General features: G+C 53.0%; 6 protein-coding genes across 13 annotated transcripts in view; 3 read left to right on the top strand and 3 right to left on the bottom strand.

Annotated features, from left to right (window-relative positions):
• Positions 1-15867, top strand: part of LOC111139221 (LLGL1, scribble cell polarity complex component) — a 16717-nt gene extending 850 nt beyond the window's left edge. Inside the window, exons 2-22 of one of the 2 annotated variants that reach the window (XM_022491423.1) lie at positions 2628-2725; positions 4875-4956; positions 5045-5175; positions 6133-6291; positions 6370-6532; positions 6610-6745; positions 7080-7134; positions 7297-7451; positions 7527-7750; positions 7970-8037; positions 9094-9247; positions 9322-9426; positions 10228-10520; positions 10866-11013; positions 11231-11384; positions 12437-12729; positions 13232-13496; positions 13690-13804; positions 13982-14094; positions 14374-14494; positions 14648-15867. In XM_022491423.1, coding sequence (XP_022347131.1) covers positions 2628-2725; positions 4875-4956; positions 5045-5175; positions 6133-6291; positions 6370-6532; positions 6610-6745; positions 7080-7134; positions 7297-7451; positions 7527-7750; positions 7970-8037; positions 9094-9247; positions 9322-9426; positions 10228-10520; positions 10866-11013; positions 11231-11384; positions 12437-12729; positions 13232-13496; positions 13690-13804; positions 13982-14094; positions 14374-14494; positions 14648-14723 — 3108 coding nt within the window. In that variant the 3' untranslated portion in view covers positions 14724-15867. Of the gene's footprint in view, positions 1-2510; positions 2726-4874; positions 4957-5044; positions 5176-6132; positions 6292-6369; positions 6533-6609; positions 6746-7079; positions 7135-7296; positions 7452-7526; positions 7751-7969; positions 8038-9093; positions 9248-9321; positions 9427-10227; positions 10521-10865; positions 11014-11230; positions 11385-12436; positions 12730-13231; positions 13497-13689; positions 13805-13981; positions 14095-14373; positions 14495-14647 lie in introns of those variants that run through there. The other variant, XM_022491422.1, reaches the window with a different exon arrangement.
• Positions 15868-15914: 47 nt separating this feature from the next.
• LOC111139220 (FLII, actin remodeling protein) lies at positions 15915-28878 on the bottom strand. Of its 3 annotated transcripts, none has more exons than XM_022491420.1 (30): positions 28706-28877; positions 26990-27100; positions 26602-26673; positions 25339-25419; positions 24929-25014; positions 24633-24794; positions 24318-24421; positions 23799-23974; positions 23546-23703; positions 22812-22896; positions 22271-22418; positions 21950-22083; positions 21537-21749; positions 21075-21254; positions 20294-20376; positions 20083-20157; positions 19769-19852; positions 19495-19666; positions 18845-18949; positions 18564-18755; positions 18238-18426; positions 17972-18111; positions 17640-17886; positions 17372-17526; positions 17223-17283; positions 17007-17135; positions 16814-16920; positions 16612-16717; positions 16452-16517; positions 15916-16351 (listed from the first exon to the last, which is right to left on the bottom strand). In XM_022491420.1, the coding sequence occupies exons 1-30, from the start codon at positions 28766-28768 to the stop codon at positions 16217-16219; spliced, it is 3819 nt and encodes a 1272-aa protein (XP_022347128.1). In that variant the 5' UTR covers positions 28769-28877; the 3' UTR covers positions 15916-16216. The 3 variants fall into 3 exon arrangements, with proteins under 3 accessions (XP_022347129.1, XP_022347128.1, XP_022347127.1); XM_022491419.1 differs by having other exon boundaries at positions 21950-22086; XM_022491421.1 differs by lacking the exon at positions 24633-24794 and having other exon boundaries at positions 15915-16351; positions 28706-28878.
• A 1219-nt stretch (positions 28879-30097) lies between these two features.
• Positions 30098-34897, top strand: LOC111139241 (mitochondrial elongation factor 2). 3 transcript variants are annotated; one of them, XM_022491455.1, is made up of 4 exons: positions 30098-30268; positions 32266-32420; positions 32613-32793; positions 33072-34897. In XM_022491455.1, the coding sequence occupies exons 2-4, from the start codon at positions 32277-32279 to the stop codon at positions 34124-34126; spliced, it is 1380 nt and encodes a 459-aa protein (XP_022347163.1). In that variant the 5' UTR covers positions 30098-30268; positions 32266-32276; the 3' UTR covers positions 34127-34897. The 3 variants fall into 3 exon arrangements, 2 of the variants coding, with proteins under 2 accessions (XP_022347163.1, XP_022347164.1); XM_022491456.1 differs by having other exon boundaries at positions 30098-30238; XR_002640080.1 differs by lacking the exon at positions 30098-30268 and having other exon boundaries at positions 32206-32420; positions 33072-34500; positions 34593-34897.
• Positions 34898-41590: 6693 nt separating this feature from the next.
• On the bottom strand, positions 41591-69300 carry LOC111139250 (DNA topoisomerase III alpha). Its single transcript, XM_022491470.1, has 19 exons — positions 68861-69300; positions 64655-64714; positions 63636-63709; positions 62722-62797; positions 61474-61582; positions 60249-60392; positions 59929-60099; positions 59557-59657; positions 57321-57395; positions 56039-56121; positions 54396-54603; positions 52827-53012; positions 52504-52633; positions 49360-49473; positions 49094-49259; positions 47430-47573; positions 45925-46047; positions 43557-44224; positions 41591-42272 (listed from the first exon to the last, which is right to left on the bottom strand). The coding sequence occupies exons 1-19, from the start codon at positions 69038-69040 to the stop codon at positions 42094-42096; spliced, it is 2991 nt and encodes a 996-aa protein (XP_022347178.1). The 5' UTR covers positions 69041-69300; the 3' UTR covers positions 41591-42093.
• A 94-nt stretch (positions 69301-69394) lies between these two features.
• Positions 69395-82317, top strand: LOC111139265 (Smith-Magenis syndrome chromosome region, candidate 8). Its single transcript, XM_022491499.1, has 2 exons — positions 69395-72393; positions 77732-82317. The coding sequence occupies exons 1-2, from the start codon at positions 70034-70036 to the stop codon at positions 78183-78185; spliced, it is 2814 nt and encodes a 937-aa protein (XP_022347207.1). The 5' UTR covers positions 69395-70033; the 3' UTR covers positions 78186-82317.
• Positions 82318-82438: 121 nt separating this feature from the next.
• Positions 82439-106855, bottom strand: LOC111139266 (serine hydroxymethyltransferase 1). 3 transcript variants are annotated; one of them, XM_022491500.1, is made up of 12 exons: positions 106717-106855; positions 99249-99363; positions 97383-97528; positions 94038-94153; positions 93518-93678; positions 90025-90106; positions 89162-89374; positions 87607-87723; positions 86441-86563; positions 84967-85083; positions 84301-84411; positions 82439-83760 (listed from the first exon to the last, which is right to left on the bottom strand). In XM_022491500.1, the coding sequence occupies exons 2-12, from the start codon at positions 99339-99341 to the stop codon at positions 83588-83590; spliced, it is 1452 nt and encodes a 483-aa protein (XP_022347208.1). In that variant the 5' UTR covers positions 99342-99363; positions 106717-106855; the 3' UTR covers positions 82439-83587. The 3 variants fall into 3 exon arrangements, with proteins under 3 accessions (XP_022347208.1, XP_022347209.1, XP_022347210.1); XM_022491501.1 differs by lacking the exon at positions 106717-106855 and adding an exon at positions 106601-106630; XM_022491502.1 differs by lacking the exon at positions 106717-106855 and having other exon boundaries at positions 99249-99440.
• Between the last annotated feature and the right edge of the window lie 30647 nt (positions 106856-137502).

Raw genomic sequence — 137502 nt, forward strand, 5'->3', positions numbered from 1 at the left:
CTCCCCCAAGGCCCTAGGCTATGCCTTCCGGGTCTCTGACCTGCCCTGCTCTGCTGGGGGCTCCAGGGAAGATGCCTGGCTGGCTGTGTAGGCATCTACACTTCAACTCTTGGGGTCTCAGTTTCCTTTGCTATGAAATGGGGCCACCTTTTTCCCTGCTGTGGGCTCTGGCTCCCTGTGTCACATGGTCCAACTGACCTATCCTTTGGGCCAAGGTGGAGGTGGTTGCTCCTTCCTTTCTTTTCCTGGGTAGGGCAAGAGGGGGCCATGGGAAAGGGGCTGCCTTCAGCTCCCTCCTCTGCCCAGCTTTTGCGCTGATGTGTGGTAGATCCAGGCCCCCGTCTTTCCATTGCTAACTTCTGGGGTGTTTCTTCTGCCCTCACTTTTACTCCCAACCTCTGATTGCACAGCCCCTCACTGTTCTCGGGGATTAGAGTTATTGTTCCCATTATACGGGTGAGAAAATTGAGATTCAGAGAGGGATGATGACTTGCCCAAAGTCGCAGACTGCGCTGGGGCTCTCTGTCCTTGTGGCCCCTTGTCAACAAGATATGACTTGAGTCTTGAGGGGCAGGGATTTTTGGATGGGCTGCTGTGGTCCTGAGCCAGACGCGAGGAGACCCTTGTTCAGGAGAAGGCTCTGGAATGGCTAGAGGTGAAGTGGCCGAGGTGGGAATGTCTCTCAGGGCAGGCAGGGTTTGGGGCTGCCAGGGCCTTCAGACGTGGTGGCTGAGAAGTTTTCAGGGGCCTGGGGAACCCAGAAGGGTGGCTGGTGTCCAGGGTCTCCCAGCTGGTTCCCTTGGTGCGCTGGGTGACTGTGTGTGTGAGCCCCTGTAAGATGCGAGGAGGATGGTGGGGACAAGTGAGTCAGGGACTGTGAAGTGGAGACTGGAGATAGATGGTGGGTCCTCCTGGCTGGGCCTGGGTTGGCAGAAGCCAAGGGCTCCCTGCTCAGGAGAGTGAGGCCCCATTCTGAGTGGGCAGCGTTGGTGTAGTTTGGGGCAAGGGACTTGGTCACAATAGGAGATAGGCGATCACTAGAGAACAAATGGGTCCTAGATCCTGAGTGGTGGCGAGTGTCAGAAGCAAGCGTGGACTTTGGACTGTCTTGCATCCAGATCCCTCTCCTGCCCGCACCTTGCCCATGGGATGTCCAGTCTATGTCACTTTATATCCTGAGCTTCTCCTGTGTGAGGGCCCCCTTCTAGGTATTGAGGACACACCATAGTGACCCAAAAGGGACAAATGCCTCTTCACTTGGGGTGCTGAGGTACTCATGGGGGAGGCAGTGAAAAGCCAAAGCAGAAGAGTGAAATATGCAGCAGTTAGGATGATGGCCAGTGTTGGGGATACAATAAAGTAGGGTGAGGGTAGGGAGTGTGGGGACAGGGAGCCGCTAGAGCAGGGTGATTCAGGGAGGGCTTTGAGGAGGTGACTCCTGAGCTGAGACCTGAGTAATGGGGAGGAGCCCTCCTTGGGGAATGCTGGGTGAAGCACTTTCCAGGTAGAGGGACAGTAGATGCAAAGGTCCTGAGGCAGGAGCCTGCCTAGTCAATTGGAGGAGAGCAGAAGGCCGTTGGGCCTGGAGTCAAAGAAGTTGGGGGAGAGAGAGAGGAGGAGGACAGAGAGGGGCCAGGTGGTGAGGTGGGAGCTCGGAGAAGGCCCTGAGCAGAGGATGGGACTGGCTAGACCTGGTCAGCTCTAGTACGGACATGGCGAGGCTGGTGGGAAAAGGAAGGGCACTCCCCCCTACCCCCTGCACTGCCAGCCAAATGGGCGACTCTGTCCTCAGTGGCCTCACTGCCCCTAGTGCCCACATGGGAGACTGAGGAGGCTTGGAGAATGTGGTGATCCAAGCCAGCTGCAGAGAGGGTGCAGTCCCTGGCCTAGATTGGTTGAAGCAGGAGGGAGGCTGGGGCAGCAGGCCTGGGACCACGGTTTCGTTTGAAATGTGTGCCTTACTGAGGCACTGGTCAGGAGATGCCTGCGCCCACTTGTGGTGTCCCGCATTGGTGTTGAAGACAGGGTGGGAGCCCCTTCAGGCAGGCCTCTGGGGATGAGTGGGAGTTCCATGGTGGATGTGGGAAGGTGGCCGAAAGCATGAGCCAGTGGAAGGAAGGACTGAGAACCCGGAGGGCTGGAGTCTGCCATGGGACAGGCCCTGCCAGAAGGAGACGCCCTGGGGGAGCCGGACGAGCTGATCCCGGGTGTTGCCCTCCGATCTCCAGTGGGGCCCGTGGGGAGTGCCACACACATCATATGGGACCTCAGAAAGCATGGCAGCTCACCTCCAGGAGTGGGGCACAGAGCCCCACTCTGTGGGACGGGTAGGGTCGACTTCTGTGCCTGCACCTTGGGGGTCCTGCTTCTCTCTGTTGCCAGAGCCCTGCACAGGGCGGGCCGGACGTGGGTGCAGAGGACAAGGTCTTGGCCGGGGGAGGCCTGTGAGGTATGGGTTGCAGATGTGATCACCTGTTTCAGAGTTGGGAACACTGAGGTGCGGAGCTCAGATGGACAGGCGCCCATCCTCACCGTGCAGCTACACTAGTCTGGAGGCTGCCTTGGGGTGGGCCTCAGGTGGGCCAGGGGCTGCGTGCCGCTGCCCATGCCCTCCCCTCCCCCTGCAGACCGTGGAGCATGGCTTCCCCAACCAGCCCAGCGCCCTGGCCTTTGACCCAGAGCTCCGCATCATGGCCATCGGCACGAGGTCTGGGGCCGTCAAGATGTATCCTTTGCGTACCGAGGCCTTCAGGGCCAGTCCTCCTGCTCGCAGCCCCCTATGTGCCGACTCCTGGGGCCTGGCCCACCCCAGGAGGCCGCAGTCAGTGCCTGGGTCCTGGTGGAGTTGGTGCAGCCTCTGCCCTGAGACTTCTTTACAGAAATGGTTGTGGGGGAGGGGTCAGCTTGTAGTGGTCACAGCTGTCCCTAGCTGCGTTTCAGCCGGCAAGTTACCTAGGCGACCCTGCCACTGCTCCAGCAACTGACCGGGAACACTGGGCCGGGAGGCTGGCCAGGCGCGGTACCCAGCAGGGGTGGCGAGTGGGCCAGGGTCGCCTAGCGGGCCTTGCCCTGGTGACCAGGCATACACGTGTGTGCGAATGTGAAGACACATGTGTGCGGCCGAGGGGCTGGGGGCTGTGCCAGGCTCAGCATGGTGAGCGCGGCGCGGCCCCCACCTGGGTGCCGGCGGCTGCACAATGGGCCGTGTGAGCTGCACAAGGCGGGCTTTTTCCTGCCGGCGGGGGGGGGGGGGGGGGTGGGGGCACGCCGGCAGCTGACTGCCTCCCTGCCTGCTACGGAGGACCCCACCCCTGCTGCTTTTCTTGGGGAAGCCCCTCGGGTGGGGAAACCGAGGGAAGGGCCCACTTTGGGCTGCCTGCCCTCCCCCCGTGCTCCGTGATCCTCCAGCTCTCAGTACCCTCACTGGGGACGTTGGTTGGCCAAAAAATGAGTCAATGCCTGGAAAGGGGTGGGGTGGGCATGGGGGCCTTCCCACCCCAGGGCAGGTGGCCGGTCACGGGTGGGCGACTGGGCCTATAGTTTGCGAGTCCGCCTTCCCTAGGAGGTGTGGCGGGGCTGGGGTGCCCTTCCTATCCCATGGACTCCCAGGGAGGCACCGTGGAGCAGGGAATGGGGTGGGGAGGGGACAGTGCTTGGATCCCTTGCCCTGAACCGCCCTCCACCAGCCCCGGCCTGCTCCTGCCCCTCTCGGTGCTGTTGTACCCTCCCTGCACGTGTATTGTGTTCCCGCAGCCCCTTGCTCAGTCCCTTGTCCAGGCGACTCTGGTAGCCGCTTGAGCTGTCCCTCCATGGTGTTTCTCGTGCACGGGCTCTGCGTGCTCACAAAGAACCTGATGTACTCGTGAGGAGACAGCCCCAGAGGAGGAGGCTGGGGCCCTCCTCTTTCCCCTCCTTCCTTCCCCCAAACTACCAGAGCCCTGGGTTGGGAAACTGAGGCTGGCCACAGCAGCTACCCCTCCCCCTCAAGGGCAGCCGTCTCCTTGGCAACCCTGGTTCCCGCCCAGCAGCTCCTGCCCTCTCTTTTGTCCCCTCTTCTTGTGTTCTGGTTCCTGCAGGGAATCCCAGCTCTAGCTCCAAAGCAACGAGCCCCTGTGTTGTTGCTGGGCAACGCTGACCCCTCCCTAGCCCTCCCTCCTGACCCCCCTCCCCACCCCCTTCAGACCCCTGTCAGACCACTGTCGGACCTGGAGCTGTCTGGAGCTGCCGTCTTGACTCTGGCACTGACCCCAGGGACTTGCGGCAACTCACCCAACCTTCCCAAGCCTCCGTGCAATGTCGATGAAATGGGCTGGTCCCGGCCTCTCCCGATCACAGCAGGGGCTGCTGGCTGCCAGTCGCAGGGGGAGTTCGATGTCCTTGCTTGCAGCTGGAGGTTGGCCTGGAGCTGTGGGAAGAGGCAGCCTGGACTCTGCTGTGCCCCAGGCTTCCGTGCCCAGGCCTGGCCTGGCCTCTCTGCCTGTGTGATCCCAACCTGCGGGGCCCAGCTCTTAATGTACACAGACATGCTCTGAGGCTGACACAGAACGGGAGCCTGGCCATGTGCCAGACCTGGCCCAAAGGTGCTGGGTGTGTTTGTATTCTCACTTGCCCTGCATCAGCCCTACAAGGTGGGAGTGGGACTCACAAGCCCATTTTACAGATGAGGAAGTAAAGGTCACATAGTACCAACTTGCAGCGCAGAGTGAAGCCTGCTCTCTGAGCCTGGGGGTATCTTGGGGGTACAGACCGGTGCTTCTTCAAGGACGGGTGTCCCTCCTTGGACCTTGGAGGGCAGGCCTGGCGGGGGCCCATTGGAGGGTTCTTGGAAGGGAGGATCTCCCGTGCCTGCTTCTGCCCTTGACCTCTGCACTCAGCTATGGTGCACCTGGTGTGGAGTTTACCGGCCTGCACCAGGACACAGCCACTGTCACCCAGATGCACTTCCTGCCTGGCCAGGTGAGCCTCTCCCCTCCACGGCTGCCCCAGCCTCTGTGCCCTGCCCAGCCCCCGACTAGCCCGGTCTCTGTCTCTGCTCATCCACCAGGGCCGCCTCCTGACCCTGTTGGACGATAGCAGCCTGCACCTCTGGGAGATTGCCCACCGCAACGGCTGCGCTCACCTGGAGGAGGCTCTCAGCTTCCAGCCACCGAGTCGGCCGGGCTTTGATGGGGCCAGGTACCAAACGACTTGGCTGGGGATGAGCTGCGGGGCCTGGGGGAGCCTGGTGGAGGTAGTGGGAGCTGGCCTCTGCTGTGGGCCTAGGACCCCTGCCCTGGGCTTCGGGGGACGGAGTCCATCGAGCTGCGCCTGGGTTCTGGTGGATTTTTCGGGTGTTAAATAGGGGGTCCCGGCTGAGTCTCAGGTGATGCTCTGGTGGTGACTAGGGCTGTTCATGGTTGGGGGTGGGGTAATGGGCCGTAAAGTGCATGGCTGACAGGGCAAGTTTGGGGGCAAGGAGGGTCCCACCAGGCTGTGTGAGGTGCCAGAGAAGACATTTTGGGGGCAACTGAGTGGGCCTGGACCCCCGGTGAGAGTGTAAGGGGCCTCTCGGTCCCTGGCCCTACTGGCCCTTCCTGAAACGGTCAGTGTGGGCAAGTCCTTAACCCTTCAAGAATCCTGTACTGCCTGAGTGGGCAGCTTGTCCTGCTCCTGCTGAGGGCTGAGTGAGACCCCCCACACATCCAGCCCTCCCCTTGAGATGGGTCCCCCAGGGGAGGTCTCTCATCCTCTGCAGGCAGGGTCAGTCTGGGGCACCTCCAGTGAAGTCGGGGCCATCCGTGGGCTGGTGACTGGGGTTCCCGGGTCAGGCTCAGGAGGGTCGTGTGTGTCCTGGAGCCCTTGGTCCTGGCCTGGGCGCTGGCCTGGTTCCTGCCTTCCCCTCCTAGTGAGTGGGAGGGGCTCGGGAGTCTGTCTCTAAGACCTGGGGAACCTATTTTTATCCCTCTCCTTCCCAACATCCTGATGAATAATTGAGTGCGCTAATTACACCGTCGCCTTCCCGGTGTGCCAGCCCACTCGAGAACCGGGCCTCTGTGAGCACAGGGGGGCCGTCATGAGCAGCCCCGCCCCATCCATACCCCTCCTTAGCAGGGCCTGGGCTCACCCTCACCTGCCTCCCCTCCTCCTGTGCAGTGGCCCGCTCAGCCTTGCCCGCGTCACAGTGGTCCTGCTGGTGGCGGCTGGTGACATGGCAGCCCTGGGCACTGAGGGCGGCAGCATCTTCTTCCTGGATGTTCCCACCCTGACACTGCTCGAGGGGCGGACTCTTGTCCCGGACGAGGTTCTTCGCAGGTGAGAGGCAGGCGGGCCCCCCAGCAGCTAGTCCGGGCCTCGGGGTGCTCCTGTCAGCTCACGTGAGCCCCTCCTCAGCGTGCCAGACGACTACCGGTGTGGGAAGGCACTGGGCCCCGTGGAGTCACTCCAGGGACACCTGCGGGACCCCACCAAGATCCTCATCGGCTACAGCCGAGGCCTGCTGGTCATCTGGAACCAGGCGGCACAGTGCGCAGACCGCGTCTTCCTGGGTAACCAGGTATGTGGGGGAGGCCGGCGCCCGCCGCCGAGGCCCTCTGCTCACACCCCTGCTCACACTCCCCGCCTGCCCAGCAGCAGCTGGAGAGCCTGTGCTGGGAACGCAGCGGCAGCACGCTGGTCAGCTCCCACAGCGACGGCAGCTACGCCGTCTGGTCCGCCGACGCCGGCGACTCCCCGATGACCCAGCCCACAGTGGCCACCACGCCATATGGTGAGTGCCGGGGAGGCCGAGGGCGGCTCCTGCCGCCTGAGCATGGGGTTGGCCCGTGACCCCAAACTCAGGCACTTGGGGCTGCCTGGCCTTGGTGGGGATGTCCAAGAGGACTGGTGGAAGGCGGTGGTGCCAAGCGCCATCCTCAAAGGTGAGCCCGCTGGGGGGGGGTGCGCGGTGGGATAGTGGGCCTTCCCCTCTGGGAGTCAGGAAGCAGCTGCGAGGTGGGGAGCGATGGAGGCAGACTAGGAATGGGAGAAGCTTGGAGAAATGTGACCTGGGGCCCTTCCCGTCCTGGCGAGTGAGTGAGCCCGACACTGTCCCACCCCTCCAGGCCCCTTCCCCTGCAAAGCCATTAACAAGATTCTGTGGCGAAACTGTGAATCTGGGTAGGTGGGGAGCGGGTTCTCAGATGCGGGCTGGGGGCTGTGTCTGCAGCGGGGAGTAGGGTGGGCGCAGGGGCGCAGGGACGGCCTGCATCGCTCTCCCTGGGCTGGGCAGTGTGCACCTGTGGCCCTGTGGCTCACGCAGCTCCCCTGCCGGCCCTGCAGGGACCACTTCATCATCTTCAGTGGAGGCATGCCCCGTGCCAGCTACGGTGACCGCCACTGTGTGAGTGTGCTCCGGGCCGAGACCCTGGTGACGCTGGACTTCACTTCCCGCATCATCGACTTCTTCACGGTGCACAGCACACGGCCTGAGGATGGTGTGTGCCCGCCCTGGCCCGTGCTCCATGCCCCGTGCCCCCTGCCACTGGGCTCACCTAGCCCTCGTCCCGCAGAGTTCGATGAGCCCCAGGCCCTGGCCGTGCTGCTCGAGGAGGAGCTGGTCGTGCTGGACCTGCAGACGCCCGGCTGGCCTGCCGTGCCCGCCCCGTACCTGGCCCCACTGCACTCATCCGCAATCACCTGCTCTGCACACGTCGCCAATGTCCCTGCCAAGCTGTGGGCCCGCATCGTGAGTGCTGGTGAGCAGCAGAGCCCGCAGCCTGCCTCCAGCTCCTCGGTATGTGCCCGAGGGCCTCCTGCGGGGTGAGGGTTGGGTGGGGGGTGGAGGATGGCAGTGGTGATCCAGGCTCTGGCCAGGCCCAGGCCTGGAGTGGGGAATGTGGCAGACGTGCATAGGGAACTCAGAGGCAGTTTGGGCCCTGGGTGCCAGGCCCAGGGTGAGAAGAAGGCATTTGTCCTGACCTTCTGCTTCCAAATCTCTGCCTCCCTCTCCCAGAGCTGGCCCATCACTGGGGGCCGGAACCTGGCCCAGGAGCCATCCCAGCGAGGGCTGCTGCTGACAGGGTAGGCAGATGTGTGTTCTGTGGTCAAGCACAGGTGTGACGTGTGTATGCGTGTGTGTGTGTGTGTGTGTGTGTGTATGCAGATGGGGCCTGGTGCAGGCCCCACAGGTGCGGGAGAGCCTGTTCGGGGCCTGGTGGATACTGACCTGCCTGGTGAGCCAGGCCCCGCCCCTGGTGAGACCAGGCCACCCCCTCTCCTGCAGGGTGGCTTAGGATGAAGCTTCCCTAGGCCCTGGTTTAAGGCCCCGCCCTGCCCTGCCTTTTGGTCTGGAACTGAGCTCCACCCACCCGGCCTGCCCTGGGACCGGAAAATCTGGGCTGGCCCACGCGGATCTGCCCTGGGCAGGTGTTGCAGAGCCCAGCCTGGGCCTGGCGGGCGCTGACGTGCCCAGTGACTCAGGCCCTAGCTTCCTGCCTTGCCTCTGCTGCCTGCCTGTGCTGGAACCCTCAGGCCTCTGGTTCCAGCATCCCCTGCCCTGCTGGGGAACTGATCGTGGCTCTGGAAGTGTCCCAACCGGCCCCAGAGACTCAGGCACCTTTTCACACCCTGGCTCTGGGTTCTCACCACTGCGCGGAGGCCCCTGACGTGGGCCCTGCAGCTGTGTCCTGAGGCTGCACCCCAGATCTGTCTGCTCCTGCCCCCTATTTCCCCTCCCTGCTTCCTCCCAGCCTCCTCAGGCTTCCTGCTGCTCTGCCTACATGGCTGCCCCATGCCCCAGCTGATCCTTCTGCGCTGTGGCTAGCTCCCGAGCGCCTTTCCTGGATACGCCCGTAGTCCTCTCTTCCCTGCATTTTCTCCTCTACCATCTCCTGCTCATCACACTGGTGATTATTTCCACCCCTTTTCACCCTGTTTGAGAGGCCCAGGTTCATGGGGTCAGGTATACAGTGGGCGCTCAGTATGTGTTCACTCGTTGCAGTAGATGCGTCCTTGTGTGCCGCGGGAGTCTGGTCAGTGCTTGGCATCTGCAGTGGGTGCTCAGTGAGTGGTCGCAGGGTGAGTGGCTGGGGAGGCGCAGGGGGACCAGGGGTGGGGCTGACGTCGCCTTCCCCGCAGCCACGAGGACGGGACTGTGCGGTTCTGGGATGCCTCTGGCGTGGCACTGAGGCCGCTCTACAAGCTCAGCACAGCCGGCCTCTTCCAGACAGACTGTGAGCACGCTGACAGCCTGGCCCAGGCCGCCGAGGACGACTGGCCCCCCTTTCGCAAGGTGGGCACCTCCCTGAGCTCTGGGGACCTGGGCCCCGCCCTGCCCTGAGTCCTCACTCCATTCTGCCCCCGCAGGTGGGCTGCTTTGATCCCTACAGTGATGACCCTCGGCTCGGTGTGCAGAAGGTGGCCCTGTGCAAGTACACGGCCCAGATGGTGGTGGCTGGCACGGCAGGCCAGGTACGGCAGAGGCGGCTTCGGGTTGAGGTCTCCAAGGGCTTTCTGAAAGAAGTAGATCTGACTCAGAGTGGGGCTCCAGGTGAGGGTGGCTGGGGTGAGGCCGGCCAGGGAGGTGGAACCTGTTGGGGGCCTTGAGGCTAGACACCGGCTCTTGGGGAACCACGGAGGGTTGGGGCTGGGATCGGGAGCACAAGTGTAAGGTGAGCCCTGGGAGCGTGGGGACCAGCAGGGCTCAGTCCCTGCGGTGCCCCCAGCACCCCGCACGATACATATGTGTTCTATGGGCACTTACTGTTAAATGGGAGACCGGTGAGTGGAAAGGAGTTTGCTCCAAAGGCCAGTGGCTCTTGGTTACTGCTTTGTCACTGGTACTCGTGCAGTAGACAGAAGGTATACTCTGTATACCTTATATTTTGTATACCTTACACCTTATACCTTAAGGTATACTTAAGGCATACCTTAATATATATAAGAATATAAGAACTTAGTAAGAAAGTACACTCTGTATACCTTATGCCTCGTACTCTGTATATACTCTGTGTGTTTAATGGAGACGGGCTTGGGGGAATGGGATACTTGGCTCATAAAAAACAAGGAAGCACGTCTTGGTCACCATTGTGTTCCCCAGTGCTCAGTGAAGGTCCTGGTATACAGCAGGCATTCAGTAAGTGCTTATTAAGTAGATGAACTAGAGATAATACCACTGGGACCACCCTGATGGGCTTGGCAGGCTTGGCTGGGGCCTGGCTACTCCCATCCTCCTCCATGCTGACCCCTCCGCCACCCTGACTGTGCGCTCAGGTGCTGGTGCTGGAGCTAAGTGATGTGCCCTTGGAGCAGGCCGTCAGTGTGGCCAGCGTGGACCTCCTCCAGGACCGAGAGGGCTTCACGTGGAAGGGCCACGAGCGGCTGAGTCCGCGTACGGGGCCGCTGCTGTGGCCTGCTGGCTTCCAGCCCCGAGTGCTGGTTCAGTGCCTGCCACCAGCTGCTGTCACCGCTGTCACGCTCCATGCCGAGTGGAGCCTCGTGGCCTTTGGCACCAGTCACGGCTTTGGCCTCTTCGACTATCAGCGCAGGAGCCCAGTGCTGGCCAGGTGTGTGGGGGGTGGGGCTGGAGCCTGGTGATGCAGGGTCTGTACTGCTCCCCCCGCCCCTACCCCCGACCTCAGCCTCCTGTGGGAGCTCTGATGTTCCCCTACACCTGTCTGGGCCTCGCTTTCCCCTTTTAAGGTCTGAGATAACAGAGGTAGGGTGCCCTGAAAGCCCCCTGCCCCTCTGGCAGCCCTGTTCTTAAGGGAAGTACCGCCGGGGAGTTTGAAGCTGCTGGGATGGTGGGGCAGCGTCCCTGGGCCTCTGGTTCCTGACCCCCGGGGCCGGCGGCTGCACGGTGGCCACTCCCGGAGTCTGCTCCGGGCCCTGCTGACGTAGCCTGCCCGCAGGTGCACGCTTCACCCCAATGACTCTCTGGCCATGGAGGGCCCACTGTCCCGGGTGAAGTCCCTGAAGAAGTCTCTGCGCCAGTCCTTCCGGCGCATCCGCAAGAGCCGAGTCTCGGGCAAGAAGCGGGCTGCCAATGCCACCAGCAAGGTGAGCCGGGGCTCGGCTGCCCGGGTGCCGCCCAGCTGCCTCCGCAGCCTGGGCATCGCGCGGAGCCAGGCCCCGGCCCTGGCCTGGGCCCTGAGCCCGGTGTCTGGTCGCCATGGTTGCCCCGGCCGGTGTGGTGAGGGCAGGGCGGGGAGGGTGCCGGGCTGTTGGGCAGTGGGCTGTGGGGGAGGCGGCGTCCTGGAGGCCGCTGCCCCTCCAGTTGCAGGAGGCCAACGCGCAGCTGGCCGAGCAGGCGTGTCCCCACGACGTGGAGATGACCCCGGTGCAGCGCCGCATCGAGCCCCGCTCCGCCGACGACTCCCTCTCCGGCGTCGTCCGCTGCCTCTACTTTGCCGACACGTTCCTTCGAGATGGTGAGACGGGGGTGGTGGGGATGGGCTGGGGGGATGGGCCTCAGCTGGCCATCTAGGCCATGTTGGTAGGGGGCACTGCACCTTCTGGGAAGGAGGAAAGCCGACCGCATGCTGCCTGGAGCTGGCCCCCCAGGCACGCTTGGTTCCTGGTGCCGTTGTCCATTCATCTCAAGAACAGCTCCTTATGCTTGGTCAGCATCTAGTCTGGCCCTGCTTGGCATCTTACTTAGGGGACTTCCGGTCCCTGGGTCTGCGAGGGGAGCACCCCCTCTCGGTGTCATTTTTATGTTGGGGATCCTCTGTCCCATGGCTCTTCTCATTGGACGTGGCAGCCCTCCTTACCACGTTCTGCTGTCCCTGTGAGGCGGCCGACGGGGCACGGCTTCCCAGTGGCCGGTGTCCCTTGTCAGGGCTGCGGTGTGAGCTGCTGACTTTCCCCGGGGGTTTGGCTCCCCCTGGCGGCTGCTGCAGAGGCCAGCGGCTCATCAGGGGCTCACGGCAGTGACTGGCACTTCCTGCTGGCTCCTGCTCCGATTCCGCATGGAGGGCCTGTCCCCAGAGTTGCAGCTCACATGGGCAAAGCTGGCGAGACAGTGTCCCCGGGGGCCCCAGTGTCTTCCAGCCCCGGACCGAGGGCTCCGTGTGTGGCTGTGAGGTGGCAAGCACCCTGAAGGGGGTTGGCCACAGCCCACTGGAGCATCTCTGTGGGGTGAGGGTGTTCTGAGTCTGTCACTGGGACCGGTGATGGTGTACGGTGGCGTTGGGGAACGGTCAGGGCTGGGGCCCTTGGTACGGAGCTGGGGGCTGAGGGTGCCGCGGGACGGGGTTTAGAGGCCCGGGTGTAGATGGGGGCCTGCAGACGTCTTCGAGGCCGTTCCCCCTCGCGGGGGCTGTATCCCAGGCCCCACATTTCATCAGCAGCATCGGGACCGTGCCTTGGCCTCTGGGGAGGCGTGGGTCGGGGGAGAGGCGGTTCTGGGGCCTTGGGAGGGGAGAGGAGGAGCCCGTGGGGCGCGGCCGGCAGCCCGCCTCACCGGCCCGGCCTCCCACAGCGGCCCACCACGGACCCACCATGTGGGCGGGCACCAACTCGGGCTCTGTGTTCGCCTACGCGCTGGAGGTGCCGGCAGCGGCAGGCGGCGAGAAGCGACCCGAGCGGGCGGTGGAGGCCGTGCTGGGCAAGGAGGTGCAGCTGATGCACCGCGCCCCCGTGGTGGCCATCGCCGTGCTGGATGGCCGTGGCCGCCCACTGCCCGAGCCCTATGAGGCCTCCCGGGACCTGGCACAGGCCCCTGACATGCAGGGCGGCCACGCCGTGCTCATCGCGTCTGAGGAGCAGTTCAAGGTAAGCCTCAGGAAGACCCTCCAGGCTCCTGCCCAGACACCATTGGACCCTCTAGAAACTGCCCTGTACCCCTCATCTGCTGAGATCCCTCCCTCTTTCTGAGACACCCCTGGCTAGTACAGGTACCCCCTGTAGAGCCCAGGTGGCCGCAGTCCCTCAGCACCCTCCTGCCCCCCTGAGTCCCCGCCAGGACCCTCTGAGCACTCCTTGGGGCTCTGCCTGGCTGGAGGGCGGGATCTGAGGGGATAGCAGCCACCTGACCCTCACAAGCCAGTGTGGCTGGTTTGGCCACAGGTGGCGGGGCCCTGGGAGGTGTCCCGGAGCAGCATGGAACCTGGGTGGAGTGTGAGGAGAGGGTAGCTGGGGGTGGGTGGGTCCTGGGTGGATGTGGCCCTGTGGCCAAGCAGCGCACGCCCCGCTCGCAGGCTGGGTCCGGGGTGGGGGCTGCTGCCTGTGCTTGGGACTCCAGGCTCTGCTCACTGGCCGCCCCGCCCGCCGCCAGGTGTTCACGCTGCCCAAGGTGAGCGCCAAGACCAAGTTCAAGCTGACGGCCCACGAGGGCTGTCGCGTGCGCAAGGTGGCACTTGCCACGTTTGCCAGTGTGGCCTGTGAGGACTACGCGGAGACCTGCCTGGCCTGCCTCACCAACCTGGGCGACGTGCACGTGTTCTCAGTGCCTGGCCTGCGGCCGCAGGTGCACTACTCCTGTATCCGGAAGGAGGACATCAGCGGCATCGCTTCCTGCGTCTTCACGCGCCACGGCCAGGGTGAGGGCAAGGCTTCCTGGGGCGGGTGGCCTGAGCGGGGCTGGGAGGGTCACTGGGGAGTGTTGGCAGAGAGGGGCCCCAGGGCTGGCGCGGGACCGGCCCCAGAGGCCGGGGGGAGGGGGAGTCCGCTGAGGGGCTGTGGTTGGAGTCCCAGCCCTAACTGCACCCCTCTCCTCTCCTGCACCCCCTCCAGGTTTTTACTTGATTTCTCCGTCTGAATTTGAACGCTTCTCTCTAAGTGCCCGGAATATCACAGAGCCGCTCTGCTCTCTGGACATCAGCTGGCCCCGAGACAGCACCCGTGCCAGGTGCGTGGAAGGCCCAGCTCAGGAGGCCTACCGTGGGCGCTCTCATCGCCGTGCCCTGACTCTGCATGGAATGAGGGTGGCCCTCCATGGTGGCGCCCCTCTCTGACCCTGGGGCCTGGGAGAGGGCAGGCAGGGTCTGACATGTGTGGGGTCCCCATCATGACCCCGTCTCTGCAGCCACAGGCTCCGAGAGTCACCCAAGCTGAGCCAGGCTAACGGGACCCCAGGCATCGTCCTGGCCTCACGGAGCCGCGATGGAAGTCCAGATCCTGGCCACAGCAAGGGAGCTGGTAAGGGGGACTGGGGTGGGGAATAAAGGTGGCCAGACTTCCACACAGCTCAGACGTGGGGGCAGGTTTCCGTGGGAGGCAATAGCCTGGCCCTGGCTAGAAGCCCAGGATGGGGCAGGCTAGGTAGGAGAGGGCTGGAGGTCAGCCCGTGGTCCCAAGCCTCACTGTGGGCTGGGTTTGGGTCTAGGTCCTCGGGTCTGCGGGGATGGAAGGTGGAGTGCTGAGGGTGCTCGGTGCCGTGGGGCTCCAGGCAGGGGCCTGACCACTTCCTCCCTGCAGACACCCCCGAGCCGCCTGAGGCCATGCTCTCGCCCATGTCCATGGACTCGGCCACTAGTGCGGACACCACACTGGACACGACAGGGGACGTGACGGTGGAGGACGTGAAGGATTTCCTGGGGTGAGGCACACGGGCGAGTGGGGTGCGGGAGGGTCTCCCCAGGCTCCCCAGCCTCCTGCTTGCACCTCCGGCCTCCCTTCTGTCGGACCCGGGCACGGACGTCTAAGGAAGGGCCTGGCGCCAGGACCTTCTGATTACCATCCCCTCCCCCAGCTCTTCAGAGGAATCGGAAAACCTGAGGAACTTGGCAGAAGATGAGGCTCGAGCCTGCGCCATCCTGATCAAATAAGGTGCTGTGGGCTTAGGGCCCTGAGTCGGCCCGCTCCGTGCTGTTTGACGGCCCTGATTTTCATGCCCGGGTCTTAGAAAAACAGGGCCGGCCTGTCAGTTCCTGGATGTCATAGGTGGCGTGTGGAGCCGGTCCAGAGCAAACAGCGTCGCAGCGCTGGCAGCTGGGGGCTTGGGGGCTGGCTTGGCCAGCGCGTTTTGCAGATGAGATCCCTCGGGCTCACGTGGTCAGGTCCAGCCCGGTGATCCCGGGGAGCAGGACCTGGATCTGGGGTCTGCGTCGGGGGTCCCTAGGTCTGCCCCACCTGTTGGCTGTCTGGTGCCCCTACCCAGTGTGGCCCTGCACTCCAGCTCCCTCTTCCTATTGTTGGGGTTACTGCTGCCAAGCCTGACCACCGTGGGGCCGGATGTGCACAGTGCTCCGGCTCAGCAAGCCCGCCTCCGGCTGTCACTGCAGGACCCTTGTCCCTGGGGGGGGTGGAGTCAGCGTGGTGGCCCCTGCAGGGCTGTCGGCCCCTCTGGGGCTCCTTGCCTTTCTCTGAGCCCTCTTCTCTTCCTTTACCAGGAAGGCCAAAACTACGTGGCTCCCAACTGCCCTGCTCGGAGTTGGGATCCAGGACTCCCTGGGCCCTTTGCCTAGACCCACATCTGCTAACCTGTGGCCTCCACCAGGACCTGCCCGCCCCATCCCAGGGCGGTGCGGGGCTGTGAGCCTGGGGCTCAGCCCTGAGCCTCTGGGGCAGATTTGCAGCGGCCCCTCCTGTGGGCAGCTGGCCGCCTGGAGGCCAGGTGCCATGGGGAGAAGACAGCTGGGGCTGGCAAGCCCACGCCACCTCTCATCAACACACCGTCCTTCCCCAACCCCTTTGCAAAGAGTATTTTTCTAACGCCTGTGCTGGGCTGGACGGGCATTTCTAAAACTATTTTGGTACTTGCTCCTGGGCCAGCACCCACCTCCACCCCCCAGTCTGTGCACGAGTACGTGTGTGCGTGTGTGACCGCGTGATTGGGATCTAGTTAGAGGAGTGTGTGTGTGTGTGTGTGTGTGTGTATATGTGTGTGCACGTGTTGGGAGGGGGGTCGGTCAGGATGGGTTTCCCTGTAGATTGTACCTGGAGTTTTTTTCTTGTTATTTTGTTAAGATTAGCGCTGTTTTAATATTAAAAATACTGATTTTTAATATTGAAAATAAAAGCATTTAATATCTCTTAAAAGGCAACCACGCTGCTTTCTCTGTGGTAGGGAGGGGGCATCACACAGTAGCTCTCCCCAGAGGGACTCCAGCTGCCCAGACCCCTGAGGGCCTGGTTCTGGGCATCCCCCCTGGTGCTGCTCAGGCTGTGCAGCTGGGGACCGTGGCACTGGGGGCCGGGTGGCCGAACAGGGGCTGCCACCCGCACACAGCCTCTGCCAGTGGCAGTGGACGGACGGGCCACCCCGGCCCCGAGCTCGGGGCTGCAATGGGAGTGCTGTAGATGGGGGGCGCTTGCTGTCCTAGGCCAGAGCCTGGCGGAAAGTGCTCCAGGCGTGGAAGCAGCGGGTGAAGGCGTGCTGCTCGTTGCCCTTGCGGACCAGGCGCAGGCGGCGTGGCTGCTCGTGCTCTTTGGATCGCATGTGCTGGATGTACACCTGGCCGGCCGGACAGGGCATGAGCCGGGGCAGTCCTCACAGACCCCCACCCCCACCCCACCCCCGGCCAGGGCTTAGCCTGCCCCACCAGCTGGCTCACCTGGCAGGCCTTTAGACTCAGTTTGATCTCCACCTGGCTTGTCTGGGTCCCCACCCACATGTAGACCTGTGGGGACAGCAAGGCAGGGGGTCTCAGCTTCCCACCTAGCAGTGGGCGGGCCCCCTGGGCAGCCGGATCAGTGGGAGGGGAGGGGCCGCACCTCTTGACCATTGTCCAGCAGCATGATGTCGTCATCTGCCAGGTCATCCTGGCAGAAGTCTGAGCACTTCTCCGTCACCGCAAAGTAGCCCTTCTCATTGGAGCACCTGCAGGTCGAGGGTCAGGGAGAGGCTGTGCGGGTGGCAGGCACAGCCGGCCCTAGGGGGAAGCTGGGGGGTGTGGGGTCTGGGTCCTGGCCTCACCGGAAGAGCCTGGTGTGCTTCATGTACTCGGCATCATCATCGTAGGGCTTCTGGGCCCCGATGCCCACCCAAAAGAAGTTCTCGGGCTCCTCGCCTTCGTTGATGACCTGTGGGAAAGGGTCTGTCTGGCCCAGGGCTTGGGTCTGCTCCCACGGGACTGACTACCGGCTCGCCCACCGCCTGTCCCCGTCACCTGCTTGCTGTAGGAGGCGTCGAACATGGTGTTCAGGATATCTTCCGCCAGCTTGGCCTCATCTGGGTCTGACGCCCGGCCCACCCACGCGTACACAATGCCCTGGTTGTCCTCGCTCTCAAAGGGAACCTGAGAAGTGTGCAGGGGAGTTCAAGTCGGGGCCACCCCACAGCCAGTGACCCTGCTCCACAGTCCCCGCCACACCCACAATCCCACCTTGAGAATGAAGCAGAACTCGGAGTTGAGGAGGCTGGAGTCAGTGTTGATCTGGATGCACCTGTGGGGTGGGAGGTGTCAGCGAGGGGTCCCTGCTGCCCACTGACCCCCGCCTGCCCACCACATGCGCCCTCCCCCCAGCCAGGCACCGGGTGCAGAGGGCGCTGCCATTGGTGCGAATCTGGTAGAGGCTGGGCTGCTGGGCAGCCTGAGCCACCTTCCTCTTGCCCCGATGGATGATGAACTTTCTCTTGAAATGGGACAGGAACTTGGGGTTCTCCTGCTGCTGTGTCATGCGTACCACCTGGAGGTGTGGAAGCATTAGGGGCAGCTCCCTGGGCACTGCCTCCACCCCCCACCATGCCTCCCGAGGCTATGGGGGTGCGGCCTGGAGCAGGTAGGGGCGTGCAGGCACACCTCTAGTTTGCCAGGGAAGAGGCTCTCGAACTTCTTCTGCAGGCTGAAGGTGAAGGTGAGCCAGCCCATGTTGGAGGCCTCCCGGCCCTGCCAGAAGTACACGATGCACTGGAAGTCCTCCTCCGGCTGCTTCTCCTCCGCCTCAGCCGCTGCCTCCTCGCCTTCTTTGCCCTCCGCTCCCGCTTTTTCCTCTTCCTTCTCTTCTTTCTTCTCCTCCTCCTCCTCGTACTCCACGGGGACCCAGTACCTGGGGGGTCAGAGGATGGTGAGTGGGGGTGGGGCTCGAGCCCCTAGCATTCGCGGAGGGGCCAGGCGGCGCGCTGCAGCGGCACCTGCAGAGGAAGACGTAGCAGTCCTGCGTGTAGAAGTGGCCGAACTCCTCCTCCGGCAGCCTCGCGAACTTCTTGCCCTCCAGCACGAAGCCCTCCATGCCGTCCAGGTCCTCGTTCCACTCCTCCATCAGCTGCTCCGCCTGCACCGGGCAGCAGCGAGTCACAGGGCAAGGGCCCCCGCACGGAGCCCCCTCCCACTACCGCAGGGTCCCGCCCCCCCCCCCCCCCCCCCCCCGCAGTCCACCAGCCCTGGGCCCCGTCCCCACCTCTGCCAGCGCCATGGGCGGCTGCCTTGGCAGGAACAGCGCGGTGAGGTCAGCCTTCATCTGATCTTTCTTCTCCGCGTCGCGCTTCACCTTCCCAGTGAGTCCCGGGCCCTGCAGCACAGCCTCCGCGTTGCGCGTGTAGTCCACTGTCAACACGTCGTCCCAGTTCTTGAACTTGGCCTTGAACACCTGCCGAGCACGGATAAAATTCGAGCTGGCCGGGAGGCTTGGGGGGCGGGGCCTCGCCGCGGAGGGGCGGGGCCTGGCTGGGCCGAGGGGTGGCTCCCAGGGGGCATGGCCTGTGCCAGCTCTGCTGGACTCCGCACCTGCGCCTCGGTGCCCTCCAGGCTGCGGCTGACCGTGGCGTGGCGCGGCCTATGCAACATCCCGCACAGCTCCTGGCCCAGCTTGAGGGCGGCGGCGCGTACCAGGCGTGGGGATTTGCGGCCCAGCCAGATGAACACGTCGGACCAACAGTCCAGGATGTATACGCAGCGCGTGTCCAGCAGGCTCTGCAGCTGCAGGGCAAAGGCTGCAGGTCAAGGCCCACGCCGAGCCACCAGCGAGGGATCCCCGCCCCGCACTCTCCGCCCTCCATGTGTCTCACCAGCCGCATCTTGGGCAGCAGTTCCACCTTGGGACGGGTCTTATGTTCCACGGAGAGCTTGTAGTTGATCTGCGGTAGCTCCAGATAGCCCAGGCCCAGGCCCACCTGGCAGCAGGAAGGGATGGGCGTGGCAGGGGCAGGCTCTGGAGCACAGGAACCCCACTCCTAGCAGCCCCCTGCTTTGGAGTCCAGCTGTTTCCCTGCTGTGGGAGCTCAGGACCACTGCCTGCTCCTTTTCTGACCTGTTTCCTCCCTCCACTAATGTTTGAAGGACATTCTATCAGTGGAAGGGCTTTTACATGATGCCTTCCCTGCCTGCCCTCTCCAGGTCCTTATTGTCATTCCTAATTCTCTTCTTGCTCGCAACACCCCTAGGGGCTTCCTATCACCTTGACAATCAAGGCCAGGTTCTCAGGCTTGGTACCCAGGCGCTTTGCAGCCTTCCTCTCCAGCCCCACCTTCCTGGAAACGTGCAGTCTAACACTACTTCTCCTGGCCTCACTCAGAGCCAGCCTCCTGATCTTTGCTCCGGCTACTTCCTGCCCAGAAGGTGGCACCCTCTCCCCACCAAAATCCAGATGAAGACCAGCCACCACCGTGGTGCCGGCGGAGGAAGTCAGGCCAGCACTGCCTCTCGCACCACGGCTCACCTTATACAGCTTGGGCTGAGGTGGCCAGAAGTCATCCGGCACGTGCTTCTTGATCTCGGAGGGCTCCCCGCCCAGAGCCTCCCAGAACTCTGGGGGCTCCTGACCTTGCACCAGCAGTGTGATCTCTGCCTTCCCTTTCCGCTCATTCTTGTTAATTTTCTCAGCAAAAAGCCTTGTGGGGGGAGTGGGAGTATGCAAAGCCTTTAGTGAGTCCCGTGCCCCTTCTTAGGTAACAATCTGTCTTTGCAGAAAATACCCCACCGTGTCCTCATACCTGGCCTTGGTAGTGCTACTCAGTGTGGCCTGGGTCCCCCGCCACACGTAAATGTCCAGCCCTCGATCCAGCAGGAAAACAAACCTGGGCAGGAGGAGCAGTGATAGACAGGGACAGCGACTGCCCTCATGCCCTTGACCCTGCCCCAAATCCCTCATTATGGGGTTTCACGCCTTACTAGTCCTGCCAAGCTCAATGAGACAGGGGTTAAAAGGGTTTCTGAAGGTCTTTTTATTTCTAGAACCCAAAACTGCTCCCCACTAATGGGAGGGAGTGTGGGCTCAAGTACTCCCCCTGGAGGCACGGGGGCCTACCTTGGGTCCAGAGAGGACCCCTTGAGAGGCACGGGCTCCAACTTGATGTTCTTTTTCCCATACACGCGGTACATCCTGGGGGCCAGAGCAAGAGTGACTGGGGAGGGGGGCAGGGAGGGGCACAAACGGGCCGATTCAGCCCTAACACCCTTTCGCCCCATCCTTCCCACCGGAGCGCAGCCCAGCGCCAGCCACGCCCACACCCCCTCACCTGGTGACATAGTGTGTGTCCTCCACAGTGTAGAAGCCACTGGCTGTTCCACCCTCGATGTAGGAGATGTCACTGTCAAACACCTGTGTGTGTGAGGGCGCGGGCCTTCATCACTGAGCCCCCTCCCCCGCCAGACACCCCCACCCCCGTCAGTGGGCAGAGCTGTCCACAGGTGCCTCACGTGTTATGTATCTGGGATGAAGGTAGGGAAACAAAGGAATAAGACCCGTGTCTATAAACAAACACATGTTAGAGTGTTAGGATGTGTAAAAGTACGTGTTTGCTGGTGTTAAGGTTTAGAAATGCACAGCATGCTTAGATATGCCTGCATCAGGCGCAGGACCAAGCAGATTTATGCAAGAGGGCAAGGGGTGAATCAGGGTAGAATCTTGGGTGGATGGGCGTCTACACACGACCAGCTGGCCGAGAGGACAGCGCAGCTCGCTCACCGCACTCTGACTCAGGGTCCAGCCCTGGGCCCGCCTTCTTGGGTGTCCAGCCGGCAGCCCCACCCCCTCCGTGCTATAGCCCCAGTTCCTCATCTCTCTCTAGGCTCCCCTAGCCCAGGCTCCCCACCTTTTGCATCTAGCCCTCCTGACCCTGCTGTCTGTTTGAGGTTTCACCCTCCCCACCCCCCAGCCCCTATCCCTCACCCCTCCACCTCTGCTCTCAGCACTGTGAGCAGAGGTCTTAGCCCCGCCCACCAGCCCCGCCCCAGCCCTTGCCCACGCCCATTTTCCCCCACCCCGCCCCGCCTCGGGCCTTCCCCTCCCGCAGGCACCTGCAGGAACTCCTCGCTCTCTTCGCCCATCTCCTCCCGCACAGTGCGGCACTCGGCGCCCAGGTAGTTGCGCAGGTTCACGGCGTGGATGGCAGAGCAAGCCTTCTTGTCCAGAGTGGCCTCCCCGCCGATCCAGTAGTAGATCTCCCAGTTCAGAGAGCCACTGTCATCCAGAAAGGTCTGGGGGGGCGGGGCACAGGCCGAGTCAGGCCTTGCCATGGGGTCCTGGCTTCCAGGATCACCTTCAGAGTCCTCTGGAGCTGCCACAGACTCCCCTGCCCCAGGGCGGGGGTGATGCACTGATGCACCCTGGCCTGGGCCACCACCATCCTGCCCCCTTTGCAAAGTCCTCTCTCTCCCACCTTCCCTCAGTGAACAAGAGAGTGGAGCTGCGGATTCGGAGCCATCTGAGATAAGATTCCTGGGGGTCCCAAAGCCCATGCCAACATGCCCGACCCTCACCTTGAGCACAATGTAGCAGTCAGCCTCATAGAACTTGCCATGGAAGGCCTCCTCCACCAGCACAGGCACGAAGTTCTCGATTTGCCAGATGGTCAGACCGGGCAGCTGGCCCACATCCTCCGTGAAGAACTCAGAGTAGTCAAGGCGTGGCTTCTCCAGGCCCTGGTCCCAGCGCCGTGCCTTGCCCCCAGAGGCTCGGGCATCCGTACTCTCCTGGGGTCACAATCAAAGGCATGGCTTGCCTTTATACAGCCACTCAATCTGGCCTCTTTATTTGCTACCCACCTCAGGGCCTTTGCACGGGCTATTCTTGCTACTCAGGACCCACTCTCCCTCTTGGCCTGGGTTGTACAGTCTGTTTTAAGCAGAGCCCAGGATCACCTGCCCCTGTCCCAGCCCCTGGCCTGGCTTACCTCCTGCGTTTTGTTCTTCTCCTGGGCCACATCCGACATGCCCTTCAGCACCTGCTTAGCCTGGTCATCCTGGGCTGAGTCCTTGCGCCTCCGGAGCCGCATCTTGCGAGCCAGGGGGTCCTTGGGCCCGCTTCCTGCTTAGTGGGGGAGTAAATGGCTGGACACTAGCTGGGCCCACCCCCTCGGGCATACAGGCAACCAGGGGCCAACCGGATGCACGGGGATCCAGAAGCCATGTATGTCCCACCCAATGTACAGATGGGTAAGCTGAGGTCCGGAGAAGCACCCCCGTGGCATCCCGGCCAGACCTGCTCTGCTTACCAGCTGCTGCTGCCGCCACTGTGGCAGGCGAGGCCCCTGCCAGCCGCAGCTGGTTCTGCAGCGAGAAGTCGATGTTGTACCACTCAGCAGCGCGGTCCGCAGGCTTGGGAGGCATGACCAGGCTGGGGTTCTCCCGCACGTCTAGGACCTGCCTCGCAGGGTGAGGCAGAGGGGGCACTGAGCCTGAGATCTACCTTGCAGTCATGCTGGCCCGGCTTTCTGGTTCTTGGCATCCAGGGGCCTGGGCTCGCATCCCAGCTCCGCAGCTGCCCCTCTGGGCTCTGCTTTTCCTATCTAAGGAGTGAGACCTTGCAGGCTGGCCGCGGGGCTTGGAGGATGCTGTGGTGCACGGCATGGACACCGGGGTGTGGTTTGCCCTCTCCTTTCTATGGCACTGGCACCCCTCCAGGGGCCTCTGCCAGACCCCCTCCCACTGCAGTGATATCGCCTTGTTTAGTTTTTCCCTGAGGGGCCATCATCACCTCCGGCCTCCCCCTCAGGTCCCTCCTCCCTCTCCGCAGCAGCCCTGGCCTGCCCGGACCTCGATCTCCGTCAGGAAGTGGATGGCCTCCGGGAGGGTCACCAGGCGGTTCTTGTTCAGGACGAGTTTCCTCAGCTTTGTGCACCTGTGGGGACAGAGCCAGAGCCTCAGGGAAGTGACAAAGTGTGGGGGGACGCAAGGAGACCTCCAGTCTTGGAGATGGGGGACCAGGGAGGGCCAGAGGAGCCAACAGCCCAGCTAGCAAAGACACCAGTGGGTTTAAAGTGGCCGTGCACGGCGGGAGAGGCCGCGCAGCTAGAACAGGGTCCCCGCACAGCTAAGCGGCTGGAAAGGACTTTCAGTGACCGCTATGGAACAGCACTTTTCAGAGTGGCCTTCTGCAGAAATAAAGGCCCCTGGGTATGAACCACAGGATGCTAAAACACGTATTCTATCCTCAGATTAACTTGGAAGGTGCTAAAGGGCTCTCTGTTCTCTCCGAGTCCTGAGGAGGCCAAGCTAGCGGGCACTGTCACCACTAGAGGGAGCTGTACATGGTGCCGTGTCCCAAACTCTCATGGACGGGGAGGCCCTCCAGCCTCATCCCTGCCAGTGTCCTCCCACACTGTGCCGCGGGGCACCCACATTGGGAAAGCAGGACTGTGTGTGCTTCCTCCCCAAAGCTGAATTAACCCATCCGTTTTGCATGCTGTGCAGCAGGCGCAGGGTGGGCTCTGGCTGAGTGCTGGGGTCTTCTGTGCCGTAAGACCCCCTGCCCCCACTCGCCCTAGCACCTGCACAGGCTCTCAGGGATCAGCTCCAGGTTGTTGTTGGCGGCCATGAACTCCTCTAGGCTGGTCAGCTTGCCGATGCCCGAGGGCAGCCCGTCGAAATCCAGCTTGTTGGAGTTCAGGTACAGCTTCTTCAGCTTGGTGAGCTTGCAAATGGCAGACTAGAGGGGTGACCCGGGCACAGGTTGGGGGGGTCAGGGGCAGGAGCCAGGGCAGCTCGGAAGCCTTCCCTTTCCCACCCCAGGCCTGCACGTACGGGCAGCGAGGTGAGCTGGTTGCGGGACAGGTTTAAGGTCTCCACGTGCACCCACTGGTCGATGCACAGGGACAGCTCAGTGATCTGGTTGCTGCTGAGGTTGAGACGGCGCAGGCTGGGGAGGGTGTACAGGCACTCGGGCACCCGTGTCAAGTCATTGCAGGACAGGTCCACATCTGGGGTGAGGGTGGGGCACATCACCAGGGGCCCCCGGCCAGCTCCAGGGGCAGAAACCCCAACGTGAGCCCCACCTCTGCCCCCTCCAGGCTCTGTGGTCTTGAGCAAGTGACTTAATCTCTCTGAGCCCTGGTTTCTCTGTTTGGGTCTAGGCATCAAGCCAGTGGTGGTAACTTGGAGTTAGCACTAGTTGTCACAGTAATGAAAGAAATGATCGTAATGTAACTGCGTCCTTTTCCCTCTGGGAGGTGGCCAGGGAAGCAGGGTCAGTGCCTTCCTCCATAAGGAAGCCAGGGACCTGAAGGGACCAGAGCCCGCAGAGACCACCCAGGGATTGCCCACCTGCGAGGTTGCTCAGGCCCTCCAGGCTGGTAGGGAGGTTGCTCTGTGTGCGCTGTGTGTTCCTCAGGTGCAGGGTCTGCAGGGCCGTCAGAGCTGGAAGCTGCCTGCAGGGAGAGTTGCGAGCACAGGGCTGGGCAGGGCTGAGAAGCCCAGGTCAGGGGCGGCTGTGGCGTGGGAGGGGGGCTGGGGGACAGAACACCAAACTGAGGTAGGGCCTGACACTTTGAAAGGATGGAGTCTGCCCCCATTGGAGGGGTGGGGGTGTGATGGGGCCAGGGCGGGCTCTGCAGGGCTGTGGTATGCAGAGGCACCCACCGGAGCTGCGCGTGCAGCAGCGGGTTCCCGTTGAGCACAAGTGTCTGCAGGTGCACCAGGCGGCGCATCTGTGGGGGCAAGCTCTCCAGGCGGTTCTCACTGAGGTCCAGGTACAGCAGGTCGGTGAGGTTGATGAAGAGCTGGTTGGGGATGGTGTCGATGCTGCGGGCGGGTGGGAGTGAGGCAGGCAGAGGGCGTCAATACCAGACGCACAGCTCCGGGGCCCAGCGCACCCACTGGGCCACAGTCCCGCCCCAACCCCGCCCCACCCCTGCCCCGCCCCCGCTGACAGGTACCTGTTGTGGCTGAGGTTCAGCACCAGCATGTTCTTGGCGTTCTCCAGCTCCCGCGGGCACTCCGTCAGCTGGTTGTAGCTCAAGTCCTGGGCAGAAGTGGGACAGCCAAGGGAGGGGGTCTCAGGCCCAGTGCCACCCTGCTGGGCCTCTGCGAGCCTTGGGGATCAGGGAGAGCACTGAACAAGGAGTGGATGAGGGGGTTTCAGAGCCAAAGGGAGGCAGTCAGGACCCTGGGAGAAAGGGTGCCTGGGTTAGGGCTCTGACGCTGTGAGCGGGCTCGGGCAAGGCACTCTACACCTTAGTTTCTCTGTTTGTAAAATGGTTTACCAGGGGCTGCAGGGACCACTCTAATAGATGAGAACTGCCTTGTGGGCCAGCACAGAGGCCAGGTGGGTGGGGAAACCACTGACCAGAACTGAGAGGTCGTCCAGCTTGAAGATGTCATCGGGGACCCCGGAGTTCTTCAGGCTGTTGGCTCGAGCCACAATGGCCTGGGAAGAAACCACGAGAGTCCGTGATTTCCAGCTTCCACCCCCAGGAAGCAGCAGAGAGATCAAGGAAGGACAGCACCTTGGGAAGCCCACCAGAGGCCCAAGGGCTGTCCCAGCCTGGCCTTTGCTCATAGTCCCTCCACTTGGTGAGCTCTTCCTGGCCTCCTGACCAGCTCCTATCAACACCCTAAAGCCCAGCTCCCGTGTGTCCCAGAGCCCAGCAGGGGGCCCTCAGGGAACCTGAGGAAGAGCTTCCCCATTCCAAGAGGGCAAGATAAGGGAGTAGCTCTGAGGCAAAGGTTCTAGGACAGAGGGAGAGGGGTGGACCACAGCGAACTCAAGAGTGTGGACCAAGAGCAAGTCTGTTTTGTATCCTGTCAGGACTGAAACCTCAGAGAGTCTGAAGGGGAGAGAGGAAGGCCACAGGATGATGCCACAACCGTGAGCACCAATGGGGCTGCTGCCACTTTTCCCTCCGCTGCAGCGTCTGTGTAGGACCACACTGTGGCTTCGTAGCTGTCACCTCCCCAGAACGCGGAAGGAGCTAAACCCTCCCCAGAACGCAGAAGGAACTTGTCACGCAGCCAGGAAGCAGTGGGGCCCAGATCTGAACTCAGGCCGCCCTGGTCCAGAGGCTGTGCTTTTAACACCTGAGGGCTCTGGCCTTGGATGGGAACAACCCTCACCCAGGCCCAAAAGGTCTAGACGGGGCCTGAAGTTCTGGGATGTCAGAGGCTCTGAGGGGCGACAGGACCACCCTGACTACTTTCCATCAAGGCCAAACCCCACCCTACCCCAGTTCTTGCACTGCATGGCTGTGTGACCTCAGCCTCGGGCAAGTGACCTGGCTCTCTGGCCAAGCATCTTCATCTGTGAACTTGGTGAAAGTCAGGATTATATGGAATCAACCAGGAGGAAGAGCTGGAACCGTGCTCAGCTGGTATCAACTGTTCTTATGACACCTGTCTAAAAGCGGGTGGGAGTTTGGGATTTTTACCTTTTTTCTCCATGCATTACTGACCATGGGGCATCATGGTATCCCTTCGCCTTTAGGAACAGGCACCAGAATCCGACATTGGACAGGCAGTGGGGCTGGTCCACGAGGGGTCTGGACCTGCCCTCACACCACCCGCTGGACTCCGGCCCCCACCCCCAAGCTCAACGGCCCACCGCAGCACTCACCCTCAGTGACGGCAGGCTGGACAGCTCCCCGTGAAGTGTGGTCAGGTTGTTGTGGCTCACGGACAAGTGCTCCTGGGCCAGGACAGGGGAGCAGAGGCTCAGCACTGTGGGTAGGGCACCTACAGAATCCCCAACCGCCACCAAAACCTTGCACCACCCAGGGGGCCCTCAGCCACAGAGGCCTGGGACACCATCGGCAGCCTCCCTCCCCAACACAGCCCGTCTCTTCTTGCACACCTCCTGGGACAGGGTGCTCACTCCCTTCCTGCTGGCTCTTGTTCATGGCTGTCAGCGTCTTCCTCTAGGTCATCTCCCTTCTGCGCTGGCTCTGCCCACCTGGCCCAGCCCCATCCCCAGGGTCCCTCCCCGACTGCCCAAAGCCCCTTACCAGCTTCTGCAGGGCGGCCAACTCCTCTGGCAGGTAGCAGAGGCCCGTGCGGTTCAGCTTCAGCCACCGCAAACTGGTCATGGCCTTGACATTCTCAGGAAAGTAGCCGCCCTGGGAGGGTGGGTATTATGATGAGACTGGTCTGGGCGAGGGGTGCCCCTGCTCTACCACCCTTGGTGGCCCCAATGCCATGGGAGCCTTTGGAAGACAACAGAGTCACCTCTCACCAGCTCCCTGGACAGGCCACCTCGCCATTCTGTGCCTCAACCTCATCAACGGAATGGGGCAAATAAAAGCCCCCCATGCCAAAAGTGTGAGGACAGACTAACAATCATGATGGCTGTTGGCCTAAAATCTCTTGTTGGATTCTGACCCCTGAATGGGCCAGGATGGAACTGGCTTGTCCCCAGCTCGGGTCAAATACCTCTGCCCGCCATTCCAGGCCCTCAGTAGGCCACCCAAGATGGGGGTACCCCTGAGCTTCCACCAAGGCCCTGCCTATGCCCCCACCTGGCCATCAGCATACAAGCCATTCTTGGCAAGGTCCAAGCCCGTGTGAGGCCCCAGGTCCCCACCAGCACAGGCACAGCCTCATACATACCCTCATGAACACCTTCAAATGCCCGCTGTGGTACCCCCAGCCCTTAAGGGCAGGCAATCTCATGCCCTTGAGGCCCTTGGCCAGTGTCCCCAGCCCCCTAGAGCCACATTCCAACCTGGTGACTCAAGACTCTGGCAAGGTCAATGAGATGTCAATGAGACCCCAGGTGAGGACGGTGGGGATGGGGGCAGAGAAAAGTGGCATGTGCACATGTGGGTAAATGCAGGAAGGCCCCGCTTGCCTCTTCAGCAGTGGCCCAACCCAACCCCAAGGAAAGCCTGGGCCCCCCCACCCCTGCAGACCCAGGCTGACCCTCCCTGTACTGGACCAGCTCTCACTTCCACTCCTGCCCAGCCTGTTCTGGTCACCAGCACTGTTCACCTCATTCCTGCCCCTCTAGAACCGTCTCCTCGACCAGCTGCCTGAAGGCTGGGATCCAGTTCTCAGTGGCCCTCCTCTTATCAGTCCCTACCATCCCGCCAGAGGCCTCACACCTGAAGGAGGGTCTCCACACCAACTAACCCATGCCCACAGCAGGGCTACTTGATTGCCCCTTCACCGAATGAGAAAACCCAGGCTCTGAGAGGGGAAGTGACTTGCCCAAGACCACACAGGATGGAGTGGCGGTGGCAAGGCCGGGGCGGTGATGAGTGCGCTTCAGACCCGCCCCCCGACAGCCCGGTAGCAAAGCCGGCCATGAGTCAGGGCCTGGCCTGGGCGTGTGACCTCAGAGGGGCGGGGACGCAGGGCCGGGGAGGCGGGAGCGGAAGCTCGCAGACCCCCAGGCCACTCTCCCGCCCGGGTGGGGCCCAGACCCCCGGACTGGGACACCGGGTAGGGGCCCCCAGCTCTGCCCACTCCCTGGCGTGACCTCGCGTCCCCAGCGTCCGCCGGGCCCTGGCCGGCCCCGGTCTTCCCGTGCGGGCCCGGAGCGGAGGCACTGGGGTCTGTTCCGGGCGGGGTCGCGAGTGCCGGGAGGAGCCGCACCCCGAGCCTTCCGCGGTTCGCGGCGGCGCAGGGCCCGGAGGCGGGCGGGACAGGAAGCGGAGACCGGCGCGGGCCCGAGCGGAAGAGACGGCCTGGAGGGAGGTCGGCCCCACGCCCGGCCGGCTCACCTTGAAGTCGTTGCCGCTGAGGTCCACGCCGCGGACGAACGGCAGCACTCCGGTGGCCTCCATGGCGCCGCTCTCGCTGCGGGGCCAGACAGGGCGCTGGGGGCCGTGGGGCGAGCCGCGGGCTGGGCCAACGCCGGACCCGCCCCTTTAACCCGCCTCCGCCCGGGCCCGCCCGGCAGGCGGAGCCCCGGCCGCGCCCCTAGCCAGCCAGCGCACCCGCTTGTCGTGGGGAAGCACCGGGCCCACGGGGGGCTTTGGGCCTCCCTGGGCCTCAGTGTCCCTATCTGTCTGTTCGCTGGCCGGGGGGGCTTCGAAAAGTCCGGGCTCCCTCTGTGCTCCCGCAGCTTTCCTAGGCTAAGTTCCCGCGACCTATGGGGGAGGGGCAGAGTATTACAGACCCTGCAGGTCCAAGCACTGTCCCCCGGGCCGCTGCAGCAGCTGGCCACGGCGTTTGGAGAGATTATGGACCCAGGCCTGGGGGAAGACGGACCCAGGGGTCTCTATCCCCTCACTGGGCCCTGCATGGCGACCAATGGTAGCAGGATGCCTCGGTCCTTGGGTCCTAGGGCTCTGGGCAAACCCCTGGTCGGCTCCTGGCCTGTTCCCTCATGTGTGAAATGCTTCCTGAGGTTGTGGCCGGAAACAAACGCAGGTGTAGGTCGTGGCATACAGCAGGCACTCAATAAGTGGCATGTTATTATTCCTGCTTAAAGTCAACACCCACCCCCTCTCTATTTCCTCGATCCTCCACCAGCCGGCACATGGTAGTCCCCAATAAATAAACGAGTGAGCCCCAGGTTACACGCACAATCATCCTTCGTAGGGGAGGAGGGGGCCTACCCATTTCACAGGAAAGAAAACTGAGGCCAGAATGGAGAAGTGGCCCGCACACGGGCACATGGAGCAGGGGGCAGGGGTAGCCTCCTGAGTCGCGCTGTGTGCAAGGCTGGCCGAAAGATAAAACGACAAAGCCTCCACGGCCCATTCAGGGTGACCGAAAGGGCCAGGCAAGTGGGCCTTCGGGCCAGGTATCATCTGTTTGTCTCGCCCCGGAAACAACGTAAGCCCAGACTGCTTTCTCTATACCGCTGCCTCACACGCAGCACACGCGCCTTCACAACGGGCCCTAGGGACCCACTCATTCTGAACTCGAGTCACCGCCCCCACACCGCCTTCTATCTAGTCCCAAATTCGGCTCTGCGCCTTTAAATCTGGAGTGCGTCCGAGAGTCCCGCCCTCGAAGGACCCTGTTTGTCGGTGAGGGGGCGTGGCCTGCTCATCATTGGCTGAGCCGCTCAGTATTTTGGAACGTGGGAGGGGCCTCGGGCGCTCCGATTGGCGCTTGTCTGCGTGCGTTGGAGGTCAGCGGCCGCCCGCGGGGCCTCGGTGTTCGGTTCCCGGGTCCTCCGAGTTCCATTCCCAGGCGGGTCTGGGCTCGGGGGCCCAAGCACAGCCGCCGTGTCCTCCGGTCGCTGTGCTGAAGCCGCGACGCACGTACAGCCGGAGTGTGGCTGGGCGGCCCTTGTCACCCAGGTCCGGGCGTGGAGCGTGCGGCGGACACAGGTCGGGGGCGTGGTCTCCGCCGGGGCCCGCAGTCGAGGCCCGGGAAGGAGGGAAGGGCTTTGGGACCCAGGCTGGATTTCGAATGTCTAGCCTGCCCCTTCACGTCTTGGGCGCATCACAGCATTTCTCGGGACCTGGGTGCCCTCCCCGTTAACCGGGCCATCACGGGCCCACCAGGGGTTGCTGCGCGGCCTGCGCAGCCCCGGCCCCGGGCAGCAGGTGTGGCGGAGGAGGGGAAGGACGGGAGGCATCTCAGGGCGCTGAGTGGGGTTATTTTTAACCACCCGCGCCCTCTCGCCCTTCCCCGAGTTGGAAGGCTTCGGTTTGGGCCCTGCGCGACCCCGCCAGGGGTTGGGCTGAGTCCGGTTTAGGCAGAAGGTAATTAAAGCGCTTTACAGTTTCCAAGTGGATTCTTGGTCCGTATGGCAGTATTGATCAGCGATGAGGAAATTAAAAGTGGCTGCAGGGCCTTGGTGGGTCACCCACCACCCCCAGCCTTTGACCAACCAAGGCCCCAGAGCCCTCTTGTCCTATTTTTAGTCTGGGCAAATTGGGGGCGGGGGTTGGGGCTGAGTCCGGCGGTGATTCAGGCTTCAGCTGCTCTAGGCATCTCGTCACCTGGCAACGGAGCCCTGGGCACCCACAGCAGAGCAGACAGGGCACAAGTCCTTGGTGCCTGAGCTAGTCTGAGCCCAGGGTCATCTGCTGAGGCATCCGGAGACAGACAGCTCTGCCTGGTATCTGACTCTTTCCCTGAGTTTGCACCTCGCTCAACGCCTTCCCCCCAGCTCTCAGGGCTGGAGGGCAGAACCTGAGGCTGTAGCGTGGTGGCCTGGGCCTGGGAAAGATATCTGTCTTCACTTCCCAAGCTCCCCGCCCTGCCCAACCTTACAGTTCTGGGCTTCCCACTCGTAAACCCTTTTTCACCACAGCTGTGCCATTTTACAGATGAACAAACAGCTTCGGACTTTCATCGGCCTTTGTCTGTTGCTTGGGCTTCCAGCCTCTGAGGACAGCTGCTCTCCCACCCCCGCTGCCCCTGCTATTGTCCCAAACCTTAGGGGCCCAGAGAGTCCCATGCGCAGAGGCGCTGGGCTAGTTCTCTGTTGGTGGAGGGGGGTGGGGAATGTCCTTTATTATTTATTTATTTTAAAATAATCCCTATGCTGAACGTGGGGCTGGAACTCACAACCCGGAGATCAGGAGATCAAGAGTCACACGCGCTCCCTACTGAGCCAGCTGGGTGTCCCGTTGGGTTCTTTAGAGTTAAATAGCTTGCTGCCCCTATAACCAGGCTTTCAGTCTTGACTGGCATGTGCCTCCCTGGGCAGCTTGGGCCCCCTCACTCACCCTGTCCTTTGGGTTGATTGCTTTCCCTCTGGGGGCTACCCTGATTTGGAGATTTGGAGGGGAGATTGTGGCCCTCTGAGCATCGCTGGAGTCCCCTCAAAGGCTTGAGGGGCTCTCCAGGGCAGGCTGTCTGGGAACCCCAGGTTGTGTCTTCTCCAGGCCTTGGTTTCCTCCTGCCTATGCCAGCCCTGGTTAGGAAGCAGGATGAAGCCGCCTGGCGGAGCTAGCTGTAGGCCCCGAGAGACTGAATGGAATCCGGGAGTGGGCCAGAGTCAGGACGCTTTGCAGTCATGGGTCCAGGGCTCTAAAATGCAGGTAGCAATGATAAGACTCACTTCGGGGTCTTAGGTGATGTCAGGGGTCCCTGAGGGTGGGATGGAGAAGCTGGGTCTCCTTTTCTGACCTGCCCCAAGTCTCAGGGCCTTTCTACAGGAGCTCCTCTATCTAGGGCACGAGTGAGCTGTTTGCAGGTTTGGGGGAGGGAACTTGGGCAGCTCCCCATCTCCTGAGAACCCCCTTCTGAGAAATTCCCAGGAGCGCCCCTCACGGGCTCTACCCGTGGCAGCCCCGGCATGGTGGGGTCTGCCCTGCTGGCCAGCCGGGCCGCCCCCCTCCAGAGCTGTCTCTGCGCCCGGGCTCTCTTACAGGCAGACGGACCATGGCAGAGTTCTCCCAGAAGCGGGGGAAGCAGCGTGACGAGGTGCTGGGCGGCACCGTGGACTTCCTCCTGGCTAATGCCCGCCTGGTGCTGGGCGTGGGTGGGGCCGCTGTGCTCGGGATTGCTACCCTGGCTGTGAAGCGGGTAAGGCTGGGCTGAGCCATGTACCCCTGGGGCTCCCAGAGGAGGACAGCAGGGCTGGGCTGCCACGGATAGTGGGGACTGCCCAGGGTGCACACCTGCTTCTCCACCCCAGCAACATGCTTGGCATTGGTCCTGGCTTTGGCATGGCTGCCCAGACCTCAGAGGCTCTGCTCTGTGTCACTCTGCCTGCAGCTAATTGACAGGGCCACCAGCCCTCGAGATGAGGATGACGCCAAGGGAGACAGCACATGCCTGGAGGAGAGCTGGAAGGAACTGAGCCTTCTCAAGGCCACGCCACGTCAGCAGGCCCGGAGCCCACCTGCTGCTCTCAGCCAGCCCGTGGCACTCCCTGCCCCGTCGCCGGCTGCCCCAGGTGAGTGGCACTCCTTCCCCTCCAGCCTGGGTGGGTCCCCCCTCTGGTGGTCCCATTTGGGAGATGGAACCCAGGTTCTGTATTGACGGACTGTGACCTAGACAAGTCCCTGCTCCGCCAGGACTATGGCCTCTTGGCATGTTTTACAGTGCCCTGTTTTCTCTGCCCTCCTAACCTCCTGGGTCGTGCCAAGGCTCCTGCCACTGAGACATAGGTAGAGCTCTCTTGGCTCCTGATGGGGGTCTGCTAACATGGTCCCCGACCCCTTCATTCTGCAGAGGGGCCCACAGACACCCGTCCTCAGATGTCGCCTCCGCTTAGCTCCCCAGCACCGCTGTGCCTGACATTCCAGGAGAAGCTGCTGGCATTCGAGCGGGACCACGTGACCATCCCAGCGGCCCACGTGGTTCTGGCCAAACAGCTGGCCGGCGACATCGCCCTTGAGCTGCAGGCCTACTTGAGGAACAAGTTCCCGGAACTGCCCTTCGGGGCGCTGGTGCCCAGCGGGCCGCTCTATGATGGGCTGCAGGCAGGGGCGGCCGACCGTGTGCGTCTGCTGGTTCCCGTGGTGCTCGAGGAGGGCCTGTGGAGCCTGGTGCCTGGGCTGGACACTGTGGCCAGGGACCCTCGCTGCTGGGCTGTGCGCAGGACTCAGCTGGAGTTCCGTCCCCGCGGGAGCAGCCCCTGGGACCGCTTCCTGGTGGGCGGCTATCTCTCTTCCCGCGTCCTGCTAGAGCTGCTCCGCAAGGCCCTGGCCTCCTCCGTCAACTGGCCGGCCATCGGCAGCCTCCTCGGGTGCCTGATCCGGCCCAGCGTGGCCTCGGAGGAGCTGCTGCTCGAGGTGCAGCACGAGCGCCTGGAGCTCACGGTCGCCGTGCTGCTGGTGGTTCCCGCCGCCGCCACCGAAGATCCCCTCCTTCTGGCCTGGCCCCTGGAGGGGCTGGCTGGGAACCTGTGGCTGCAGGACTGGTATCCTGCAGAGGCCGCCAGGCTTCGGGCCCTGGATGACCGCGACGCCGGGACCCGCCGGCGGCTGCTGCGGCTGCTGTGCGGGGTCTGCCACGGCCACCCGGCCCTGGGGCGGCTGGACCGGTGCCACCTGAGCCAGGTGGTGCTGCGCCTGGGGGAGGCCGAGGCGGACTGGGCCGAGGCGGCCCTGGGGGAGCACTTCCTGCAGGCCCTGGAGGCGCTCATCGACAGCCTGGCACAGGCCAGCCTGCCCTGCCACTTCGACCCCCGGGTGAACCTCTTCGTCAGCCTTCGAGCAGAGGAGATCGATGACCTGGGCTTTGCGCTGTACAGCGGCCTGCAGGCCCCTGAGTGGCTGCTCTAGCTGGGTGGGGATGGGGCGGCCGGCAGGCGTTCCGACGCGGGTGAGCGGAGAGCACCTCCCCTCCGGGCCTTTGGAGAGCACTTTCCCTCCTGCTTTAGCCAGAGTGAAAGAGGGTGCGTTCTGTGAGCCCACAGGGTTAGCATGCATGCGGGCAACGGTCACGGGAGCCCCCCACCTCCCAGTCCCTGAGAGCTCGGTTGGCTGTCCCCAGAGGCAGCCTGCAGCGCCGGCCATGCACACATGCCCCGTCAGCCCTTGGGCTGCCCCAGGACCTTGGGCCCAGTCCTTCGTCACCAGCAGTGAACGCACGGACAGAACACGGCTTCTGCTGTCCTAGGCAGGGGATAAAGGCAGCTCCATTTTCTGCCCAGAGGGTGAGTTAGCGCTTTCCTCGGGTGCCAGCTCCAGGCATCTCGAGGCTTCCGGTGCTGGATGCTAAAGACTGTGTGTTTGTTTCGTCCACCAGGGGCCGGAGTCGCCTGCTACCCTGTCCCCCCACCGGATTGCAGCTCTGGGGCGGATTTGAAGGCTGTGTCTCCCAATGCCACCTGCGTGTCTAGGTAGCTTGTTGCGCTGTTCCCTCTAGCCTGGAGCAGGGCTCAGTCCGACATGCTGCCCACCTCGTGCCTCTGGGGAAGGCCCCTTTCTCTCCACCTGGGCTCTTGCTCTTTGGGAAGCGGAGGCCCCTGGGGTGGTGGAGGGAGCAGAGGTTCCCTGTGCTGCACGCCTTGCCTGGAGCCAAGGATGCCCCACGGCCGGAGAGCAGAGGCCGTGCGCACCCCCCCCCCCCCCCCCGCAGAGGCCGCTGGGGCAAGCCTGGCCTCCACAGTGCCACCATGAACTGCTTCCTGCTGAGTTCTTACTAAAGCCTGGCACGGGGCCAGGGAGTTCTGCCTTGCCTCCCAGGCATCCCTTCTGGCTTTGGTATCCTTCTTGCTGAAGCAAAGCTATGCCTCAAAGAATATGAGTAAGAATAAAAGGAAAACTTCCGATGTCTGTGTGATTGGGGCTGGGCTCTTATACACAGCTCTTTGGAGTTCTGGAAGCTCAGCCGCAGGTCTTGGGACCAGCCTGGAGACGTGAGGGTTTATTTTTTAATTTAAAATTTTTTTTTTTTAAAGATTTTATTTACTTATTTGACAGAGATCACAATTAGGCAGAGAGGCAGGCAGACAGAGAGAGAGAGAGAGAGAGAGAGAGGAGGAAGCAGGCTCCCCGCTGAGCAGAGAGCCCGATATGGGGCTCGATCCTAGGACTCTGGGATCATGACCCGAGCTGAAGGCAGAGGCTTTAACCCACTGAGCCACCCAGGTGCCCCTAATTTAAATTTTTTAAAAAAGGTGTTATTTATTTATTTGACAGACAGAGATCACAAGTAGGCAGAGAAGGGGTGGGAAACAGGCTCCCCGGTGAGCAGAGAGCCTGATGTGGGGCTCGATCCCAGGACCTCGGGATCATGACCTGAGCTGAAGGCAGAGGCTCAACCCACTGAGCCACCCAGGTGCCCCAGAAGTGAGGGTTTAATTGGGAAAGTAGGTTATGTGGAGAGATATTACAAGATTTGTGGTGTTTCGCTTTAGTGAAAGGGACCCACTAGTGAGGGACTTCTTTTCCCCCCGAAGTCTAAACTCTCAGGCCCCCACTGTGCCTTCTGTGGTGGGTACGGCTGACCCCAAGCCCCTCGGGGAGCAGTCAGCATTCAGAGAAACATGATGTCTCTGTGGTTCCACAAGTGGGGGACAACACCCACCCCCAGACAGGGAAGTGACAGCATCTCAGGGTCCCCGCAGGATCCTGAGCCATGGCTGGGGCTCCCTTTGTCACCACAGATGACAAGTTGGGCCTGGGGAGGGCTCTGGGCCATGAGTATCAGTACAGCCACCGTTCGCACCCTACTCTTCTTCCCATCCCGTCGTATTTCCTGAGGCAACCCCCACCCCTTTGTGCTGAGTACAAGACGGGAAGCAGGATGGATGTCTCCCACCCCCCCGCCCCCCACTCTGAGGGCCAGCACCTGGGACCGATGGGCTGTGTCTGTGCACCTCTGGGTGCAGGACCAGGGGCTGGCCCCAGAGGTCATGAGGGCTGTCTGCCTCGGGCACCTGTGGCTGGATGGCTTGACAGGGAGGCTGTGGTAAGGGTCAAAGGGTGGGAGACTGGCTTAGCAGAGGTCCATTCAGATCACTTGGCTTGGGGACTGGTGCACAGGGGGCTTTGAGCAACTGTCATGGTGGCTGGGTGTGGGCAAGGGAACAGCCTGGAGGCAGACAGAGGCGGGCCTTGGTATTCTTTTATTTTAAGATTTTATTTATTTGACAGAAAGATCACGAGGCAGAGAGGCAGGCAGAGAGGGGGAAGCAGGCTCCCTGCTGAGCAGAGAGCCTGATGTGGGGCTCGATCCCAGGACCCTGGGATCATGACCTGAGCCGAAGGCAGACGCTTAACCCACTGAGCCACCCAGGCGCCCCTGGGCCTTGGTATTGTCAGAAATGGGGGATTGTGTAATACCAACTTCTCAGGAAGCTGTGTGGCATAAAGACTGGTATGCAGTGTTAGCTCAGTGCCTGGCCCAAAGGAAAGCACTCCTGAACCCGACTGTGGGCCCCTGCTGCCTCCCCCACTGACCAGCATCACAAAGCCTGAGCGCAGCAAGGGGCACCAGTGCCAGGCCTGCGTCTGACCAAGGCCGTGTTCCCCAGGACCCCTGGCGAAGGGCTGGCAAGGCATGGCCAGGGGCAGCAGTCTGGGAGCCAGCTGGGCCCAGACCCCCACTTCTTCGATGATCAAACTCCAAGACGCGGCCCCCTCTGTGGGGGCCTCGTGCTTCAGGTGGCTCAAGTTCTCAGACCACCATTCCAGTAAGAAAAAATCAGGATGAATTAAAAGGGAGAAAAAGGAGGCACTCATGGTTACATCACCTCCCTAAGGTTAATAATGTCTGAGACCTCGGTTTCTAGCTGGAAAATTGGAAACATCATAATTTTGCTAGGGGCTGCCCAGAGCAGTTGTTTGGCAATTTCCTTCACCCCTTTCATGCAAGGACGATTCCAAGTCACCGTGGTCTCAGCACACGGTCTGAATGTCTTAATACTTACACTCTGGCTGTGGTGGCAGACACAGGCCGTCCATGTCCTCGGTGTAGCTTTACCAAGGAACCCAAAGCCAGGAGTTCAGACAACTGGGGTACGGCAGAGATGACCCCTGCTCAGAATGAAGGCATCACCGGTGCAGATAAAAGACAAGCCTCCGGGACGCCTGGGTGGCTCAGTTGGTTAAGCGGCTGCCTTCGGCTCAGGTCATGATCCCGGCGTCCTGGGATCGAGTCCCACATCGGGCTCCTTGCTCAGTGGGGAGCTTGCTTCTCCCTCTGCCTCTGCCTACCACTCTGCCTGCCTGTGCTCATGCTCTCTCTCTTTCTCTAATAAATAAATAAAATCTTTAAAAAAAAAAAAAAAAGACAAGCCTCCCATGGCACACAGAAACTTACTAATATGAAATATGCCACCGCTCGCTCTCCTACCCTAACTCTGGAATAAAACTTACCATGTAGAAAACGTTTCCTTTCTGTACACCCCTTGTAGGCCCTTCTCTTCAGGAGCACTTAGCTGTAGGATAATCTCTCAAGTGGGGGTACCGTTCATTCCCTAGAGCTGGCCTCCTGGTTGTTCCGATCTTTGCTCCGATGGCTGTCCCCCAACCTGCGGCTTCCTTTATCCGCCGTCTCAGTTCTGCATGGCCAACTGCAGACCAGGAACAGATGATCCTCCCCACGTATCGTGTCCATAGCAACGCCTCACACTGGGGCACCACGCCATCAAGTCTCCTGCCGTCATCCCGCAGGCACTGTGCCATCTCATGTGCCAACGAGAAGAGGAGTGGGTACGGTACGATATGGTAGTTGGGAGAGGGAGAGCCCACGTTCACGAATGTTTTATTACAATATATTGTTATGGTTTTATTATTAGGTATTGTGACTTTCTTACTGTGCCTTATTTAGACATTAAACTTTCTCATTCATATGTAAGTACAGGAAAAGACATAGTCCAACAGTGTATATAGGGTTCGGTACTATCTGCGGTTTTAGGCATCCACTGGGAGTCTTGGGACATATCCCCCAAAGATAAGGGGGGGAACTGTACTTAAACCAACACACCCTGGGGCGCCTGGGTGGCTCAGTGGGTTAAGCCTCTGCCTTCGGTTCGGGTCATGATCTCAAGGTCCTGGGATTGAGCCCCACATCAGGCTTTCTGCTCGGCGGGGAGACTGCTTCCCCTTCTCTCTGCCTGCCTCTCTGCCTACTTGTGATCTCTGTCAAATAAATAAATAAAACCTTAAAAAAACCAAACCAAAACAAAAAACCAACACACCCTGAAGAAGTCTCTGTGCACACAAACTATGGCACAGACATTCCTGGGAGTGGAAAGTATTCAGTGTCCAGACCCTGAAGGAGCCAAACTGCATTCTGGAAGGACTTCGGTCAACAGGCCAGAAAAGCAGCCTGGAGCCCCGGGTGGGCAGGAAGGGGACAGCAGGTGGAACTGAGAGGGAGGAGCCCGGGGCGGTGTGGGGCGAGCCCGTCCACCCCCACCCCTGCTGGCTCCCAATCCCCTTTCTGCAGACTTGACGACTTTGAGCAGACAGCGGAAATCGAGGCATACTCCCCTGAGCTGTGCCTGCTGTCTGTAGCTCGCCACACCTCCCTGGAGTGCGGGGCCAGGGTGGGACGGCGGAGGGGAAAACTGTCACTTTGGCGAGGAGCCACCGGTTGCCCGAGCTGGCACCCGAGGCCGGCAAGGAAAGCACTGCCCGAGTTTTGGTGGCGAACAGCCCTTCCCCTTCAGACAGGAATTTGGGTAGCTGGCCGTGTCTGTGGCTGGCGAGGCCCAGGAGGGCACGGGGCCCAGGGGCTGAGGCGGGGCTGGAATGGCTTTGCTCCAGCCCAGTCCTGCTCTCCCTACAACGAGGGCCTTCAACCTGGTCCATTACCTGTGGTTCACGCATGGCATTTACCAGAAGTACACTTTTGGAATCAGAACAATAAAGATAAATAAAAAAAGAATAACCACCACCCAACACCATTACAGTCTGGTGGCACTCGACTCAGGGAGGAAGCTGGGAAGGCCGCGTGGACCAAGCCCAGAGTGTGTGCTGCAGACACCATGGGAATGGTCCGGGGAAAGCGCTCTTAGGCCCTCTCCGCACAGCTGCCTGGGGCACCACCTCCCAAGCAGAACGGCAGCGGTGTCAGGCAGGGATGGGTGCACACGTCTGTCCCTCGGAGGGACAGCCAGTGGACAGCAGTGATATCCCCAGGGGGGACCCGCGCCGCCCTGGCGGTCTAGTTCAGGGAAGTCGGGCTCCATGATCCCACAGTCTGAACAGCGGCCGTTGTGGGCTGCAGCAGGCCTCGGAAGGAGAGGGGGCTGCGAGTTCACCCCCACAGGGCAGCAGGGTCTCCTCCCGCTGTCCCAAGAGCTAGGGCCTGATGGGGCGTGGTGCTGTGCGGGGCACAGGGCCTGGTGCACGTGGCGGGGGCTGGGCAGGGGGCTGACGTGGCTTACGGCTGCTCCAAGACCAGTAAGCATCAGAGACGGTTCTCTCGGAAGGCAGCAGCTGGGCGGGGAGGCCCCTCTTGCAGACCTTCAGGCCGGGGCAGCCCAAGGCAGCGGTGGGGATGTGTGTGCACCGGCCAGGCTTCCTCTTCTCTGAGGGGTGGCAGGTGGCTCCGCCCCAGCTGGTGGGCTCCCACCTCAGCAGAGTGGAGAAAGGTGTGGATTCTCTGGGAGCTTCCAGGGCTGGCCATGGCGGCTTACAGGGGAAAGCATTTCCCGTTGGAGCCTGGGTCTCCACCAGCAGACGGCCCCGGGCACTGCCTCTTGGGGAGGCTGGATGAGAAATGTGGTGCATGACCCACCTGGCCTGGTGCTAAGTAAGCCGGGGTCATTTTCACCTCGGTCCCGCACAGCACAAGCTGCAGACGGGGGTCATTTCAGAGGCTCAAACCTTTCCAGGCACCATTAGGTGGGGGAAGTTTAATTTCTCATCACCTAAACGCTGCCAACACTCCCTCACGGGTTCCGCTCGGCAAGTTCTCCTGCCATCGGGCCCAGCCGTAACCTTCCACCAGAGAGCCTCCAGGTGAGGGCCACCAGCCTGTTACAAATGGGGCCGCTCAGGCTCGGCGGCTAAGGCGCAAACCCAGGGACAGCCAGGACCCGAGCTGGGTCTGACCTCACTATAATCCACCCCCACGGATTTTGGTCTTGGCACGCACGGGAGTTACCTGTGGGAAGATTAAAATCCCCAAATCCGTCTAAAATCCAGAACCTATAAAATGCAGCAACAAAACCACCCAGTGGGAAAATGGGCGAAAGACAAAAAGATGTTTCTCCAAAGATCCACACGTGGCTTGTCAGTACATGAAAAGATGCTTGGGACCCGTGGTCATCAGGAAAATGCAACTCAAACCACAACGAGAGAACACTTCTCACCGCTTAGAATGGGGCTAACAAAAATCAAGGAAAATAGCACTGGCAGGGAGGTAAAGCCTCAGGCACTGTTGGTGGGAACGTGGAACAGGGCAGCCACTGGGAAAACTGTCCACACAGAATTACCATTAAGAGCCCGCGGATCCAGTCCCAGGCATGTACCCCAAAGAACCGAAGGCTGCTTTTCAAGTCTTGCACATGTGCTTATGGCAGCACCGTTTGCAACAGCCGCGATGTATGAACGACCCAAATGCCCACCAACTGGCCGGGTGGACACGGTGCGGTTCATCTGCGGGTCTGGGCTCCACTCAGTCGCACAGAGGAATCACGCGCAGACCCAGGCTCGCGGATGAGCCTTGCAGACGATGCGCAAAGGCAGAAGCCAGGCAGAAGGTCACAGGCCCTGTGATCCCATTTATACGGACTGTTCGGAGAGGTATAGCCACCAAGATAGAAAGTAGACAGGTGGTAGCCAAGGGCTGCAGGGGAGGGGACTAAAACACAAACGCGGGGCCAAGAGCCACCCCACTGCTCAGATGCTCCAAGAGCCACTGTGTAACTGGAGGGCACGGGCCGGAGTCCGACAGTGAGGACGGTTCATTTCTTCACCGACCAGCAATGCCTCTCGGGGCAACCCACACCCTTTCCAGCTTGTCTCCTAACCAGCAAAATAAGGCCACGTGGTTACGTATCACTCACAGGACTGCTGTAAAGACACACAAGGGACAGGGCCACCTCTGCGCAGTGCAGAAGCACATGGTCTCATCCGGTCCCTGCTCTGCTCGGCGGGGCAAGCTGTCTGTGGGGCCGGGAGCAGCTCGGCTCAGCGCCCACCGCGTGGACAGGGAGGAAGGGCTGGGGCTGGGAGGAGAGGCCAAGAGGGCCAGAGGTCAGCGAGAGGTCGCCAAGCACTGGCAGAGGTCCGTGCCCACCCCTCTGCCACCCGTCGCCAGACACTGCACCACACCCACGAGAGCAGAGAGCAGGATTCTTTATTAAGGCACATGAGCTGTGTCCTGGCCGCAGCGGTGTCTAGAGAAAGAAAAACAAAGCTTCTTCAATAGACACGATTTTAGGACAAGAGCCATGTTCTCGCACTGCACCCTCCTTTCTCAGAATGTCTGTGAGTGGAACCTCATCCGGGTCGCCCCGAGCCTGGACCAGGTGCGCAGGTCCCTCGAGGGAACCTTCCAGAAGGGAAGAAAGCCCCGGAGGCCACAGCGAAGAATGCTCTCAGCCCGCCGCTCAATGCTCCGCGGCACCAGCAGCGTGGAGCCCCAGGCCGAGGGTCACCATCCGCCTGAGACGGATTCTCCAGGCGGGGTCTGGATCCTGACTCCCCAGCACAGGCAGGCCAGGCTCCCAAAGCCACTGCTTTCCTCAAGGCCTCCAGGGCAGGGAAGGTTCTAGTGAAAATAGCTTATTCCCGAGAAGAAAGGGGCAGGTCTGAGGAAGCGGCCCTTTCTTCCCTCCCCTGCCTCATCTGTTCTGGGGACAGAAGGGACGGGTGTGTCCAGGCTGGTGGCAAAGGCTGCATTTCCGGGGTTTCTTGGGCATGGACCCCATGTCTGTGGAACCAGCCCGGGCTCTTTTGCTTCTGGCCTCTGGCCCCTGGGTTCCTCCTCTGCTTCCCGGCCAGCTCAGGGCTCTGAAAGTCCCTGTGGGAAGAGTCAGGAGAAGGCTGAGTTCAGAACAGACACACCGAGGAGGCAGAGTGTCCCCCCCAGCCTTTGTGTGGCCGCGACCACCCAGAGGCCAGGCTGCCTTCTCTTCTATCACCTTCAGGGGCCCCGACGCCACTCCCTAAAGAACCCGGAGCCTTTGGGCCACAATCACTACCCTGGCAAGAAAAGTAGTGCCGTCACATCATGCCCCTCTTTTCCACCCACTTGGCAACACCCCGTGACCAACACCTGCTTTCCACCTTCCGTGCAAGGTCACTGAGCTCTGGATCCTTCCAGGCCTCAAACAGACCTCTTACTTCTGACTGCCCTGTCACCCAGGACAACTGATCAGCTGGCCTGGAGGTCAGACAATGCTTCCTTCCAACAGGGGACAAGGGAATGTTGTGCACCTGAAGGGAGTGCAAGGCTAGACCACATCCCACACGCTTTGAGCGTGAGCCTGTCATGACAGTGACGCCGTCTCCGGCCCCTTGCTGGCCCCGGTAGCCAGCCCTGCGCCTTACCAAGCCATCTGGGTTCTTCCTGTATGTTCGGAGCTAGCAGCTCGTATGTCAGAATCATAGTCTGAGACTGTCTAATGACTTTTAAAAGACAAGAACCCTGAAAAAGGCAAGCAAGTGCTCATCCTACTGAGCAAACTGTGAGGCCGCGAGGCCGAGCCCTCTGTTCAAGGTTCTACAGCCACGCTTTGGGCCCGGCTCTGCCACAAAGCTCCCACCAGGCCTCTCAGCCGCTCTGCCACATGAACTAAGCGTCTGCCATGCACTGGAGTGGGCAGGGACCGTTTCCAAGGGCCTCTGGGTACATTATCCACCTTGCTCCAATGTCTGGGGGCAATTCTCACCATATCTGGTTTTGGGGCACCAGGCCCAGGCTGTGGAACCCCGAGCAGGTTCCCAGACATCCCCAGGGCCAGGCTCCGCATCTGAAGGAGTGTGGCCGATGACGAGGACCTCCCGAGCCCATGGAGGCTAGAGGAGCCCAGGGCTGTGGGGTCAGGCCGACCTCAGGCCGCGTGGCTATGAGACCCCAAGCACAGGCAGCTCATTTCCCTGGGCCTTCAGGAGCCTCACGGTGCTGAGCTGATGGTGGTAAAGACACATAGTGGGTGTTCTTGGCACACCGCCGGGCACCGGCAGGCTGCTCCAGGAGCTGCCCCAGCCTTTCCTTTGGAACCTCCCGCCCCACCCCTGCCCTCTTCCCTCCCTCCCCCGCCTCGGGGCTCTGCCTGGCCCAGGAGCCAAGCCCCTGCCTCACCTGGAGCCACGTTCTCGTCCACCCACTGAAAGAAGCCGCACTGCTGCTCCCTGGGCTTGGCGCACGTGTGGAACTGGCGGCCCTTGTTGGGCCCGTCCTTCTGCACAGTCCGGGTGACGGCAGGCTGGCTGCACAGGCAGGACATGCTCCCCCCGCCGCCGCCACCGCCACCGCCACTGTCATCCCCGGGTCGGCCAGACCAGCCCCGGTGGTCCCCTGTGGCAGGCGGGCGGCCCAGTGAGCCACCAGGGGGCCTTGAGGTGGCGGAGGGCGGCCCCCCAGCTTCGGGGGGGCCGCTGTCGGCCCATAGGAAGAAGCTGCAGCCGCCGCCGTTGCACTTGTAGAACTGGCGGCCCTGGTTGGGGCCCTCCTTCCGCACAGTGAGCAGGACGGCCTCCTGGCCGCAGTTGCAGGTCACTGAGTTGCTGCCCCCCGCAGCAGTGGCAGGCGGGGGTGGCATCCAGGGGGCGCTGTCCATTCTGTTCAGGGACTGGCTAGCCTGCAGGTAGTTCGAGGGCTGGCTGGCTGGCTGGGAAGCTCTGGGAGGGCCCCGTGAGAACCTCAGGTCCAAGATCTCCCGCAGTGTCTCGTCGCATCCGCCGATGCAGCCGACAAACTCCAGGGGCATGGTCGGGGGAAGGCTGCCGCGTTTGAACTTCAACTTCAATCTAGCGGGGCCAGAAGATGAGAGAAAGTCTTACTACCAGCCGCAAACGTCTTCTCCTTGTCCATAGGGGGCTGCACCCACCAGGCACCTGCCAGCCATGAGCCCCTCCGGGTGTCGAGAGCGCTCAGAGTGGAGACAGAGGAAACACGAGACCCTGACTGATCTCCAGAACAGACAGCTCAGGCTGCCGGGGGGCTCAGTTGGTTAAGCGTCTGCCTTCGGCTGAGGTCAGGATCCCGGGACCCTGGGACTGAGCCCCACGTTGGGCTCCCTGCTCAGTGGGGGCCAGAAACCTCGGAAAGGTTCACTTCCTATAACCAGTGGTTCTTGGGCCCCTGGACCCTCCTGGTGAGGCCAGAACTATTTTGTAATAAGGCTAAGAAGTTACATCTGTTGTGCTCTCGTCCTCCCATGTTGTATGCATGAGTTTGCCGGAGGCTACAGCCCATGAACCAGCCCAGCAGACTGACTGGGAGCAGACACGAGAGCCAACAGTCTCTAACGAGCCAGATGCTAGACTCAGAAAGATGGAAAACGTTTCCTTTCTGTTTTCTGCTTTGCAAGTAGGCATTTTCTTATCTTTCTGCTTTAGAAATAGGTCGAAATAGCTATTTATGTTAGCATGCATATTATAAAAATTTACAAGTACGTTTTTATTTACCAATTGTTAGATTTTATTTATTTATTTGATAGAGCGATAGTGACAAGAGGGAACACAAGCAGGGGGAGTGAGAGAGGGAGAAGCAGGCTTCCTGATGAGCAGGGAGCCCGATGGGGGCCTCAGTCATGACCTGAGTCAAAGACAGACACGTAACAACTGAGCCACCCAGGTGTCCCAGCAATTACCTTTTTAAAATACCTCCACTTTGGGGCGCCTGGGTGGCTCAAGTCGGTTAAGGCTCTGCCTTCAGCTCAGGTCATGATCTCAGGGACCTGGGATCGAGCCCCTCATCAGGTGCTCCACTCAGCGGGGAGCCTGCTTCCCCCCTCTCTCTGCCTGCCTCTCTGCCTACTTGTGATCTCTCTCTGTCAAATAAATAAAATCTTTTTTTTTTTTTAAAGATTTTATTTATTCATTTGACAGAGAGATCACAAGCAGGCAGAGAGGCAGGCAGAGAGAGAGGAGGAAGCAGGCTCCCCTAGAGAGCAGAGAGCCTGATGTGGGGCTCGACCCCAGGACTCTGAGATCATGACCTGAGGCGAAGGCAGCGGCCCAACCCACTGAGCCACCCAGGCGCCCCAAATAAATAAAATCTTAAAAAAAAAACAAAAAACAAACATGTGTCCACCTTAATGCAGAATACAGTAGTACTGATAAACTTAAGCCACAATGAATGCTCTCTGGGTTCCTTCTTTAATGATTTTTAAGAGTGTACGGGTCATATGACGGAAAGGTTTGAGAACCAGTAGTACAGAGGGCTCTGGGCTCTTGGGAGGAGCTTGGAAACGCTATCCGACAGCGGGATATTCACTTACTGAGAGCCTAATGGGCAGCAATCTAGCTGGAAAGGTCAGGGAAAGGGCGTCCTCATGGTTCTTCAGATGCGTGGCAGGCGCCTCCCGAGCTGCCCGAGAACCTGCCCCCAGGCCCAGCTTCCACACCACAAAGGCAGGGATGGGACCCAAACCGATCCAAGACCACCAATGCAACTGCTGCTGAGCATGGCGAGTACCCCACAGCCTTGCAGGGGCCCTGCTCACCTGTAAACCGGATGTGGTTGACACACTGGACACACGCTCGCATCCCTGCTGGCCTCCAGCACAGAGTCGGGGAACCACACGGCTGACCGGCATTCTGGGAAGCCTGTGCAGCTGAGGTAGAACCTGGGGAAGGAGCACAGGGAGCGGGGTTGGGCCGGAGCCACCAGACCGCAGGAAACACACATTCCTGGGACGCTGCCCATCTGGCAAGGAAGCTTTTCGCCGGCCGATTAAAGGACACATTCACTTTTTTGGAGAACATATGAATGGATATATGCAGTCACTGGTACTGAATGACTAAGCAAAACTGGCCTGCATTTATTTTTCATCTCCCTAAGAAAAAGAAACCGCCATTGCTAACTCTGTTTTCTACTTAGAAACCAGCAACCTACCAACCAACTCCTGGGCCATGGCAAGGCCCAGCCCCAAGGGCTCCGCTCAGGCTCCGGGCTGTGCGCTCTCACACGCTCTCTGACTGCCCCACACAACAGTCCTCAGGTCACAGCGGGGCAAACAGGCAGGGGGCAGTCTGGAAACCTGCCTAAGGAGGCAGGCACGGTGGGTGGGGGCGCTGGGAACAGCACCCTCGCTGTCTGATGACGGGGTCTTCCCTCCTGACACCTGAACCACATTGTTCTCGGCCAATGGTTTATGGCTTCCAGTCACGAACGTTAAAGCCAGAGAAGCCAATGGGAACACGATTTACAACAACCTCTGAGTGTGCCTGGGCATGACTGGACCAGGGAAAACCAGCCCACTGAACCTCAAACCCCAATTACTCAAACAGCAAACCTACAAAGTCAGAAATGGAAACTGCCAGATAACCCCCGGAGTGGGAAATACCCCAGGATGATCTCCCGGGTGACCAAGCACTTGGAGCACATATGAGTTAACCCCACAGCCCGTGGCTAAGTACTTACACGGGCCACCCTGCACTGTGCTAAGCCCGCCCCGGCACTGGCTTCTGTGCTAGTGGGCAGCCCAAGCCCCAGGTCAGGCCCACTAAGCTCTGGCTTCTGAGAGCCAGGCTGGCCGCCTCTGCGCCCGGGCCAGTGACATGTTGGTAGTCAGGGAACCCAAAGGGGTCGGAGTAATGAATGGGTGGGAGGACCTAGGATCAAATTCTGCCTTTCCTGACCAGGACTTTGAACACATTTCACCAAATCCTCACCCTTCCCATGGTAGATAGCAGTGCCCTAGGCTTATAGAAAAGAAAATAGGGGCACAGTAGCTAAATAATCTGCTTTGGAACACAAAACCTGGGTGTGTGGCAGAAGCGCACAGGGTAGGCGAGGTCCTATCCACAAGGGACGTGGCAGCACCATCATCCCCCACCTCCTCTGAATCCCAGGGCACCTGACGCCTCCAAGGTCAGCTACCCTTCTCTCCAATACCTAGTCCAGCAGCAGAGCAAGCCCGCCGTTAAATAACGATACAAATGACAATGTCCAGCCAACCCAGCGAGTGCTGGGCAAGCAGACGTGCAGTGCAAGCTGGGCACTGACCCGCCGTTCTTCTTGGTCTTGAGGACCATGTCCTTGTTGCACTGTGGACACTTCTTGATGGGCTCCGGCATGCTTGGGTAGATGGCTTCCTCCTGGGCCACCTCGGCCCCTTCCCCAAAGTACTGGGCTAACGCCTCGTCCAATCTGAAGAAAGAGCAAAACACTCACAATATTCTTTCTTTCTTTTTTTTTTTAAAGATTTTATTTATTGGGATGACAGGGTGGCTCAGTCAGTTAAATGTCTGCCTTCAGCTTGAGTCATGAACTTGGGGTCTTGGGATCGAGCCCCACGTCGGGCTCCCTGCTCAGCAAGCAGTCTGCTTCTCCCTCTCCCTCTGCCTGCCGCTTCCCCTGCTTGTGTGCTCTCTCTCTGACAAAATCTTTTTTAAAAATAAAGATATTATTTATTTTAAAGACAGCATGCATGCATGAGCAGGGGCAGAGGGAGAGGAAGAGGGAGAAGCAGACTCCCCACTGAGCAGGGAGCCTGATGTGGGGCTCGATCCCAGAACCCTGGGATCATGACCCAAGGCGAAGGCAGATGTGTTAACCATTTGAGCCACCCAGCTGCCGCTACAATATTCTTATGTGCACACAAGCTGAGTGTGACCAGGGACAGCAGCTGGCTGCTCACCACAGGCCTGATGCAGAGAACAGAGGCAGACACGTCTGGGTCGGCCAAGCAGCCCTGGCTCCTCTCTGGCCCCCGGCAGCTCCCAGGAGGGACCCAGCTACACGCAGGTACTTCTGCTTCATCACACCCCACATCAAACAAAACTGTACAGAGTCCCTGCACGTGCTCCTGAAGTGTCTGTCTGGGTTTACATTTAAACGAGCTCATCTGTTTCTTTTTTAAAACATTTTATTTTGGGGTCGCCTGGGTAGCTCAGTCTGTTGGGCGCCCAACTCTTGATTTCGGCTCAGTTGCTGATCTCTGGGCTCAAGTTCCGTGTTGGGACTCTACCCACAGTGTGGAGTCTGCTCGAGATCCTCTCTCTCCCTCTGTCCCTCCCCGCCTTGCATGCGTGCTCGTGTGCACTCTCTCTCGGGCTCTAAAAACAAACAAGTAAATAAAATCTTAAAAGATTTTAAGTAATCTCTACCCCCAACCCGGGGCTGACCTCAATCCCCAGATCAAGAGTCATGCGCTCTACCAACGGAGCCAGCCAGATGCCCTGGCTCGTCCATTTCTTTCCCGAGGTGGCACAGGCAGAAAAGGTGTTTTCCTAACGGCGTGCGCGCATACTGCTTGCTACATGGCCACCTCCACACACTCCACAGGACAGTGTCGTACAGCAGCCCTGAGTTTACGGACTTGGGACTGTGTGCCTGTTAACTCAAGACAGAACTAAAATCCAGAGGACAGCATCTCTAGAGCCAGGTGCCTGGGATAACTGGCCCAGACTTTTCTGCTCACCGTTTCTAAGCTGACACGGCTTTCCAGGAAGGAAAAGGACTCAGGAAGAAAACCGGAAGGGGGAGGAGCTGCACGTGGACCGCCCTGCAGGAGGCGAACCAGGCTGGGGGACAGTCAAGCACCCATGGGCCCACCACCTGCTTTCCGCTGAATCGGCCCCATCCGCTCCCCCGGCTCAGGGAAAGGTCACGGCCCAGGAGGCAGAGCTGAAGGACCTCGCATGCAGGCAGGCGGGGTCTGGACTCACTTCTTAGCTTTGGCCACCGCTTCAGTGAAAACCTGCTTGTATTTCTGGACTTGCTGCCTTAGAACCACCCACTTGTCCTTCTTGCCTTCACAGATCAGCTTCAGGTCAGCTTCCAGCTCAGCCCGGAGGTCAGGCTTGGACATCTCATAGCCCATGGAGTCATAACCTGCAGGGAGAAAAGCAGTGTTCCGTGGGGCCCCGCGCGGCACCCCTCGGGGGCTTTAGCCGCACGGCTCCGAGACCACCCACCTCGAGTTCCTGCTCACCTTCCACGAGCCCCATGCCCAGATGCCCCGGGAGAAACCGCTTGTCCGCTGTGAGCCCGACGTACATCCGGGCCTTGATTGTCTCGATGTGCTCCGCGTGAGTGGCATCGGTCCCTGAAAGCCACTTCCGGTTACTCAAGGCCATGCAAACTTTGCCCCTGCTGTCCCATGGGTACCTTCCTCTGCCTGGACTCCTCCACTGCATTGGGCCCACGCAGCAACCACATCTCCCCTCATGCCCGCTCACTCACTACAGCTGTCCACGCCAGCAATGAGCCTCCTCTATGTCTTTCTCCTCTGCTCTGTGTGGCAGAGCCATGGCTGGAGCCCACATCACGTCCTCTGCATCAGGACAACGTGCTCGGCCGCTGCCTTTCTGGTCCTATCCTCCACCCAACCCCTTTCTTACGCTGTGGCCGTAGGGATCTCTGAAAACGAGTTGTCATTGAGGGGTTATAAAATCAAAACCACGAAGAAATGCCACTTCACACCCACTGGGCGTGAAGCATCAGCAAACAGCACAGAGAACAAACGTTGGCGAGAATGCGTGGAAACCTCAACCCTCGTGCGTGGCTGGAGGAGTGTAAAATGGGGCAGCCCCCGTGCAGATCGGTCCAGAGGCTCCTCAAAACATAAACCCAGAGTGACCACCGGACCCAGCAGGTCTATCCACGTAAGGGAACCGCAAACCCATCCACACACAAACCTCCACACAAGTGTGTACAACTGCCCCAAACCGGAAATGACCCCAATGTCCATCCACCAATGAACGGAGAAACCAAATGTGGTATCAGCACACATGGGAACTGAACAGAACAGAAGCAAGTACTGCTTCATGCTACCATGAGCGTGTGCCTTGAGAACACGTGGTCGAAGAGGCCGGCTACAGAAGGCCACATGCTTTATCACTCTACGTCTACAAACTGTGTAGAACAGGCAAATCTTTTTTTTTTTTTAAAGATTTTTTTTTATTCATTTATTTGACAGAGAGATCACAAGTAGACAGAGAGGCAGGCAGGCAGAGAGAGAGAGAGAGGGAAGCAGGCTCCCTGCTGAGCAGAGAGCCCGATGCGGGACTCGATCCCAGGACCCTGGGATCATGACCTGAGCCGAAGGCAGCGGCTCAACCCACTGAGCCACCCAGGCGCCCCTAGAACAGGCAAATCTAGAGGCAGAAAGATCAGTGGTTGTCCAGGGCTGGAGGGATGGGAGGGAAGGGGGAAATAGGGTGTGACTTCTAAGGGATACAGTGTTTCTTTCTGAGGGGATGAAAACATTCTAAAATTAATTAAGGTGATAGCTGCATGATTTTGCGACTGTACTGAGCACCGACTGTATATCTTAGATCAGTGAATCGTACAGTACGTGAACTACGTCTCAACAACGCCGCTAACATTTTTAAGAAATGTAGCTCTCTTTGCTCCTTTCCTCGGAAATCTTAAATGGCTCTCTGCGAGCCATAGGCCGGCACCCAAGCCCCTCAGGCCAGCGTGCCAGGCCCTGCAGTTGGGCTGCAATCATCTTTCCAGCCTCGCCTTCTGGGACCACCCCGTCTGCCCCGGCCACAAGGACATGTGCTCCCGGTCCCTGTGTGCCCCCTCGGACTCTGCCTGTGCCGGGCCGGCTCAGTCCCCAGGAATTCTTACTGTGAGGTTTCAAGGTCCCTGTCCAGTCCCTGCAGAGCCCAGCAGGCTGTGTTTGTGTCGCTTTCATCTGTTTCTCCTGCGAGATGAACCCTTGATGGAAACGGTGGGAAGGGGATGCCTAGGCCCTATACTTCACTGTGTCCCAGGGCCTAGACCGAGGTTTTAATGAGTACATCCAGATGGGCACACAAACTCTAATTTGACTTAAATAGACAGGCTCTCTGGACAGCGTGACAACAGCCACCAGATTCCAGAAGGGGCCCTTCATTCGAAGTCCCAGAATGACAAAAGCCACTAATGGGTCATGAGGGGGCCATGCCCCAGGGGGAACAGCTTGCTTCCGGGATATGCCCAGGGAGCCCCACTTCCCCTTCCCAGCACTTCCCTCTCCATCACGCTGCTGCCTCTCTGAACTAGGTTTGGCAGAGACGATCCTCAGCGTCATGATAAAAATGGACAAGGGGCAGATCAGTCACAAGGGACCCGCTTGTAAACTGGGGGCCAGGGGACCTATTGTGGAAAAACAATTCTGGCCCAATTTCTTGTTTAACCTCATTTCAATTTCTAAACAATTAGGGGAAACGCTTTAACAAATACTCACAGCATGGCCACCTGTGGCTAGCTGCAGGGTGGCCGACCCAGACGCCACAGGGGCCTGGCATGGAACGAGCAGTAAGAGAAGCCAAGTGAGAAGAGACAGCTGTCACCCCAACTCAACCGACTGCTTCCACCTGGGAGGGAAGGCTTGGGCTGCCAGACCTCCCAAGACAAAAACACAGACGTTTATGTGGAATCCCTCAAGTTTTAGATGTTGGTACCTTATTCAAAATAAAAATAGGGATGCCTGGGTGGCTCAGTTGGTTAAGCAGCTGCCTTCGGCTCAGGTCATGATCCCAGCGTCCCGGGATCGAGTCCCACATTGGGCTCCTTGCTCGGCAGGGAGCCTGCTTCTCCCTCTGCCTCTGCCTGCCATTCTGTCTGCCTGTGCTCGCTCTCTCTCCCTCTCTCTCTGACAAATAAATGAATAAAATCTAAAACAAAACAAAACAAAACAAAAAAAACCCCTGCATGGGCCAAAAATCCTGAGTCCACGGACAGGATGTGGCCAGGGTGCTCTCAGTCCAGACCCCCGAGTTCTGGGACACATCCACGTCCTGATCCGGCTGGCGTGGAGCAGAGGTTAAGAGCGTAAGTGTGGACTTATTCAGACCAAGGTTTTAATAACTTGTACAGTGGGGTGCCTGGTTAGCTCAGTGGGTGGAGCGTCTGACTCCTGATTTTGGCTCAGGTCACGATCTCTGGGTCACAGGACAGAGCCCCACACTGGGCTCCACACTGAGTGGAGTCTGCTTGGGATTCTCTCCCTCGGCCCCCCCGCCTAAATAAATGAGCCTCCCTTCAGCTGTAGAGGGGGTGAAGAAGAGGACACCTATGGCACAGCTGCTGCAAAGACCAGAAGTACAAGAGCCACTGGTCACCAGGGCGACAGGCTACTGACCAATGCCGTGCTTCTCCATGAGGGCGATGAGGTCGGCTTCGGTGAGCAGCTGGGGTGGGCTGGTCTCCCCGTCCACCATCTCCACCGTGCTGGGCTGGAAGCGGGCGCCTCTCTTGTAGACAGGGAGGGTCTACAGGGAGCAGCAGAAGCGTCAGTCCGATCACTCCTCGTGGCACTGAGGCAAAAGACAACTGCCATTTCAAAGAGCATGGCCCTGCTCCAGCATACCGCACCAGGGCTGGGAACACGACTGTCTTCCCCTCTCCCCAAAGGCCCACGGGGTACGTGAACTCTGACCTCTGACTGGGCCTGCGCTTTATTACCTTGTCACTCCAGTGGTCATACGGGTACACGTCCAGATAGTTGCGGGCCAAAATCACGAGGCCATGAGCCACGAAGCGTTCCTGCGCGATGTCGATCTCCACGGTGGTCTCCTGGCCCTGAGCATCCTGGGAGCAGCAGGCCAGGAAATGGCGCACTATGAACTCATATAGTCGCTGCTCATCTCCCTAGGAAGACAAGAGAAGAGTCTGCAACTCGCTCCAGAATATTACCGCCCAAGGGCCACAGCCTCACTGGTGGTAATCTGGCCTGGTTTGCACCACTTTCTTGCCTCGAGCTCTGCACAGAAGAGGGCACAGGGCTCCTGTGTAGTTCCTGCACCCATGCAGAGTGCCGGGCTAATCTTTTTATGTAAACCCATTTTTTTTTTAAGATTTTATTTATTTATTTGACAGATCACAAGTAGGCAGAGAGGCAGGCAGAGAGAGAGGAAGGGAAGCAGGCTCCCCGCTGGGCAGAGAGCCCAATGCGGGGCTCGATCCCAGGACCCTGATATCATGACCTGAGCCAAAGGCAGAGGCTTTAACCCACTGAGCCACCCAGGCGCCCCATTTTTATTTTTTAAACCGAGCTCAAGGAGAAAACGAGAAAAAAGCATAACAGCTAACAAGAGACCCCTTGTATATTAGACACAGGAAAGTTGTAGGCGGCAGCCCTGGCTCCCAGGGTTTGTGGTGATTTTCTACCAAATAAGTAATCAAGGGCCTAGTAAGGCTCGATCAGTCACACAAACATTAACTGTCATCACGGCTCAGAAAGCTGGAAGCAATTTATTCTTAAAGAACAAATTTGGCAAAATAAATTATGGTACATCTATGCAATTGTTAAGTGTTGTACTTGAAAATACTTCAGCATATGGGCAACGGCAAATGCCTCTTCCTTATAATCTTTTGAATTTCTTAGCATATGATAAAATGAACATATCATCACATTTAAAGCCAGAGAAGAATAGTGCGTATTAATAAAAGAAGGAAACAAAGACCAGACAGGACTTAGCTTTGCGCTAAGCCTGCAAATCGGCCCAACCAGCTCAGCCTCACGGAGCGCATCCCTCCGGCCGAGGAAGGGCCACAGGTGAGACGCCTGAGGTCTCTCAGGGCTGCCTCAAAGCCCTGCCGCTACTGGCCCTTGACAGGAGGCCACCTGCGTCAGGACGGCAGTGGAACTCGGCCCAGGCGGCTGGTGGGGGGGTGCCTCTAGTTAACGAGGGGCCGAGAAGACCAAGCAGTTCTGTGGGGGCCCCGTGGGAGCTGTGCAAGGGCACGGGGAAGGGGAACCGCCCAGCCCGCTGGGGAGGGTCTGACAGAGCAGGAAGTGGGGCTGGACAGAGAAGAGCTCACCCCCGGGTGGGGGTGGGGGGGCTCAGGGAAGCCAAGCGGGACGGTGAAGCAGAATTTTGACACTGACGTCTCTTTGCTAAAACAGGAGAGCTGTTTCAAAATAACTTAGTTCCTAAAGTAAGAGCCCACAGAGTATATTCAAGTGCTACTGGCCCCTTGCTTCCCCTTCCCCTTGCTGGGTTCCAGGAGGCAGGAGTTGGGGAAACCGACCTGCAGGCTGCCAGTGTATTTGGTGGGGTGGATGGGAGGGTGAGCTTGGTCAGATTTGTTCCCATTGCGTGGAGTGGGGCCACCCCGCTCCAGAATGCTCTGGGCGAAGGCGCCCCAGCGTGGATCTGGGATCTGCTGCTCCACCAGCGCGGTCAGGTTCAAGTCTTTGGGGAAAATGTTTGTTTCAGTGCGAGGATAGCTGATGTACCTAGAACAAAGGCAAACAAACAGAAGAAATTGCTACAGTTGCTCTGGAAACAACTGAATTAGACTGGAAACCCCCAGAGACACCTGCTGTGCCCCATCTGCCCTAGTGGGCTCACCTGAAGGCAACCTAGCTTCCCTTTGCTAAGGGAAGTTCTCACAAGGGGCCCCCAGTGGGGTGAGCAACAGCAGGGTCGCTTGCTAAAGACACTCCGAGAAGCCAGAGAATAAGTGAGAGGGGCGGCACGGGGCGGGACACACTCCTGCTCGGCCCACCAGCGGCTGTGTGGCGGGGGACACAGTCCCGGCCTGATGCATCGTTGCTCTGTCAGAGACCTCCACGGCCTCGATGGCGGCAACAAAGCACACTTCTATGACTTTGCTTTGAGCACAGAAAGAATAATGCTGGGGCGCCTGGGTGGCTCTCAGTTGGTTAAGTGTTTGCCTTCAGCTCAGGTCATGATCTCAGGGTCCTGGGATCAAGTTCCAGGTTGGGCTCCCTGCTCAAAAGGGAGTCTGCTTCTCCCTCTGCCACTCGGCATGAGCCCTCTCTCTCTCAAATAAATAAAATCACTAAAAAAAAAAAAATTAAAAAATAAATGCTATAAAAAAGAAAAAAAATAATGCTGCCTAATAAACCATAATGTGGACCCTCCATGTAATTTAACATTTTTTTGTTGGCCACTTAAATGGCATTAATGAGATCATTTACGTTCTTGTTTCCATATAAGTGTTCGAAACCAAATGTGTATATTACACTTAAAGCACGTCCCAATGAGCACTACTCCAATTTCAAGTGCTCAGTAGCCCCCTGTTGTGAGCAGCTGCCACACTGGTTAGTGTGGACCACACTATCCCCGGACAGTGTACAATGGGAAACGACTCCCAAAGGTGCTGTGTGCCACCAGCCAAGGCCCTGGGGCCAGCTGCTGAGAAGTCAACGGTGGGATGTGAATTTACTCTATGGGCTCTTATTTTAGGAAGTGATTTTGAAATGCCTTTTCCATATCAGAGAACCCAGCGTCAAAATTCTTCTACTTCGGAGTTCAGGGGATGTCTAGACAGTCTGTATTTCCCCGTAAGCTCTAAAATGTTTTACTCTGGGGCCCCTGGCTGGCTCAGGGGTGGAGTGTGTGACTCTTGATCTCAGGGTTGTAAGTTCAAGCCCCATGTTGGGTGTAGAGATTCCTTAAAAATAAAATCCTTTTAAGAATTAAAATAAAATAAAGGGGGGGGGTATCTGGGTGGCTCAGTTAATTGTCTCTTGATTTTGGCTTAGATCACTGTCTCAGGGGTGTGTTGGGTTCCACGCTGGTGTGGAGCCTTCTTAAGACTCTCTCTCTCTTCCTTTTCTCCCTCCAAAAAAATAATTAAAAAAATAAAATATTTCACCTTGACAAAGATGCACTGAATTCTATTCCCAAATGTGGAATATTTACCCTTGAGTGTAGAGCTTTTCGGCAATCCTCATGGTTTCTTTAGCATTTATTCTCAACTTTCGAGAAGCCAGCTTCTCAAGTTCCTGTTAAACGTGTCACAGGCAAGTTAGGGTGTACTGTGGAGTCGGAAGGCACGACACCGCCACACAACTCATCTATACAAATGCCTGGCCTGTCACTCCAGCTGCTGTCGCACAGAGGGGGAAAGACTGTGCTGAGGGAAGCTTTCTCGGCCTGCCGGGCAGATCTGATGGGCAGAAAAACAAGCATCACCCAGGAAGCCAACAGATTCCCGGACTCTGACAGAGGAGGGTTGGGATTGAGGCCAGAAATCTGCATTTTTCAGCAAGCCAGCTAATACACAGATTCTAATACAGGTAGCCTGGGAACCACACTTTGGGACTACCACCCGGGCCCTAGTAACTTCTCCTGGATAATGAGTACCATTCTTCAAGAACTCTGGGAGGTAACTGGCGGTTCTGCCCTTGGGGACATTCCACCAGTGCTGCTGGCTATATGTCAAGGCATACTTAGCCAGTGAGGAATACTACACTTACGTCTGTTATAGGAAATCAATCCATAACTATCCCCTTGTCGATCCAACCACACACACACACACACACACACACACACACACACACGTCACAGATAAAGAACACCTTGCCCACCAGTCCCTGCACGCTTCTTTCAGCTGCTTGTTCTGTATTTTCAATCTCCAGAGTGAATCCCGACAGAAACTATACTCTGAATTTTCCTGCAAAGTGGTCACTGGGAAAGGGCACCCCCCCACCACGGTAGTTAACTCCAAGCTATGTCTTGGAGGGCTCTTCCTGGATCTCAAAATTTGAAAAACTCTGTTGCTTTTAAGGTAGGCTCTTAATGCAGATCTTTAAAAATGATGTTTACACAGATTATGCAGAAACATTAAAAAAAAATGCTTAGGCAGAAAAAAAAACAAGCTATTCCAATTACAACAATGTAAAACACAACCCGTGTGAAAAAAAACAGGAAGACACTCAGAGGGGTGATGTGTCTTTCTCTTTTTGTTTCCCAAACCCCACAGAAAGCAGCTATATTGCATTTATTAACTTAGGGGGAAAAAAAAAACCAAACAAACAAACAAACCTAGCATTAGAAGACTAAGTGGGCCCTGTTTCGGGGTTTTTGTTCTTCCCAAGCACCTCCCTGCACGGCCCCGTGAAGGGCGATGCTTCCTGCCACCGGGTCCCAACCATGGGAAGTCAGAGCTCCTGCACGCCTGGCGCACTCTTCTGGAACATACCACAGTGTCCAATGCTTGAGGCCTCCACTTGCTCTTTGCTTTAGACCTGACCTCCACCACGGTTGCCCTGGGATCCTAGAAGCCAGAAAAAGCAGAGGCCATATGAACCTGTTGGTGCACCTTCTCCGGCTTTCCTGGACAGCCTCAGCTCACCATTCTGGACACCACCAGCAGAGGGCCCTGCTTGGGCGTGAGAGGACCTCGAGGCAGGTCGGCTTGTAGCCCACAGTATGGTGGAGACATCACCCCTTCCCGCTCAAACCAAGGCTTTGAGGGGCGACTGCACCAGCCCTCACAGCAGCCGGTGTGTCTCCGAAGAACTGTTTCCTATCTACGCATGCAGTGGAGATTTTTTTTCTTTAAAATTCAGAGTAATACCAAGTTAGAATTAGGAAAAACTACACACTACAAGCTGGAGAACTCAATCTTTTTTTTTTTTAAGATTTTATTTATTTATCTGACACAGAGAGAGAGAGAGAGAGATCACAAGTAAGCAGGGAGGCAGGCAGAGAGAGAGGGGGAAGCAGGCTCCCTGCTGAGCAGAGAGCCCGATGCGGGGCTCGATCCCAGGACCCTGAGATCATGACCCGGGCCGAAGGCAGAGGCTTAACCCACTGAGCCACCCAGGCGCCCCTGGAGAACTCAATCTTCAGACTGACTTCGCACTTTTTTTTTTTTTTTTTTTGAGAGAGAGCGAGCAGGGTGTGGTGGGGCAGAGGGAGACGGAGAGAATCTTAAGCAGGCTCCACACCCAGCATGGACCCCGATGCAGGGTTCAACCTTTTAACCCCGAGATCCTGACCTGAGCTGAAATCAAGAACTGGATGCTTAACCGCCTGAGCGGCCCAGGAGCTCTGCCCAACTTCACACTTTTAAGAGACTACAAACGAAAAAAAAAAAAAAAAAGAGAGAGACTACAAACGGACAAAGAGCTCAGCCTAACTGATTCATCGATGAGGACATTTGTGTTTCAAAATCCGTATTTCTCTGCAAATGGGAGTTGGGTCCAGGTGCTCTTTACGAGGAACTCAAAATATCCAACTGGCTAGGTTTTCCTGCACCATATCCCAGTAAAGGAGAAAAAGGACAGCTCTCTTTTATAGAATAAATAAATGCACAGTGTCACAGACGTGCAGGGTGGCTGTGTGACCTCAAGGGTCAAAGGGTGGTGCAGTGTGGAGCGTGACTCCTGGGAGGCAGTGCGGTCTGCGGAACAGGCTGGAGAGTCTGATACCCTGGGATCCAGCCGTGCTCTGCTCCTTACTGGCTGCAGAGTGTCTGGGCACAAGTTACTCACATCCTCGTGCATCACCTGAAAGGTGGGGACAGTACCACCACACCCACAGGCACCATCTAGATTGAATCAAATTACATAACATACGGAGTGTCTGGCACTGTAGCAGGTGCTCACAAGTTACCATCCCCCCCCACCAAACAGACATAAACCTGAAGGGGGCACACGTGACTCATGCAAGTACAGATGTCTGAGCTTTCCTTGACACCAGTGTATGCAGCCACCTTGGTAACTCTGGCAAGTATGCGCTGGCCAGACAGCATCAGCGTCACAGCATAGACGATGGGTCTGAGGGCTGCAGCTTGGCCGCTGACTGGCCAGTGGCCCTCTGACGTGCTGCTGCCTCCTGACCCGTGCTCCCCCCAGGCCCTCCTGTGGCTGGCCGCCTCCTGCTAATCACCTGCACCTTCACTGTGAGAGGCCTTCCATGACCACACGCTGAGAACAGTCCCGTCCCTGTTCCCGGGCTCTGTTCCTTTACCCTTTTACTTGCTAGCATCAGTTCCTGCAGGAAATTCACTTGTTTGTTTGTGACTTTCTTCTCTCTAGATCTCCTCATCTGACCAGTGGAAGAGGGAGCTGGACCAGATGCTGTCCAAACCCCTTTCAGCTCTAGGAATCTCTTGTTCTAGACTGGTCTAGAGGCTTCTGAGTTATCTCTGATGACAGCATTCTACTGCAGGGATAGATTGAAGCTATACAGTTCTTACTTTCTGACTTTATCTAAAAGGTCTACAGACTCTTTACTTTCACACTGTTTAGCGTTGTTTTTACGGACTTCCAGTCTTACTGGTTCCCCAAAAATGATATCCTGAGAAGCAAGCAGAAAGCTTTGGTTCAGCGGGAAAACGGAGCAGGATCACCTCCACTAACAGAGAAGGAGCGGCTTGGGAACCTGCAGAACGGTCTTCCCAGATCATTAAAATTCCAAATATTTCTTACCTCCATGCACAGCTGGTAGAGGACAAGACAAGCCGTGTGGTTAAAGAGACGATGCCTTTTCCAGTTGAATTCTACAACTCCATCTTTATGGTCATGAGTTACTGTATTGGGGACAGACGAACAGGAAGGCCGTGACTTACAGAAGCCACATGATAGGACAGACAGGACAAAGTACATTGCAGTAAAAGTCCAAAAGAATACGAAACATTGCTTTGGGAATATTCTGGGTCTCTAAGAAAACTAAGTGGATTCTGAACCCCATAATGGGTGGGAGGAGGGATAGCAAGGCTGAAAGACTTACATATTAGCACCATTTATACTCCCGGGTCTTCCCGGGCCTTTGGGCTCCATAAACAACTCCCCCAGCCTTACCTTTAATTTTGTGGAAGATTTCCGGCACAAAAGCCTGAATGGCTTTGAACCTCTCCACCACGAACCCCAGGGTCGGGAACTGGCAGCTGCCGTAACTGATTAGCTGCTCTGCCAACACCTCGGGAAAAATCCTCTGAAGCCTCAGGGTCTGGAACCTAGTGAAGGCGGCTCCTACAAAGGGAGGAAGAAGGAAGGAGAAAATGGGGGACTGCAAGGGCAAAGCCAGCTGCACGTGCTTACACAGAAACCTCGTTCTCAGTTCCATAACCCGACACCCGCTGGACCACGTGGACCCCCAAAGGAGCTCGCCAGCGGCTCACCGATTCTCAGGTCCAGCTCCTGCCTCACGTCCACGGCATCGCTCACTCTCTGATCGGGCTCCGTCAGGTTTTCACAGGCCGCCCGGACGGCTCGGGGGGTGATCTCTGAGAAACGGGCTCTCAGCACCGGCAGATTGGGCTTCACTGTGGAAGTCACCAAGGTCAAAGTCAAATCATGGGGCCGTCCCAGCATAAAAGGCTCATTTTTCTTAAACCACCTTGAATTGAAGGTAAACCATCTCGAGATGCTGTGAGGCACCCAATTCTCTGATTAGGTTAAATAAACAGCACGCTAGCCACCAAAGAGGAAAACTTCACCATGACCACTAAATTTAGTGCTGTCAGAAATGTTAACAGTGGTGTGAATTTTAGCAATTCAAGTGAGTTTCAGCTCTTCTCTTGGTGAGCCTCTCAGGATCCTCATCTCACCGGCTCTCTTAGACTTTTATGGAAAATTAAAATGCTGTCAATTAAAAGATCCTGGGGGGGGGGATTTCATGTCCTAGCGTGGAAATAACACAGGACGCCTACACTATCCCTGAAAGTTAATGTACTTAAATTCTTAGGAGTCATTACAGCTTTCAACACAAACATATTTCGGGAAAATGGAAACCGTTTACTCTCTGAAGTCTGAGAATGGGCTGTGCATCACTTCCTCTATGTTATCCGAAATCATTGGTCCTGTTAGAGTCATTCAAGTTCATTTCAATAAGTATGTATTTTTTAATACAATTTTTTTTTTTTAGATTTTTATTTATTTATGAGAGAGAGAGGGAGAATGAGCAAGCACAGGCAGACAGAGTGGCAGGCAGAGGCAGAGGGAGAAGCAGGCTCCCTGCAGAGCAAGGAGCCCGATGTGGGACTCGATCCCAGGACGCTGGGGATCATGACCTGAGCCAAAGGCAGCTGCTTAACCAACTGAGCCACCCAGGCGTCCCTCAATAAGTATGTATTAACATCCAGGCACTGTACAAAGAATACAGCAGACAAACAAACACAACATTCTAGAATTATTCTTTGTGTGTCAGACTGGCCAGACTTTCCAGAAAGCCGAGGCTCCTGGGAGTTTAGTAACTTGCTCCGGGGCACATAGCTGGGGAGAACTGATGGATCCGGGGGAGGGGGAGACTCTCTGGGGAGGAACTCAGCCATGGCCCGTCCACGCAGGGGAACCGTCTACTTCTGTGGTCCCAAACTACAGGAACTCGGAAGCCACAGCACTTACCAGCCCTGCACACGTGGATAATTTCAAACCCGATATTTTCACCTTCTCTATCACAGTCGGTCCAGATCACCAGGGCCTGGCACTGCCGAGTCTCTCGTTCCAGAGTTTTCTGAAATTCCCAGTGGAGAAAGAGCAGTGAGAACACAACTGCAATCACTTGACACCTCTATGCTAAAGAGATTGGACGAAGATTAGGGATGTTCTTGGAATACGGCAACTTGGCAAGACGGAGAGATCTGGGACACTGCTCTTACCTCCTCTAAGGATGCCAAGGCCACTAGTACAATCCTCCAGCTCAGAATCACAGACCTGTAAGTGAGCTTCTAGAAGCCTGAGGGTTTAATACAACTACCCTAGTCTGACAAAACCTGAAACTCCGTTCTAACACACACTTGTAACTCTCACGGTTCTGATAATGTTCTGGTAAAATAAAATAAAATCCCTAAATTGAGTTTTACCCCAAGAAGGCTTCCCAGTCAGCAGTGAACTAATTACAGGTACCCTGAGTGCTTGAGAACTTGTAACTTGCTGTCAACTGACCTTTCACACCTTGTTGTCTCTCCATGCTAGTAAGGGCTAGAGTCTAGGATTAATCACTTAACAGTATTATCCCCAGGATTTAAACAACCGCTACTACAAAAAGGCTTACTTTAGTTCCTTGGCTACGTAGTGTAAATGGCTTCATTTATATAAGTGGGAGTAATTTTTAAAATCATGGTACTGGGGCGCCTGAGAGGCTCAGTTGGTTGAGCATCCAACTCCTGGTTTCGGCGCAGGTCGTGATCTCAGGGTTGTGGGATCGACCCTAGAGTGGGGCTCCACACTCGTTGTGGGGAGTCTCCTTGGGATTTTCTCTTCCTCTACCTCTGCCCCCTCCCCCAACTCACATTCTTTCTCTAAAATAAATAAAATCTTTAAAAAGCATGCTAAAAAGGGGCGCCTGGGTGGCTCAGTGGGTTAGGCCTCTGCCTTCGGCTTGGGTCATGGTCTCAGGGTCCTGGGATCGAGCCTGCTTCCCCCTCTCTCTCTGCCTGCCTCTCTGCCTGCTTGTGATCTCTCTGTCAAATAAATAAATGAAATCTTAAAAAAAAAAGTATGCTAAAAAAATAAATAAAATCATGGTATTAAGTGTGGTGGGAAACTTGATCTCTGAATTCTAATGCCTTCTGAACACAGGAATCACAGGTCAATTATTTTCTACTCGAAGCTGCTCAACTCCAGCACCACACGTCTTCCAGAACATCCTACCTTGATGTCTACAAAATTCTCCGGGCAGTACTTTTCAATTTCTGCTTCAAAGAGGACCAGGGGATTGCAGCTCTGCCTAGAAAAGAAATGAAAACAGAACACATCCAACCTCAGCACGGAACAGAAAGTCCCCCATTTTCATGAGAAAAAACTGCTCCAGAGTCCTCCCGGATGGACCCCCAACAGAAAAAGTCCCACATGAGACCGCCAGAGGGGTAAAAGCAAGGCTACTACCCTCTGCACAAAGTATTTTCCGCTTTCTGTGACAACAGGAGTGGCCTATAAGAAATTCTGGAACTCTTTTGTGCATGTCTGCAACAGGATAAATGTAATCCAGTGGCTACGTGAAACAGGTCTGGCTATTTTAAGGGAAATACACTTCCGAGTGGTTGTTCATTCTAATAGTATGGCAAAATTCACAATGGTTCAGCTGATCTTAGGCCACCGCTGTGGTCTCTATAGTTTGTCCACTCAACACTCCCATGTTGGAATCCTAACTCCAGTGTGATGGTGTTAGAAGGTGGGGACTCTCCTAGGTGATGATGTCACAAGGGTGATGGTACCTCATGAACAGGATTAGTGCTCTTAGAAAAGAGGCCTCACAGAGCTCCCTAGGTCCTGCTACAGGTGAGGCCACAGTGAGAGGTCAGCAGTGCAATGGGAAGAGAGCCCTTCACCTGACCGAGCTGGCATCCTGATCTCCTACTTCCAGCTGCCAGAACTGGGAGAAATAAATTTCTGTCATTTACGAGCCCCTCCAGTTGATGACATTTTGTTAAAGCAGCCCGAAAGGACCGAGACAGTCGCCCGAGTATTGTAAGCTCTGCAGTGAGATCGACACGCCTCAAAATTCCTGTAGCATTTCGCAACTTATGTAATAATCAGAAAGTTCTTCCCCCGGGAATTGTACTGACCATTTGCGAAACTGCATCTGGAAATCATGAGCCAGCAAATGTCCAGAAACTGAAGTCATTATCATGGTAACGTTCTGAACGATAACAAAATTCGAGTTAGTCTCCTAGCAACTGTATCTTCCCAAATCATCCAAATAAAAGGGAGAAACGTCTATTAAAGAAAAAAAAGGCGGGGGGTTGCCAGGGCCTTGGTGGGGAGTGGGGAGGGAACAGACGGAACACAGAGGATTTTAGGGGCAGTGGGAATAACTGTATGGTGTTATAATGACGGATACACGTTACACTTTCATCCAAACCATAGAATGTACGGTACCAAGAGGTGACCCTAATGTAAAGTATGGATTTGGCTGCTATGATGTGTCAGTGTAGGTTCGATGGTACAAATACATCGCTCTGGTGAGTGATGTTGATCATGGGGTTGGGGGAGCTGGTGGTGTGTTTTGTGTGTGTGGCGGGGGTGGGCGGGTGGGGGTGGGACAGGAATTCTATAAGGAATCTCTCTACTGGCCTCTCAATTTTGCTCTAAAAACCCAAAATGGCTCTTAAAAAAAAAAGTCCATTAAAAAAATAAAACCAAACCTAGCTGATCAATAAGAAATGAACATAAATACATTATCTTTGAAGCCAAATGCCACAGTAACACAATCACCATTCTGATTCTAGCACTGGATGACTTGGATGGGATTTAAAGTTTCCTCAAAGTCTTGTGTATTGGCTTCTTTCTTGTTATAAAGAGATGGGACCACATTTAATTAAAAAGTGACTTCCTTACAAATTATAAAACGGTCACCTGTCATTAGGGATCTTTAGGTCATTATTCGTAAAAGATTGTGACTTATTCTACAGCGGCAGGGTCATTCTTCTCGATCGAGTAACTCAATACAGAAACAATTCAGGGACGACGTGTAGTAAACAGCTACCCTTTTTATAGCCACAATGAAAAACTCCAGAATGTACCCCAAATGGCCCAGGGATCTTAAAGCACACTTCAGCTATATGAGAAATATTACAGCACCTACCTGGCCATATAGATGATAATCAAATTCATAGATCTTGTTGAATTTTGAAAATCCTTCCCTCTATAACAAAACAGAAATATAATAGATCGATTGAAAACAAAAGATTCCTCAGCCTTAAAGATGAAACAGAGCACTGGTAAGCGGTAAGACTGTACATCCTAAAGTACGTCCTAAAGACAAAAACTAGGCTACGTTACTAAGACCATTTATGAAGTAGGTCCTCGAAACAGTTCCAAGAACGACTGGTAGAGTCCACGGAGTTTTTACACTGGAAGGTAACCTTGAGGTCAGCTAAAGTCACATCTTCTCGTAAGTGAGAATGGAAGTGTCCAAGGTCGTATCACAGATTAAAGGCAGAAGAAGGATTAGGACATAATTCTCTTGACAATTTTCTCCTTCTTCCCCATATACTTGTACTAATTTCTGGCTGTCCAATTATACCTGACAACTGTGAGCACAAGCAAGTCGTTCGCTTTTATGAACATCAATTTGTTTTTGAATAAAGTTACCTCTGGGTTCTCCTCTGGCTCTAAAATCCAGTAATACTGGGGCGCCTGGGTGGCTCAGTTGTTAAGTGTCTGCCTTTGGCCTGGGTCATGATGCCAGTGTTCTGGGATCAAGCCCCACGTTTTCGGCAGGAAGCCTGCTTCTCTCCACTCCCCCTGCTTGTGTTCCCTCTCTCAAATAAATCAATAAAATCTTTATAAAAAAAAAAATCCAGTGATACTACGAGCCCCAGTCAGAACTGGAACCCAGTCTATAAAACAATTCTTCAGCTTGCAATCATGGATGACTAAGACCCTCTCTGAGTAGATCCCACATTCCTCCACAGGGACATTAAAAGAAGTTACAATGTGAGTTTTGCACCAACACTACGCAGAAGATAAGAAAATGGCCTACTGGGAAGTGGAAAAATATTCAAGGGCCAATAAGGGTCAGTGTCGAGAAGATTCTCCTCTGTCTCACTATTTTTTTGAGTGGAATTTTTCTAAGTGGAATACTAAATGAGGTTCCCTTTGAGGCATAATCACAATCCTTAAAAAATATTTATTTATTTGCAAGAGAACACATGAGCAGGGGAAGGAGCACAGGGAGAGAGAACTCTCAAGCAGACTCCCTGCTTGAGGGCCAGACATGGGGCTCGATCCTAGGACCCCGAAATCACTACCCAAGCCGAAGGCAGACGCTCAACTGACTGAGCCACCCCAGTGCCCCCAGATTGACAAATTTTAAGAGGGAATTTACTTTAGTATCGGATACTTAAGAGTTCACTGGTTGCCAATATCACCAAGAAAAAAAATTCCCCTTTACAAACTCTAGTTGCTAGTTAAGCCTTTTAGTAATAGAGATTAGAAATTGTCTAATCAGTAGTTTCTGGCTTTTTTTTCTTTTTTTTTTATCAGAAGCAGTGTCTGCAGCTTTTTTTCCCCAAGAAAGTGGTTTCTGACTTTTTAAGAAAGCTCTGAAGCATTCCTTAACAAACAGTAATATAGACCCTGATATATAACAAGTCTGCTTACTCACCTTCTCCCCAGCCTAGCCCCAAGTAATTCCTAAGGTGCGCACACCCATTGTCCCTCGGGTCTCTTGGGAACGCAGACAAAAAACCACTGTTCTAGATACACTTTTTAAGAGAAATAACTTGTCTGATAACATTCATGTGACCCCACAACAGGGCGCATCCAGGTGGTCTCCTCTCCCAGTGTTAGCCTCGAGGATGTGAAATGCATTTCAAACCTGCCCCCCAATAATTCCCATCTGAGGATGGAACGCAATTATGTGCAAGTCCCCATTTGTGTGAGGTGCTCAGGGAAGGGTGGATGGTCCCAAATTATAGTATTTCTGGAGTCTGGAGAAAGAAAAGAAAAAGAAAAAAAAAAAAAACAACAACCGCCTGGTGGACCAAGAACATAGCTTTTGTGCTTTCTTTTGCAGTGTCGTCCACGCTGTTTAAAAAAAAACAAACAAACACCAATTCCTTCTCTAAGTGCACTGTAGGAACAGTCACACTGCTGACGCTAAATGCACCGCAAGATTAAGATTTATCTTTCTGGGGGCGCCTGGGTGGCTCAGTGGGTTAAAGCCTCTGCCTTCAGCTCAGGTCATGATCTCTGGGTCCTGGGATCAAGCCCTGTATCGGGCTCTCTGCTCAGTGGGGGGCCTGCTTCCCCATCTCTCTTTCTCTGCCTGCCTGTCTACTTGTGATCTCTCTCTCTCTGTCCAAAAAAAAAAGATTTCTCTCTCATATTCATATTATCTCATTATTCATATTAAAAAAAAACATGAAAAAACTGTATACACAAAGAAGGTTGTAGTTTTCAATTTGTGGGTGTTTTTGTTTGTTTGTTTTTAAATATTTTATTTGTTTATGTTGACAGAAACATCTAGAGAGGGAACACAAGCAGGGGCAGAGGGAGAGAGAGAAGACTCCCTGCTGAGCAGGGAGCCTGACTCGGGGCTCGATTCCCAGGACCCCGCGACCATGACCTGAGCTGAAGGCAGACGCTTAACAACTGAGCTACCCAGGCGCCTCTCAATGTGTGTTTTTTTTTTTTAATAGATTTTATTTATTTGACAGACAGAGATCACAAGTAGGCAGAGAGGCAGGCAAAGAGAGGAGGAAGCAGGCTCCCTTCTGAGCAGAGAGCCTGATGGGGGGCTCGATCCCAAGACCCTGAGATCATGACCCGAGCCGAAGGCAGAGGCTTAACCCTCTGAGCCACCCAGGCGCCCCCCTCAATGTATTTTTGAACGCTATTGTAAACGGAATTGTTTTCTTAATTCTCTTCCTGGATTGTTCATCGTTACTAGTTTGTGTGCGTTGATCTTTGCTGAATTTATTAGCACTGATGGTCTTCTGTGGCTTCTTTAGGATTTCTATTCTATAAGATTATGTTGTCTGCAAATAAACATATTTTTAATTCTTTTAAATTCAGATTTCTTTTTCTTGCCTAATTGCTTTAGTTAGAACTTCTAGTAATTTTGGATAGCAATGGTGAAAACAGGCAATCTTGTCTCATTCCTGATCTCAGAGGAAAAGCTTTCAGTCTTTCACCCTCTGGCTAAAGTTAGTAATGGGATTTTAAAAAAATACCTTTTATCATGAAGGGGATTAAATTTTTATCAAATGCGCTTTCTACATCAATTGAGACAAACAATATAGGTTTTAAGTGGGGGATTACTGGGGTCGTATCTGTGTTTTATAGTCACTTTGGCAATGGAAAATTTCAAGAGTGAAAGGCGAGGGAGAAAGCTACTGGAGTTTTCCGTGTGAGGGGTCAGGGGCCTGAACTCTACAGACACAATGTCAGCTCTTGCTCCCACTATCCACGAGCTAGAAATGGAGGTCTAATGACCTTGGGATGTTTAAAGAGAAAAGGGCAGGGAACTTCTGCCCCATACTCTTAGAAATGGCCTTCAGAAAACCATTTCACGATCCACCTTATTTATTTCTTTAAAAAGATTTTATTTATTACTTGTCAAAGAGAGAAAGAGAGCACAAGCAGGCAGAGAGGCAGGCAGAGGCAGAGAGAGAAGCAGGCTCCCCGCCGAGCAAGGAGCCCAATGCGGGACTCAATCTCAGGACCCCAGGATCACGACTTGAGCAGAAGGCAGTGGCTTAACCAACTGAGCCACCCAGGCGTCCCTCATGATCCCCTTTAATTGGACAGATTTTTCTGAACAGTTTTGCTGCCTCTGTGCCAAATCGTATACAAAATCTTTTACCTTCCCCTTCCTGAGCACCTGCGGTGTGTCTAGGACACATACTCATCCCTTACTTGCCTGTTCTTGGAGTTTGTACTAGCAGGAATAGGGCTGAGCTTCCCTCTAATCCCAAAAAGCTAGTTAGCTGGGAATGCTCGGACAGGGCTTGACTTCCAAGTTAAAGGACTCTGTTCAGTGGTTCCCAACAACCTGAGTTTTCGAATCACAGGGACTAATGTTAAAATACAGACTTCTCTGATCTCACCCCAGACCCACAGAATAGGCGGCGCCCCAGCTGGTTCCGATTATCAGACAAGTTTGGGAACCGCTGCCGTGGACGAGGAGCCACAAGGTTTTCAAGTACACGGGTGAAGCGTCTTAACTATATTTTTGCATGCCTATCACTGGGAAAAGACAGGAAGCGAATGCAATGACCCAGGAGTGAGATAAGTGGGGTCGGCTCCCGCACCCGCACAGCTGATCGGAAATACGCCTCCTTACCCGCCTCATGCGACCGTTGGACAGCAGGTCGGCTATCCCCTTGGCCGCGTCGTTTTTCTCGGCCACACAGAGAATTTTCCGCACGCCTCGGAAGGCCACCGCCATGGCAGCGCGGGACAAGGTCCGGGCTCCCGGCCGTTCCAGCCAGCGGAGCGCGCAGCGGGCGACCGGGAAGATCATCCCTAGGCCCCGCGCCCGCAGCCGGCCCCTGGGTGCTCACGCATGATGGAGGAGCCAGACGTGAGGTTCACCCGGCGCCCTCCTTAACGAAACTGAGGCTTCCGGGAGCCGCCAGCACCACCTTCCTCGGCCCGTCACGTCCCCTCAGGCCGCCGGAGTTCAGACCCGCTGCCTCTACCAGGAATTCCGCATCGAAGGCGTCCCGTTTCCGCCCGCCTTCTCGGGCTACATCCGCCGGGCACAAGCGCCCCGGGACTGCGAACTACAATTCCCAGACCTCCCTGCGCCCCCGGGGCCCCTCGCAAGTTTCCGCTCTTCCGCCACACTTCTTTTGCTTTCCGACAGCGGTTGGTGAGTCGACTCGTCCTTGGGAGAGGCCGCTGGACGGTTCTGCCCAGACCTGTCGCGCGCTCACAATCTTTTTCTTTCCCGCTCGGAAGCCTACGCGGACGCTTCCGGGTCACGCGGCGCAGAAACCGCGAGTCATGTGACACCAAGATGGCGGCGCCGCGGTAGCTGGCTCCGGGTTGTGGCGTCCGAGGAGCCGCGACGGTTTCTGCCCTCGGGCCGTGGGGGCGGCAACGCTTGACTGGTCCTTGCGGCGCCTCGTAGCCCCACGTTAGGCACCGGTTTAGGGCTGGGCTGTCGCTGTCGCGGTGGGGTCCGGGGAGTGCCGGTGACCTCGCTGCAGGTGTCCTGCGCCGGACGCTCTCGCCGGAGGAGGAGGAGGAGGAAGAGGAGGACAACCGGCCTACCTGGTCTTCTGGACCTGCGGAGTCCATGGGCCTCTGAGGGCTGTAGAGGAGCTATACCTCTTAGGGGACTGTGGGAGTTCGAGTCTTCGAGTCTGTGAGGGGCAGCCTGGTACCCCTGAGGGCGCAAAGAAGACCGCAGGGGCTTTGCTTCCTCTTCCAGAGGCCTGACTTCCCTGCGTTGATTACCCCTTCATTCTTTCTCACTTCCTCTCAATGTTCTCTCCGTATATCTGGAAATATGATCAGCGCCCCTGACGTGGTGGCCTTCACCAAAGAGGAGGAGTACGAGGAGGAGCCTTACAATGAGCCCCCCTTGCCTGAAGAGTACTCGGTGCCACTCTTCCCCTTCGCCAGCCAGGGAGCCAACCCATGGTCCAAACTGTCCGGGGCCAAGTTCTCTCGGGACTTCATTCTTATTTCCGAGTTCTCGGAGCAGGTGGGACCCCAGCCCTTGCTGACCATCCCCAATGACACCAAAGTTTTTGGTACTTTCGATCTCAATTATTTCTCCTTGCGGATCATGTCTGTGGATTACCAGGCTTCCTTTGTTGGCCATCCCCCTGGTTCTGCCTACCCCAAGCTGAACTTTGTGGAGGACTCCAAGGTGGTGCTGGGAGACTCCAAGGAGGGAGCCTTTGCCTACGTGCACCACCTTACCCTGTACGACCTAGAGGCCCGGGGCTTTGTGAGGCCCTTTTGTATGGCTTATATCTCAGCGGACCAGCACAAAATCATGCAGCAGTTTCAGGAGCTCTCGACTGAATTTTCCAAAGCTTCTGAGTGCTTGAAGACAGGCAACAGGAAGGCTTTTGCGGGAGAACTTGAAAAAAAACTGAAAGACTTGGATTACACCAGGACAGTGCTGCACACGGAAACGGAGATCCAGAAGAAGGCCAATGACAAAGGCTTTTACTCATCTCAGGCAATTGAGAAAGCCAATGAACTGGCCAGTGTAGAGAAGTCTATCATTGAACATCAAGACCTGCTGAAACAGATCCGCTCGTACCCGCATCGAAAGTTGAAGGGGTCTGCTCCGTATCCTGGGGAGTCGGAACACACCCAGGATCAGGCCAGCCAGGCAGCCACTACCTCTAACCTCGATGAGTCTGCTGACACAGACCTTTACACCTGCAGACCTGCTTATACCCCGAAGCTCATCAAAGCAAAGTCCACCAAGTGTTTTGACAAGAAGCTGAAGACCTTGGAAGAGCTCTGTGACACTGAATATTTCACCCAGACCCTGGCTCAGCTCAGCCACATAGAGCACATGTTCAGAGGAGACCTGTGCTACCTCCTGACCAGCCAGATTGACAGAGCACTTCTAAAACAACAGCATATAACAAACTTTCTCTTTGAAGATTTTGTGGAGGTCGACGACAGGGTGGCAGAGAAACTAGAGAGTGCACCCCCTAGGCCCGGTCCAGGCAGGCCGCCTTCCAGATCTTTGGAAGAATGTCCGATTCCTCAAGTGTTAATTAGCGTTGGTTCTTACAAGTCCAGTGTGGAGTCTGTGCCCATCAAGATGGAGCAGGAACTTGGAGATGAGGAGTACAAGGAAGTGGAGGTGACAAAAATGAGCAGTCTTGACCCCCAGGAAAACTTGGACTACTTGGATATGGATATGAAAGGGAGCATCAGCAGTGGCGAAAGCATCGAGGTTCTGGGCACAGAGAAGTCTGCTGCTGTGCTGCCTAAGTCCGACAGCCAGGCCAGCCTCACGGTGCCACTGAGCCCCCAGGTGGTCCGGAGCAAAGCGGTCAGCCACAGGACCATCAGCGAGGACAGTATTGAAGTCCTCAGCACCTGCCCCTCGGAGGCCCTCATCCCTGACGATTTTAAGGCCAGCTACCCAAGTGCCATTAACGAAGAAGAATCCTATGCAAATGACAGTGACGGAGCCATCCACTTCCGGGCCAGCGTCAGCCCGCCGGAGCTGGGTGAGGCAGAGGAGGGCAGCTTAGAAACCCCCCCATCACAAATAGACACCTCCTGCTGTATTGGGAAGGAGAGCGACAGTCTGCAGGTGCCCCTCTCCCCTCCAGCCCACACGCCCTTGGAGCAGGACGGAGTGGTGAGCATCCCCCCGCAGCGCTATAGGCAGAAGGATCAGGGGTTCCATGTGGACTTTGCAGTGGAAAATGCCAGCCCTTCCCGAGACGACAGTTCCGAAGGCTTCCCTGCTGATGAACTGGACCCGGACCGCCTGCTGGCGAGCCGGGACGTCAGTAAGACCAGCTTGGACGCCTGCTCGGACACTGCCAGCAACATGAGCAGTGTAACCTCCACCAGCTCAGACCGGACTCCCGCCTCTGCTCATTCCAGTGGCTCCTCTTCCGAGAGGCATAAAAAGAGGGCCGGCCAGAACGCCTTAAAATTCATCCGTCAGTACCCCTTTGCCCACCCGGCCATCTACTCCCTGCTCAGCGGAAGGACACTTGTGGTCCTGGGGGAGGACGAGGCCATAGTGAGGAAGCTGGTGACGGCGCTGTCCATCTTTGTCCCCAACCACAGCCGTTACGCCAAACCGGTGAAGCACTGGGTCTCTTCTCCTTTGCATATCACGGATTTTCAGAAGTGGAAGCTTATCGGCCTGCAGAGGTATCTGGTTGCCCGTAGGAGCGGGTAGGGAAGGGCCCCGTCCTGTTAGAGACGAGGCTACGGGCGTACAGCCCTCTGGGGGAGGTGCACAGGTTCACGTGGTGGGCCCGGAATTGGGGGACCTGGCTTCCAGACTGGGCCCTCGACACCAGCTCCTTCCGTAGCTTTCGGCAGATCATTCCCTTTCTCTGGTCTTCTGTTTCGTCATCCCTCGCAGGAGGGATTGCCGTTCAGTGCTGGTTGCCAGCCCTGGCCTGCGACCTGCTGTGTCAGAATTATTTAGGAGTTTTCTAGATCATGGAGTTCTGGGTCGTCCCCCTGCCCCCCACAGAGGTTCTGGTTCAGTTGGTCTAGGGCAAGACCTGGAGTTTCTCTGGTATACGGCAAGGTTTGGGGAACAGCCAGACTTCTAGATCTCAGATTCTCTCTGATTCTCAAATTCACACTCTGGTGTAAATGATCGAGGAGAGGTCGGCTTCTGAGAAAGGGCTGTGGTAGTCCTAGAAGGTGGCAGCCATCACTGTGACAGGGACATCAGGGAACTCCGTGGCTTTCATTCCACTGTCCTTAGAAGGCTGTCTCCCCCCCACCCCTCGCCTCCAGAAATGCAAGAGCCACTTCTCTGCTTGAATGCTTTCTATTTCATTTCCCCACAATGCTTGTGTTGCAGTAGACTCATTGTCTTTTTTCCAAATACTGCTTGACAAGTTGTCTGGCCCAAGGGTCTCTTTCCCTCGGAGTAGGCACGGTGTTGTGTTTCCTCGTTCACTTCTCTGCACCCACTTGGCACATCTGTAAGACAGCGGTGCTGACACAGCCAGCCTGTGCTTCCCGTGCCACATGGGAAGAGAGAAGGGATTTCTGCCATGCTGCAATCAGCAATCGTTCGTTCCAGTTTTCCGACTCTCCTTTTGCATTGGTCCCTAGTATCAGCGAGGTCCCCGTCACTCGAGTGGCCTTGTGTTTCCCCCTCTTGCAGGAGTCACCGTGCCCTCTTTCTAACCCTTGCTGTATTAGGCTTTCCGCGGGGTTGTGGCAGTGGTGTTTAAGCAGGTGGCGCCTCCACGTCCTGCTTTGGCTCACTGACCGTGCTGGTGGGTGCTGGGGGGTCATCTGGAGGTGCCTGAGCAAGGGCACTGGCCTGGAGGAATTCATAGTTCTCCAGGGGAGACGGGTGACAGGGAGGGGAGTGCCAACAGCAGGTGCATCGTGTGTTCTAAGGAAACAGAGGGGGCGACTGAGTAATATGTGGGAAGTGAGGGAGGGGGTGCCTGGGGAAGGCTGGGGGTCTTCGGCTGAGGCACCAGGAGGACGAGCTTGCCAGTGTGGGAAAAGAGTGATGACATGGGGACTTGGTGTGACATGGCCCAGACCCCTGGAGCAGCCCCTTCTTCGGGCCACCCAGGAGACCGAGCGGGGGCCCTTGCTTATGGGCACAGACACAGGCTGGGGAGTGAGAGGCTGCCCCGGGCGCCCTTGCAGACTGTGTCCTTCCTCCCAGGATCCGGTCCCTCTGCTGATGCCAGCTCTGTGCTCGGGTGTAGCCTGTCTGTCCCAGCAAGGCAAGGGCTTTTCAGGGATTGCATTTGCCCCTGATCTTGGTGGAAGAACGGGTTCGTGTCCTTTGCATACACATACCACTTCTCCGAGTCTCTCCCCTCGCCCCAGCCCTGACCCCTTTCCATTTTTCTCCCCCAAAAGATGGAGAATGTAAAATGCACTTCAGTCTGTTGTCAGCTGGCTTATCCGGGACCAGGCTCAGGACAGTCTTGCCCTTCCCAGAGGCTTTCCCTGAAATTCCCTCCTTAAAACGGGCTGGGATGGCAAAAGAAGTTATCTCTTCTGCCAGCTCCGTTCCATCGGGTACCCAGCTGGAGTGTGGCATTGAGGGTTCTGAGGCCTGGGCGGGGCTGCCTTGGGAAGCCTGCTGTGGTCAGTTCATGAAGCCTGTGGCTGCGAGAGAGGGTAGCTGGTGGGTGGGCTCCCTGAGGTGGAGGAGAAGGCAGGAGGTGGTCTGAGTCCTGGGCCAGCCCTACCAGTAGTCAGCCACTGTGGGCACATGAACAAGTCCCTCCTCCACTATGAGAGGGTCGGATCACTGAATGATCATTAGCCAAATATTTATAGAGGACTGTGAAATGCTAGCCCCTAGCCCACAGCCAGAGTCATACGGTGAGTCAGGCGTGGTGCGTCCCCGTGACAGGCCGAGCACCGTCTTCGGAATGGGGGAGGGTCTCTCACACCAGTCCCCGCTCTGTCACCATACTGTCAGCTTGACCTCTGAGGCTCTTTCTGTCTATAGACGGAGTTGCCAAGACCTGTCTCGTGAGAACAGGTGTGGAAAGGCCCATTGCGTCTGGTCCGTGTCTGATCAGTGCGAGCGCGTCTCTGATAACCTGGCGGGGATGCACACAGGCTGAAGGGAGGCTGGAGAGGGCCGCCGATGCTGAGTGGAGCCCTCACCAGCCCGCCTTCAGAGCCTTTAACCAGCCTTCTGAGAAGGCGAGAGGCCCATCAGAAGTGACAGACGAGAGCATTGCAAACAGCCCCGAGAGGGGGAGCGTCTCCCAGTGCTCACCTTCTCAGACCTTCTAGATGTGCACAGATGTTGGGGATTGGCAAGGGCTGCCTCCAGAGGGTCCTGCTCTGGTGTGAGTTACAGTGTGCGGGGGCTCGAGGCCTTGTTCGCTAGGGGGCATGTCACTGGAGTGGGGACTGGATTTGTCACAGCTCTCCCGAGGAAATCCTGGGAGGTGGGTGGCAGACACTATCTGAATGTATCCAGAGACAAAAGCCATGGAGTTGTGGCCCGGGGCAGGTAGGGAGGGGCGCTGTGGGTCCTGATGCTTCCATGATTGGCCCTGTGGATTTTTGGACCAGGCCTCTCCTGTCTCTCTCATTCGCCCAGCAAAGCTTGTTGAACGTGCCTGCGAGCCGGACTTCCCGGGCTCCATGTGTGGAGAGCTGCAGGAAAGGGTCACATCTGGAAAGAACATAACACCCTTTGCTGTGCTCGCCCTTTGAAGAAGTGCTCAGAGCTATGGGTATCAGTGGTGAGTCACCCCAGCCGGCAGAACCAGTGTTGAAACTGGGAGGCAGGAGGATTCCCATCTGAGGATGGGCATTAAAGAGTAGTTGTAGAAGAGGGGCCTTTGTGTGGCCATGAACTTCCTTGCCCAGGGTGGGGATGGGAATGGGGGGAGCTCCGGTCTGGGGGAGCTGGGTTAATCTGTGTGCTGGGTTAACCTGGAATCTGAGAACTGAGACCTAGGAGAGTCTCTCCCCATTCAGGTGCTCTGGACTGCCGGAAAACCAGCTCTGATGATGAACCGCTTTTAAAGACTCCCCCCTCCACAGCTGCCAGCTGCATTAGCGCTTGAGTTTTTTTCCCCCTAAAGTAGGCCTTCTGCCTGGATATGCTCATGCACTGGATCCATCGCTTGTGGGTACGCGATGGGCAGATAACCATGTTGGTTTCCCATTATTTTAAATCAGAATGAAGGAGAATTGTATCGCTTGCAAAGTCGCAGGAACAAGCCCCAGACAGCTCAGTACGGATGGGAGGAGGTGCTAGGAGGGGGGTCAGAGGCCCTGGTTGAATCCCATCTCAGCCACTTTGCAGCTGGGGGACCTTGCGTGAGCCATGGCCCCTTTCTGGGCCTCGGTGTTCGCATCCACCCAGAGCCTACCCCCGGCGTTGGGACAGACGGTAAGGAATCTAAGACAGGTGTGGGAGGTGAAGCCCGAGGCTCTCAGTCACCTTGCAGTGTCGCCGGGACCAGAGGTGTGGGCTTGCCGCTTTCCATGCTGCCTTGCCCCCTTGTGAGGAGTGTTGTGGGAAGACACATGTGTGGGGAGATGTGGGGTGCCAGAGCTCCCTGGGGACGGCCGGGCCTGAGGCCGGGTGTTCAGCACGACGGGGGCTGGAGTGGAGGGGCAGGAGCATGGGGTGGGGAGGCCTGGCTTTGCCGCCGTGGCAGAACCTCGGAGGGGCCGGATGTGCCCGGCTCAGGGGGGCATTTGGCTTATGGACGGGGCCCCTCCTGGGGTGGGAGTTGCCTGAGCACGTTGGTAGCGTAGCTGAGGAGGCCTGGGTCCCCGAGAAGCCAGGGAGCCTCCTGGCCTCATCACCCATGTGACGGGGGCCACAGCCCACTGCTCGCCTCATGGTTTCCAGGACGCATGGCCTGTGTGGCTCTCTGTCTTCTCGTCTGTGACCCTTCTCTTGTGTGGTCCGGATGCCGTCCCAGGTTCTCGGAGCCCACCTTTGTTGTAAGGCCCAGCTCTGAGGCTGTTCCTCCAGAGCCTTCCTGGCCCTGGTGCTCCCTCTTTCACTCGGGGTCCCCTGGGCATGTCTTATCTTCCTGGCCGACCAGGCTCGTACCTCACTCCCTCCTCTGTCCCCAGGTTGCGGCCTGGCATACAGCAGGTGCTGCTAACTGTACAAGGACATGACAACACCTAGGAAGGAAAAAATATAATGAGATTGCCTTGACCCCCCGAGTGCTCTGTACGCAGTACCTGAGACCTAACACAAGCTCTGAATTCCAGACGTGTGTCGGTCTGTGAAATCTCTGGTCAGCCAGACCTTTGCCAGACTGCAAGGCTGGCCGACTCTGGCTTCTCTGGGAAGACTGATCTAGGGGGTTTTAAAGAGCTGCTTACTAGGGCGGGTCACCCTGATCCCTTTCCTCGCTGGGCTAGCCTTGCCTGCCTGTGCTCTGTGAGCGCGGTAGCGGGCACTGGGCCTGAGGCGAGTTCAGCCATTCCCGGCCCGCAGAAGTGCCGTGCGGTGGGAGAGACAGGAGATAAATGGCCGTCCCCATACTGTTCGGTGCCAGGCTGTCGAGACTGAAGGCCAGGCACTGTCCTAAACACGACCAATTTTGTCTGTTCAGTGACCACGTGAGGCAGGACTGGTTATCTCTGTGTTACAGATGGGGCTCAGAGGGGGTAGGGAACTTGGCCAAGGTCACAAAGCAAAAAAGTAGAGAAGTTGAGGGAGGGGATCGGGGTGGCTGGGTAAGGTTTAAGTTGGCGTAGAGGCAAGCACAAATGGGAGGGAAGGGTCCTCTGGGCAGAGCCTACAGGCCCGGGGTTTTGAGGCCCTACTGAGAGTGTGGCATGGCTTCCAGGAAGTCATCGTGGAAGTCACAGATGGGGCTTGAGAGGCCCTTGGGCCACGCCCAGGCACTCGGACTTGGTCGCAAGGGTGGTGAGGAGCCCTTTGAAGGGCATCAGGGTCAGATTTGCCTTCCAGAAAGAGCGAGGGAGTGTTGGCTGGCGGGAGCTGGCCGGGCCCAAGCCTTTCCTCCTGACGCTGGCCTGTGTGTTTCAGGGTGGCGTCTCCCGCCGGCACCACCAGCCTCCACGCCCTGAGCCGCTACAGCCGCTACACCAGCGTCCTGGACCTGGACAACAAGGCCCTCCGCTGCCCCCTGTACCGGGGCGCCCTGGTGCCCCGGCTGGCCGACCACCGCACGCAGATCAAGCGGGGCAGCACCTACTACCTGCACGTCCAAACCGTGCTGACCGAGCTCTGCTCCAAGGCCTTCCTCTACACTTTCTGCCACCACCTGCACCTGCCTGCGCACGACCAGGAGACCCTGGACGTGGTTGCCAGCCGCCAGGCAAGCTTCCTGAAGCTGACCCTGGGCCTGGTGAACGAGGACGTGAAGGTGGTCCAGCACCTGGCCGAGCTGCTGAAGCTGCGCTACACGCAGGAGGCTCCCGGGACCGGCCGCCCCATGCTCAGGTTCGACTACGTGCCCAGCTTTTTGTACAAGATCTGACGTCCGCCCCAGCCACTGTGACCGAGACCTGTGACTCAGGGTACAGGGAGGGGGGGGTGGGCGTGAGCAAGCGGGCCTCTGAGCTTTTGAGACTTCTGGTGTCATTGGGGGAAGGAATGCAAGGTGGCAGCCCCGGTCCCCGGGCGGCATAGGGCGGTCTGGGAGGTGGACTCGGGCAGAGGCGGGTGCCTGGGTCTCGGCGTCAGTGAGGACAGCGACAGACCCCACTCCACCTAGCAAGGAGTGGCCCCTGCGGTCGGGAGGGGCCGCTTGGTTTCCTGAGGACTGGGCAGCGGGCCGGGAGGGAGCCAGCACTCTCTCGATGGGGCGGGATGAGGGGCGGAAAGGCGAAGCCCAGACAGGAGGGGCGCGCTGGCAGAGTCAGCTCCCAAACACTGGGCGGCCAGATCAGGGGAAGCACCCCATTCCCTGGAACAGTTTAGTGGGAGACAGGACAACAGACCATCCAGATCCCACCTGGGGTCCTTCCTTCTGGCCCCCTAGAGCCCTCCATTCCAGAGGAGGCCTCTGGATGAGTGAGGTGGAGGGAGGCAGCTCTGCTTCATCTGGGCGCTGGCAGATACGGAACCTTCTGGGCCCCAAGGCTGTAGGGAGAGCGAGCAGCACCCTGTCTGGTCCTGGCTTCCCCACTAGGCACAGAAGTGCCCGTGGGTGGTTTTCGCGGCTGCTTTCCCCCGGGCAGCTGGAGTGGCTAGTTAGGCGCTCGTCCCTGCTCGTGATTGAGAACCACGCTCGCAGCTAGAGAGCCCGGGAGACGGGCAGGGCCGCGGGGCCTCGAGGCCGGCAGCACTGTGCAAGGGTTGGGGAGCCAGCAGGCCTCTGGGAGGCTGGAGGCCGTGAGGCCACACTGTGCTCTCGGGGACGGTCGGCAGATGTGCTGGGACTTGGCCGAGGTCCCACTCCCTCCCCCAAGTCCTCTACCCGCAGCAAACCTTTGCAACCACTTCACTACCTCTTGCAGGGTCTCCTGGGCACGGTGACAGCGGGGTTCTGCCCAGCTGGTTGGTCTGGAGAAGCAGCCCAGCTGGCGAGAACCCAGGGCCGGGGTCTCCTCCGGGAAGGAGGAAAGCCTCCTTGCGTGGCTGTCTTCGTGGACCTGGCCCACGGGAGCCTCACCACTGCTCGCTCCTGCCCCCGCGCCACCCCCGCACATACACGCACCTCACCCCTGTTCACTCCCACCGCACGCGGGCCCCCCAGATATGGTTACCTCACTGCAGCCACTCACCTCGCAGCGGCTCACTCCCAGCCCCACGTGAGCCCTCTCCCCGGGGAAGGAGACAGTCCCCGCTTCACCTCCCTGACGCCCCTGACACAGTTGCTATTGGTTTGTAGGTGGAGGGTTTCTTGCAACCTTGCAATTTTTATACTTTTTTCCCGCCGTTTTTTTAATGGCTGCTTTTTTCCTCCAAGTAGGGAGAACCGTTAGTATGACTGCTTTTTAACATGGTCCGAGAGAATTGTGCTTCGGACCCGGACCGGCCAGAAGGCAGTCGCTCCTGGGTGTGCACGTCTCCGGGCGCTGCATACCGTGTCGTTGGGGTCTTGCTGTCGAGATTGGCCTCCCAGGCAGCTCCGTGGTGCACCACGGAGGCTGTGTAGGGCAGGCAGGGACCCGAGACGAGTATTCATGTCATGTCACTCCCATGGCCCCTTCCTGGCCCGCCGCCTCCGTTGGCTCCCGGCCGTCGGCTTCTGTCAGGGGCCCCAGTCCTGGCAGGAGGTGTGTGATTTTGCTTCTGAGGCTGGGACTGAGAAGAACCTTCTGTGGCAGACGGTCTGTCTACATCCTGTGGGTTTTCTTTGTACCTGTGCCCGTTGCATATGTTCCCACGCAGAAGAGTCGCCAGGAACGACTTGGCAGCTTCGAAAGGCGAAGCGTGTGTTTGCACGTGGGGAAGGCTGTGTAGGAAGCCTGTTTCTCTCCGTGGGCTCCCTGCTTCATCGCTGCCTCCAGCGTCCCTCGTGTTCAAGATGCTGTTTTGTTCTCTAACTGGGTGGCTCGCTGCTGTCTGCTCATGCCTCCAGGGACGTGACCTTACGACACTTTATCTCCATGGCACGGGAAGGTCTCTGGGGTCCACTGATGAGACTGAAAGAGATTGTTGGTACCATTGTTACTTTTCTTTCCTGTGTCACACCATCGTGGACTGCACAGTGATATCACCATGCTGTCACCTGGGAAACTGATCAAGGCAGAAGGTCAGTTCTCCATGGCATTCCAGCAGCAAAAGCCATCATTACCATGCTCTGAAGTAGATGTCACTTTGGAGGGGGTTTGCGTGGAAGGTCTGTCTCAGGGATGGTTACAAAGGCCCCAGGATGCTGAGGCGAGGGACCAGGCGGGGGTGAACAGAACAGGCGTGTCCCGTCCTGGGGCCGGCCTCCGGGCGCAACTAAGGAAGGAGTTTCCCCCTTGAGCCCTTCCTGCATGGCTTCATGGACCAGTAGGTAGATTCCAGGTTTTAAATTTTGGTTAAAGTCTAACTTTCCATTGTGGCCGTTTCAAAGGATGGCTGGATGCCAGGGGTGTTTCTTTCCAGAGGGATTTCAAAGTGGTGCTGGGACAGAGCCAGTTTGGGAGGCGCTGGAGACCGTGGACCTGCCCTTTCCAGACCCACTCCACTTTGGAGAACCCACTAGAAGTCCTGCATCTAAATTTGAAGTTGGGGGGAGCCCTATGCAGTGGGACTCCTCTCTTTAAGAATTTTCGTTTGAGGTTTGTCTCAAATAAAACGTGTTAAAAACACTTCGCAGAAAATAGAGGACATCTGTGCCTCTTACTACTTTGTCAGTCCTGACTCCCTTTGAAGTCCCAGGCACCAGAAGTGTGTCTGGGGTTTATTTTGCCTTTATTTCTGATCTAGCACACTTCCTGCCCCACCCCCAACCCTTTCTCAAGGAGGTTCCGGCGGAGAGCAGGCTGATCAGCTAGCAGTCCTGCAGTAGTGATTTCTAGAAACTCCACGTGACAGAGGAGTCAGAGCCTTTGTAGCGCCGCGGCCCTTGGGATGCTCTGACCTGAGCCGCTGCCTCACACCCCACTGTTTCCTTTAGGAATCTTGCTCCTTTGGTGGAATCTTCAGATTTTAGAAATCGTGACTTGTCCATGATTTACTGCAGTGGCTGAAGTTACGTGACTTGCACCAGAATTTGGAAATGGACCATGGTAGCCCCCCCTGTCATTTCCCATCCAGCTTTTAACTTCTTTGTTGCTATATTCAAGGTACAGTAGGTTTCCACCTCAGACAAAGAACACAGCCCAGTTCAAATCCCAGGAAGGTCAACAGATTGTACCCCAAGTGCCCGGGTTGCTACAGTTAGTTCCGTGACGTGTTTCAGAGGCTGAGAGCAGCAAAGAGCTCGCCTACACACCGACCACCCACTTCCTCCAGCGCTGGATGCACGCCCCCACCTCCCTGGGCAGTTTCTCGTGCTGCTGCCCAGCTGGTAACACTCAGCTGGTGGGGAGCCCATCCGCAAGTACCGACCACCTTCCAAGGAACCCATCTCCCAAGCCAGCAATCCGGTTTTACTTCCATCTCCCTAGACAGCTCAGAAGAAAGTGCCTTGGTTTGTGCTCTGAAGCCCACCAGCCAGCTCTCTGGCTCTTCTCCAGTGCTGTGATAGAAAGTGACGGAACTGGAATCTTCCAAGGAGATATGGTATTAACAGACCGCAAAACAGAAAAAGCATCAAATTTTTGCTTCTGGCTGGAAAGACCACCGGTCTCAGCTGCAAAAGTCAGAGCACACCAGGTGTTCCTGAGCCCTCAGAGAAAGCTGTGAGCCCTCATCTAATCTGGTCTTACCGGTCAAGGTTTGGTTATGGCCGTGGGGAGGAGGAAGTGGGGGCTGGGGCGGAGAGGAGCCCCGTGCGAGCACTTTGCAGTGAATTAAGCTGCTGCTAGGGAGCCCCAGCTTCCTGGGAATAATTGTTCAGTTTCAAAATGGAGGCCACGTCGTGAGGGGATATTGGAGGTGGTGTTTTGCCTTCAGTTCCGGGTAGGGGGAGCCAAGACTGGCTTGGCAGCATCATGGCTCCCAAAGTTAAAGCAGATAGGGACTGGTGTGTCACCCACCCGCCATGGAGTCTGCAAGCAGCCCGTCCCCACTCGTGCTGGAGTGAACACCAAGAATGTGCTGGACCCCAGGCCCCACGGGCGCCCTCCAGGCAGGACCAGGGGGTGCCTCGCTCACTGAGTGCCCAACCCTGGCTGGCTGTACAGCTTGGGCTGAAAAAAAAAAAAGCCACCTTTTAAAAAGGCCGCAGTGAAAAGCGTAGTCTGTGATGAATTCGTATCTGTTATTTTTGGAGAGCTATTTTACTACTGCATGTTTTTCTGTCCACGCGTGTGAACGCTGAGTCCCACCACCGCGTGAGCTGCGCTCATCCCAGCACGCGCCCCTCGGACACCCGTGTGACCGCAGCTCCTGGGTGGGGCTGCACCGGAGTTTAACCAGAGTCAATGCCAAACAAATAGTCTGAGAAGTGTACTTTTTAAGAAATTAATTTATTTGAGTTCAGATATTTTTGAAATATAAAAATTGGTTGTATTTTTTAAAGCTATTAATTCTTGTAGACATTCTGTGGTTACAAATTTGATTGTGCTTATTATTAAAAATGGTCATCTATGTTTTGCACTTCAGCTTTGTGAAAAATAAAGTTTCTCTGGGAAGGTGACATTTGGTTTCCTGATTATAGGAGGGAGCTGGTTATCCTGCACAGGGCTGGGAACCCCCCCACCCCCGCCATGGCTGGTTCTCACCCCTGATAAGACCTAGCACACCCCCCCACAAAGGGTTGGGGGGGGTGAAGGAAACTGTTTCCACAATGTCCTGAGCTGCTGTGGATAAACTCCCACCATACTGGGCGGCACCTTGTAGAACTCACCAGAAGCTTCAAAATTTCTCTTCTTAGTAGTGACAGCCATCAGTCAGTCCTACTTTGGCAGCCCTCCACATAGTAAGATACCAAGAAGGGGCAGCTCTGAATTTGAGTGGTTGTCTATCGCAGTGTGGGGGAACCCAGTAACTCAGAGAAGGGTGAGTACACCTACTGAGGTCTTTCCAGTCGCCTGCCCTAAACCCAGTCTAAGTATTTCATTTTTCCAGAACTATTTATACAACTGAGAGAAAGGGTCAAATGTAAACGCCTTGATAACGTTGTCCCAAAATTACTAAATTACTAACAATGGGTCTTAAAAACAAATTTTGATTCGTGAATTCGTGAAGGAGGTTAATTTGAGGAAAGCCCAAAAAGAAACCCCCTCAGAGAGCATGGAGAAGTTGATGCAGCTGGGTCCTGCATGGGGCCACTCTTCATCTCATCTCAGAAGGGCACCAGGTTCCTGGGCAGGTGTGGGCGGGCGGGCAGCTCCTCTAGAACTCAGGCAGGCCAGGCAGAGGGAATAGAGACGCGAAGCTCTCCACTTCCTCCCTGAGCGCCCTGATGGCCCGTTGGTGCTTCTCGTCCCCTGCCAGTTTCTCTCTGAACTCCTTCAGGTTGGCCTTGGCCCCAACGTCGTTCTGTATCTGCAGAGTCAGTTCTATTCCTGTGCCGGCAAGAGACAAAACGAGTCCTGTGCGGGCTGGCAGAGAGCCACGATTTTGCCCCCATCTATGCCTCCAGAATCCCTTCGTGTCTATCCCCAGAGCCCAACTACCATGCTAGAACTTTGGCCCAAGAAATATAACACAGGAGAGGTACAGAAGCAAAGAGCAGCGAGGATTCTTACCTGGACAGGTGTTCTGATCATAAGCAATAGAACAGGCTTCTAGAACTGTGCTGTGCTGCAGCTCAGTGGGCCCAAGAACACACCTGAGGCTCAACTATCGATATGTGCCTAGCAGCAGGGGTGTTATAGCCGTAGGTGTGAAGCTAGACCTCAGAAATGATTCTTGTGTGCCCCCTTCCTTGGGCAGGACGAGTGTACCGCGCTCTCAGACTACACGGTTTGTTTTTACTATCTCTTGTCCCCCACACTCTGCCTGGACATGGACTGTCCTTCAGCGGCTGCGTCTCAACTGCTCGGTCCCAATCAGAAACCCCGGACGCAGATCGGAGTGGCCGACTTCCAAACCTTTATCCTCACCTCGGTGAATAAACTGGGCTACTTTCTGGAACTCTTTTTCCAACAGTCCTCTCGATGTCAGGGCTGGAGTCCCCAGACGCAGTCCGCTGGGCCGCAGTGCGCTTTTGTCACCTTCAAGATAAACAGGCTCTGTCCCTGGGCTGTACCTGACTCACCACTGACCGCTGTGCATTTAAGACTCTTAGCCAAAAAAAGTGGCCTATGGATGGCGGCTGTTTCTAGGAAGCAGAGGGCTGCCAGCTGAAATGCCAGAGGCAGGAACAAAGGCACAGGGAGACAGCTGCGCATTCTGGCCACTGTACTGAAATAGGAGGTTGCTTTCCCTGTCTTAGCCCTTGCTCTGCAAAGCAAGGCTAGCATCTGTGTTAGACGCATCACCCACATTCTTACAACCCCGAGACATCCAGCCTGTCCCAGAGGCCCCTGCTTCCCTCACCCAAATGCCTGTGACACCTGCAAGCAGCCCGTCTCAGTCTCTCCCTCTGTTGCCAGGAGGGTTCAAGCTGTGTCGGAAGCAACAGGCTGGGAGACAGCCACGATGTTGCCACAATGTTGCCCCTATGTATGTACCCCCTCCAAAATCCCTTCATGTCTGTCCCCAGAGCCCAATTACCATCAATTAGAATTTTGGCCAAAAGAAATGTATTTGGCCAGAAAGATTCTTACCTGGACAGGTGTTCTTATTACAGGCAATAGAACAGGCTTCTAGAACCTTCTCAGCCCTTCCACCATCTGTGCCTTTGGAACGGAGATCCACGAGGATCAAATGGTTGTCAGAACCACCTGAAAAGCCAAGTCGGACATGCAGGAATAGAGAAACCTGATTCCATGCCAAGTGAAGGAGTCTTCCTAAGAAGCGAGGGTAAGGCTGAAGGAGGCCCAAGGCCCAAGCAGAAGTCAGGAAGGTGAGCACCCCACCATGTGTGCTGGAAGGCTTTAATCCCCTGCCAAACAAAAGATGCCCCAGGGCTGAAGGGTACGGGCTGAGGGGAACCCACAGTGGCTTTCCCAGCCCATTGCTGTGCCCCAGCCCACTGCTGTGCCCCAGCCCACTGCTGTGCCCCAGCACCTGGCATGGGCCAAGGGCCTGACAGCTTGTCTGGGGAGTGACAGCTTATTCAGTGCCAGTGGTAGATCCCACTGGTTCTGACACATCATTTGGGAGTTCCCCATGTGTCCCTGAACTCCATCTACAAGAGCCCCTCAAAGGCAACCTCAGAGTAGCAAGGAGTGGCTGACTTTGGGGAGCAGACAGGAAGTGCCAGGCTCTGCTGGGCTGCCTTGCATTTTATCCCTAATCCTGCCAGGTTGACAATGTTTACACTGTTATCAAAGTGGTACAGATGAGGGGTGCCTGGGTGGCTCAGTCGGTCAAGTGTCTGACTTCAGCTCAGGTCATGACCTCAGGGTCCTGGGATCAAGCCCTACATCGGGCTCCCTGCTCAGCGTCTGCCCCTCTCCCCCATACGCACACTCTATCTCTCTTGCATAAATGAGTAAAATATTTAAAAAATAGAAAAAAATAATAAAAATGAAAATAAAGTAAAAGCTGTAATTCAGAAGGCTCTTGCGAAGTTTCAGTATGGTGCCATCTGTAGCCCCCTGCCCGCACCAGGCACAGAGCAGGTTATCACAAACTCTGGCTTACAAGTCACCATTATCTGCTTCTGCCACTTGCACTGTATCCTCAGAACACAGTGAACTAGGGGTGCAGGCAGGCCTGGGAGCTCAGGAAGGTGGAGATGTCTCTCCTGAGACCCCTGTGAGGCCTTGGGCAGCACCGGGCTGCCACATGCTGTCTGTAGCCAGAGTCTGGTCTAACTCCGCCCAGTGCCAAGTGCGGTTCCCATGCCAGCATCCCTTAAGAGCCGGGTGACCTGCTGAGTCAGACCTGCACTTTTACAGAGCCTGGGGGACTGCGTGCACATCCAAGTTTGACAAAGAGTGACCCAAGGGACCTTGAAGGTCACAGTCCACCTCGAGATTTCCAGGGCTTTCTTACGGACAGAGGAGAAAAGGAAAGAAAGGAAGTGGAGAGAACCAGAGAAGCGTGCGCCCCAGGATTGCTGAGGAGCCAGCGGGCGAGGCTTCAGCATCACCCCAAGGAGCAGGGGCGCCTGCCCGGGGATTCGGTCGGTACCTGTCACCACTTTGTAGCCCAGCTCCATCAGGGTCTGCGCTAGCACCTGGCAGTTGGCCACCACCTGTCGCTGGTAAAGTCTGAACTCCGGAGTCAGAGCCTGCTTCAGGGCCACAGCGACCCCTGGCGGGAGGAGAGGATGCGTCAGGAAGGCAGGACGGGACCAGCCGGCCCAGCTGGAGTCAGAGGACACTCCTTGCTTCCACTCAGGCCACCTTGTCAGTGCCCCACAAATGGTATCTATTTTTAACTCTACAACTACCCGGCTAACCCTGCAGACCTCTCCTTTTCGAGGAGCATGGAAGTTTCGTGCTAATATCATTACCACAGGGAAGCTGTTCTTCTGCAAGATGGATTTTACCATCCTTTTTAAGCTCAGTGTACGGACACGAGAACTCAGCTGCCCCAGATGCTTCTGCTCTGGTGCCAAATTATGCAAATCTCCCGAGTAGAGGTCAGGGGAGAGGTGCCAGCCTGTTCTACGAGGGTGTCCAGACTCCTTCGTCTGGTCCCTTGTTCAATCCCAAGGGCCACTGAAGGGGGCACAAAAGTGAAGGAGAAGGCAAAGTAAGCATTGCCATGTGCGGGTCCCGAAGCCTCTTGTCAGTGTTGGTGGAAATGACTAGAAAAGGCCCAGAGTGGCTGGAGAGCGGGTGATCCCATCACTCAGGGGTTGGAGAAACCACAGACTCAGGGTCTGGAGGCGTAAAGGGGGTACTGGGAAAACACCCTGTGGAAACCCGAAGGAAACCCTCCCGCCCCCTCTCCACGTCCCCTCTCCCCCCTTGAGAAACACCGGGGCTTCTCGATGGAGGCCCTATGTCTTCATCCTGGGCTTCTCTACCAAACCGCTCTGTTCCACAGAAGATGCTGGAATGACTCTGAGATCACCACACATCTCTTAAGCCATTTGTACAGAGAAGGAGCAAGTCACTGGCAGCCTACTGGGTGATCTCAGTCAGCGGTGCTAGGGGCGGGATGTCGGGACAAGGTGACTTGTCCTCTCAGGGTTCGCACACTAACCGCTCACCCCATCTGCTGTGTTGCCTCCCAATTGTTCAATTCCTTTCCTGCTGTTTCCTGACTAGGACCGTACCATGGGTGAGGGTGCTCCCCACCCCCAAGCGCCACCTGAGGCCTCAGGGTTGGCTCTGGGGACGTTTTACCAGCAATGGCGTGGTTGTGGGGACCGCCCTGCAGGCCTGGGAACACAGCGGAGTTGATGAGTGACTCTAGGTTGTACAGAGTCTCTTTGCCCGTCTTGGGATCCACGCTGCGCACTCCTGGATGAAGGAAAACAGCAGAATGGGAACGTCAGCCGGGCTGTCGCCTGTTTCCTCCCCACCAGGACTCCAACTCACACTGGCTGTGGGGCCCTAAGCACAAGCCTGGCCTCTAGTCCTGAGGGCGAGGCCTGGTCCCTCATGCTGTAGAGCCCAGGGGCCCCTTGCTTGCAGAGCAGGGCTGACCAGGGCTGACCACCCTTTCGTAGATGAATCAAAGGATAAAAATTTCCCTGCACCAAGACTGTAACAAAGACTATGCCTCAGGCACATTTCCTCAAAGGCGCATCCAAGATAGCGGTCTTCCCAGATGATGACTTTGAAGAAGAGAAAACTCATTTGTATAATGATATATATTAATTATATAATAACGGCTCTAATGGGGACTGGGAGTCCTTTCTGAAAAAAATGTTAATGCGCTGTAGTAACCAATGTCTCTACAGAGCTTCTTGGGAGCGAGGAACCGCTCGAGGCACTTTACATAAATTAATGAATGAATGCTCCCAGCACTGGTCTGAAGGGACGGGTGCTCTTATTAGGATGCCCGCTCTGGAGGTGTGGAAATGAGGCACAGAGAGGCTGGACGAGCCCAGGATCACACAGCGTGGATGTGTCAGATTCAGGAGTCACTCAGGCTAGCCACACACCAGCGCTTCTTGGGAAGGAACACACTTCCCAGCCAGGTGGGAATGGCTACCTGCCTCAAAACTGTTGACACAACAGAAAAAGGTCCTCAGAGACAACAGCGCACTAAGAAGGCTCTAAGAAGGCTCGTGGGCATGTGGGTGTGTCCAGCCCCGGGGAAGGGGGCCTGACTAGGAGACTGTAGGGGAGAGAGACTCCATGGGGGGGGAGGGGGTGTTTCCTCTGCGAGTGGGCATGCATCCAGTCTCAACACAAGCCGAATGATCTCATCAGAACCTGGCTTTCCCAGGTGTGGGGATCCCAAAATAAAGGGAGTTCTTAGACCTGTGGGCTGCAGGCATTCAACCGAGAATCCTCACTAAAAGAACTACAGTGATAACTGTGGTTTATATATCAGTGTCTTATGGTTTGTTTACTGTGAGTCATCCTCTGCAAAAGGCATGCTCTACCAGCGTTAAGTTTGCCAAAGTAAGGCTGTACCGTGAGGGCTCTCGTAGCCCCTGGCCAGCCATGCACACCCTCCATTCACCTCTTATAGGGAGGACTAGTTGACCCACAGCACAATACCCTTCCTCCTTCCCCAGCACCAGCCACCCAAGGAATGAAGCAAGAGCCATGCTCAGAGCTTGCTTCTAGATCTCCTCTGCAGCCCTGCCATTGCCCCCTCCTGTGTAGCTCCTGCAGGAACCCTTCAAGGGATCCCGGTTTTCCTAGCTTCCCAAACTGAACATGAACCCCAGAGGAGAAAGGCCAACACCAGTACCCCGCCAGTACCTCACCCCCTGGAGCCCACCTCTCCTATAGAAGATCATGCCGGCTCGGCAGCCTCTCAGTGTTTTGTGGGTGGTGGTGGACACCACGTGGCAGTGCTCAAAGGGGGAGGGCACCACACCAGCCGCCACCAGCCCGCTGATGTGCGCCATGTCCGCCATGAGATACGCCCCGTTCTCGTCCGCAATCTTCCTCAGTCGAGCGTAGTCCAGGTTTCGGGAGTAGCAGCTGGTTCCTGAGACAGCAGGGGTGACACAGTCAAGTAAGACCTACCCACGGCCAGCCGAGAGTCGCCGGAAGTGCAGACCTGTAAAGCGGCCTCTGGATAGGCATATCCGACAGCCTGGAAATTTCTCCCTCTAACATCCCTGAGACAGAAATGGAAAACCACCTCTCCAAACATCTTGGTGCCAAAGGCCACCACTCTGACCTGCCTTTTGAGGTCAGGGGCCTCTTCACGGTGGTTGGGACAGCCGCTAATTATTATTACCTCCGCCGATTAGACGGGGGTTAATATTTCTAGATGCGTCTAACAGTGATATTTGTCCTGAAAGAAAAGAATCTACTTAGACCCCAGAAGGCCAGCCCTTCAGACAGGGACTAGCAGTGAGCCAGGGAACATCTCTGCGTCTTCATTTAATAAGAGGCATGAGGGGCGACTGGGTGGCTCAGTCGTTGGGCTCAGGTCATGATCCCAGAGTCCTGGGATTGAGCCCCACATTGGGCTCTCTGCTCAGCGGGAAGCCTGCTTCTCCCTCTCCCACTCTCCCTGCTTGTGTTCCCTCTCTCACGGTGTCTCTCTCTCAAATAAATAAAATCTTTCAAAAAAAGTAAGAGGCATGGGAGCTGCTGACAAAGGCGGATCCTTTACCCCCCACTCATCACCTGCGATAATGAGCTTCGGGTGGAAGAGGCGGGCGTTTTCCTCCAGTTGGTCATAGTTGATGTAGCCAGTGTCTGGATTCACCTGTGGGATGTCACAGAGACCGGGGGGCTCAGGCGGCGTCCTCCGCCACACCGGGCCTGCCCTCCCACTGGAACTCGAGCCAGCTATCAAGGTAAGATGACTTTCTGCACCTGCCCAAAACCTGTTTGCTCCCCTCCACCATGGATGCAGGAAAGCTGTCCCAGGATGAGACTCGAGGGCAAGATGGGGTACCAGTGTGTCTGGCTTGCACAAGTGGTGTGGACAACCAGGCATTGCTCACGGGGGCAGGATGCCCTGAGGGGTCCCCAGAGGAAAAGGGAGCCCCTGGCCTGGGGCTCTACCCAGGAGGACAAGGAACTAAAAAGCCACCACGGAATAAAAGAGGAACGACAAACATGCACCATGCAATGCGGATGCTGAAACGCCGTTACCTTTGGGAAAGAGACAAGCTGCTGCTAACAGCTCTTCTAGTCCAAGTACAGAAAGGCAAGAGAAAGAAAGAAAGACACAAGGATCAGAAGATGTGAAAAGCTGACATTACTCACAGATAGCATGACAGCATGCCCGGAAAATCCAAGCTTCTGGTGGCACGCTATTAGAATTAGTAACTGAATTTAGCAGGGTCCCTGGATGCAGGTCAAAACCCCCAAATCAGTTACATTCATGCATATAAGCAACAAAAAATAGGAAATGAAATGTTAAGAACATTACATTCGTTTCAAAAGCCATGAAATATCGAAGCTATATAAAACCTCCACACATAATTTTTTTTAAAGATTTATTTATTTTAGAGAGAGAGAGTGTGTGTGAGCAGGGGGAAGGGTTGGGAGGGGGGGAAGAGAAGCAGACTCCCCGCTGAGCACGGAGCCCCACCTGGGGCCTGATCTCATAACTCTGAGATCATGACCTAAGCCGAAATCAAGAGTCAGGCGCTTAACCAACTGAGCCACCCAGGCGCCCCCCACACAAAATATTATTCAGAGAAATTAAAAAACACATAAAGCTATAGTGATTAAGGCAGCACACGTTTGTGGAAGGACAAGAACAGAAGAGAGCCCAGAAACAGGACGCCTAGTGACAGAGGGTCATCTAATCGAGGACAACAGTGATGCTGCAGGGAATGGTTGGTCTTCCGGGATGTGGAACTAGGTCCACTGGACGTCCACGTGGAAAAATGTTGTCTGGTGCCCACCTCACCGCCCCCCACAGAATCAATTCCAGACAGGCTGTGGATCCACGTACCTATGAAACATCAAACATTTTTTCCCCTTTTTGGCAACACGTGTCTTAGTAAAATCAGCGTATTGAAGTTGCATTAAAGCATTTGTGCCAAGGGGAAGTAAAAATCAAAGGGAAAGATTTTAGGGGTGTGGGGCATGGGAGGTCTCCAGAGAGGAGGTGGTGGGAGAAGCCTCTGCCCCCGGGGAGCAAGGCTCGGGTCCTGTGGCCACCCTTTCCAGTGAACACGATTACAGAAGCTTGTGTGCAACCAAGACCTCACTGGAAAGGCAGGCAGAAGGACCGGCTGTGGTTCTGTTGCAAAGGGAATGAACTACTTCTTTCCAGTCACCTGCACTTGGCAGAGAACTATTACCTTGAAGAAAATCAACAGCTGACTCGCAGTGAAAAAAACAGACATAATTCTAAAAAAAATTTTAAAGACATAATTACCCACCCCTCAAAATATGTTGCTACTCTCCCTTCCACATTCTGCTTTTTAAACTTAAGGGATTAAAAAATTTTTTTTTTCTCTTTTAGAAAATGCTAAATATTTGACAAAAGAAAACTCTGCTCCAAGGAGAATTCACGGGCATTTGTCAGAAACTGCAGAGGGGCTGGAGTGGTGTAGAGGGATGGGACAAGGGCCTCCCTTCTGTCATTTAGGACCTTCAGAGAGGGGACTACTTGGACACAGGAGAGACAGGGGGACAGAAGATTTGAGGTGCTGTTTCCCCACAGAGATGAAATGCCTAGCTATGTGTGGGACAGTTGTCTGGAGGGTAAGAACCCGCCGAGAGGCAGGGCAGGGAGAGGATGGGCAGGGAGGCAGGTTCAGGGGCAGAGGAGAGGCGTGGCAGCTGCTGCTGGAGGCCAGGCAGGTCTGTGTCTCCTTCCTGCACACGGCCGGTGCCCCTTTGGTGGGTGAACTGTGTCTCCTGCTGCCCAAGCTGGCCAAGCTCCTGCCACTCCGCACCCCTGCAGACCCACCACCACTGAGCCTCCAGCCTGTACCCAAGAGACTCTTGGGAAAAGGGGGGCTGGGTGGCTCAGTGGGTTAAGCATCTGACTCTTGATCTCAGCTCAGGTCTTGATCTCAGGGTCGTGCACTGAAACCCCACTTGGGCTCCGTGCTGGGCGTGGAGCCTACTTTAATTAATAAGGATATTGGGCTAGAGAGTAAGGCTGCCCAAGGCCTCATCTAAGATCAGAAAACAAGTCTGTGATTCCTCTCTGCCACTGTTCTTTCCACAGTGAAAGAAACTGTAGAAACCAGCTTTTGAGGGGAGCCTGAGCGGCTTGGTCGGTTAAGCATCTGCCTCCAGCTCAGGTCATGATCCCAGCATCCTGGGATCGAGCCCCACATTGGGCTCCCTGCTCAGCAGGGAGTCTGCTTCCCCTTCCCCATGTTCTTTTTTTTTTTAAAAAAAAAGGAAAGAAAGAAAGAAACTGGCTTTTCTGTTATACATGCAAAGGCTGAGCACTGTGTCACTACTGTCATGTTTCAAAATCCACCTTCAGGGTCAGAGCTGGCCGACGAGGATACCTGTGGCCAGAAATGCCTGGCTTTCCAGGAAAAGCAGCGAACCGTCACTTGCACACAAAAAGCACACAGGGTACTCAGCACAGGCCACGGGATGCCAAGATTGAAGGAACACTTTCCCTAAAGGAATAGGGACTTTCCCTAAAGGAATAAAATCCCGTGTCTGACCCTCAGCCAAGCTCAAGGAAGCGCTGCGACCTTTGCACGCCGTGGGACCCGTGAACTAGCTGGGGACGGCCCACGGGACAACAAACAGCAGGAGGAAATGGTTTCTGGACACAAGGGAGAGTCACCATGCACAACGGCTTCCCCATAACTGAGTCCATGGGTTACTGCCTTTGCCCCCAACCCCGGCATCAAGTTCACGTATCAGCCCATGCATCGTCCGTACGCTGTTCCAACCCAGCTGTTTGTAATGACGAAGGCCCCACGTGACTATGTGTCAGTTGCAGGCCGGGCCTGTGGCTCACACAGGCTGTGGTTCACTGACAGATCTATGAGGGGTGGTAGGGTCCCAAGCACGGAGGTCAGGCTGCAGCTAAAACCTCCCCGACCCACCTCCCTGGGCTTCTGCTGCCCCCAGTGTGCCCCAAATGCCTGAGGAGTCCCAAGGGCAGGAGGGGACAGACAGCAAAAAGCAGGGACTTCCTGGAGCATCTCAGAACAGGGCCACCTAGAGACCCACTTACCTTATAGGGCATAGACTCAAAAAAGATGGACGTGGCGGAGATTTTCTTCTTGTCTGTCATGAACCCGTGGGTCAGGTGGCCACCGTCGGGCAGGTCCAGGCCCATGATTCGCCCGTGGGGCTCCACTAGGGCGGTGTACACCGCGAAGTTGGCAGGGGAGCCTGGAAGGCGAGGCCAGAGGATGTCCCGGGAGGCCCCGAGCAGGCCCCCAGAGCTTGGCCACTAGGCCGTCAACCAGGAGTGGACAGAACAGGCCTGGCCCCCCACTGTGCAGCCAGCTCCCCAGAGATTCCCCCGCAGCAAACCCCAAGAATACGGGACAGGTGTGTTCAGGAGGGGTGAGTTGGGAGGCGCCAAGGGCGATGGAGAGAGATGCACAGACCCATCTGTGGGTCTCTAAGCCCCATTAGGGGCTTGGCCCATTTTCCGCTTCCGTTTACGGGCTGTCCTTCTTGAGACTGCCCTCCATGAACGCCAGCAGGCAGGGGACGGCCCAGGCCCGTCTGGATGTGGCAGTTACCTGAGTAGGGCTGGACATTGACCCCCCAGCACTTGGGGTCCAGACCGTAGACTTGCAGCGCTCGCTTTTGACAGAGGATCTCCAGCTCGTCGATGAACTCGGTCCCGCCATAATACCTGCGGACAAAGTCGGCTTAGGCCCCTTGTGGCCCTAATCCTCTGTGCTTTGTACAAAGGCCAAAGAAGCTTCATGCTGGGACAGAAGAATGAAAGCTGAGGGGCAGTGAGAACGAGTCCCCCTTGACCCCACGCCACTCATCTTCCATCCGTGCTCAGTCGGCTTCATGACAGAGCGAGTTATCTTCTCGTCTACAAGAAATTTTGACAGAGGCTGCATGGATGAACCCTGAGGACCTTGTCATCATGCTGAGTGACATCAGCCAGTTATAACCGTGCGATCGCCCTTGCATCAGGTTCCAAGAGCAGTCAGAGCCCCAGAGCCAGAATGTGGAATGCAGCTTCCTCGGGGCTGGTGGGGAGGGAGAGGTTCTCCTGTTTTTTGTTTTAACAGTTCTAATAAAATTTTACTTGCTGTTAGTAATTAATATGAAGATTTGTATGTTTTTTTCTCTGATATTAATAATCGTAGTAACTCAATTCAGTAGACTTTTTTTTTTTAAATTTTATTTATTTATTTGACAGACAGAGATCACAAGTAGGCAGAGAAGCAGGCAGAGAGAGAGGCGGAAGCAGGCTCCCTGCTGAGCGGAGAGCCCGATATGGGGCTCGATCCCAGGACCCTGAGATCATGACCTGAGCCGAAGGCAGAGGCTTAAACCACTGAGCCACCCAGGTGCCCCTCAGTAGACATTTTTAACCATGATGCCTTGTGGTCGGAGACAACCTTAAAAATTTTAAATTAGATATATATATACTCTTTTTGGGGCACCTGGGCGGCTCAGTCGGTTGAGCACCCAACTCTTGATTGCTCAGGTCATGATACTGGGGTCATGGGATCGAGCCTCGCATCGGGGTCCCTGTTCAGCAGGGTGTCTGCTTCTCCCTCTCCCTCTGCCCTCCCCACCCCCACCCTGTGCCGGCTCACACTCACTCTCTCTCGCTTTTGGGACGCCTGTGTGGCTCAGTCAGTTAAGCAGCTGCCTTCGGCTCAGGTCATGATCCCAGTGTCCTGGGATCGAGTCCCACATTGGGCTGTTTGCTCTGCAGGGAGCCTGCTTCTCTTTCTGCCTCTACCTGTCACTCTGCCTGCCTGTGCGCTCTCTCTGACAAATAAATAAAATCTTTAAAAAAATAAACAGATAAATAAGTTTTTAAACACACACACACATACACACATACTCTTTTCATCCTAGTAAAGAACACACAGCACAGAATTGACATCTTGACCCTTTCCAAGCATACAGCCCGATCGCATTAAGTACCTCACGCTGCCAAGTATATTCCCACCGTTGTGCAACAGACTTCTAGAACTTTCTCATCCTGCGAAACTGAAACTCTACATCCGCGAGGCAGCAGCTCCCACTGCCTCCCCACAGCTGCTAGCAACCATCGATCTCCACCTCGCAACGGTCTTGATGATTCTAGACAGCTCTCAGTGGCACGAGGCACTATGCAGACTTTGGAGACTGGGTTATTGCACACAGCACAAGGTCTTTGTGGTTCACCTTCGATGTAGCACGTGATGGGAACTCTTTCTGTTTTAAGGCCGAAGGGCGGTCGGTTATATGGATCGATCACGTTTTGCTTATCCGTTCATCCACCCACAGACTCGTGGGCCACTCCCAGCTCTTGCTGTTGTGAATAATGCAGCCACGACAGAGTGTGGGAACTGGGAGAGGGATGGAGGGATCTGAGGGTCCCTTCCAGCGTTACATTCTCTGCTTTGTCACCAAAGAAAGGTATGGTGTCCTCCGAGCTTGAAGGAGAGCTGCCCATGACTGAGGAAGGGTGATGGACTTTCAGGAAGGTCAGGGCTGCCAGGGGACTTAGCAATTAGCCATTTTCCAGGGAAGCAAACACAGGACGGGGATTCACAGTCACGGTGAGACCCCAGTGCCCCTGCCTGCCTTTCCCCAGACCCCTGCAGAGGCGGCAGGGAGCTCTGGGAAGACCATGCATGGCACAGACCTGGATCTAGAGGATGCAATCCTGGTTCTGCTCTTTATCGAAGGACTTGGAGCTGCCTCCTTCACCTGCCAAGTCCGATCCTTATCTGGAAAGGGGGTGAGAGGGCTGACTTTGCAGTCAGGCTGTGGGATACTCGAACATGACTGTGGTCACGCTCAGCCTGATGTCTAGACCACAGCACTGACTTTCACTCTCCATTTGAAGGCCACTGTCATCTCTCCCATCGCCAACAAAGACAGAAGCGTTTTCGATGAAATGATGAGATGGGGTCAGTCAGATTAGGGTTAGAATTAGTGCCAATGCCCCAGGCTAAGGACCCAGGTTCACGAGTCCGCCCCCACTTCACACACCAGCCACAAGTCCTGGGCCCCCGAGGCGACCCACACCACTGTCCCCCTTGGCCACAAATTTAGGGATGCCCACAAACCTTCTCTCAGGCTCATTCATTTCACCAGAACAACTCACAAAACTCAGGAAAGAAGTCACTGAATGTCAGTGCGTCTTGGCTTCCTCATCTGTACCATGTGGGAAAACAGCCCCCGCTTGGGCCTCTCCCGAGATCCCATGAGCTACGGTTGTGAAAACACCAGGGGAACCCTCGAAGGCACAGAGGAGAAGGTAGTTATTTAGGGCAGGAAAAAGACTGTGTCTTCAACCTGATTCTCAGCCCTTCTCCCAAGAGCTTCAGGGGCATCTTGGAGTCGAGTGGTAGGCAGCGGGTCGAGGGGGACCCTTCTTTTCCCGTGGCCTTTGGGACACAAATATGCAAATCTGCAAAAACCATACATCAGATTCTGTGATCGCCATCTTTGCTGATGACTGTAAAAAACCAAAAATGACTAGAACTTCTTGTGGCTCTCAGGGGGAAGAACTGACCAAATCGAACGTTTCTAACACAGCCACGACGGAGTCCGGTGTCGCTTCCAGGTCACCCCTGACAGAAACTCCATGACTCACAGAGCCACAGCCACCTTCCATGACGCCCCTCACAGCGCTGACCTTTCTCTAGAGCCTCAACAACGGCCCAGCAGCTCCAAACTCCTTAGGGACTGGCCTGTTATTCTAGAAAGCCCCACAAAGGGACTGCTAAAGACGATGAGGACAGCTGCTCCAAGAACACAGGCGCTGCCATGTGCTGGGAACTGCAAAGGAGTTACAACAGGAGCGGAACAGGAATCCCCTTGTTCTGTAGGCTCGAGACTGACTCGGTAGCTACCATCACTGTATGAGAAGCAGGCCTGTGATGGCACTCACATACCTCTGGCCTGGGTACCCCTCAGAGTACTTGTTATTTAAGCAAGAGCCTAGGGCCTCCAAAACTGCCCGGCTGGCGAAATTCTCTGAGGCGATCAGCTCCAGTCCGACCCTCTGCCGGTTACTTTCTTTCTTGATGATGTCGTAAACCTGATGAGAGAAAAGGGAAGGTAAGCGGTGAACGTCTGGCCGATTCAGGTTAGCGTTTTGCTCTGATCCAAGCCATAACCGGGGGCACCTGGGTGGCTCAGTGGGTTAAGCCTCTGCCTTCTGCTCAGGTCATGATCTCAGGGTCCTGGGATGGAGACCCGCATCAGGCTCTTGGCTCAGTGGGGAGCCTGCTTCCCTCTTCCCCTCTGCCTGCCTCTCTGCCTACTTGTGATCTGTCAAATAAATAAGTAAAATCTTTTTTTTTTTTTTAAAGCCATAACCTAGTAAAGAGATGGGACACTAGGACAGATTCATATTTTGCCTACAGAAGCCAACAAACCCAAACAACCCAGCTGAGAAGACTCCCACAGCACTTAGAGAAGAGACGAAATCTTCCTTGGATTTTAGCACTTAGGGAGGAATTCACAGAAGACAATGAATTAAGGGAAACAAAATGACTGAAGAGAAAATGCTCCTTCAAATAAGCATCCCACTGAATTTTCATTTTGTACCCTCTTGTTATTTTCATCCCTACGTTTCACCAAGTTTCTCCCTCCCTGAAGTTTATTCCTCGTTCTTCATCCTTAAGATAAAAGTAGCTTTGGTAAACCCACAGAGGCAGGAAGTAGGCCAGCAGTGGCTGTGGGTTGGGGAGTTTGGGGGGGGGCAGTACAGGGGTGACTGCTTATGGGTTTTGGTTTCTCTTTGCGGGGGGATAAAAATGTTCTAAAATTGACTGCAGGGGCACCTGGGTGGCTCAATCGGTTAAGCATTTGCCTTCAGGTCATGATCCCGGGGTCCAGGGATCGAGTCCTGCGTCGGGCTCCCTGCTCAGTAGGGCGTCTGCTTCTCTTCTCCCTCTCCTCCTGCTTGTGTTCTCTCAATTAAATAAATAAATAAATAAAATCTTTAAAAAAAAAAAGTAAAATTGATTGTGAACATATGAGAACCACCGACATACACACTTTAAGTGGGTGACATACATGCTAAGTGAATGATCTCTCACCTCTAAAGCTGTTATAAAAACACATGAATAAGGGGTGCCTGGGTGGCTCAGTGAGGTAAAGCCTTGCCTTTGGCTCGGGTCATGATCCCAGGGTCCTGGGATCGAGTCCCGCATCAGGCTCTCTGCTCAGTGGGGAGACTGCTTCCTCCTCTCTCTCTGCCTGCCTCTCTGCCTACTTGTGATCTCTGTCCATCAAATAAATAAATAAAATCTTTAAAACAAAACAAAACAAGAACAAAAACAAACCACACAAATTAAAAGATGCTTCTCGGTGTCTAGATACCTGAACTGGAAGGAAAGGGTCAGATCTCAGTGGCCCCTCCAGTGCTCTGCACTCTGTGGAAACCCAGAAATATGCCTATTCCCCACAGCGGGCTTTTAAAGATTTTTAAATTCTTATTTATTTTAGAGAGTGTGTGTGAGCGACCAGGTCAAGGAGCAGAGGGAGATGAAGACAGAATCCGAAGCAGACTCCATGTTCGGTGCAGAGCCGGACTCAGGGATCCATCCCATGACACTGAGATCATGACCTGAGCCAAGAATGGGACACTTAACCCGCTGAGCCACCCAGGCGTCTTCCCACAGAGGACTTTTGGCCACTTTGTCAGCCACGGCCCCTACACGCAGCGTTCTTACACTACCCCCAAGGCTGTCCTCAGTGGGGTTTACTTAGGAGTAGACCAGGAGATGTAAGTAAGACTCCCGGCGCCTCACCTCAGTGTCGCCGTCTTTCAGCGGCTGTGCTAGCATTTTATTATGCGAGGACCACAGGTCAGCATCCTTGTGAGTCCCGTTGACTTCCGCCATCGTCGCGCTGGTTCAAAGTTGCCTGAAAATGGAAACACTCCCAGCATTAAATTTAGTTAAAGCTGCCGGTTCTCCCGAGTTACTGAAGGACTGACGCGTTTTATGGCCTTTCCCTCACACGGTCAACAGGATGGCCTTCTATTGCACAACCATTGCGTGGAACTTCTGGTTCCTTCTGGAAGTGTGGAGGTCAGCTGGGGATCCCGTAAGTAGCGAGAACTCCCCGCCCTCCCTCTGAGGCCTTCCCCAGCCTACAGAGCCCGGTACCCCTCTTCCCAACTCTATCTTTCCTGGTTTTGGGGCAGCTCCCCACCTAAACCAGGGGCCTTGAAGGCAAGAACTCAGTGTTACTTTTTTTAAAATCCCACACAGAACGCCAGCATGGCCATATATATTTGCCAAATGGCTGAACAAACGAATTGCTGATTTCAGTGTTATTCTTCCCATTTTTCTTTTTTTTTTTTTAAGATTTTATTTACTTATTCGACAGACAGAGATCACAAGTAGGCAGAGAGGCAGGCAGAGAGAGAGGAGGAAGCGGGCTCCCCGCTGAGCAGAGAGCCCGATGCGGGGCTTGATCCCAGGACCCCAAGATCATGACCTGAGCCGAAGGGAGAGGCTTTAATCCACTGAGCCACCCAGGCCCCCGCCCCCATTTTTCAAGTAATGAAAATGAGGCTCAGGAAAGAAAAAATCTCTCAGCCCAGGCCTGCACAGCAGCTCGGCCATGAAGGATGGGCTCAAAACCCCCAAACACACATTCTGAGTGCCCCCCAGACTTCCTACTGTAGGAGCTATGAGTGAAGGCACGCACTGTTGCTTAAATAGACACCTTCCGGTAAAAACCGCAGCTCAGACTGACACGTCTTTTTCATCAGAAAACGGCATCCCATGGGGTGCCTTTGGCTCAGGTCATGACCCCAGCATCCTGGGATCGAGCCCCGCATCAGGCTCCCTGCTCTGTGGAGAGCCTGCTTCTCCCTCTCCCTCTGCCTGCCGTTCTGCCTACTTGTGCTCTCTCTGTGTCAAATAAATAAATAAAATCTTAAAAAAAAAAAAAAGAAAAGAAAATGCCATCCTGTTAAAAGAGCTGAGAGGAAAATGCAAGCTTCTGTACCCTAGGTTCCTGCAGAGGACGACAATTTGTGGGCAGTGGCACACCCACCGGTGTGAAAGTTTAAATACTGACAGGAACCAACCTCCTTTAACCAGTAGTTGGCAGCTTTTCAGGGCTTTTCCCTGTCAGTTTGCTAAGCTGTCATTTCAGGACACTCATTCGCTGGCTATTTACTGAGAACCTTCCTGGAGGCAGTCACAGGGTTGGTACTGGGCACACGGTGGTGACCAAAACACGCAGGAGCCCTGCCTGGCAGCGAGCCAAACAGGTGACTTAACACAGTGAGCTAAAATGAGGAGAGCGGCATGGGGGACGAGAACGGAGTACTAGCATGAGCAGGGATCACTGTGGACAGCCGGGTCGGGGGCCCTAGTGGAGGAGACGAACCCAGGGAACATCTAGGCTGAGAAAGAGCCAATCAGGAGGCGAGAGCCCATTGCCCAAGAGTACTGTGAATTAATAAGAAATATACATTGGTCTCTCCTCCTAAAACCCTTGCGATTTCCTGGGGGATAAGAGTGCGTTTTGTTCTACTTAGGTGACTCTGGGTAGGCTCCTGGCAGGTCCACAGAGACGGAGCCAGGATCAGAAGCTTGGAATTTTCCATCCAGACTCCCCATTCTTCAAAGAGAGGAGAGGTCCTAGAAACGGAGTTAATGACTGATCAAGTGCAGGGCAGGAAGCCTCCCTAAGAATCCCCGAAGCATGGGGTCTGGAGGGCTTCCCCGTACCCAGAGGGTGGCGCACCCCAACTCTAGAGGGACAGAAACTGTCACACGTGGGACTGTCCCACCCCTCACCCTAAGTATGTCTTTATCTGGTTGTTTATCTGTATCCTTCCTTTAAGCTGTTTTTTTACTATATGATGAACTGGTAAAGGTAAGCAAATGTTTCCTCGAGTTCTATGGGCTGTCTTAGCAATGACTGAATCCAAGGAAGGGGGGGGCTCACGGGAACCTCCAATTTGTAGCCAAGTCCTATAGAAGCTGCAGGTAATGGGGAGACCTCCTACTTGTGGTTGGTGTCTGAAATGGGGGGCTGTCTTGTGGGACTGAGCCTTTAATCTGTGGGGTCCGTGTTAACTCCAACTAGTACCAGAACTGAACTGTGGGACCCCCAGCCAGTGTCCCAGAATTGCTGACATGCAGCAACAGGAGTAACACTCGTACACTCACTTGCTAGACAAACATACACACTAAATAAAACAGCCCAACAGTCAGTCCCAAGTCACAAGTCCCTTAACCTCCCTAGAGCTCCAAAGAAGGAACTACCAGTAATCGTTAACTGGGAAATTCCTCCCTGGGGCTTTCAAAACAGCCCTGATTTTAAGTCGAGTGCAGAGGGTTAGGAACAAGCCCCCGTCGGGAAGCACTTTGGCTTCCTTGTAACACATGCTTCTGCAGCAACATCTGGCCTAACTTGCCAAGGGCGGGCAGGCAGGCATCCTGGGAAGTGACCGGCCACGTGCCACGTTGCTGTCCCAGGGAGAGAGATGGGGAAAATGGTTTTGGCACTCTGCCACCACTTTTCTCTGTTCTCCGTGCTGATCCCTGCACTCAAGGATGGCCAGGACAACCCAAGGCTCTCTGCATCTGCCCACACACATGCCCTCCACAGGTGGTAAACCGCCCCCCCACCCCCAAAAAAGCACAAGAGCCAAAACAGGCATTCTGGTTCTAGAATCTCAAAGACCAAGCTTCTTCTAAATATGGATTACTCGAAGAGGATTTGAAGGTGACAAGCAACACAAAGAAGATATTGCTCAAACGCCAGATAACCAAAGTCCACTTGGAGCCCTCCTCCAAGGCAGGTCAGATCTACAATCATTCTGGGAAAGGCAATCCCTGGCACCTTGCTCAGGACAAGGAACAAAGTCCCCACCTGCAACTCCCTGCTCACTGGCTTCCCTTGGGCAGAACGCACTTGAACTACAGCTCTGGTTGCACATCTTTTTCTTAGGGGAGATGCTAATTCTGAGTCAGTTACCTCTGAAACCCTGGGGGAGAGCGGCAGGCCGGACATGACATCCCCTCCCTCACCTAGGGGGAGGACTTTTCTCCCTCAGGATCAGGCCTCCTTCCCCAATACAGGGCACTTAGTCCACACCCTTCTTAAGACCACACGATATTTTTTTGTCTTTGTTTTTAGATTGTATTTATTTATTTCAGGCAGGGCGGAGGCAGAAGCTGGCTCACTGCAGAGCAGGGAGCCCAATGCGGGAGTCTCCCAGGCACCCCGAACCCATCCCTTTCTTGAGTCCAGATGAAGCTTTTTGTTTTCATCGTGAAAAAAAAATTTTTTTTAAGATTTTTATTTATTTATTAATTTAACAGAGATCACAAGCAGGCAGAGAGGCAGGCAGAGGGGGCGGGGGGTGGGGGGAGCAGGCTTCCTGCTGAGCAGAGAGCCCGGGGCTCGAGGCTCGATCCCAGGACCCTGAAATCATGACCTGAGCCAAAGGCAGAGGCTTGACCCACTCAGCCACCCAGGCGCCCCAATCGTGAAGTTTTAATTCTTTATCCAAATAGAGAGTTCAGGGCGCCAGAGTGGCACAGTTGGTTACACGTCTGCCTTCGGCTCTGGCCATGATCCCAGAGTCCTGGGATCCAGCTCCGCGTCGGGCTCCCGGAGCTCAGGGGGAAGCCTGCTTCTCCCTCTCCCTCTGCTTGTTCTCTGTCTCAAATAAATAAATGAAATCTTAAAACAAAACAAAAAAACACAACAGAGTTCAAGATTCTGTTAAGTCAATTATACCTACTACAGATAAAATCTATTGTCTACTAGGTCAATTAGATCTACTCTGTCCTGGGGCAATCTGAATTACAGTAAGAAGGACAAAGACCTGGGATGTAAATAGCTAATCTATGGGTCAACTTGACCAGATTTACTGGTAACCTGGGAACTGATGAAACAAGAAAGAGATCCTCACCCTGTGTAACCTATTAAAACGCAGAGGAAAAGCATCCTTTTTAGCGAATATATTTAGGCAAGAAATACTTCACATCTTCTCTTGAGATTTGGAGTTTGGCTGAAAAATAACATACCTTGAACTTTGTCCTCATTTGTTTTTGAACTCTGATAAAAGACACATACCATTTACCATTTTAACCATTTTTAAATTAAAAATCATATTTAATTTTTTTTCTATTTCACCCATTCACATCTGCTCTGGCAACAACCAGTTTGTTCTGTATTTAAGAGTCTAATTTTTTTTTTTCTTTGCTTGTTCGTTTTGTTTCTTAAATTCCACATATAAGTGTAATCACTATAGCATTTGTCATTCTCTGCCATTCTGACCATTTTTAGGTGCAATTCAGTGGCATTAAACCATCACCACCACCCGTCCCCCAAAACTTTCTCCTCGCTCCAAACTGCAATTCTGGGCACCTATTAAACACCACTCCATTCCCTTCTCTCCAAGCTGGTGGTAATACCTGTCCTACTGACTATGAATTTGACCATGTAAATGGAATCACACAACAGTCACCCTTTTGTGTCCGGCTTATTTCATGCAGAGTCAGGTCTTCAGAGTTCATCCATGTGGTAGCACATGCCAGATCTCCCTCTGTCTGGATTTAAGTCAGGATAACATCCCACTGTCTGCAGACACCACACAGTACTTTCTTTAGCCATTTTTCCATTACTGATATTAGGCTGCTTCCACCTTTTGGTCACTGTCAATGATGCAACCATGAACTTGAACAGATACCAAGTCCCTGCTTTCAATCCTTCTGCATATAGACCTAAAGAGGAATTGCTGGACCATACAGTAATTCTGTATTTCGTTCAAAACAAGCTTTTGATAGTTAAGAGATCCACTTTACTACTAGTATTAGCCTACAGTGACTTCATTCATTCCTGCAACACATATTTACTGAGCAACTCCTATGTCCCAGGCACTGAACAAGGAACTAAGAATACATGGGTCAAAAAGACAGAGGCCTTGCTTTTGTGAGGTGCAGACTAATAAAAAAGTAAACAACAAATATACAAGATAGGGCTCCTGGGTGGCTCAGAGGATTAAGCCTCTGCCTTCGGCTCAGGTCATGATCTCTGACCTGGATCCTAGGATCCTAGGAGCCTAGGATGGAGCCCCGCATAGGGCTCTCTGCTCAGCAGGGAGCCTGCTTCCCCCCTCTCTCTGCCTGTCTCTCTGCCTACTTGTGACCTCTCTTTCTGTCAAATAAATAAATAAAATCTGAAAAAAAAAAAAGAAAGAAAGAAAGAAATACACAAGATAATCTAAGGTGGTGGCGACTGCCATGAGGCCAGTAAACGGGGGAAGGGCCTCTTTAGGCCAGGCCATGAAAGGTGTCTGAGCTAAGATCTGAATTGGGAAAGATCCAAGCTTCTGAGATCTAGGGTAAGAGCAAACACACCTTATCCTCCTAAATCATCCCTCACCCTATCACCTTTAACGCAAAGGCCCTAAAATGGTTAGAAGTTTGACTTGCTGAGGGCCAGAAATCAGGCCCATGTGGCTGAAGCTTGGGGAACAAAGCAGAGACACAAAAGATGATACTCAGAAGCAGTGAGAGCCAGGATGGGAGAACATTCTTCCCTTTGACCTTGCATAATTCTTAAGTTTCAAACTGTGTTCTAGAAATCTTGGTCTTAAGCCATTTCTTAAGCCATCTGTGAAATCTGAAACTAACAACTAGAGAAACATAACTGGGGGAGATCAAGGCTCCCTGTGCCAAAAAGCAGGTGGGGGACACCTCTCCAGCTGGACCCCTCCAATCCTCCATGTCCCAACAGTGAAGACCACACCCTAGGAAACTCCTAAAGCCAGCCTGATGGGTTCAAATCCCACTCTCCACTTCCTAACGTGCAACCCCCCAGTTACACCTGTTTCTCAGTCCCCTCATGTAAAATCCCGGAGTGAAGATTGTTCAGAGTGGTCAGGGAGAGTTAAAAGCCACCGGACATACACGAGCACTCAAAACAGCGCCAGGCACACAAGGCACACAGTAAGTACCCCACTATCAGCTACTACAAAAGAAACGGAGGGACCTTACAGCCATCTTTGTTACCACTCAGGCATCTGGGCTGAGCACCCCGGGGAGGACACAGCCCACTGCAGCCGTGACTATCATTATAGTGCTGGATATTTCTGTTGCGGAAATTGTCACTCATGCGTGGCATGATATTCACCTCAACCCCACGGAAACAGACCTGTAAAGTGAATTTACTTGCTAAGGTCATCAGCCTCCCCACGGCCCCCAATCTTCCCTGGGCCTTTGTCACACAAGTGGAACCAGCCAGTAGTCTCCTGAGGGAACGATCCTGCTGAATGCCACCTGTGTGTCCCATGCGCAGATTTTGTGTTGCCCGATTTACAGAGGAGGAAACTGAGTCAGAGCGTTAAGTGGTCTAAGGTCCTACAACGGAGTCAGAATCTGAACTCCCGTTTATTTTTAGTTCCAAAGCCCGTTCCCATGACCCTGCGCTGAATTAAAGCACTGACTGCCCACCTCCAGGGCGTGTTCCCTCAAGTAAGAAATTTAAAATATGATTCCCTAAGAACATGAACTGGCGTTTCCAGTCTGGCAGCTGCCTCCCTAAAGACACATGTGTGCTGGCCTCAGCGGATCAAGGGTCACTTGACTTCCAGGACCTCGAAGCACAAGGCACGAGGCCAAGAACCCCACAGTGCAACGTTTGTCTCCTAGCACGGGGCCGGGGGTGGGGGTGGTGGGGGGTGGTGGTGACAGATTGCAGACAACAGGCGCAGCTGCTCCCCGGCAGGAAGCTGTTCGCACTCCCAAAAGCAGCGCGACCATATACGCAAGGCAAGAGCGCGCATGCTTGGAGAGCTTCCGTTGGATTCCCGGCTCTGCCATTTTGCTCTCTGCAGTGTCGCGCCTAAATCGGCTCCTCTCGTCGAGCCTCACCTTCCTCATCTGTAAAATGGGCTACGTGATAGCATTCCACCTGCAGCTCGGTTGAGGGCATTCTGTAGCCCCGTGAAGGGCGCACTTGAACTGAAAATGCTCTGCGAGAAAAGAGCTCAGTGGGGAGCGGCTACCTGATCAGCTGTTAAGCCTCCGCATCTATGTCAAAGGCTGAGCCCACCACCCCTACCACACCGACCCGTGACCAGGCACCGGGCATCCGGGCTCGCCGCCCTCCCGCCCCTCACCTTTTCCGGCTTCTCAGAGCTGCGGGGGCGGCGCGGCGGCAAGGCGCACAAAGAGAGCGCACACCCCGAGAGCGCCGGGGACACCAAGGTCCTGGCACCCGAAGCTGCCCACCTACCGGAACAGGGTCCCGCACACCAGCCCAGCGACCCTGAGGCCCCACGCTGCTGCCGCCGCGGCCAGAGTCCGAGACCCACCGGCCTGCGCTCGACTAGGTGCCCACCACGTGACACTTGCCCTGCGAGTCCGGAACCCAGAACTTGGCGCGCCCGGGGTTCGCGCACCACTCGGTGCCGGGCGCTCGCGGCCCGGTCCCGCCCCCGGAGGTGCCCAATCAGAGCGGCAGCCCCGCCCCCAAGGCGCAGGCGCTACTGGTTGCAGCGGAGCGGTGGGCGGGGCTGCCCCTCCCCGCCCGCGCGAGGTCGCACAGTGCAGCTGCTTACTTAGTCCTGGCTTCCGCTAGGGGAGGGGGTTTCCAGGGTGTCCGCAGAGGGCCTGTCCCAATGGATCTGGGTAGGCCGCGGAATTATATTTGACATTTGCATTGTCCTATTTGCAGTTTAGCTCAGTGATCATTTAAATAGGACAAACGTGGGTTCGAACTCTGATCCTGTTACTAAGTATGGAGTCCTAGACCAGTCAATTTACGGGAGTGTCATATTTCTTGACTTTGGGTCGGGACATAATTTCATCCGCCTGGCAGGACTCCCGGGAGGATTAACAGACATATCTGAAACACTTAACATCGTACCTGACATATTATAAGGGCTCAACAAACAGCCATTTTTAAGAATAATAAAACGAATTCTAGTCACACCCTCCTGAGAGCACACTCTTGTGCAACTAAGGCTTTTGGATTTGTGTGTCCAATTTTAGGAAGAATTCAGCTAAGTCCGTTTAACCAGAACACGGCCCCACCACTAACCTTCCGTATCTGGATTCCTTTTCCTCCACCATTCTTGGTGATGTCAGATCACCCTGGCCCGGTTAGTTTAGCCAGATTCCCCCTTAGCCCTGGTGTTTGCTCTTGTTAATTTACCACCCACTGACATCCCTCCTGCCTCCTTGGCTGTAGACTCCTCATTGCCCATGCTGTATTCAGAGTTCAACCATCTCCCCCACTGCAACTGACCATCCAGCAAATTTGGTTTCTGGTAAGGGCTCTCTTCTTGACTTGTACATGGCTACCTTCTCACTATGTCTGCTCACATGGCCTTTCCTTGGCAAGTATGTCTCTGGTGTCTGGTCTTATAGGGACACTAATCCTATCAGATCAAGGCCCCACCCTTTCACCTTCTCTTAACCTTAATCACCTCCTAAAGACCCATATCTCCAAATACAGTCCAGTTGAGGGTTAGGCTTCTAACATAAGAATGGGCCCGGGGTGGGGAAGAGAGGGCGGGGAGGATGACACAATTCATTCCATCGCAATCAGAACGGCTAAAATTGAAAGGTCATGGCCATGCCAAAGGCTGGAGAAGAAGCTAAGAAACTCAATCATCCATCACTGGTAGAGATGTAAAATGGTACAGCCACTCTGGAAAAGTTTTTCAGTGTCTTAACAAACTAAACCTACACTTTCCATGTTACCTAGCATTCATACTCCCGGGATTTTACCCAGAGAAATGAAAACTTTAGTTTATATGACCTATACATAAGTGTTCACAGCAGCTTTATTTGCAATACCCCCAAACTGGAAACAACTCAAATGTCCTTTATCAGATGAATGGTTAAACCAACTATTGTGAGAGCTTTTCATTTTTCCAATCCCTATTTACAGAAATCAAGAGTCTAAAACCAACAGGCAGATCCAAAATCGATCTGCCTTGTGCTACAGAGAGTGATACAATCTTCAAAGAGATGAAGAGAGTCACAGTGAAGGAGATAACCAGAAGATGAGCGAGACAAGCGAGAGGGAAATGCAAAAATTGAGTCAAAAGGGATTATTTCAGCTAACACAGGTTTCCCATCAGCCTCTGATTCTAAAGAAGAAGGAGATGATTAAGAAGGTGAAAAGAGGGCGCCTGGGTGGCTCAGTGGGTTAAGCCACTGCTTTCGGCTCAGGCCATGATCTCAAGATCCTGGGATCGAGTCCCCGCATCAGGCTCTCTGCTCAGCAGGGAGCCTGCTTCCCCCTCTTTCTCTGCCTGACTCTCTGCCTACTTGTGATCTCTCTGTCAAACAAATAAATAAAATCTTAAAAAAAAAAAAAAGGTAAGGTGAAAAGAAGAGGGGCGCCTGAGCGGCTCAGTCGGTTGGGCATCCAACTCTTGGTTTCAGCTCAGGGTCATGATCTCATGGATTGTGGGATCAAGCCCCACATTAAGCTCCACTTAAAAAACAAAACAAAACAAAACAAAAAAAAGAAAGAAACAAATGAAAAAACTGAGCACTGAACAACATGTAATCTGCTATAATGAAAATAAATCTTTTTGGTTCAGTGCACTAATTCAGTGGCCAGAAAGAGAATACAAATAGAGCAAACAAGAGATGGAAATCTTGAGACAGATTCATTGACTGAATATTCTAGATTCTGAATTGAGGACTTCATTGTCAATAGCATTATTCCTGTGTTACAACTGTTGTAAAAATTTCCCGTAAGGTACACACTATGTACTGAGACAGGCCATCATCCTGTTGAAAGTTTGTTATGTTTTTTTTTTTTTTTAACCAAGCTTAAGATAAAGCTATGTGTTTGAAAGTTATAAGTTCCGAGGAAGACAGAAATCGTACATTATTTCACTTAGAAAAAATAAAAATGTATTTTGTCTGGAAGTTAGGTGTTAAGCTGGAAGAGCTAAATGTGCCCTCAGAAATGGGCCAATTGTGCCCTTCCCCTGACATTCCTTTGTTGTGTGATTCTTGAGAATCCCAATACTTGTTGAGGTTTTTTAAAATCCTAAGGGATTTGGGGTGCCTGGGTGGCTCAGTGGGTTAAAACCTCTGCCTTTAGCTCAGGTCATGATCTCAGGGTCCTGGGATTGAGCCCTGCATCGGGCTCTCTGCTCAGCAGGGAGCCTGCTTCCTCCTCTCTCTCTCTCTGCCTGCCTCTCTGCCTTCTTGTGATCTCTCTCTGTCAAATAAATAAATAAAATCTTTTAAAAAATTAAAAAAAAAAACCTCTTAAATCCTAAGGGATTAAATGGTAGACTTGGAAGAAAAAGAAATCTGTGCTGGAATACCAGTCAGCAATAGAAAGTACTGACCTGTTGATACACATAACAATTTGGATGGATCTCTATAGTTATAGAAGATGTGGCCATGAGAGAAGCTGGGTGAAGGGTACATAGGCCCTCTTTGTACTATCTTAGAAATTTCCTGTGAATTGCTATTATTTTGAAATAAGAAAATAACTTCTAGGAAAGTCTCAGAGAGATCAAACAGATCCACAAGTAACTTAACTATCTTCCAGAACAAAGTTCAAAACATTTTTAAAAAAGGACAACAAAGTCTTGGGGTACCTGGGTGGCTCAGTGGGTTAAGCCTCTGCCTTCAGCTCAGGTCATGATCTCAGGGTCCTGGGATCGAGCCCCGCATCGTGCTGTCTGCTCAGCGGGGAGCCTGCTCCCCCCGCCCCCGCCGCCTGCCTCTCTGCCTACTTGTGATTTCTCTCTGTGACAAATAAATAAATAAAATCTTAAAAAAAAATAAAAATAAGAAAAGACAACAAAGTCTAGATAGTCAACCAATACCATCCACAGTGTCCTGTATCCAATCGAAAGTTAAGAGACATGCCGAGAAGCAGAAACATGTGACCTATAACTAGGAGAAAATATCAATGAATAGAAACAGATGCAGAAATGATAAAGGCGTTGAAACATGCAGATAAGAATAAGAAAACAGCTTTTATAATTGTGCCCAAGCATTTAAAAGCATACATGAATACAGTGAGAAGGGAAATCAGTATAATCAAAAGCTTTAGAAAAATCAAAAAATTGGGGCATGTGGGTGGCTCAGTTGGTTCAGCATCCCACTCTTGATTTCAGCTCAGGTCATGATGTCAGGGTTGTGAGATCAAGCCCCAAGTCGACCCACTTGTGCTCAGTGAGGAATCTGCTTCAAGATTCTCTCTCTTCCTCTTTCCTTTACCCTGAGCTCTATCTTGAATAAATAAATAAATCTTTCAAAAATTCAACAAAATTTATAAGACTTTACCCAGAATAATCAAGAAAATAAGAGAGAAGGTAAAAATTACATGACTACATACCATAAAATTGTTGAAAGAATAGTAAGAAAATTAAACAAAACAGACGAACTCCCTCAAAGACACAAATTACCAAAACTCACTTAAGAAGAAATAGAAATTATGAATAATCTTATATCAAGTAAAGACCTTGACTTCATATTTTTTAAAAAGTTCCCACAAATAAGACTCCAGGCCAATGTAGTTTTCCTACCTATCAAACATTTAAGAAATAATGCTAATTCTATACAAAGTTTTTCAGAAAAATAGAGAAGTAGTAAACACCTTCCAACACATTTCATGAGCCCAGCATTACTTATTAGAAAAACTAGACAAAAATCATTACAGACCACTATTCCTCGTGAACAGAGATATAAAAGTCCTTAACAAAACAATAACAAACCAAATTCAGGAAAATATAAGCATGATCATATATTTGATCAAGTGGGGTTTATCCCAGAAATGCAGTTTATTTCAACATGCAAATATCAATCAATGCAATTCACATATTAATAGAATAAAGGAGAAAAAAATATGATCATCACAATAAATGCAGGAAAAGCATTGGTCAGTTTTAGCACCAAGTTTTTTTACTATTATCAATAAAGCTGCAATAAACATCCCTGTGCAGGTTTTTGTGTGACCATAGATTTTCGTTTCACTTATATAAACACCTAGGAAAGATGGCTGGCTCTTATGGTAAGTATAACTTTTTTTTTTTTAACTTTTTAAGATTTTATTTATTTATTTGACAGACAGAGATCACAAGCAGGCAGAGAGGCAGGCAGAGAGAGGAAAGGAAGCAGGCTCTCTGCTGATCAGAGAGCCCGATGCAGGGCTCGATCCCAGGATCCTGACATCACGACCTGAGAGGAAGGCAGAGGCTTAACCCACTGAGCCACCCAGGCGCCCCGGTAAGTATAACTTTTTAGTAAAATGCCAACATATTTTCCAAAGTGGCTGCATAAATTTGCACTCCTGTAAATAAGAATGAGAGTTAGGGGCGCCTGGGTGGCTCAGTGGATTAAGCCTCTGCCTTCCGCTCAGGTCATGATCTCAGGGTGCTGGGATCGAGCCCTGCCTCGGGCTCTCTGCTCAGCAGAGAGCCTGCTTCCCTTCCTCTCTCTGCCTGCCTCTCTGCCTGCTTGTGATCTCTGTCTGTCAAATAAATAAATAAAATCTTAAAAAAAAAAGAATGAGAGTTATCATTGTTTCACATTCTCATCTGCACAGAAGTTCCCCCCTCATCCCCAGGGACTATGATCCAAGACCCAGTGGATGCCTGAAACCATGGATAGTACCAAGCCCTACGTATACTGTGTTCTTCTCTAAATGTCTATACCTATGATAAAGCTTAATTTATAAATTAGGCACAGAAAGGGATTAACAACAATAACTAATAATAAAGTAGAACAATTACAATAATGGACTGTAATAAAAGTTATGTGAATATGGTCTCCCTCTCAAAATATCTCATTGCACTATGTTCACTCTTCTTGTGACGATGTGAGATGGTAACATGCCTGTGGGATGAGACGGAGTGAGGTGGATGACATAGGCATTGTGATGGAGTGTAGGCTACTATCCATCATGGGATAGGATGCATAGGAAAGAGTATCATCTGCTTCTGGATGACCCTGGGCAACTGAAACCCTGGGAAACAAAATGATGGATAAGGGGGGATCTATTGGATTTGGTTTTGTCGGCGTTTTGGATTTTTTTTTAAGGTGGGGGGAGCAGGAAGAGATAGAGGGAGAGAGATGATCTCAAGCAGACTCTCTGCTGAGTGCTGAGCCCAACTCGGGGCTCAATCTCAGAACCCTGAGATTGTGACATGAGCTGAAATCAAGAGCTGGATGCTTAACTGACTGAGCCACCCAAGTGCCTTTATTTCTTTTTCTTGTCTAATTGCACTGACTAGAACCACTAGCATAATGATGAATAGTAGTAGTGAGAGCAGATATCCTTTTCTTGTTCTTGATCTTAGAAGGAAAGGATCTAGTCTTTTTTTTTTTAGATTATTTATTTATTTATTTGACAGACAGAGAGAGAGGGAACACAAGCAGAGAGAGTGGGAGAGGAAGAAGTAGGCCTCCTGCTGGGCAGGGAGACCAATGTGGGCCTCGATCCCAGGACCCTGGGATCATGACCTGAGCCTAAGGCAGATGGTTATCAGCCTGAGAAAGTTCACTTTTCCTCCTAGTCTGTTGAATGTTTTTATCATCAGAGAGTTTTGGGCTTTGTCAGATGATTTTCCTGCATCTTTTGAGATTATTATGTAATATTTAAAAAATTATATAGTCCGTATAATACATTAATTTGTTTTTGAATGTTCAACCAACTTTGGATTCTGGGGATAAATCCCACTTGGTCACAGTATATAATTCTTTTATATGTTGGTGGATTCAGTTTGCTAATAATTTGTTAAGGATTTTTTTTCTATATTTGTGAGAGATGTTTATAATTTTCTTTTCTTTCTGATGTCTGGTTTTAGCATCAGCATAATACTAGCTTTATAGAATGGGCTGGAAAGTATTCCTCCCTCATCCATTTTTGGGGAGAGATTGTGAGGAATTATTAATTCTTCTTTAAATATTTGGTCAAATTCACCAGTGAAGGCTTTGGGCTTACATTTTTCTTTGTGGGTGGAATTTTCTTTTAAAGGTTTTATTTATTTATTGACACAGAGAAAGACAGAAAGCACAAGTAGGCAGAGAGACAGGCAGAGAGAGAGGGGGAAGCAGGCTCCATGCCGAGCAGAGATCCCGATGCAGGGCTCGATCCCAGGACCCTGAGATCATGACCTGAGCTGAAGGCAGAGGCTTAACCCACGGAGCCACCCAGGCGCCCCTGTGGGTGGAATTTTGAGAATAATTCAATCTCTTACTCATTGACTTATTTGGAGTCTTTATTTTTTCTTCCATCAGTTTCAGTAGATTAGTTTCTAAGCATTTGCCCATTTTATCTAGTTATCCAATTTATTGGCATACATTTCTTTCAGCCATTATTTCTTTTCTTCTCTCTCTCCTCTCCTTCTTGTACTCCCATTGTACATATGTTGGTGCATTTAATGGTATTGTAAATTTCTCTGAGGTCCTATTTCCTTTTCTTCATTCTTTTTTTTTTTTTAATTTTTTTTTAAGATTTTTTTTTTTTTTTATTTAACAGACAGAGATCACAAGTAGGCAGAGAGGCAGGCAGAGAGAGAGGGGAGGAGCAGGCTCCCTGCGGAGCAGAGAGCCCGACGCGGGGCTCGATCTCAGGATCCCGGGATCACGACCCGAGCTGAAGGCAGAGGCCTTAACCCACTGAGCCACCCAGGTGCCCCCTTTTCTTCATTCTTTTTCTCCTTCTCACTCTTTGGATTGTATAATCTCTATCAATCTATCTTCAAGTTCACTAGTTTTTTCTTCTCCTATTTCTTTCTATTTTGGGGAATCAATAGGGAATTTTTCATCTCAGTTATTGTACTCTTCAACTCCAGAATCTCCATTTGGCTCTTTTTTAAAAAAATAACTTCTATTTTTTATTAATAGTCTTTATTTGATGTTACATTGCCATTATACCACTTACTTTTTAATTATGATTTTCCTTAGTTCTTTAGACATATTTATAATGTCTACTTTGAAATATTAGTTAAATTTAACATCTAGTCCCTCTGAGTCAGTTTCTTTTTTTTTTTTTGACACTTGTAAAATTTAAATTCAATTAGCCAAGGTAGAGTACATCATTAGTTTCTGATATAATGTTCAATAATTCATTAGTTGAGTATATCATCCAGTGCTTATCATATCACAAGCCTCTTTAATGCCCATCACCCAGTCACACTGGTGAAATCCAAATAAAGCATGCAGTTTAATTAATAGAAACATACCAATGTTAATTTCCTAGTTTTAATCATTGCATTGTGGATATGTAAGTTGTTATCATTAGTGAAAGCTGGGAGAATGGTATATGGAAACACTATTATTTTTTTATTGTAGTGAAATATGCAGAACATAAAAGCATTGAATATTTTAACCATTTTAAACATATAATTCAGTGGCATTTAGTACATTTACTATATTATGCAATCATCCCCAACTAGAGTTCCAGAACGTATTTATTAACCTAAAAGAACTCTAATTTTTTTAAAGATTTATTTTTTTTTAAAGATTTTATTTATTTATTTGACAGACAGAAATCACAAGTAGGCAGAGAGGCAGGCAGAGAGAGAGGAAGGGAAGCAGGCTCCCCGCCGAGCAGAGAGCCTGATGCGGGGCTCGATCCCAGGACCCTGAGATCACGACCCGAGCCGAAGGCAGCGGCTTAACCCACTGAGCCACCCAGGCGCCCTAAAGATTTATTTATTTATTTGAGAGAGTGAGGGGTTGCAGAGGGAAAGGAGAAACAGTCTTAAACAGACTCCACACTGAGCACAGAGCCCGACTCCAGGCTCGGTGTCATGACCCTGAAATAATGACCTTGACATAATGACCCTGCGATCATGACCCTGAGATTATGACCTGAGGCGAAACCAAGAGCCAGATGCACAACCAACTGTGCCACCCAGGTGCCCCAGAACTCTGTAATATTTTTACAACTCTTTGTAGTGCTAAAATTATGTCAAAATAAAATATTTTAAAATTCACCCTTTTATGAAAAAAACTTCCAGCAAACTAGAAATAAGGAAACTTTCTCAGCCTGATAAAGGGCATCTATGAAAAACCTATAGGTAACATAACTGTAAAACTAAATGCTTTCCCCCAAGATAGAGAGAAAGACAGGGGTTATACTTTCATCACTTTTTAAAACTAATACCATTTAAAACAGTGTCTAATACCATGAAATACTTAGAGATAAATTTAACCAAATGTGTTTATTAAATGTACAATGAAAACTCTAAGACATTGTTGGAAAAGTAAAAAAAGACTTAAATAAATGGAGATATATACCATGCTCATGGACTGGAAGCTTCAATATTTTAAGACAGCAGTTCTCCTTAAATTGATGTGTAGATTCAATGCAATCAAATAAAAACTCCAGTAGGCTTTTCTTATTTTTTGCAGAAACTACAAGCTGATTTTTAAAATTCATACAGAAATGCAAAACCCAAATCAACTTTGAAAAAATAACAAAGTTATATTACCTCATTTCAAGACTTAGAACAGAGGCACAGAAATCAAGTCAGTGTTGTATTGAGGTAAGGATAGTTGTACAACTGAGAAGCAAGTCCAGAAATAGAACCACACAGATATGGTCAATTGATTTTCAATACAGGGATCAGTGTAAGCCAATGAAGAAAGGATGTTCTTTTCAAGAAATGGTGCTGAACAACTGAATACACACATGGGCAGAAATAAGCTTTGACCCTTATCTCACACCATATAAAAACATTTACTTCTTTTTTTTAATTTTATTTATTTATTTGACAGACAAAGATCACAAGTAGGCAGAGAGGCAGGCAGAGAGAGAGGGGGAAGCAGGCTCCCTGCTGAGCAGAGAGCCGGATGTGGGGCTCTATCCCAAGACCCTGAGATCATGACCTGAGCCGAAGGAAGAGGCTTTAACCCACTGAGCCACCCAGGTGCCCCTAAAAACATTTACTTTAAATAGATTAGAGACCTACATGTAAGGCTAAAACTGTAACAGTATCTAGGAAAAAAATGCATAGGAGGAAACTTGCACAGTCTGGAATGGCAAAGATGTCTTAGTATACAAGCAGTGTGGACTACAAAAGAAAAAAGTGTAACTTAGACTTTATCAAAATTTAAAATCTGCTTTTTGAGAGATCCCTTTAAGAAAATGAAATGATGAATTTGGAATGGGAGAAAAATATTTACAACACCTCTATTGTACAAAATCAAAGACTTGCATCTGGAAGATATAAAGGTCCTCCACAAATCATCATCATCAACAACAACAACAACAAACCCAACCAGAAAATGGGCAAAAGATGTGGATAGACATTTCTCCAAAGAAGATATACCAATGGCCAATAAGCACATGAGAAGATGCTCAGCTCTGTTAGTCATTTGAGAAATGCAAAATGAAACCACAATGGGATAAGAAATTCACAAACTGGTTTCCAGTGCTCTGTACCATTTCAAATTCCCCTACATAATTTATGAGAGTTCCAGTTGCTTCACATCCTCACCAACACTTGGTATGGTCACAGCGAACATAAAAAAACTTGGGATTTTTATAATATAGGAATGCTGGCCATACTGACTCCATTTTTGACCCTCCATCTTGTTGTTTGCTTAATGACCTCTTCAAACTCCCTAATGATTGATGTATAAAAACTCCATACTCATTCCAAGACCAGAGCATTTAGGGAGCCTGTTCCAGATTTCACTGGGCTCATAACATGCTTCTCTCCTCCAGAGGCAAGGCACCAAGAGGCGCCAAGTCTCTTAAACATTAGTTGTCAATCATGTATATGCGAACACTCCCCTACACGTCCACCCTCCTCTAAAACCAGTAGGTTAAAAACTGGGCTTTTGCTGAGACTGGCTGCACAGCTGTCTGGATAGCTGTCCCCCCAGATCCTGTCAGAAAGTTACCCAAAATAAAACTCTGTGTATTCTGTATGGAGTTGGATGCTTTGCTTTTTCAATCTCAAGGTGCCTTCTCAGTTTGGGGACACTTTATATTCTTCCTGCTCTTGAACACATAATCAGTTTGGGGGCGGGGAGAAAGGAAGGCAAGATGAGAGGGCTGTGTTCAGTACAAAATTGGTTAATATTTTACCCAGCAAAAAACCAAAAACAAAACCGGAAAACAACCCTATAATCCTTGGGGCCATCTTCTACACTGGACAGAAAATAAAAGCACATCTTAGTTTTGCAGAATTGTAAAATCCACTGGCTCCAATCCTTTGGCAAGTAACGTTTCCTGTCCCCCAGAACGCTGTCCGTGCTCCGGCTGGTAGGATGAAACTCTGCAAGACACTGAAAGCTCACAGAGTCATTCTCTAAGTTTTGCATCATTTCTTTTAATAATAACAATCTCCTGATCGCCCTTGCTTGTCCTTCTGGCCTTTGTCCCATCTGTCCTTCGCAGCAGAGTGATTTCTTTTCAAAATGCCAGGCTGCTTAAAGCTCTGTGGTCCCCTTGCTCTGACCCGGAAGCCGGACATTCATTCCTTCCGGCCCACACCGGAAGTTGTAGCAGGAAGTTGTTTGGAGACTGACCCTGCCCCCAGCTTCCCGGACAAGCTCTAGATGGTCCACTTATAGACAACACATGGGATAAGCTGATTCAGTCAGAATGAACCCAAGAGTTTTGAGAGGTTGTTGGGGCACCAGAACTTCTCTCTCTCCCTTTTCATTATGTGGTACATGGGTGTGAGTTCTGGAACTATCACTTCTCACTCTTCTTTTTTTTTATTTTTATTTTTATTTATTCATTTGACAGACAGAGATCACAAGTAGGCAGAGAGTCAGGCAGAGAGAGAGGAGGAAGTAGGCTCCCCACTGAGCAGAGAGCCCGATGTGGGGCTCGATCTCAGGACCCTGAGATCATGACCTGAGCCGAAGGCAGAGGCTTTAACCCACTGAGCCACCCAGGCGCCCCACTTCTCACTCTTCTTACCAGGAAAGAACGCAGACTGAGGATGGAGCGACCATGGAGGGGGGTGGTATAGAGTTGAAAGAATGGTGTCAAAATAGAGCGAAGCCCTGACCAAGCCATTCTTGATCACTGGAATTGTCCAGTTACCTGAGCCAAGAAATTCTCTTTATTATTATTTTTTTGAGGATTTATTTATTTGCGGGGGAAGGGGCAGAGGGAGAGGGAGAGACAGAATCTCAAGCAGACTCCACACCAAGCATGGAACCCCACTTGGGGCACGATCTCAGGACCCTGAGATCATAACCTAAGCGGAAACCAAGAGTGGGATGTTTAACGGACTGAGCCATCCAGGCACCCCTCTCTTGTTTAGAAGTTTTTCCTTTTTTTTTTTTTTTAAGATTTTATTTATTTATTTGAGAGAGAGAGATCACAAGTAGACAGAGAGGCAGGCAGAGAGAGAGAGAGAGGGAAGCAGGCTCCCCGCTGAGCAGAAAGCCCAATGCGGGACTCAATCCCAGGACCCTGAGATCATGACCTGAGCCGAAGGCAGCTGCTTAACCCACTGAGCCACCCAGGCGCCCCTCCTTTGTTTTTTTTTAAAGAACACATTTATACTGCCAATTATTATCTGAAACTTTTCTAAACACTGTACATATATTAACTCATTTAAACTTAGAACAACCTTAGGATGTAGGCCTATTTTTTATTCACTATTTACAGATGAGGAAACTAAAATAGATCATAAGTAACTTAGCGAACGGCCATAGCTAGTAAATGTTACAGCCACGTTCTGAACCTAGTCAGTTTGGTCATGGTGTTCTTGCTCTTAACCAATACCATGAAATGAGTGTAATACTCCAGTCTCCAGAGGCAGACCCTGAATTAAGGATTTTATATGCTAGTTTATTTGGGAGATGATGTTAGGAAACATCAGTAAGGGGGTGCCTGGCTGGCACAGTCAGTTAAATGTCCAACTGTTGGTTTCTGCTCAAGTCCTGATCTCAGGGTCATGAGATCCAGCCCCACGTTGGGCTCCATGCTCAGCGTGGAGTCTGCTTGACATTCTCTCTCCCTCTCCCTCTGCTCTTCCCACTCGCATGTTCTCTCTCTCAAATAAATAAATGGATCTTAGGGAAGAATAAAGAAACATCAGTAAACAGTACAGGAGAGAAAGTAGCCAACAAAGCCCATGGATCAAGTGAATTACTGCTGTAAGTGATTGGGTCTTAATCTGTTTGAAGAACTCTAGCATGGAACATGTACGTTCTGATCACCTATTGTTGCAGAACAACCCCCCCCCCCCAGACTTAATGCCCTAAGGCAACAACTACAATGGATTATTTACTGTATCTCATGGTTCTGGTGGTGGCCTGGACTCAGCTAGCAGGTTCTTGCTTGAGGTCTTTGGTGTGGTTACAGTCACAGGAGGCTGAGGCTTCTCCACTCACCTGTCTGATGGTCCTTGCTGGCTGAGCCAGGACCTCTGTGGGGGCATTCGGGCAAAGCATGGACCCGGCTCCTGTCAGAAAGTTACGTGGCCTCTGCATGTGGCTGGGCCTTGCTCATAGCCTCGTGGCAGGGTTCCAAGAGTGAACTTCCCACCCAGAAAGCCAGGGACCTTTTATGACCTAGCCTCTAAATTCACACTGCATCACTTCCATTGCATTCTGTGTGTTACAAGGGCGTCACTAAAGTCAACCCAGACTCAAGGGTTGTGGAATCAGATTCTGCCTCTTGATAGGAGGGTGGTCAAGAGCCAGAACCTGTCCCAGAGTGCCTGTCCCTACGTGAGAGAGAAACGAACTCTTCTGTGGCATGTTTTTCTCTTATGGGTGGTGGATTCCTTCCATCTGGGGCAAGCTTCGGATCCTTCTCTTTACTCACCTGGTCGCCATCCTCACCGCCTAATGTATGTTACATTAGAATTTTTATCGATGCTGGAAGATTTTCTTTTCAAGGGCTTTCAGCCCAACAGCCCAAAACCATGAGCAGAAGCGAAAAGACTAGCTTCTTGCTTTGGGAGACAGGGGTGGGAGAAATGTAGCAAGAAGAAAATCAAGCTAAGAGGCACATACGTGTGTGCTGTAATTCCCAAGACACTTAGGTCTTTAACATGGTGTTAACATCCACTGAGGCATGAGGCTCCACCAAGGCAGGAACTGGGACTGTTTGGTGGGACCTTTAGCACCTGACGCAGGGCCTGGCACCCTCAGTGCATACTGTAGGAGGGAAGGAATGGGCGAATGCCCAAAACTACATGTGTGTGCACAGAGAATTTTATAAATATTTTATTTGTAGGGGGTGCCTGGCTGGATCAGTTAGCTGAGCATGTGACTCTTGATCTCAGGATGGTGAGTTCGAGCCCCACGTGAGGGGTAGAGTTTACTTAAAAATAAATAAATAATTAAAAATAAAAATATTTTATTTGTAAATAATTTCAAATTCACAGAGAATTTCTGAGAATCAGAATAATAGAACATTTGTGGCCTTTTCCTTTACCCATAGGTCTCATATTGCTAACATTTGTCCCATTAGTTTAATAAATAATAATATACCTATAACAAATGATATTACGTATGCTAACATAATGACATATAACATATAATTATTATAAATATTATATATAATTATATATTATAGCTTTAATATATAGTAATATAACTATTATATATAATATACATTAAAGCTATAATACAAAATATAGCTATAAAATATGATGCATATACTAATATATATTCTTACATATAATCATATTATGTATGATTACATATCATGCGTTATAGTTATATATGATTTTATAATATAATCATAAAATTATATATAATATATATTACTTATAATAGTATAATATATAGCAATAATATATGATAATTATATATATATAGTTGGCCCCTGACAATATGGGTTTGAACAAGATGGGCCCACTTATATAATTTAAAAAAATCTTTTTTAATAAATACATTACAGTACTATAAATGTATTTTCTCGTCCTTATGATTTTTTTTTAAGATTTTTATTTATTTGACAGACAGATCACAAGCAGGCAGAGAGGCAGGCAGAGAGAGAGAGAGGAGGAGGCAGGCTCCCTGCTGAGTAGAGAGCCCGATGTGAGGCTCGATCCCAGGACCCCGGGACCATGACCTGAGCCTAAGGCAGAGGCTTTAACCACTGAGCCACCCAGGCGCCCTTCCTTATGATTTTTTGAAAGATTTTTTTATTTGAGAGAGACAATTTCTCAGATTTTCTTTGTTGTCAATGACTTGGCTTAAAAAAATGATTTATTTATTTGAGAGAGGGTGAGAAAATGTGAGGGTGGGTGGATGGGCAAAGAGAGAGGGGAGGCAGACTCCACACTGACCGTGGAACCCAACACAGGGCTCGATCTCATGACCCTGAGATCATGACCCGAGCTGAAACCAAGAGTCAGACACTTAACCAATTGAGCCACCCAGGCGCCCCAACAGTGACTCGAGTTTTGAGGAGTACTGGTCAAGTCTTTTGTAGAAACTCCCTCCACTTGGGTTTTTCTGATGATTGTCTTATGGCAAGACCAGGTGAGACCATCTCATCATATCATACAAGGGGTCCGTGACCTCAGGATGACTTAATTGACCTTGACTGCCTGGCTGAGGGAAGTTTCTAAACTGTGAAGTCACTCCCTTCTTCCCCTGACTCCCTAACTTGTCTGTCCTCCCTTCTTTCTCTTTCTAAATAGAAGGTTCCTTGTTTTGTGTTCATCTGTTCCTTCATTATTAGATTCTCTGCCAGAATGCCTGTGTAAGTGATATTGAGTCCTTCCTGGGGCATCATATCAGGAGACATACATACGATGCCCATCTGTGTGTCCTCGGTGATGTTGATGTTGATGACTCAGTAGAGATGTTGTCTGATTGCCCCACTGAACAGCCACGCTTTTCTTTCTTTTTATTCATAAGCAAATCATATTCAGATTTTCTAAACACTTCTTATGGTGAAATACACAAAACACAAAATTTCCCCATTTTAACCATTCTTCAGTCTATATTCAGTGGCATTGAGAACATTCACCGTGTTGTGCAGCTATCCCCACTGTTTCCACTCTGACGCTATCTAGGGGCTCACCAAGTTGGTTCATTGGGACAAAAGATGCTCCTCTCACCTGGAAATTCTGAGGGATTTAGGAATGCTGTGTCAGAAACTGGAGACAAAGACCAAGTATTTATTTTTATTTATTTTTATTATAAAGTTCACTCTACATTCTGCCCTCTGCCCACACTCTGGTAACCACCATTCTACTTTCTATCTCTATGAGTTTGACTATTTCAAGTACTTTGTATACGTAGATTCAAGGAATATTTGTTCTATTGTGTCTGGCTTATTTCACTTACCATAATGTTTTCAAGGTTCATCCATGTTGTAGGCTCTAGTAGGCTCCACCCACAAAGTGGGGCTTAAACTCATGATCCTGAGATCAAGAGTCACATGCTCTACTGACTGAGCCATCCAGGTGCCCCTCAGTCCTTTTTAAGGCTGAATAATATTCTATTATTTGTAAATGCCCTATTTTCTTTATCCATTCATTCACTGATGAACACTTTTGTTATATCTACCTTTTGGCTATGGTGAATAATGCTGCTAAAAATATTAATGTACAAATACCTCTTCAAGTCCTTGCTTTAAATTCTTTTGAATATATACCTGGAAATGGAATTAATTCTTTTGGATACATGCCTAAAAGTGAAATTGCCTTATACATTGTGTGTCTAAAAATGTAAACTAATAATTTTGAAATATGCATTTGTCTCTTAAATCATGTAGAAAACAAAATGTCCTTACAGACCAAAGTTATAACAATACTAGCTTCTAGACTAATGAGTGTTTTTAAAAAATTATCAGTTTCTTAAATCATGTAGAAAATAAGAAGTGGACTTACACACCTTTGTTACGATAATACTCACTTTTACAATTGCCTACATGTTTACCCTTACTGAAATTTCTGTTCCTTCATACAGTTTTGAGTTGTCTAGTGTCCTTTCATTTTAACCTGAAGGATATCCTTTAGGATATCTTGCAGGGTGGGTCTAGCAGTAACTAACTTCCTGAATATTATATATATCTAAGAATGTCTTAATTTCTCCCTCACTATTGAAGGATATTTTTGCTGGATATTAAATTCTTGCTTGATAGTTTTTGTTTTGTTTTGTTTTTAAAGATTTTATTTATTTATTTGAGGGGGAGAGTGAGAAAGCATGGGGGGGAGGGGCAGAGGGAGAAGCAGACTCCCTACTGAGCAGGAAGCCTGACAGGACTCGATCCTGGGACCCCAGGATCATGACCTGAGCTGAAGGCAGTCACTTAACCAACAGAGCCAACCAGGTGCCTTCTCTTAACACTTTGAATACATCATCCCATTGCCTTCTGGCTTGCAAAATTTTTGATTGAATGTATTATATTATAATATAATTATATATAAATATATATTATACAATACAATAATCTTATTGAATATCTCTTGCAGATGATGATTTGGTTCTCTCTTGCTATTTTCAAAATTCTCTCTGTCTTTGTCTTTCAACAACTTGACTTTAATGTGTCTCAGTAATAGGTCTCTTTGAGCTTATCCTAGTTGGACTTCTTTGAGATCTTTCGATGTTTGTATTGATGTTTTTCAAAGTGTGGGGATTTTCCTACCATTATTTATTCACCTATTCTCTCTGCCCCTTTATCTCCCTCTTCTCCTTCTTGGACTCCCACAATATGCATGATGGTCTATTTAATGATGTCCCATTGGTCTCTCAGGCTGTATTCACTTTTCTTCAATCTTTTTTCTTTTTGTTTCTCAAACATCATAATTTTTATTTTCCTATCTTCAAATTTGCTGATTCTTTCTTCTCTTTGCTTAAATCCGCTTTTGAATCTCTCTGGTGAGTTTTTCATTTTATTATATACTTTTTGAGATGAAAATATTTTTTCCTTTCTTTTTAGGTTTTCTGAGTCTTTATTGATATTTCCATTTTATTCGTACATTGTTTCCTTGACATTCTCCACATCTTCCTTTAGTTCTTTAAGCATTGTTAAGACAGTTATTTAAAGTCTTTGTCTAATAAATATTGCTATCAAATCCTTTTCACGAAGTGTTTACCTTGGTTATGGTCTTTCTCTGAATTGGCCATAGTCTCCTTTTTTATGCCTTGTGGTTTTTTTTCCTAGGTGAACACTGGACATTTGAATCTATTATTGTAATAATTCCAGAAATATGATTCTCTCCCTTTCCCAAAACTTCCTGTTTTTGATTTTGGTTTTTTAATTGTTGTAGCTATCTCTTGGTTGATGATCTACCTAAGGTGTATATATATATAGCCTTTTCTGGTGTTTTTTGAGTCTGCATCTATCTTTCACCTTCACAATGACTTTCTAATTTCCTCTGCAGTGCAGTTGCTTTTGAAAGTCTTATTCCTCAATGTTTGGCTCTTAAAATGGGAAAAGAGAAAAATAAAGGATGGGGGAAAAGAAAAGTCCTGATCCTTTAAATCTCCTGGAAATGATTTTGGCCAGAGAGGGATGTCCTTGAGACACTAGGTGGAGGAGCAACAGACAACAGCCACTGTCTTTTTGTCTGGACTTCTGTGATCAGAAGTAGCAATCAGTGATTAGAACACAGATTTCCAACATTGGAAGAACATGGCTCTTTTTGCCCACTTGGGCCCCTGCCAGCTGTGTGAAAGCTGTTTCTGGAACATGTGTATGACTGTCTGCCTTGGTGCCGAGGGGAAGGGTTCACATACACTACTCTGCTGAGACCTAGAAATCGACTGAAATTAATCACTCTTTTCTGTCCAAGCTTTTCCTTGGAATTTACAAGCATTCAGTAGACTCCAGAGTTCCAAATAGTTACACAAAACAGACTCTTTTTTTTTAAAGATTTTTTATTTATTTACTTGACAGAGACAGAGATCACAAGTAGTCAGAGATGCAGGCAGAGAGAGAGGAGGAAGCAGGCTCCCCACCGAGCAGAGAGCCCGATGCAGGGCTGGATCCCAGGACCCTGAGATCATGACCTGAGCCAAAGGCAGAGGCTTTAACCCACTGAGCCACCCAGGTGCCCCCCAAACAGACTCTTTTTAAAAAATATTTCATTTATTTATTTGAAAGAGAGAGTGAGAGCATGAGAGAGAGATCATGAGCAGAGGGGAGGGGTAGAGGGAGTAGAAAACTCCCCACTGAGCAGGGAGCCTGACTTGGGACTTGATCCCAGGACCTTGAGATCATGACCTGAGCCAAAGGCAGATGCTTAATTGAGCCACCCAGGTGCCCCCACAAAGCAGATTCTGCTAGTGCAATTCTTATTTAATGGGGGAATCAGTTTTGATACTTGGTACTCCACTATCTTTCTGAAATCCTCTCCTTTGTATATGACTTTTAAGAATTTGATTGTAATGTCTTTTTGTGGGTCCTTTTGGGTTTCTCATACTAGGAGTTCTTTCAGTTTTTGATTATGTAGATTCATGATTTCACAAAATTTTGGAAGTATTTGGCCTTAACTTTTACAAATATTCTTTTGCCTCTTCTTTTCTCTTTCTTCCAGGGTTCTCATCAGACATATATTGATACATTTGATGATGTCCCACATATCCCTTAAGCTCTATTTTTCATCATTTTTTTTCCTCTGTGCTCCTCAGATTGGATAATTTCAATTCTTCTTCTTTTTTTTTAAGAGTTTACTCTTAAATTTGACAGAGAGTGAGAGAGAGTGAGGGAGAGCACAAGCAGGTGGTGCAGCCGAGGGAGAGGGAGAAGCAGACTTCACACTGAGCAGGGAGCCCAATGTGGGACTTGATCACAGGGATCATGACCTGAGCCAAAGGCAGACTCTTAACTGACTGAGCCACCCAGGTACCCTATCAATTGTTCTATCTTCAAGTTTGTGGATTCTTTCTTTTGCCTGATCAAGTGTGCTTTTGAATGCCCCTGTGAATATTTTCTTTCAACTACTGTGCTCTTTTCTCCAGCATTTGATATGGTTCTTTTTATAGTTTCTATCTTTTTATTAATATTCTCTATTTTTTCAAATACTGTTCTCCTCAATTTCTTTAGCTTTTTGAGCATAGTTAAGACAATTGGTTTAAAGTATTTGTCTAATAAGTTGATATCCAGGCTCTGTCAAGGACAGTTTCTCTTAATTTTGTCCCCTGTGAATGGGACACATATTTTTGTTTCTTTGCATTCCTTGTCATTTTTTGTTGAAAACTGGATATTTTGACTAATACAATATAGTAACTCTGAAAATCAGATTTTCCCCTTTCTCAAGAGTTTATTGTTCTTGATTGTTGAGGGCTGGTATTATCTTTCTCTCTTGAGAGAGAGAGAGATTTTTTTTCAAAATATTTTGCCAAAACTCAATTCCTTGTTGTGTGTCATCATTGAATGTGTTTTGTTGTCTTGGTAGACAAAGATTTCCAAAACTGTAACTGCCTGGAGCCAAAAAGAAGAAGAATGAAAAGCCCTTTCTCTTAGTCTTTGCAGATTGGATCTGACCTGGGGTGCTCCTACAATGAATAGATGGGCCACCTAGAACTCTGCCTTAGCCCTCATCTCCTGCTTGTGCAGAGCCCAAGGATCAGCTAACCATGCAAGCCTAGAATCTTTTGAGATCTTTTCTATGTATGCATCTGGCCCTGGGCATTCCCTTTATAGTCCCAATAGCCTGGTATATGCTACAGTCTCTCAGAACCCTTATTCCTCTAATATCTTCTTTCCTTCCCAGCCCTTTGACTCCACCTGCTGCTGCTGTCCCTGTGCACTGTCCCTTGCCCAGAAGGCTAAGGGTATTCAATGTCTTTAAATGCTTTTGAAAATCACTATCTGGGAAGCTGACTCAGCCTGAGGGGGCACCAGTACATTAGGTAACTGCCAAATTGATCAAAACATGTAAGCACAGTATTTAGAAAAAAACCCTTGATCTAGCAAGTTATTCCAAGAACATGGGTGGCCATCCCCACAGCCAGAGAAATGGGTGATGGTTTGTGGGAAGGAAAAAAAAAAAGCCACAATCTTTTCTTTTTCCTTTTTCTTTTTTTAAAGTTTTACCCATCCCCCAACCCACATTCCCTCTGGTAATCACCAGTTTTTCTCTATAGTGAAGAGTCTGTTTCTTGGTTTGTCTCTGTTGTTTTTTTTTTTTCCTTTTGCTCATTTGTTTTGTTTCTTAAATTCTGTTTGAGTGGGATCATATGGTATTTATCTCTGACTGACTTATTTCATGTAGCATAATTCTGTCTAATTCATCCATGTTGCACAAATGGCAAGATTTCATTCTTTTTTATGGTTAGATAATATTCCATTGCGTGTGTGTATATATAATATATACACACACCACATCTTCTTTACCCATTCATCTATTGATGGACACAATCCTTTCTTACTAAAACTTAATAATTTTTTTCCTTCATTAAACACTTTCTGGTTGCTGTAAGCTCTTGATTGGATTCCAGAGCTCTAGAAAATGTTGACTTTGTCAGTTTTTGCTTAATAGTTGCTTCAGTGGAGGGACTGACTGTTTGACTTGTTATACTTGCATTTTCTTTTGCTATTTTGCTCTCTTCCTCTGCTTTTTCATGATTTTCTTTTTTCTTTTCTCTCTTTCTTTTTTTTATTTTTTAGAGAGGGAGTGCATAAGTCTGATTGGATGGGCAAAGGGAGAGGGAAGAGAGAGAATCTTAAGCAGGCTTCATGCTCAGTACAGAGTCCCAAATCAGGGCTCAGTCTCATGACCCTAAGATCATGACCTGAGCGGAAATCGAGAGTGGGCACTAAACTGACTGAGCCACCCAGGTGTCCCTCAAGATTTTCTCTTATTAGTCAGTTACTTCTTACCATGAATAGTGCTATTAAAACATCTGCAGAGAAATCACAGGTTTTCCCTTTGTGAGTGGATTTCCTTGGAATTTATTCTCAGATGGGGAAATTTGGGCCAAAGAAAATAACAGTGGTACAGCTCTGGTTTAAATATTACCAATCACTCTAGAAAGGCTGGCTTGACTTAACCATCATACATGCACACACACACAGACCCCCTCCTCCAATCTTTGTTTTTCTCTTCAATCTGTGGCAATTTGTGTTATTTTTATTTTTTAAAATACCTATCTTTACTGAGTATCTAATACATGCCAAATGCTTTGTCTGGTATTTCTTTTTTTTTTTTTTTTTTTTATTTGAGAGAGAGAGAGAGAGCGAGCCTGAGAGGGGAGAAGGTCAGAGGGAGAAGCAGACTCCCCGTGGAACTGGGACCCTGATGTGGGACTTGATCCCGGGACCCCAGGATCATGACCTGAGGTGAAGGCAGTGACTTAACCAACTGAGCCACCCAGGCGCCCTTGTCTGGTATTTCTTAATGCATCTTCTTCTTCCTTTTTTCTTTTTAAGATATAAGGGTTTTTCTTGTTTAAGATTTTATTTATTTATGGAGAGAGAGAAAGAGAGTGCAAATAGGGAGAGGAGCAGAGGGAGAGGGAGAGAGAATCTCAAGCAGACTCCAAGCTGAGTGCAGCCCAATGTGGGGCTCCATCCTGTGACCCTGAGATCATGCCCTGGGCTGAAACCAGGAAACGGACACTTAACCAACTGGGCCACCCAGGCACCCCACTTAATGCATCTTCTCAAAGTGAGCGTTTGCATTTACTAATGAAGAAACTTGGAAAGTTCAAGTCACTTGAGGTTACACAACGAGGGCTGACTGGCCAGAACATTCCTACAGCTTCTCTGAGCCCTGTGGGTCCCACACTGGGTCATGACCTGAATCACATCTGGAATGAAGAAACTATACAGATCCAAATTAAAACCCAGAGGGAAGAGGCTTGGGCTATGATCGTGGTGATGGCGATGTAATATTTCAAAATCCCCAAATTCCTACATAAAAACAGTTGAGGGGCGCCTGGGTGGCTCAGTGGGTTAAAGCCTCTGCCTTCGGCTCAGGTCATGATCCTGGGGTCCTGGGATCGAGCCCCGCATTGGGCTCTCTGCTCTGCTTGGCAGGGAGCCTGCTTCCCTTCCTCTCTCTCTGCCTGCTTCTCTGCCTACTTGTGATCTCTGTCTGTCAAATAAATAAATAAAGTCTTAAAAAAAAACCATAGTGAGAATTAAACAAAACAAAACAAAACAAAGCAAAACAAAACAAAACAAAACAAAACAAAACAAAAAAAAGTTGAACCGAGACAGCACAGCAAAATCTCACTGACTAGATCCACAACAAAATCAGCGGACAAGGACTCACACTGTCACAGAGATGCAACCACTCAGGGCGCAGTGTGTCTAGGAGCCCCTCCTGGGAAATCTGTCAGAACCTTTTTGGAGGATTAAAAATGACCCCAAATCTTTAAAAAATCCCTTTCACTGAGCATTATGTTATCTTCCCTTGAATTAGAGCTGGCTCTGTGGCTGGTTTGATGACTAAAATACGAAGAAACAATAATGTGCCAATTTCTGGGCTCATGCCTTAAGAACCCTGTGGCTTCTGCTTCCTGTCCCGCCTGTCCTGGGGAGAGCTAGCTGCCAGCATCAGAAGTCAGACTTCTCCGGGGTGCCTGGGTGGCTCAGTAGGTTAAAGCCTCTGCCTTCGACTCAGGTCATGATCTCAGGGTCCCGGGATCAAACCCCACATCGGGCTTCTCCCCTCTCTCTGCCTGCTTCTCTGCCTACTTGTGATCTCTCTCTCTGTGTCAAATAAATAAATTAAAAAAAAAAAGAAAAAGAAGTCAGAGTTCTCGAAGGAAGCCCAAGTGAGCCACGAGGAAAGGCCACCTGGAGAGACATCAAATCCTGAGCAGCCGCTGGCGGTTTGAGCCATCCTAGTCCAGATGCCACACAGGTGAGCCACACAGTTGCCTTTTGGAAAATTCCAGCCCCAGCCATGAACACCCATGTGAAACTACTCTGGATGTGTTTTTTTGTTTTTTGTGTTTTTTTGGTCACTTGGGCTCCGTATGTTCCTACCGTTACACACAGAAGGGTGTTTTTTTTTTTTTTAACTGAGATATAAACCCACATATCATAAAGCTCACTATTTCAATGTGTACAGTTCAATGGTTTTTGGCGTACTCACAAAGCTGTACCACCCTCATACCATCCAATTTCAGAACCTTTTCTTCACTCCCAAAAGGACTTGCAGTCACACCCCATCCCTCTCTCCCCCATTCTCCGTCCGCATCCCCTGCCTCTGGCAAACACTGATCTACTTGCTGTCTCTGGGATTCTCCTATTCTGGGTATCTCACATAAATAAAATCATAGATTATGTTGCCCTTTGCACCTGTGTTCTTTCACTTAATGTAATACTTTTCAAGGTTAATGTTCATTTCAATGCATAGTTTACTGAAGCTTTGCTGCTGTAGAGCTCCACTCTTCCCCTCCGTTACTCTGTGATTGTGTCAAAGTAAATAAACATTGTGTGCCCAGCCACATAGATTTATAAGTCTTGCTTTATGTAGTTGTCTTTTAAGTTTATTTAGTTTATTTATCTTTCTACAAAGCTTGACACCCAATGTGGGGCTCGAACTCACTACCCTGAGATCAAGAGTCATGGGCTCTTCCAACTGAGCCAGCTAGGCACCCCAGTGTAATTGTCTTTTAAATCAGATATGAAAAGAGGAGTTATAAACCTAAACCCAAACTGTGATCTTACTGGCTTCTGTATTTACTTATGCCATTACCAGGATTCAGAACAATGTAGAGAGAAGGGTGGAGAATGATGGGGGTGGGGTGGGGGAGGGGCATGGCAAACTGAACAGCTACTCACAGGGATGACTTGGAAGTAGCCCACTTGATGCTAAGCTTGGAATGGTTGCCCATGGTTGCAGAAACACCTTTCCACCCTGGATTGAAAAGGAAGGTTGTTGCCCTGGCGACCGCAGGCAAGCAGGGAGGAAGTCATTCCAAGGAAGAAGCTGACATACGCAAAGGCAGAGCATATAGAATAGCAGAGCCTGATTGAACCACTCCTGAAACTCATTTCACTGGAGCCCATAAGTCCCCTATCTTGCTAGGATTTCTCTTGTCTGAGCCTGACCATACCCTGCCTGCACGTTCTTCTTTCCCCTTCCTCTTCTCGTACCTCTAAGCCTTTGCATCTGGCCTCTCTCCACTTTGAATGCCCTTCCCTCATGCCCACTGGGTGCGCACCTAGTTATCCTTCAATATCCTTCTCCGAGAAGCTTTCCCTGAGTTCCCATGTGGGGCTGGCTCATCCTCAGCACAACCAGAGGTCCCAGAGCTATTGTGTATACACTGGGCTGTTGTGATTAGTTCTCGGTCTGCATCCATCACTGGACCGAGGAGTCCTGTGGCAAAGGGCTGGGTCCAGTTTTTCTCTCGACCTTCAACCTCCAGCACAGAGCTCAGTATATCTCCAGCAACTGATGCATCCATGTTGCTAAACGTAGCAGGAGCTCATTCACCTTCATTACCACGTAAGATCCCGTGATATCATCCGCAATTTGTCCATTCTCCTCTATCAACTGATCATAGTCATTTCTGTCTTTTTTTGGTATAACAGATGATGGTGCCCAGGACACACCTTTATGTGCCTCCTTTTCTTTTTACTACGATTTTGTCTCAGTGCTGAGTGCTAGGGATGTGAGTAACAGCGGCGTAGTAGGCTGGACAATGGCCCCTGAAGGTACCAAGTCTTAATCCCTGAAACCTGTAAATATTACCTTATTTGGAAAAAGGGTCTTCATACATGTGATGATGCTAAGGAAGTTCTTTTCTTTCGGATGTTATTTATTTATTTGAGAGAGAGAGAGAGAGTGAGCATGAGTGGGGGGGGCATAGGAAGAGGGAGAAGCAGGCTCCCGCCTGAGCATGGAGCCTGACGTGGGGCTGGATCCCAAGACCGTGAGATCATGACCTGAGCTAAAGGCAGACGCTTAACCGACTGGGCCACCCAGGCGGCCCTGAAGTTGAGGATCTCAAGATGAGGAGCTTTTCCTGGATTATCTGGGTGGACCTTAAATGCACTTGTAAATATCCTTGCAAGCAGGAAGCACAGGGAGAGTTGATGCGTACGTAGAGAAGACCGGTGTAGATGGAGGCAGAGACTGGAATGATCCAGCCGCAATCCAAGGAGTGCAGGCAGCCACCAAAGGCTGGAAGAGGCAAGGAGCAAACTCTCCTTCAAAGCTTGTGTTAGGGGCGCCTGGATGGCTCAGTGGGTTGAGCCTCTGCCTCTGGCTCAGGTCTTCATCTCAGGGTCCTGGGATTGCGTCCTGCATCGGGCTCTTTGCTCAGCAGGGAGCCTGCTTCCATTCCACTCTCTCATTCAAATAAATAATAAATAAAATCTAAAAAGAAAGCTTGTGATGGGACTGAGGCCCTGGTGACTCCTTGATTCCAGCCCAGCCATACTGGTCTCAAGCTTCCAGGCTCCAGAACTGTGAGATGATAGATGCATGTTGCTTTAAGCCACCCAGTGTGTACAAATTTCAGCAGCCACAGGCAACAAATACAAATGGCTTGAACACAGAGAAGTTGACACCTCTGGGGTCCCTAGTGGCTCAGTCATTAGAGCGCGAGACTCTTGATCTTGGGGTTGTGAGTTCAAACCTCACGTTGGGTGGAGAGATTACTTAAAAATAAAATCTTTTTTAAAAAAAGGAAAGAAATTGGTATCTCTTACACATAAAAGTCCGATTACCAATAGCCCAGCACTGTTATGGAGTCTCCACAAGACAACGATGATTCGTTGTTGATTTAGCTTTCTACTTTCCCATCCCTAGGGTGTCTCCCTGTCCTCATGCTCCAAGAAGGCATTCCCGCACACCAGCCCATTTTTTTTAAGATTTTATTTATTTATTTGAGAGAGAATGAGTGAGAGAGAGCATGAGAGAGGAGAAGGTCAGAGGGAGAAGTAGACTCCCCAAGGAGCTGGGAGCCCAATGCGGGACTCGATCCTGGAAGTCAGGGATCATGACCTGAGCTGAAGGCAGTCGCTCAACCAACTGAGCCACCCAGGCGCCCCCAGCCCATTTTTAAATAATGGGGATAAAAGAAGGATGGACGCCCTTGAGCTGTCTTTCGAGAAACGTCCCAGAAACCATCATGGAACACTTATGTCTCATCCCATTGGCCAGAACTTAGTCACTTGGCCACCCTCTCCACAGGGAAGCCGGGAAGTGGGAAATGTAGTGTCTCTTCCAGGTGACGAGTTGACAAGCTGAAAATTAGGAAATTTAAGAAGGGGGAAACCAGATACCGGGGTCAGCAGCTGGCTAACTCTCTGTGCTACTTCCTTGCACTTGTCTTCATTTTATAAGTTTTAAAAAAATGTTTAAAAAAAACCAAAAACAAAACAAAACAAAACAAACCCAAACTCACTGTGCTAGGGCACCTGGGTGGCTCAGTCAACTAAGCATCTGCCTTCAGCTCAGGTCATCATCCCAGAGTCCTGGGATCAAGTCCCACATCAGGATCCCCGCTAGCAGGGAGTCTGCTTCTCCCTCTGCCCCTCACCTTGCTCTTGTGCTCTCTCTGGAATAAAAAAATAAAATCTTTTGAAAATATGAAAAAAAACCCAAAACACACCGTGCCTATATTTGTATTTTTTAAATATTTGAAATGAACAAGGAAACAAACAAACAAAAAGTTTTAAAGGTTTAAAAAATATCATCATGCATTATTTGTTAATACATACTGAAATGATTAAATTAAAAAAACAACCATTTTTTTAGCATATAAAAATCACCGTGCAGTATTTGTATATTTTAAAAAACGTTTGAAATAAAAAAGAGAGGGAAGCTGGGGATGTAGTAACTTACGTATCCAGGGCGTGGCCCTCTGGGGGGAGGGGCTGGTCTGGAAGCACCCATGGGGGGCTCATTGTAGGAGAAGACAGACTGAACAGCAGGAAGCCATTGTGAGCAGGGGCCACGGTTTAACAGACATCCTGGAACAGCCCGCTAACAACCCATGAAACTGACTGTCACACCAGAGCCAGCAGGAGTCTCCAGAGGACGGAGAATGGCAATCACTTTCTAGCAAGCTACTGCTGAGTGCTGTATTAGATTAAAGAACGTTCCCTCCTACACACACACACACACACACACACACACGCACGCACAAAATTCATGTCTGCCTGGAACCTCAGAATATGACCATATCTGGAAATGGTGTGTCTTTGCAGGTATTGTTAGTGAAGATAAAGTCATACTAGGGTAGTGTTAGCCCTAAATTCAACACGATCGGTGTCCTTAAAAGAGGAGGAGAAGAGGCACAGAGACACAAACATAAGTATGCCCCGTGATGACAAGGCAGAGACGGGGGACATGTAATGCAAGCAGGGAATCAGGGTGGATTGCCAGCAATCATCAGAAGCTAGAAGAGGCAAGGGAGGATTCTGCCATGGAGGCTTCACAGGGGGAGGGACTCAGCCCACACCTTGACTTCTGATTTTGAACCTCCAGAATCGTGAAACAATAAATTCCTGCTGCTGTACCGTTTTGTCATGGCAGCCCACGAAGCAAATACAAGCACCTACTATGTGCTAGATACTGTGTCAAGCCCTGGAGTCACAGTGAAAAAGTGAGCCAAGACCCTTGTCCCTAAAGCTCTCTGTCCGGTGGGGGAGGCATTCATGTGCCGGCGTCCAGAAAGTTCTGGTATAAAGGGCAGAGTATCCTCATCAAGCCCACGGTTGGAAAGTTCTCCAAGCAAAGCCTGGAAAGCTGAGCTCTTCTTTGGAAGAATATTTTCCCTCCCAGGTGGTGTGCAAGCTGATTCTCCTTCCCTTCATTCCACCCACATGCTCTTAAAGGTTTGGGAGTCTCAACCCTTTCTGAGTCACCACACATGCCACGCTGCTCTGTGCCTCCCCCGAATCACAGCAGCAGGATTAGTTTCTCTCTCTCTCTTGACCGCAAGGACCAGGTCTTCCCGATTTTTTAAAAAAGATTTTTATTTATCTGAGAGAGAGACAGAGAGAGGGGGAGGAAGAGGGAGAGAATTTGAAACAGACTCTACACTGAGTGCAGAACCCAATGTGGGGCTTGATCTCACCACCCCGAGATCATGACCTGAGCCAAAACCAAGAGTCAAACGTCCCACCAACTGAGCCACCCGAGCACCCTTCCTGATTTTTTAAAGTCACATATATTGCTTAGCAAAGTGCCTGGCACCAAGGAAGTCCCTAACGGCTATTGAAAACAATGAGGTTAAAACCCAAGCGAAAATGGGCATGAGAGGTATTTCTGGAGTGATGGACCTTTTCTATAATTGGTTCATGGTGGTGGTTGCACAGCTCCATAAATTTACCAAAAATCGTTGAATTGGACACATAAAAACAGGTGTATTTTACAGTATGTAAACTATACCTAATAAAGCTGTTAAAAAAAAAAAAGTCTAGGGATGCCTGGCTGGCTCATTTGGAGGCACATGTGGCTCTCGATCTTGGGGTTGTGAGTTTGAAACCCACGTTTGGTGCAAAGATTACTAAAATAACTAACTAATGTAGAGATTACAAAAAAAAAAAAAAAAAAAAAAAAAAAGCCTAACCTATTTGCATGGCTGAAATGGAAGAGACAGAAAACACCCAGTGCAATCAGAACCCTGTTGCACCACCACCACCAGGAAGTATAAATCGGCTCAACTTCCTTGGAAGCTGCTTGGCAGGAGCTGCTAGTGCTAAACAAATATTTATAATCTACGGCCCAACAATCTCATTCGCAGGCATACACCCAACAAAAATGTATAGAACGTCCACCAAAAGGTAAGGAAAGATTCATACAGCGCTGCTCATAATGGCTGCCAACCGGAAATCACCCAAATGCCCACGCACAACAGAACTACAGAACTATAATGAACAGTGTTCCTTCAAAAATACAACCACAGGGGCACCCGGGGGGCCTCAGTCCGTGGCTCATGCAACTCTTAATCTGGGGCTTGTGACTGCGAGTGTCAGCCTGGGGTTAGCGTTTACTTAATTGAAAAAAAAAAAAAAGGGGACGCCTGGGTGGCTCAGTTGGTTAAGCAGCTGCCTTCGGCTCAGGTCATGATCCCAGCATCCTGGGATCGAGTCCCACATCGGGCTCCTTGCTCGTCAGGGAGCCTGCTTCTCCCTCTGCCTCTGCCTGCCATTCTGTCTGCCTGTGCTCGCTCTCTCTCCCTCTCTCTCTCTGACAAATAAATAAATAAAATCTTTAAAAAAAAAAATCTCTTAATAAAAAAAAAAAAGAAAAGAAAAAAAAATACAACTACCCACGACCCCATGGATAAAGTTCACAAACGAATGTTGAGCGAAAAGGCCAGCCCCAAAGGAGCACATACTGTATGATCCATGAATATAAATAACAAAATCTGGGGCTCTGAGTCAGGACAGTGGTGATCTTCACAGGGGGAGGGGAGAGCACGTGGAAGGCGCTGACCATATTTTGTCTCCTGAGACGAATGAATGCTGGTCACACAGGTTTGTTCCGTTTGTGAGAATTCATTGAACGGAACCCTTAAGATGCCCTTTTCTGTATATATTTTATACTTCACTAAAAAGTACAAAAACCGGAGACTGGAGACTGGTTTCTCGCCTCTCTATCTCCACCTCGTGGTCACTTTGTGAATTACTACACCCGGTCCGTGCGGGCTCCTCACAGGGGCTGGGCTGAGCCGGAGGAAAGCAGGTTAATTAAGACTTCCCGGAGGGGGCGGGGAATCCAGCCAACCAGCGAAGCCCTTACAGTGTCCAAAAAAATCACTGTGGGGACCCACAGGTTGAAAAGGCACTCCGAGCCGATTATGATCCAAATGTCCTCCGACATGGCTTGGTACCAGGTCAACGCTCAAATCACTTCCCTCTCTGCTCCCGTCCTGGCCGGTTGCAGCTAACCTTCCAGAGTCCAGCCACGCCCAGTTTCCGCCCCTTTCCTTGTCTCTCCGCCTATCGGAGACCTAATCCTTCATCCAGGTGCGGAGCATGTCTCTCAGGGTAGGCCAATCAGGGCTCATATTCCCTGGCTTAGGTGATTGGTTCGGGGATGGGATTGTGGCTCAGCCTGTCCAATCAGAGTGAGCCTTGGACTTTTTTTTTTTTTTTTTTTTTTTTTTGAGCCTGGGACTCTTGCAGAGAACCTGGGGGCCCAGGCTGCGGCGTGCCAAGCGGTTAACCACCGGCTAAGGACTTGTCTCCTAGAGGACGCAACACTGACGATGAAAA

Source organism: Enhydra lutris, unplaced genomic scaffold (assembly GCF_002288905.1).
Source record: "Enhydra lutris kenyoni isolate GAN:26980312 unplaced genomic scaffold, ASM228890v2 scaffoldscaffold97, whole genome shotgun sequence".
Classification (NCBI taxonomy): domain Eukaryota; kingdom Metazoa; phylum Chordata; class Mammalia; order Carnivora; family Mustelidae; genus Enhydra; species Enhydra lutris.

What these genes read in the sequence shown, in the direction of transcription:
- LOC111139220 (XM_022491419.1), bottom strand. Translation starts at nt 28,768, where the DNA reads ATGGAGGCCACCGGAGTGCTGCCGTTCGTCCGCGGCGTGGACCTCAGC. An exon ending in CCAGCCTGCCGTCACTGAGG is followed by an intron (nt 25,420 to 26,601) that starts GTGAGTGCTGCG and finishes GTTTCTTCCCAG; the next exon opens with GCCATTGTGGCTCGAGCCAA. An exon ending in TGGAGGGCACCGAGGCGCAG is followed by an intron (nt 18,427 to 18,563) that starts GTGCGGAGTCCA and finishes CGTGCTCGGCAG; the next exon opens with GTGTTCAAGGCCAAGTTCAA.
- LOC111139241 (XM_022491455.1), top strand. Translation starts at nt 32,277, where the DNA reads ATGGCAGAGTTCTCCCAGAAGCGGGGGAAGCAGCGTGACGAGGTGCTG. An exon ending in CTACCCTGGCTGTGAAGCGG is followed by an intron (nt 32,421 to 32,612) that starts GTAAGGCTGGGC and finishes CTCTGCCTGCAG; the next exon opens with CTAATTGACAGGGCCACCAG. An exon ending in CCCGTCGCCGGCTGCCCCAG is followed by an intron (nt 32,794 to 33,071) that starts GTGAGTGGCACT and finishes TTCATTCTGCAG; the next exon opens with AGGGGCCCACAGACACCCGT.
- LOC111139250 (XM_022491470.1), bottom strand. Translation starts at nt 69,040, where the DNA reads ATGATCTTCCCGGTCGCCCGCTGCGCGCTCCGCTGGCTGGAACGGCCG. An exon ending in AATACACTGGCAGCCTGCAG is followed by an intron (nt 53,013 to 54,395) that starts GTCGGTTTCCCC and finishes TTGTCTTCCTAG; the next exon opens with GGAGATGAGCAGCGACTATA. An exon ending in ATGACCACTGGAGTGACAAG is followed by an intron (nt 52,634 to 52,826) that starts GTAATAAAGCGC and finishes TGCTCCCTGTAG; the next exon opens with ACCCTCCCTGTCTACAAGAG.
- LOC111139265 (XM_022491499.1), top strand. Translation starts at nt 70,034, where the DNA reads ATGATCAGCGCCCCTGACGTGGTGGCCTTCACCAAAGAGGAGGAGTAC. An exon ending in AAGCTTATCGGCCTGCAGAG is followed by an intron (nt 72,394 to 77,731) that starts GTATCTGGTTGC and finishes TGTGTGTTTCAG; the next exon opens with GGTGGCGTCTCCCGCCGGCA.
- LOC111139266 (XM_022491500.1), bottom strand. Translation starts at nt 99,341, where the DNA reads ATGGCGGAAGTCAACGGGACTCACAAGGATGCTGACCTGTGGTCCTCG. An exon ending in GAGGGGTACCCAGGCCAGAG is followed by an intron (nt 94,154 to 97,382) that starts GTATGTGAGTGC and finishes CTTTGTCCGCAG; the next exon opens with GTATTATGGCGGGACCGAGT. An exon ending in TAATAAGAACACCTGTCCAG is followed by an intron (nt 84,412 to 84,966) that starts GTAAGAATCTTT and finishes TTTATCTTGAAG; the next exon opens with GTGACAAAAGCGCACTGCGG.